The sequence below is a fragment of the Juglans regia genome, chromosome 7 (genome assembly GCF_001411555.2).
Source record: "Juglans regia cultivar Chandler chromosome 7, Walnut 2.0, whole genome shotgun sequence".
NCBI lineage: Eukaryota > Viridiplantae > Streptophyta > Magnoliopsida > Fagales > Juglandaceae > Juglans > Juglans regia.
In genome coordinates, this window is record NC_049907.1 from 343063 (window position 1) to 481285 (window position 138223).

At 35.8% G+C, this 138223-nt stretch overlaps 11 protein-coding genes and 1 non-coding gene across 17 annotated transcripts; 7 read left to right on the top strand and 5 right to left on the bottom strand.

Moving 5' to 3' along the window:
- The first annotated feature begins 28817 nt into the window (after positions 1 to 28817).
- LOC108985637 (phytosulfokines 3-like) lies at positions 28818 to 29706 on the top strand. The gene is made up of 2 exons (XM_018958006.2): positions 28818 to 29166; positions 29274 to 29706. The coding sequence occupies exons 1-2, from the start codon at positions 29044 to 29046 to the stop codon at positions 29409 to 29411; spliced, it is 261 nt and encodes an 86-aa protein (XP_018813551.1). The 5' UTR covers positions 28818 to 29043; the 3' UTR covers positions 29412 to 29706.
- A 22919-nt stretch (positions 29707 to 52625) lies between these two features.
- Positions 52626 to 58773, top strand: LOC108985636 (ACT domain-containing protein ACR1). 2 transcript variants are annotated; one of them, XM_018958005.2, is made up of 8 exons: positions 52626 to 52763; positions 53488 to 53581; positions 53756 to 53801; positions 54398 to 54512; positions 54690 to 54757; positions 54906 to 55511; positions 57873 to 57977; positions 58196 to 58773. In XM_018958005.2, the coding sequence occupies exons 2-8, from the start codon at positions 53511 to 53513 to the stop codon at positions 58583 to 58585; spliced, it is 1401 nt and encodes a 466-aa protein (XP_018813550.1). In that variant the 5' UTR covers positions 52626 to 52763; positions 53488 to 53510; the 3' UTR covers positions 58586 to 58773. The 2 variants fall into 2 exon arrangements, with proteins under 2 accessions (XP_018813550.1, XP_035547566.1); XM_035691673.1 differs by having other exon boundaries at positions 52632 to 52763; positions 53464 to 53581.
- A 6455-nt stretch (positions 58774 to 65228) lies between these two features.
- Positions 65229 to 66153, bottom strand: LOC108985643. Its single transcript, XM_018958014.2, has one exon. It carries the CDS (start codon positions 65994 to 65996, stop codon positions 65490 to 65492), a length of 507 nt encoding a protein of 168 aa, XP_018813559.1. The 5' UTR covers positions 65997 to 66153; the 3' UTR covers positions 65229 to 65489.
- A 7140-nt stretch (positions 66154 to 73293) lies between these two features.
- On the bottom strand, positions 73294 to 75613 carry LOC108985646 (U-box domain-containing protein 30-like). Its single transcript, XM_035692533.1, has one exon. It carries the CDS (start codon positions 74930 to 74932, stop codon positions 73583 to 73585), a length of 1350 nt encoding a protein of 449 aa, XP_035548426.1. The 5' UTR covers positions 74933 to 75613; the 3' UTR covers positions 73294 to 73582.
- Positions 75614 to 91976: 16363 nt separating this feature from the next.
- On the top strand, positions 91977 to 92969 carry LOC108985642. Its single transcript, XM_018958013.2, has one exon. It carries the CDS (start codon positions 92163 to 92165, stop codon positions 92637 to 92639), a length of 477 nt encoding a protein of 158 aa, XP_018813558.1. The 5' UTR covers positions 91977 to 92162; the 3' UTR covers positions 92640 to 92969.
- A 4088-nt stretch (positions 92970 to 97057) lies between these two features.
- Positions 97058 to 100263, top strand: LOC108985639 (serine carboxypeptidase-like 7). Its single transcript, XM_018958007.2, has 14 exons — positions 97058 to 97239; positions 97422 to 97567; positions 97812 to 97888; positions 97981 to 98103; positions 98312 to 98414; positions 98502 to 98539; positions 98626 to 98727; positions 98851 to 98937; positions 99052 to 99207; positions 99334 to 99405; positions 99497 to 99615; positions 99732 to 99845; positions 99928 to 99973; positions 100078 to 100263. Exons 1-14 carry the CDS (start codon positions 97064 to 97066, stop codon positions 100159 to 100161), a joined length of 1443 nt encoding a protein of 480 aa, XP_018813552.1. The 5' UTR covers positions 97058 to 97063; the 3' UTR covers positions 100162 to 100263.
- A 399-nt stretch (positions 100264 to 100662) lies between these two features.
- On the top strand, positions 100663 to 102109 carry LOC108985641. Of its 2 annotated transcripts, none has more exons than XM_018958010.2 (4): positions 100663 to 100810; positions 100904 to 100970; positions 101042 to 101323; positions 101612 to 102109. In XM_018958010.2, exons 1-4 carry the CDS (start codon positions 100724 to 100726, stop codon positions 101716 to 101718), a joined length of 543 nt encoding a protein of 180 aa, XP_018813555.1. In that variant the 5' UTR covers positions 100663 to 100723; the 3' UTR covers positions 101719 to 102109. The 2 variants fall into 2 exon arrangements, with proteins under 2 accessions (XP_018813555.1, XP_018813557.1); XM_018958012.2 differs by having other exon boundaries at positions 101054 to 101323; positions 101612 to 102055.
- A 4668-nt stretch (positions 102110 to 106777) lies between these two features.
- LOC108985640 (ruvB-like helicase 2) lies at positions 106778 to 107760 on the top strand. The gene is made up of 3 exons (XM_018958009.1): positions 106778 to 106835; positions 107068 to 107267; positions 107356 to 107760. The coding sequence occupies exons 1-3, from the start codon at positions 106778 to 106780 to the stop codon at positions 107758 to 107760; spliced, it is 663 nt and encodes a 220-aa protein (XP_018813554.1).
- A 1268-nt stretch (positions 107761 to 109028) lies between these two features.
- On the bottom strand, positions 109029 to 111007 carry LOC108985644 (putative glycosyltransferase 7). Its single transcript, XM_018958015.2, has one exon. The coding sequence runs from the start codon at positions 110556 to 110558 to the stop codon at positions 109200 to 109202; it is 1359 nt and encodes a 452-aa protein (XP_018813560.1). The 5' UTR covers positions 110559 to 111007; the 3' UTR covers positions 109029 to 109199.
- Positions 111008 to 117275: 6268 nt separating this feature from the next.
- Positions 117276 to 117349, top strand: TRNAT-AGU. The gene has a single exon. It is a non-coding gene; the product is annotated as a tRNA-Thr (tRNA).
- A 56-nt stretch (positions 117350 to 117405) lies between these two features.
- Positions 117406 to 121573, bottom strand: LOC108985649 (heptahelical transmembrane protein 4-like). 3 transcript variants are annotated; one of them, XM_018958018.2, is made up of 4 exons: positions 121253 to 121573; positions 120696 to 120943; positions 119466 to 119790; positions 117406 to 118289 (listed from the first exon to the last, which is right to left on the bottom strand). In XM_018958018.2, the coding sequence occupies exons 2-4, from the start codon at positions 120929 to 120931 to the stop codon at positions 117636 to 117638; spliced, it is 1215 nt and encodes a 404-aa protein (XP_018813563.1). In that variant the 5' UTR covers positions 120932 to 120943; positions 121253 to 121573; the 3' UTR covers positions 117406 to 117635. The 3 variants fall into 3 exon arrangements, with proteins under 3 accessions (XP_018813563.1, XP_018813562.1, XP_018813564.1); XM_018958017.2 differs by having other exon boundaries at positions 117406 to 118292; positions 121253 to 121552; XM_018958019.2 differs by lacking the exon at positions 121253 to 121573 and having other exon boundaries at positions 117406 to 118292; positions 119466 to 119735; positions 120696 to 120781.
- Positions 121574 to 135704: 14131 nt separating this feature from the next.
- LOC109002448 (cyclin-D1-1-like) lies at positions 135705 to 137765 on the bottom strand. Of its 2 annotated transcripts, none has more exons than XM_018980205.2 (5): positions 137345 to 137765; positions 137182 to 137268; positions 136736 to 137051; positions 136544 to 136659; positions 135705 to 136085 (listed from the first exon to the last, which is right to left on the bottom strand). In XM_018980205.2, exons 1-5 carry the CDS (start codon positions 137606 to 137608, stop codon positions 135918 to 135920), a joined length of 951 nt encoding a protein of 316 aa, XP_018835750.1. In that variant the 5' UTR covers positions 137609 to 137765; the 3' UTR covers positions 135705 to 135917. The 2 variants fall into 2 exon arrangements, with proteins under 2 accessions (XP_018835750.1, XP_018835749.1); XM_018980204.2 differs by having other exon boundaries at positions 136736 to 137054.
- Positions 137766 to 138223: the final 458 nt, after the last annotated feature.

A 138223-nucleotide genomic window follows, 5' to 3' on the forward strand; every position in this document is an offset into this window, starting at 1 on the left:
CTAGGAAACGAGGGAGGGAAGGAGCCACGTCGGACACTGCCCGTATCGGAGCTCGTACTGTTATGGTAGAGCGAGAGGTCCTGATTAATGAGTTCAACGAACTCTGTTGGCAGCAAACGAACCTGAGAGATGTTTTCCTCAGTAGAGGCTGGGGAAATATTTGCACATTGAGGGGGAAGATGTACCCCTCAATGGTTCAAGAATTTTATATGGGGATGTGAGACATGCCTCATGATGCATCCTCTCACACTGTGATTGTACGCGGTGTTTCCATTGAGGTATCACCAGATGTCATCGGCGAGCACCTTGGAATTCGTCGAGGAGTTGAGACATTTGCACACTCAACACCACGAGTGGCACGTGGAGATCCTATAGACTTGCCACTGCACATCTTTGAGAGGATCCGTTACGAGGCGAGCATCGTCTCCACGGATAATCTCCCATACGGTGTCCTCATCAGCCGACTATTACTTGCACGGGGAGTGCCGACCCAGGCAGAGGAGCGGGTCAAAGATCAGATGAGCCTCCTCGACATGACCACGCATCGACGTAGCATTGGACAGGCGAGGGGACGTCAGCCATCCCCTGTAGAGGATCTAGTTCCTTCGACGCAGCCTGAGCCAGGTCATGTCGGGAGTAGTAGTCAGCATACGTCGAGCACATCTGCAGGAGATGTGCGGCCTGCTTGGGTTGATGCGGTCATCTCACAGCTGACTGCGCATATCGATCATAAGATCGATCGATCGCTCGAGGCTATATCGGCATCTGTTGCCGAACTCACCCATCGTGTAACTATCCTCAACGACAAGGTTGATACCTTGACTGAGGAGGTACGGAGTTCGACTTTTGCGGATAACGTTATCATCTTACTGTTGTTTACTACATTTTATTAAATCTTGTATTTTATTTTTAATATTTGTAATGAAAAATATTATTGAATATTTCTATCGTTTGTTAATTTCAATTTTTAATCTTCTTTGACGTTAGATTTTTTAACTTTAATACTAAATCACTGCATTTCAAATATATATAAACATAAATATATATTTATATATTACAAATTGTGTATATATAAATATATACAATTCAATTTTTTAGACTTGTTCACAAATTATGCACAATAAAAACCACATTATTTTTAAATTAAAGTCATTTAATTTAAATTTACAATGAATGTTCGAACGTTATTACTTAACGTTCGAACATTGGCAGAAACTTTTTACGTTCGAACGTTAATTAATAACGTGCGAACGGTTGCGCCAAAACATTTTACATTCAAACGTAAACAGACATAACATTCGAACATATATGTGACGTTCGAACGTATATTTCCCATATGTTGGAACGTAAAAAAATCTCATTCTATCTTTAGTGACGGTTTTCAGAAACTGTCACAGAAAATGCCTTTTAGTGACGGTCTATGGACTGTCACAATTTCCCAACCGTCACTAAAAAGTAATTGTGTTGTAGTGAGCTCATGAGGCCACATACTAGAGGATAGAGTTTTTGGAGTAAATGGAATAATGATCTATATATAGGTTCATCTTAATTTGGGGCTGGGAAAGAAAGTAACGGAACAATTTAAAAGAAAGGAAGCCGAACCGATCATATATGTAATATTGGGGCCGGGGCCGGGGGGGTACGTACGTTAATGTTGCTGCTGCATGCATGCATGAACATGAGCAATATAATGTGCGGTACTTAGCATGAGGCCAACATCTAAAAGTACTACTTGTGCTCTAATCACAAAACATGGGCAAAAGGATTATCCTGATGCATGCATGCATTGCTTCTTTTATTTTCAATTTTCGTCTTTCTTTAGTAAAGATACTCATAATTTTCTCTATCGACAAGCTATATAAATCAGCTAGCTAGGGAGTAGTATAGACCATTAATCTTTAGAGGTTGTCGGCGAGCTTAATTAATGGTTAATTGTTTAGACAGACATGTACGCTCCTCGTTAGCTTTTAACTTTTACACTAATTGCTAGCTTATGCACTGATGACTGATCCACTTGTGCTAGCTACAATTAATTAGTTTTACGATCGACCTTTGTTATTATGAAAATGGTTGAATGTTCCTTATACATAGCATACCTGCAACTTCCATATATACATATTAAAAATTCTTTTCATAAGTCATTATTTACAATTTTAATATACATAAAAATTCTTCTTATCAGTCACTATTCATTATCTTATATATACATATGAAAACATTCTATATCTCACACCTTATGAAAAACACATATACATCCTATAAAAAACACTCTTACATTTTATGAAAAACACCCACACATCCTATAAAAAACTATAGGTGTAGAGTGTATGATGTAAACAATAGCTGATTTGTAGCAAAACTTTATACATATATATAACCTTTGCTCTGAGAGCTAGCTAAAGTCTTGGTTGCACAGAGAGGTTTGCACCATGCTAGCTAGATAGGACTTGTATTGACAGAATCTCAATTACACAAAATCACCACAAAATTAGCATCCTCTTGATTTTAGGACAAAGGCTTCTTCAACTTCGACCACCTTTGTCGAATGCCCCCATTTTTACCGTCCACTCTGGTGGTTCCCCGAAACCTCACTTTAGATGCACAGAATGCGGATACCAAGGCCACACGCACGACTGTTGCTGGCAAGTTGTGGGCTACCCTCTAGGCCATGACTCTCGCGTGAAGCCAAAGTCCTCTCTTCTCGGCAAACCACCCACTGGGTTACCGCCGATGGCCCATCAAGCTTCCTCCTCCAACACTTCGTTGTTGATGCCTAGTCTTTCACCCGATCTCTACCAAAAGTTCCTGGACTTGCTCAAATTGAAAGCCCCCTCTGGAAATTTCGTGGGTAACGTTTCTTCCACCCTCCCTTTTGATAGATGTCGAACATAGGTTGTGGACAGTGGAGCTAGCCACCACATGTGCCATGACCGGAATCTCTTCTCCTAGCTCACTTCTCCCTCTCATGCACAGCATGTTTGTCTACCCACATGTCATAACCTTCAAATTGAAGGGGTCGACACATGCCTTTTGACCGAAACCCTTGTTTTAGACAATGTCTTTTTCGTCACTCAGTTTAATTTTAATCTCATTTCTGTCCCTTAGCTCACCACTAATAATTCGTGCCTCGTTTTTTTTTTCTACTAATTATTTTTTTAGGACCCACAGTCGATGAGGCTAATTGGAGCAGGTGAGCTTTGTAATGAACTTTATGTGTATTGGCCCCAACGAATTAAAACTTTTTCTACTCAGACTACTGCTAAAAGATCTTATATCACCAACGCCTAGGTCATCCTTCCCGCTTAAATATTCCTAGTCTTTTCAATAATAATCCATGTGTTATTTCTGATTGTGATATTTGTGCTCGTTCTAAGCACACTAAACTTCCTTTTGCTTCAAATGCTAACAAAAGTACTTTTGCATTTAACCTCATTTTTTTGTGATATATGGGGTGGTTATCATACTTCTTCAATTTGTGGTACTCATTACTTTCTTACAATAGTTGATGATTTGATTTTTCTCGCACCACTTGGATCTATCTCATGCGATATAAATATGAAGTTTATACTCATCTCATGCATCTTTTTGCACTTATCCAAAATCAATTTAACACCATGATTAAAATAATAAAAACTGATAATAGACAAGAATTTATTTCCCACAAATTTCAAAATTATCTCAATGACCACGACATTATTCAAGAACGTACTTATGTTGAAACTTCACAACAAAATGGTGTTGCAGAGCTCAAACACCAGCACCTTCTGAATGTCGCCTGAAGTCTCCTCTTTCAAGCACACTTACCCTTATAATTTTGGGGTGATTGTGTTCTCACCGCGGCTAGTTGACAAGGGTTACACTCAGGTTGAAGGCCGTGACTGTCATGAGACATTTGTTCCAATTACCAAAATAATCATTGTCAGCAGCTTATTAGCTGTTGCTGCCACCAAAAATTGAATTAATCATCAACTCGACGTCAATAATGCTTTTCTACACAACGATCTTGATGAAGAAGTCTACATGACCCCACCACCCAGATATTTCCCTAAAGGGACTCGTGTCTGCCGACTCTGGAAATCTCTATATGGCCTAAAGCAAGCCCCCCGCAACTAATTTTTTAAACTAACCACTGTGCTTCTTGATGCAGGTTTTCATCAGTTTCAAATAGATCATTCTTTATTTACTCTTGTCACCCACACCAACATCACTCTTGTTCTTGTTTATGTTGATGACATCTTAATTGCTGGCAATGACATCTCTCAGATCGAGATTTTCAAGAACATTCTCTCTAAACACTTCAAAACAAAAGATCTTGGTTTCCTAAAATATTTTCTTGGTCTCAAAGCACTTGCTCGTTCCCAGAAATGCATCTTCCTAAACCAATGCAAGTATGCACTTGATATCCTGTCTGATAGTGGCCAACTTGGTACTCAGATCACTCACTTTCCCATGGACAAAACTTGAAGCTCACAAATCGTGACGTCACTCTCCTCATCGACCCTTGTGCCTATCGACGACTAGTTAGGCGCCTCATCTACCTAACTATTAAGAGCACTCTCATTGGAATAGCTAAATTAAAGTATATTTTTGATGAATGTAAGATGAATTTAATTTTTAGCTATTCCATTTATATAAATCTCCACATTGGAATAGCTATTTTTTCATTATATGACAATAAAATAATATAAGATGAATTTAATTTTAACTATTCACATCAAATCTTCAAATTGAATTATCCATTTATTCATTATATAGTAATGAGTTATTAATAATTTTGAAAAATTTTTAATTTTTTTAATTATGAATTTATTTTATTTTATCATATTTTACTATTCATAATATTATATATTAATTTGTAATTGTATTCTAATTATATTTTTTTAATTGTCATTTAAAAAGGAGAGAGAAATAATTAATATTAAAAAGAGAGAGAAAGAAATAATATAAAAATGATTTGATGAATGAATAGTATGTTCCAAATTTGAAAATTAGTTTGGATATTACTGTAGCTATATTATATTTGGAATATAGCTAATTCAATGTGAGCAATTTATTGACCTAATAGCTAAATTCTCATTGGATTTAGCTTTTAGCTAATCCAATGAGAATGCTCTAACTATCACATTTCCTGACCTTGGCTTTGCAGTGAATATTTTTATTCAGTTCATGCATACTCCTCATGTTCCCCACATGCAAGCTGGCACCCATGTTTTTCGCTATCGCAAAGGCAGTCCAAGTCGAGGTATTTCTTTCTCTTCATCTAGCAATTTGCATGTTACTGCTTACACGAATTCAGATTGGGCCAGCTGCCCCACCACCCGTCGGTCCATCATAGGCTACTTCATTTAGCTTTGCATGAGCCCCATTTCTTGGCGAGAAAAAAGAGAGATGATAGTGGTACATTCCTCTATTGAAGCTTGTTAAAACACTTGCGAACTCACCTGGTTAAAGCAACCATCAGTCTCTATTGTGACAATCAATCTGCTCTTCACATTGCTCACAATCTTATCTTCCATGAGCACACCAAACATATTGAGATTGATTGCTACATTGTCTATGATAAAATTTGGTCAGGATTCCTTGCAGCCATTCACACTTCCTCTTATGAGCAAGTTGCCGACATCTTTACCAAAATATTGAGACGAAACCTTTTTTATCATTTTTTATACAAATTAGACATTACGGATCTCCATGCACCAACTTGAGGGAAAGTATTGACAGAATCCATATTACACAAAATCAGAAAAATTAGCATTTTCTTGATTTTAGGACATTAGTCATCAAATTGTAATTATTTTCATACTTGATCAGTTACCATAGATAGCCTAGACCTTGTATCTATTTATTTTGCATATTATTTCATTGTAAAAAGTAAGTTTCAGAAATACAATATTACAATTTTAACAACTTGGGACTAATTGGGAGCTGTAGGCCTCATGTGAAAGATTAATAATTAAACACGTTTAATTTAGCCTCATCTTGGAGATAGAGAAAGAGATACACGATTAATAAAGAGACGTACGGTTTCTGGCTGTTTGCTTCAAAGCAGACGCACATTATATATATACACACATGATGACCAACATTTTCTGTTTCTTACACTTGTAGTGCATATATCTTCCTAATACTTAAAAGCGTGTATAAGATGAACAGTAGTGAATAGTGCCGTCCAACACTTTCTTTTCTTCTCCTTGCTTCTTCTCGTTGCCTTCTGTGAAATTCCTTCATTCTCAGTTCGATTTTTACTCTTCTCCGTTCAGTTAGCATTTCCTCGTTCAACACATAAAATATCTCACCTTTACATACAACAGATGGATTTCATCATTTCCAGATTCACATTTACAGAACAATTTACAAACTCAACTCAAGGAAGAAAAAAAATTTCCCGTGCTCTTCAGATTTGTTATTGCCATTGGTATGCAATTCTCTTCAGATTTACAAACTCATCTCTACCTTCTGCATCTTGTTTTTCCTGTTTCTCGCATGTTTTTTTTCTTTGTACACCTCAAATGGGTTTCTGGGTGGAAATCAGTGTGCGACGGAGAGGGAAACGGAACCTCGTGGTGGCTGGGTCTCCTAGAGGTTGTCGTCGGTGTCAACTGGTGGAGCTGCGGTGGCCTCGGTGGCTGCCTACGGCCGCAGATTCGGTGAAACAAATGGGTGAAACCCATTTCGGTTCACTTTCCGTGGGGGAGAGGAAGGGCTGCGCGTGGGGGACTTCCACGGCGGCTGGGTTGGTCGCCGCCTTGAGGGGGACTCCTCGGTGGCGGTCGTGAGCTTCGGTGGCCACGTACGGCGGCGTAAGATGGCACAAATGGGTCAAAACCCATTTCGGTTCCATTTCCGTAGGGGAGACGGAGGGCTGCGCGTGGGGGACTTCAGCGGTGGCTGGGTTGGTCGCCGCCTTCAGGGGGACTCCTCGGTGGTGGTCGTGAGCTTACGTGGCCGCGCACGGCGGCGCGAGATTACATAAATCGGAGAAACCTATTTCGGTTCTCTTTCCGCGGGGGAGAACCATGGCTACGCGTGGGGAACGATGGAGGTGGCAGCGATGCTCGTCGGCGTGAGGGGAACACGCCGGTGGTGGCCGTGATCATGGCCGGGGCTCGGCGGCGCCGGGCTGCGCTGGAGGAGAAATGGCCGTGCGGGAGAATCGGCTAGAAGAGAGAGAAAAATTAGCAAAAAATGTTTTTTTCCTACAAATTCACTTAAAAATATATATATATATATATATATGTTCATGTAATTTACAATTTCTGATCTGAAAAATATTAAATATTAGTAAATTCTTTTTTTTTTTTTTTACAGCTTTGCTTTTATCTTTACTAGAATATTACATTGATGAATTTTTTACATAGGTTGAGCTCCGTGAAGTGGAAAGTCGAAACAAGATATTCCAACAACTAGCTACGTATAAAAGTGTCGAAAGTATGAATCCTTTAACTTTTTAGTTCTATACTGTGAATTAATAACTCAAATAATATTTTTTGCTTCTCTGATTTTAACACATTTTAAGTCATTTATTTAATGTCATTTATTCAATAATTATTTTTCATGAACTTTGAGCTGTTTTAATTTATAATTTTGAATTAATTTAAAAATAATACTACATTTTAAGAAGACTTTTCTTGAAATCTTGCACTGTAGATTATTTAAAGTCTTTTAGAGATATAGCAACTTTTATATAAAAGAGAATCTACTACATTTATCTTTAAAAAAAAAAAATTATCTCATCTCACATTTACATCTAAACATATTCTAAGATAAATCATATAAATATAATACTATATTTTATTTAATAAAATAAAATTGCTTAAAACATTCACTAACAATATTTTATTTAATTAATTCCACCTGTCTTAATTCACTCTAAATTATAAGTTTGTTTCTTTTATAATTTCAAAATAAACAAAATACATTTACCATTTGAAAAACTACATCAATATTTACAGTTTAGTTATATAATTATACGTAATCATTTATTGAAATATTGAAAATTTTAAAAATTGAAATTTGAATTAAATAATTTGATAAAATAGAGTACATAATCAATAAAAATAATATTATATATAAACTAATACTTTAAAAGATGCTTGAAAAATAAAATAAAATAAAAATTTTGTGAATATTAATAAGAAAGTTTGTGAATAATATAAATGTAATTTTCGATTAAATAATTATTAAATTTTAAAAAATAAGACATAACAGTTGAATAAAACTAATTATACATAATTCACAAATTGATGTAAGTATTTACAACAATTTGTAATATTCACTGAGCCACAGTCAGTCCCCATCCTTCCACACCTGTTCTGACCCAAGCCCGTGATAGCCATGTAGTAATAGAAATGTTGGAGACGGTAATTTATAAGCCCAACAGATAACATATGGACTGCCCAACATTTTACTTTGTCTATATTGGAACCGACAATAACATAGCTTGGTAACACAACTGGCCGCATAGTTTGGATCTATTCAAAAAAAATTAAAAAAATCCACAATTGAGCCCACTATTATCCAATTGTATGAGTTATTGAGATTAGATATAAATAAATCTTACACCTCCATGTTATTTCACGCTTTGCATATTTTACACTATTCTTAATTTTTCTGACATAATTAAATGTTATATCTTATCAGTTATATATGCATGTTTATAAAAAAAAAAAAAAAAAATTAAAATTGCTATAAAATTGCTCATAAAATTTTACCAACAAATTTAGTTCTACATGTAAATACTTACATCAATTTCTATTATGTAATATTTAGTCGTTTTAGACTTTACTTTCAATAACGAAAAAAATAATTATGTAATATTTACTTTCCAGACTTACTTAAACGTATAGTTTGTTTAAATCTATTATTAGATACCTTAAACAATTATAGTTTGCTTAAATAATTAGTTATATTATCTTCATAAACCTTATCATTAAATTTTCTTCTTCTACACTAGATGTTTATATTTTAGAATAATGTAACACAGGGCAAACGTTCATCGCACGTAGATCCACTGCTAGTATATATATATATATATGTATATATATATCTGCTTTACTTTTGGCAAGAGTTGATCAACATGCATCCCAATCGTAAGGAAGGGGGATATGTACACAGGAAAAGGCAGGAAGACAGATTTTAAAAATCAGAAAAAAGAAGAAGTGAGATTTGAAGGCTATCTATCTAGGCCAGGGTTGCTTTAATATCCTTTTTGCAGAGTACTTGAGGACCTTGTCAATCCAAACACGTGGGGAAAATGTCGAAATGATAGCCATGTATGGGCTCTACAAGATGGCTGATGTTCACGAACCTGTCAAAAATTGGTAAAGTATATGTCGAAAGTTAAGGGGCCGTAAACCCCACGCAACCCTTGTTGATTTATCGCGCGGCTAGATGCCTAGAGTCTTCACGTATATATCCATTAATTTTGCTGCTCAAGCAATAAGCATGCAGCTAGGTGGTGAACCAAACACGTCACATGCAAAAAGAAAAAAAAAAAAAAAAAAGTTTTCTGCGGCAACTCTAAAGACTGTTCAAACCACTTTAAAAGCCTCCAAGTACTGGTCTATTTACTTTAGTTTCTTATTTCCCCATCTCATATTTTCCTTATATATAACTTTCCTAGGATCGATTAATTAATGTTGCATAACAAGGGAATGCGTTTAGAGTTTAAACCTTTTGCCTCAAGTACTTGAATTTTAATTATATTATTGCATGTACGCAACTTGTGTCTCATCGTTTCTAAAAGTTTAATTAATATATATATACTTTGTTTGACAGTCAGGCTAAGTTTAATTAATATATATCCCAGCTAGCTAGCTATAGTACCTTTATCTTCGGTTACGTGATTAGTTCTTATCCTCAGGTTGAAGCAAGAGGGTTCATGTTGTTCAGTCTTTCCGGCTCCACTAATCCACTATGCTAAAATTCCCACAGAGAGCATAGACATTTGTCATGCAGACAATAAATTAGGCTGCTCATGTCATGAACTATGATGAAAAGGAAAATATATATGGTTCATGTTGAGCCATACGCTAGATGAAATCAAGTGACTTTAAAGTCATGGTGCATTCCAGATGTCCATTTTTGCAGACAATGACCCAAATTAAAAATGAAATTAGGACGAGGGATAACGTTATATCCAGAGCAATAAAACTTTCTCTTTCGTCTAAGATGGAAAATGTTTTACGAAAAACAGTTCTTCACTGTTATATATGGATTCAGGATCATGTATATATTCCCTTTTCTTTTCAGTTCTTTTCTTTGATCGGCATGCCAACATCCATATAAAATGGATCTGATTGGGTGATGGTGGCAATCCCATCCCATCTAGATTAATGGAAAAGAAGAAAAAAAGGTGAAGGATCGAAGAAGGTACTAGCACTACAATAGAAATTAATTTTTACGACGGTTTGTAGAAATTGTCATTAAAGATAGATGAGAAATTACATTACATTCAAACGTATACATATTCACCTTAAGAACGTTCTCTGAACATTCGAACATGTAGGCTATCTACGTGCAAACGTGAAAATAGATTGAGAATTTAAATGCAGTGATTTAATATTAAAGTTGTAGAAGCTAATATTAAAAAAGATGGAGAATTGAAATTAAAATATAGTAGATATATTAAATAATATTGTTAATTACATATCATAAAAATAAAGTACAAAATACTCATAACGTATTGGTTACATATTTATTATAATCGCTAGTCAATGCGTTGACTTTTATGTTTAGGATATCTATTCGATGGAGAACATCGGCGACAAGATCTCCAACACTCTGTTCTATTGACGCGATCTTTCGATCAATGTGTGCAGTAATATTTCAGACCATCATATCAACTCAAGCAAGCTGCGCATCACCCATAGATGTACCCGTCGATGGCTGACTAGTACTCCCAACACCAAGCTCAGAATAGGTCAGAGGAATAAGATCTGGTACAGGGCCAGGCTGATGTCGAGCATGCCCTTCCCCTGTCCAATGCTTCGACGGTGTGTGGTAATGTCGATGGAGCTCATCTGGCTTGTCATCCACTCCTCTACCTTGGGTTGCAAACTCCGGGCCAGTAGTAGCTTGGTAATGAAGACTTCATATGAGAGGTTGTTTGTGGAGACGACGCTCGCCTCGTAACAGATCCTCTAAAAAATACGAAGTGGCAAGTCAATGGGCTCTCCACATGCCACTCGTATAAGGAACTGTGCGTGAGTCCGGCTAAATGTGGCCTTATGTCCCACATAATCCACATTTGTTGCAACAATAAGATGCAACATAGGGAAAAAATGGAGGAACTGTACCTGGCTAACGGAGTTCTTCCTATCGATCCAGTCTCGGTCACTCCCAGTAAGGATGTAGAAATCTTCATCTCGGTCGTCATTCTCCTCATCAGTATCCTCAGCCTCCGAATGGTGAACTGGGTCAGTAGATGATGTAGAAATGCCTACATCTGCATTTACTCAGGATCCATCCATAGGCTGAGCATCTCCTGCAGTCGATATCTTAGCTACACGACGGATCCCAAAAGTTCGCCGATGACATCCGTAGAGACCTCGAACTGAACACCGCGTATTGTCACTATGAGATGATGCATCCTTAGGCATGAAGCACATCTGCATATAAAACACCCGAACTAATATACAGATACTCATCCAACCTCTCGTAACAAACACATCTCGAATGCTCTTCTACTCCCATATGAATTCGTGAAAATGGTTGATCATGACTTCTCGTTCAGACATCACTATTTGAGCCCCAATTCAAGACGTGTCTTCGCTTGTTCCTTGCCTCCTTCTTTCCCTAGTAGTTAGAAGATAAGGCCATATCCTGAAAGAAAAAAAAAATTGAGCAATATTAATATTATGATGCATATTATGTGTTATAATATAAATTATTTTGGGAACACGTTCGAAAGTAACATATCACATTCGGACGTTAAGATTAACGTGCGAATGTTTTGATTTTTACGTTTGCACGTTAAATTCCTCTAGAATAAGTATTCCAACGTAAGAGGAGTTACATTCGAACGTGATGGCTAAAACACATGTTTGAACGTACAAAACATATAACGTTTCAATAAGACGTACGAACGTACATAACTATTAGTTCAAATGTATATTTGATTTATAGTAAATGAAAGGTTTTATAATCGCACGAATTCAAAATAACATTCACACGTAATGTTAACTTTCGCACGTATGCACCGCTCAAGAATATGAACGATCTTACATGCGAACGTTAAAAATGTTCGTTCGAATATAAAAGATACATTCGCACGCACTAACAAATACGTTCGCACGTACTGTAGAAAATTCGCACGTTATATAACAAACGTGTGAGCGTGTATGCCGTCTTCCTCATTTGAAATGTATAACGTTCAAACGTGAGAATCTAACGTTCGAATATTACGAGACAGAAATGGTTGAATCGACCCAGCCATTCCCTAACACCTCAAACATGTAAAAAGTGGTCAAAAGCTAACGTAGAAATGAAGTATAAATTTCAAGAAAGTTTTTTGCAATGGTTGTTTGGCTATTGGCAACCTGTGGTGGCCAAAAAATCAAGATGAAGGTCCGGCCACTAATGGGTTTCGGAAACCACCAAAACCTCCATTCAACATTAAAAAAAAAACTACCCAAAGGTTAAAAAGGGATGTCTATCTCTTTCTTGACGTTTATGGTGGAGTTTTACGGTGGCGGCGACGGTGCAAGCAGCGATATGCGATGGAGGGAACAAATGTTGTGTTTTGAGAAATTGACTTTGTGCCGTTTTGCATTCGGACTTGAGCTTTTAAACACATAACGTTCGAACATTTAAGTATCATGTGCGAACGTCAAGGGATGAGTGAGAAAGACATCCGAATGTTTCAATTATAACGTTTGAACGTTCAATTAATTAATTTTCATGCCTTGTGAACGTTATGTTAGTACGTTTGAACGTTTGTCACTTAATATCTGGAACATGAGAATGTTATATTGGTACGCTCAAACGTCTCTATAATAAATTTTAAATAATTTATACTAAATAATATATTATATATTATACTTATGCATTATGTACTAGTATATTTACTATATATACTAGTCTAGTATTATATTTTCCTTTAATAAAGTGTAATTAACAACTAATATTATTTACTAACATATTATAAGCTAATAATATATGTTATACTAATAACACTATGTAGTAGTATATAAGTTATACTAGTACATAGTGCACTAATATAGTATATATAGTATATATATATATATATATAAATTATTATAAGCTAATAATATATGTTGTACTAGTCTAGTGTTGTTATTTAAAATATTAATCATTTTTAAGGATGCTATCAAAAGGACAACGAAGAAATTTGCCACATTTCCCAAGTCTTGAACCTGTTCACGACTCCTCAACTGAGGACTCAATTCCTTAACAAGTTAATACACAGGAGACAGATAAGCAGTCAACACCTACCAATAAGAAAATTATGTTGATAATTATATTTCAATACTTTGAAGACTGTATTTAATTATTTTAAAAATACTTGTTGATGCCTTGTCACATTGTGGACATGGCTACACACATGGTCCTCTGGAAAGAAATAGAAGATACGGAAAAATCAAGGTCAACGTTTCTGATAACTTCACTCGAGGAGTAGACGATAATGCAACATTGCTTTCCTCCTATATCGACACATTAGTCCAAACATATGCCCCATTTTATGTGTGATCATGGAGAGATATTTCGAATGAATGAATGATCATATTCGGAGTCGTGTACTGGTGAGTTTATATACATACGTAAATTTTTTTAGAAATGTTTTGATTTCATTTTTTGACACAATTCTATTCTTAGGATGAATTCGACCTCAATTTTTGCAGTAGTGAGGATGTGCGAACTGTGAACGAGTTGATAGCTACATTATTTTAGCGTCACAGGGGACGATATCATGACCATTTCAAGAAGTTCAAGACGTTGGAAGAGACTGTTCAGTCCCCTTTTCAAAAAATGAAGTTAGACGATTGGAGGAAATGTTGTGATTTTTTTCGCAAGTCCAGATTATCAGGTATTCTAGATTTATTCCCTGTAAGTTATTTACATCTATATTAGTTTCATATATTATATTTAACATTGGTAATTTCTTCTGCAGCACTTAAGTTCTATTAATGTATATAATAAAACGGCTTTGACAATCTATCATCGCGCCGGCTCAATGTCATTCCAACGTCTTGTTGATAAGATGGTAATTGATAACTTATTAATTCCCACTCATTTTTATTATATTATTTTATTTAAGCATTAACATTAATTTTTTTAAAATACTAATGTGGCTTTGTTAGAAACATGAAGATCTTGAAAATTTCTCTCTCATTCATATCTATACTGGTACTCACGCTAATGAGCACAGTGAGTGAGTTGATTATGCCACTAAAGATAATTATATAAGTGAGGTTATTTTTTATGAATAGATTATGTAACATGTGAATTCATATTATGTTTGATTCCTCATTTCTTTTAATATGTTACTTATTGCGTGTTTTTGTTGTAATTGCAGGAAAAGGGACGCTATTTTAAGCGTGTTGGTTCGAAAGTTAACAATCTTACTAACGATTTAGATGTAGCACGCCAAGAAATTGAGCAAATAAAGTCGAGACAACAGAGTTTGAGTCTCTCTTATCGCAACAATATGATTTAGAGACGTGTTTGTAGGATTAACAAAGAGACCGCAATGAGAGAATACGCATTGAAGTCCAAGAGTAAGTGCAGAGAGAGATGATGGTCCAGATGAAACATATTATGTCAATTCAGCAGGATCGTAGTGGGCGAGGAAAGAAGAAGAAATGATAAATATATCAGTATCATTATCATTATTAGAAACTTTTATTGTCTATTCTTTACAACTCTGTAAGATATTATTAGTTGTTACATTTATGGTGTAATATGAAACAATTTGTATACTTTTTAATTTTATGAAATTACTATTTATGATCATAACGTTCGCATGTAAACAACAAATGTTCGAACATGGCTTCACGTTCGAATCAACGTTCAAACAAAATACCAGTGTATTCGAACAAAATGTTCGAACGTAAGACACTATGTTCGCACGTTTTAATGTACAAACAATCTAAACGTTTGAATTATTCAAATAGATACGTGCGAACGACAAACTAACATCCGAACGTTAAAAATTTTACGTTTGAACTCTTTTCTTTTAACATCCAAATGCTATATTCAAATGTTTTAGAGTTAACAATAATGTTCGTACATAAATATCATTCGTGCGAGATAAAAACAATAAACATCAATTTTTTAACCTGTGAATATTAATCAGTTGAGTTAACGTTCAAACGTTGATTTATTCATGTAAACATTATTTCCTGTGATGATTTTTATTTGTTATAAAAAATCATCACGTTTGAACGTTATATATATATTTATATATATATATATATATAACTGGATATTTCTACCAATTAATGGGATCAATATTCCGGGGTGAGCACTGAGCGGGGCCTGTAGCCGGCATCAATTTCTAATTTGTTCCACGTCCTCAATTTCCGCCGGGATAATTTGGAAAATGCGAGTTTAACTTTTTCATAATGGGGAATAGTGGTGTTTGTCCAGGCAATAGAAAAAATAAAATGATAGGTTACTGCCTTCTTATTATTTATTTATTATTTTTTTATATTTAATTTTTTTTAATTTATAATTTTATTTAATAATTAAAGAAGTAACTATTAATAAAATTATATATATTTTTAATTTTTTTTAATGATTAAAAATGTTAAAAAATATATAAAAAAAATGATAAGAAAATAAAAAATTTCAAATATACTATAAATAATAAATAAATAGTAAGACGATAATAATCATATTAGTGTCCATACATAAATATATACTGTTGAAGATAAAAAAAAAAAATATAGTTAGAAAAGACGTTGCCAAATACTATTTTCCTAGCAAGAGATTACCATCAAAGCACTTGTTTTGGTGTGATCATGAGCCAGCTATATATACGTAGTATATACGTACGTAGTACTGTGATTAATTCAGAAATCCGCAATCATTTCAAAGCGATGCCGCCGCATGCTACTTTTACTGATCCCCCATCTTGAAATTCAAACCCCCGATTCAGCATGCAATACAATTTTTCTTTTGAAGATTCATGATATATGTCAAGAAACCTGGCTGGCTAGCTATATATCCGGTGAAAAAACACTGGAAAAACCAAAGCAGGCTAGCTAGCTAGCTAGCTAGTCATGGATATTGGTATCTAGCTAATTCCGCACTCAAAAGTAGTTGATAATACAACAAAGTCGTCAATATGCATTCAATTTTTTTTTTCAAAACTCTTCTTACAATCTGGCTCTAATTGGAAGATGCATGCATGGTTGAGCACTAAAATCTAAAATTTAAATAAAACTCTTTTTATATATAGTTTTTATGAAGTGGCGGTAAGCTGTGATCACATGAATATCATTATTATATATATTATTAATGTCTCTACAACAAATTTATTTGCTAATAAATCAATAATTAAATAATGAAATTCATATCATGCATGTAGTAATTATATATGGTACTGCATGCAGGCGGCTGGCCAGTCTGATCTGAAAGTATTTGAGAAATTAAATGAATTGAGCGCGCGCACATACTAGCTAGTAATTTACCAGTCGTGAATAATATTGACCAGAATCATCAGAATCATCTTCAATTGTGTCAACACTAAAGCAGGAGCACCGCTCTAGGGATGTGAAAAAGGCCGTTGAAATACTTTGAAAGAGCCATGCGATCACATGACCTGCATGATCCTTAATCTTTCTGAGGCATGGAGGGCTCGTACATGTATGGACGACCCTCCTCGGCTGCTCAACCGGGATATTGGTGGTGCAGCTGATCTCACGAGTGGAAATATCAAAATCCATTTGGCTGGATTGGAGTCGACGGATCATGTGTCTAGCCACGCCTAGAGTTGGAGTACTAGTGCTGGTGGATAGGAGGCGTTTAAGTGTCGTTGCAATTAATGGGGTTAAAGAATATCTTGCAAAGTTTGCAGTCGTTTTGGATACTCGATTAACAAATCCCATGCCACTATTTAATATTGTATTAATGTTTCAATGTTTTTTTGGCTATATATATAGGATTAATGGATCAGGATCAGTATTATACATTATATATAAGAAGATAGAAAATATATATATAGATAGCACTCGGGCCTGGAAAACTATAGTGATTTATAATTCTCCAACCCTGAGATTTCTTTGGTGGGGCCGGGATTGTTATATATGCAAGCATCACCTATCTCTCTATTTATAGGATTACACAATTTTATCGTGCTTAATTTGGCACGATGTGAAAAGCAAGCTCAATTTCGGTTCAATTGGCCGATTGATCATTGGCTTCATTTTATAATTCACATTATTAATAATTTACACATTAGTAATAAATGGAATCAATTAATTAATACAAAAGTACTTAAGTAAAAATAATAATTAGTACGTCATGTATTTAAAAGTACTGCGTGTCAAGACGTGATCACTATTTAATTAAAAGTACGTACTATTTGAAATAATTGTTATGAATTTTATAAATTTATTTTTTAAAAGAACAGGACCGGATTATTCCAGCTGATCATGTCAATATATCGTACTTTGCTATATATCGTAAATTAAATATAAATATAAAAAAGAAAAAAAAGGAATCAAGAAAAGGATAGCTTATTTACGTACAGAGCGAGCTATCTTATATTTTGCTTGCTAGAATCTTATTATATAATATCATGATTTTGGCTAAGGAGAGAATAGAGATAGGCATGAAGCAATACCTTGCCGACAAAGTTGTTCAAGAACTAATGAAAGCAAATTAATTAATTAAGCAGCAGCTGTACGTACAAACGAGTATTAATTAATGATGATCTACTGCATGCAATTATTCATGATTAATTGATCAAGCCGATTTTACTTGTTTAGCAAATGATCATTGATACGTGATGATCAATTAGGGATCGATCAAGTACACGACTTGGGCTTATATATGCACTTATAAAAATATTATATTGTCATCGATCGAAACAATTAAATTGGGTGCCTGCCTTTTTAAAAGATCCGAATATTGAAGTGAGGTATATATTAATTAATTAATTAATTAATTAATTAAGGTGTCAAAGGTCATGCACTAAAGGATATTGTCGTAGTGGTTTGAAAGCAATCCATTACATATATATATATATATTATACATAGTCTATTGGATGATCAATCGATGCACAAAAGGAGGCCGATCCTATCATAATGTTAAAAGGATGATGGAGAAAAAGAGAAAAGGTCGGTTAGATGTAAGATGCATGTAGCTAGAGCCTAGAGGTTTGGCATTAATGAACAGTTAATTAGACTCTGCATGCGGAAGATCAGTCAAAAGAATGTCTGCAATATTTAGGTTTACATGATGAGCATCTTCTTCTAGCTTTTTCAGTTTCATTCTTAACTAGTTTATAACACCATCAACATGAAATCAATACAAAATCAATTTATTAGGATTTAATGAATGGTTCGACTCGAATTTAAATATCCTAATTAATTAGGTTGATTTCGTAATTGTATTTTTCAATGTTTTAGATTGAATATTTGGCTTATTTAGACAAATGCATCTACGTACGCTAGCTCCGATATAATTAGATAATAGATAATAAATTGCATGCCCAAAATGCATTTGCGCTCCGGCCCAGATAAGAAATTCTTATTTCCTCCACGAACCCAACACATACATTGATGGATTAGGTTAGCACTGTTCATCCAGGCCGGATTTTTTTCCTGCCCGGTCCGAAACCCGGAAAACAGGATTCCGGTTCCGAGTTCTGGTCCGGATAAAAACGGATCCGGAACCCGGATTGCAAAACCTTGACCAACACGGTCCAGGTACAGGGTTTAAACCCGGTACTCGGGTCTTTTTAAAAAGAATCCCGTGTGATTCCCCCCCCCCCCCACTCACTTCTCTCCCTCTCTCTCTCTAGTCTCTCATTCTTTCTCTCGTTGCGCTGCGGCAGAAGCAGAAACCCTAGGTCCCTAGCCGCCGCCATCGTGACCCCGTCACCGCATGATCTCCTTCGCCGTCGTCGCATCTCTGTCGCCATAGACCTTTGCCTTTATGTCATTGTTCCGATACTCTCTTTCTCTCTCTCTCTCTCGCTTGCTCTCTCTCTCTCTCTCTCTCACTCACTTCGAAGAAACCCTAGCTTCCCTCCCTTTGTGCCGACGAAGAAACCCTAGCCTACCTCCCTTGACAAAGAAACCCTAGCCTTCCCCCTCAGTGCCGATCGAAGAAATCTCGTCATCCTTGTGACCCCATCAACGTCGTCGCTGACTCGCCTCATCCTCGTGACCCAAGGTTTGTTCTCTGCAATTTGGATCTGTTTTATTCCGATTTGGGTCTGTTTTATTACCTTGGAATGACGACGATGAAATGTTACGGCTTGTGTAGCTTTTGTTCAAGTAAGATTTGGGTTTTTTTTATTTTTTTGTTAAACATGGGTATAAAGTATATGTTGTTAGTTTGATAGATATGGATGTTTTTTTTTTTTGTTATTTTGCTAGTAAAATGGCTTAGATAATGCACCCTTTCTACAAAAGATTACAGTTTCTCATTTGGCTTAGGTCTTTTTAATGGCCACAGCTAAGAGAGTTAACAAGTTAATTAGTTGTTTATAGCCTTAGCTATTCTTAACATAAATGTAGTTTTTCATTTTGATATTTTGCTAGATCTGCTATTTTTTCTAGTCTTGGCTTGCTTTCTGCGACTAGATTTTTGTTCTCTCTGTTGATTTTGGATTTATTTTGATGTGAATGTTTGAATGGAGTAATCTTTGTGTAATGTTTTTCATTTTTATGCTTTCTTTTATGATAATGTCATTAATGTGATGCATTGAGCCTCCTTGCTCACTAATATGCATTACTCAAGAGCCATTATTATGCTGCCACATTTAGTAACTAATTAATTTTCTTTTTTGGTTCAATTTTGCATTGTCTTATCATAGCTCGGATTGTTGGGTAGGAAGGATGTGGTCAGCATCCCACAAGTCTTGTAAAAACAGTTGGGTGGGGTTGTCGGTGTCATGAGTCTGAATTGTGACACTTTCCCTTTTGTGATTTGTCATTATTTTTCAGTTAACATTAGCTTCTTCGTTTTTGCTTACAGAATGTGCAGGATCTCTCTGACATATCACTTGAAGTCTTTTTTTTTTTTTTTTAAATATGGAACTTTCATTTCATGAATTAAACATCAATACATGGTTTATCTGCCAACACAACAGACATGCACTCAGGAGGACCCTCCTCTAACAAAACTCTTTCACTCACAGACCTTAGAGCTAATTTAGCAGCTTCATGAGCTACCTTGCTTCTCTCAACAGTACATGAGACCTTGTAGTGCACCTGTCTATAGGTACTCGGCTCAGCCTTGGCTGGTGCTAGCATTGTTGTAGGGCTTTTAAACTGATTTTCAAAAACAGCTACATTCCTTCTGGACCATAACTTAAGAAAGAAAACTAATATGAGCTCTAAATCCTCCTTATCCAGCCTCGAGTACAAGTCAGTCCATAGGGACTGGAAATCACTGTAGTTAATCTGCCATTTCTTCACTGGACTTCCCTCTCCACCCATTACATCAGCTGCTGCAGGGCATGTCCAGAGTACAAGATCACTTGAAGTTCTATTTGCCGGAATTATTTTGTAATTCATATCTTGTAGTTTTGTATTTTCCAATGTAATGTAATGTGTCAATAACAAAATAGTATAATATGTAATGGATTGCATGCATTTTAGTTTTTCATTTTTATATATTTTCATTATTCTGGAAAATGTTAGTATTATGCTTTTTAATGATGACTCAGAAATTGTTTTCATAAAATATTATGCTTTTATAAAAAATTATGATTTTCAACACTTTTTTAAAATTGTTTTAATAAGTATAGAAGAATTATGCTTTTCAACATTTTAATTATAGGCTTTTATAAAATAAAAAAAAAATTATGCTTCTAAACACATTATAGGGAATTAAAAACAAATCGGGTACAACTCGGAACCCGGATTCACCAGGGTTCTGGCTCGGGTTTGACCCGGATCAACCCGGTCTGTGTTTTAGCCCGGATTTGAAAGCCGGGTTCTGGTCTTGATATACCAGGGTTTCCGGGTCGGAACCCGAATGAACACCCCTAAATTAGATTTCATGATGAGAAGCTAGCTAATTTGATTTAATTAAGGTTATTCGTGTGTGTATATACATATATATCCTTTTAACTTAAAAGTGGCTATAAACGATATGAACAGTAATGAACAGTATACAATGCTACAGTAATGAATAGTGTTGAATAGTGCGACATTATGAAACATGTTACAGTAATCAACAGTGCCGAACAGTGTTACAGTATGTGCTACAGTGATGAGCAGTGTTCGTGAACAGTAATAAACAGTGTTAAACATTAAAATAAATAGTAGAGTTTTGTTAAATATATTGTTAAATAAATGCTATATACAGTTGTGGAATACGCAAACACCGTGCAGTCGCTTTGAAAAATAGTGGGGTCTACTATTAAAAAATTAATTTATTTTCATATGGATCCCATATTTATTCACTTTTTTCAAAACGACTGCACGGCGCTTGCACACTCACGATTGCAAATATCATTTATCATTTTTTTAAGAGAGTAAAATCATATAAATAATTAGAGTTTTTAATATAATTTAAATCTCATAATATTCTTAATTAACTAAAATTATTTAGATAAAAAGATTTTTTACAATTATAATATTTTTGGAGTTTCAAAAATAGAAAAGACTTACTTTAATAATGAAAAAATATGAGAACAATATAGAAATAAAAGATTATGTATTTTTTCAGTTCTCCTTGGGTCATTGAGTATTATGGTTGAATTCTACACAATTCATATATTTTGCTAAGAAAACTATTGTAAAAATATCTAAAATCTTTTAATTTTCATATTACTCATATTACTGTAACGTTTTGTTATCATTATAATGCTTGTTAAAATTTATTTTCCTGTTCCTGTACATTAAATTATTAGCTAATTAATTTTCTTTAAAAAAACATATTATTTTTATACATCATATTCTTTTTTTGAACATATCATTTTTAATTAGATAAATAGACAAACGTGCTTTACAAGTTATATAACCGCTAGTGTGTGTACATATATATATATATATATATATATATATATATATATGAGCCTGGTTATATATCAGTCAATACTTTCCACACACTATGATTATTATTATTATTTTTTAAATTCAATATACTGAATATGTTGAGGATTATATCAACAGATTGATATTAAGTAATTTCTTTTATATATATATATATATAGTACTATTCGATTTTGACACGAGAAAATGAATTATGAGCCGGACACCTAGGCAACAAAACTAACAGCGCGTGACAATTACTGTTGCTATCTCTCTCTCGATCGCTAGCTAGCTCAGTAGGCTCCTAGTTAGGCATGGGGGCGGGCCCAAGTGGGCTCCTATTATAATTCGGAGCCACGTTCAAATCTGTTCACTGATTGTCAAATCGAAGCCCGATCGAGGATGGGATATTGATGGTCCTTCACAAATGTTATTATTTTTGGACAAATGTTTGGGTCCCAAATTTGAAACCTAAAAAATATCTCGAGTGTAATTTTTTTTTTTTTTACCGAATATTTAAAAAAATATATTTTAATGATGTTGTGAATTTTTTATTTTTTTAAAAATGTCTATGATGATTAAAAAAATACATGAAAAAAAAAATAAGAAAAACAATTACTCTATTCGGAATATTTTTTGGATCTCGAATTCGGGATTCGTAGCAGTACTCTTATTTTTTTACAAAATATATGTAGTACAGATTTTATAAAAATAAATTTATAAATTAATATAATTTCATATGATACGTTAGATATATTTTTTAATTTTTTAATTTAATGTATCTTATCAAGACATGTCAATGTAAAATTTTATTTTTGTAAAATTTCTTGGTGGCTAAAACATTTCTATTGTATGTGCAAAACGTACCGTTAATTATTGGACAAATAGTGGGGAAGTAGCTAGCTAGGAAAAAAGAAAAAGATTCAAATGACCAATCCCACTAAAAAATTTTGTCTATGAATGGGGATTTTTCTAACTTTCCCTATGGTAGCAGTTGACATGAAATTAAGTTTATGCGCATACATGCGAGTCATCTCATCGATATCACGAGCAATCATCCTAATTGATCAGCTCATTGTTGTGCCTACAAGAAATCAGGCATTTTCCAACACTCAAAATCGTCGCTGGAATCAACACTTAATCCAAACCAAATCCGAGTCTTTCATCGTCTTATTTTCGTTACCAAACAACGCTTGAGGAATCAAAAGTAAAATCTTGTAAAAGTTCCAATTTTTTAAATTTAATTTTCTCAGAAACCAAACAAAGACAATACCTTTTTTACGACATAATCTAACTGTGGAAAAGATGGAAGCTTTGGGCATCGCAAGCCTCTGTTTTGGAAATCTCTAGATTCTGAAATACAATGGGTTGCAGTTTCTGCGGTGTTGTGCCGTGGATGAAGGTGGCACAAGATCCGTGAGAGGGAGAGCTTAAGTGGAGGGGCTGGGGATCGTTGGGGTAGCTACACCGGTAGTTGGAGGTGGTGCGGCGACTACGGACACGGCGGCACTAAGAACCCGAGAGAGAAGAGAGAGGGAGATCAGCAGGAGAGAGAGAAGAGGGAAGGGAGAGGCTTGGATGGGTTGGCCGACGATGGTGGAGGTGGAGGTGGACGGTGACGGTGAGTTGACGACAGCGTGAAGTGGCTGCTGCATGGAGGCATGAAGAGTGGGGATTGGGGGAGAAGAGGGACTGGGGAGAGACGGGAGGGGGGGAGGAGACGGCTGGAGGGAATTAAAGGAATGAAGGAAAAATGCGGGAGTTTTAAATTTTATTTGTTTTTCTGGCGCTTTTAATTCGCCGCTAATAAATATAAATTGGGCAAATATGACTTTTACAGCGATAATATTCGCTGCAAAAAGCATATATTGCGGCGATTCTAAAATATGACAGAAATAAGAAGCCGCTACAGTTACAATATTTTATTGTGAAAAATCGCTACAATAGGTATAAAAGTCACTGCAAGAAATAAAATAGTAATTCTGCTTCAGGATTTCCTACTTTTTGCGATGGAATTCTGCAACGGCATAGAAATCGCCGCAAATAATGACATTTTGCGACGATTTTTTTTGCGGTGATCTTAAAATTGCTGGAAATAACCTATTTTCTTGTAGTGTGCACCTACTCAGAATTAATAGCTCTACTATTTTCTGCCCTTCTATTGATTCCTCGTGTCAAGACTACTACTGCATGCGATCGAGAACGACCTGATCTCCTAAAGTTTTTCTCAACATTTATTGCAATCCTTTGATGTTTGATCCTCTACGTAATTTCCCAAAACTCAAACTGCATGCAGCTAGCTAGCACCAGTTGGGGCAGAATTTAACCTATATATAATATTAGTATAGTTAATTAATTATCCCCTAATTAGAAACCGACAGAGAGAGAGAAGAAAGGAAAAAGAAAAGCAAAGTTCTTCATCGATCAATGTTAGAAATTTCATTATTAATCAATATTGCAAAACAACATAATGGTCGGTGGTGCAAGTTGTACTAACTTGGTGGATATTACAAACTCTTTCTCAATTCCCTGGGAAGCCAGTCACGCAGTTGATTAATATATACGACCGGATACAAGTTACATACAAAAGGTCGCGTCACAATTACTACATGATGCACCATTTTCGCCTTTATCGTCGCCTTCTGCAATACTACCAAAGCTGGCAACTAGGGCTGTGAGGCATATTTTTCCAACCCTAATTTGCATCTCATGTTTTCTTGCATTCACACAACAAAGGACGAAGTCGTTTTGATTCTCTTTTTGACTATCTGTTGCAAAGTTTACAACAATCTTCTTCTGTCCAGACCTCAATCATTCAACACCACTAGTAGAATTATTGATGCAAGTTCATGATTGACTTACACAGTTTCCTAATAACCGTTAATTCTTTAGTAATGGGCCCACCCTTTTTTTTTTTTCTCAGGACTCCTTCTTGGGTATCTTCTAATTAAACTGTGGTTCTAGTAGTTTGATTGCACCTATCCACGTCGATTGCAAAATTGAGACAAAACTTTATCCTTTTTCCACCGACAAATATTGCAGGCAGCTTGGAGAACACGAGTTGCTTGAACTTTGAACGATTATTTACAGATCCATATTCCATGCCGTTCGGGCAAAGAATTTCTAGCTCTTAGATGTGACAATTCGGATGACAACATAAGCCGCGAAGCTGATCTTTATATATAATATAAATATACATATTATAATAATTAAGAACACTGTACCTACGTACTTACTGTAGATTGATGGAGCCATTCATATTCGATTTGCGTTTACATGTTCCAGTCAAACGATCTTCTTTTCGATTCGCTAACATTGAATTTTGAAATATATATAATGTGAAAGCTTGTACTACAAGGTATCAATAATTTGTCCTCGAATTTTCTCCTCTATGGAGCCCACGTCGCATACAGTCTGATAGAGACGACGTGGAAAACGGTACCATATAAATGTTAGAAAATGATTTACACAATATTTTTTATAATACTTTACATAACTATATTTTAAATGAAAAATATTTTTATAAAACATCTTATAAATCTTATCAGTTTTATCATTTACGACGTACATGTCATAAGATTTACCTGTATGTTGTGAAACTCTTAGCAATTCATAGAATAAATTGGTCGAATAAAGGCCAAAAAGTAGATTCTATCTGGATTCTTCTTAAGACTAAAGGTTATAATTCATTGCACGTCAATCATCTTTACCTGGCTAAATGATAAAGCTAGATCGATGGTAAATTGGTGGCCTATGGTTAATCACTTAATTGACCTGTTTATTTTCATGCAATATATGTAAATCGAGAGTCTAGTGTATTGGGTTTGTGGAGTCTGGTTTCATTGATCATGTATCAGCCTAATTTGATGACCCAACCCGATAAAAATGTGTTATAGTTTTTTGGCAGATTTTCAAAGAGCAAGTCATGGAGCGTAGACTTGGGCCTATCTTGATAGAAAGTTCGTTCGACGTTCATGCGATAGGTGGTTCGAGCGAAACTCAGATAGATAGTTCGCTTAAGTCTCGCTCGAGTGAATAAAGCAAAAAAGTAAAAATTAAGATTTTCTCTATGTGACACTACAAATATGTACTTAATAAATAATTTAGTACGTCATGAGTGTTCTGAACAGTGAAATTTAAAGTATATTTTGTGATTCCCACAGCATAATAAAATCCTCTACATTTGTGGACGTAAGCACATTGTCGAACCACATTAATTTTGTATTAATGTGTGATTAATTAATTTGCTTATGTAATTTGCTTTCACTTGTTTGTCACCACTGTCTTTTTATCAACATCTAGACTACATTCTAGCAAGCTTGGAATGTTTTTTTCTTTTTGGTGCAAATAAGAACTTCACAAATAATACGAAGGGTGCTCTTGTTGCATGGGTCTTTGACACTGAAGAAAGCCCAAAATTAAGCTTTCTGGTGATATTAATGCATATTGTTTCTACAATATCATTGGCGGAAGCCGCAACTGATAATCGAGCCAGCAGGCTGATCATCATGTTATGCGGCCGGTTCTGAGACATAAATAATATTTGAGGCTAAACAAAGTTAGAATCTAAGATTTCATCACAATTCTTAAAGAGCTAGCTAGCGTACTGGATCAAGTTGGAGGCTGATGAAAGCCGCAAGATGCGAGATTAATGTTGAAATTTAATATAATTTTGTAGCACATCATTATTAATCTAGTACTAAATAACAATTGCATTAATCATGGTATGAAAATTGTGATAATAGATAGTGGCGAATTGTGCATGATTGTTTTTTGCTAGGCGACCTCAATACTATGCAGGCTGACCACCTTTATATAGTTTGAATTGTTTTTAGTTGCCTTGGAGTTGGCAAATTAACTTTGAACTATTTGTGGAAAAAAATTATCGTGTAATTTAGTTTAAGAACAGTAATTTATTTGAAGATTTAGGAGATACGATTGTTCCAGGAAAGCTCCATCATGTGCAGTGATCAAAGTGAAATGTTGAAGTACTGCTTGTCAACTTTGAAGGAAGAAGATATATATTAGTAATGCTATACATCATACTATCATTCTATTTTGATCATATTAAGTAGTATGTGGTATATTCATCATCATTAGATGATAAAGAAGCAAATAATATAAATGATTATTTAATAGTGATAAATGTATGACATCATACTTAATAAGATGAAAGTCGAATGGTAGTATGGTGTATAGAATTTTTTATATATATATATAATATATATAGTGCTACTTTTTATTGAATTATCTTTAGTTTGAAAAAAATTATTTTCTGATTATAAAGGCTGTCTCTGCTGGATTTATCTATATATAGGCACACATTTATATACATGCACGCAAAGTAGGGAGGCCGGGGGAGAGACAGATCATGAAGGGAGGAATTATATATGCGGCTTGCCGGCCAACTCAACATTCCCTTTACCTACCGAAAGAATCACATCAGCTAAAAAAAAATCTTTTTGACTCGTTCAAGCAGTGGCTTTCGGTTTCACATATACTCTTTACGACAATATGTCTGCAGATTCCTTAATTCCCAGCTGCCTTCCCCACTTTGCATGCATTTTTCTACATTTGTGATCTTCTGCCTTCTACTTTTCCTAATTACTATTTTTTAATAGCCTCTGTCTCTCTGATCAACCTCCGTGAACAAAAGTATATATGTGTACGTATATATACACATATATTATATAGACGTAGATATAGATCATCCTGGCATGCATGCATGGCTCGAATATTATTTCTTCAAAACTTTTATCTTTGCTTCCCGTTTGCAGCTTGTTTGAACTGATCTGAATTTCTTTTTAATTAAACGTTTGCCTTAAGTACGACATACTCCCGTGATCAACAGAAATCTACGAGAGCAGGCCGATACATGCATGATCACGGGCGGCTCATTAGCATTAATTACGTTCGTTAATTTTTACAAAATTTAGCTAGCTTTTAGTTGAATATGATCTATTAATTTGTTGTTTTTGTGTCGGTGGGTTGACTATGATCTAGATCTAATCTTTGGGTAAAAGGGTTTAAGTTCAGAGTAATGGTAGAAATTCTAAAGTGATGATGTACGTAAAATTGATTTGTTTGTGTTTAATTGTTTTACATACATTAAGAAGATGAAAGATTATTATGATCAGATGTATTATATTAATATATAGTGAGTAAAGAAATAGTAAATATTAATGTCCGTTCAAATAAATTTTCATATTATATATCCTATATATCTAGCTAGCTAATTGGATGTAAACCGAGACGTACGTGTAACATGACTTTATAGTAGCTAGCTAGCTAGCAGGTAATTGCGGGCAGGCTGGCGCCTCATCCATGTCATTTTTTATCTTTTACGGAATTATAGTGCTTGCACTCTTTAAAACAATATATAAAAATGGTACTTATAATTTGGTTGTGAACGGAGGAAAAAATAGAGTCATCTCGAATAGCCTATACATATTAATCAACGGTATATATTTGTTGAATATTAGTCGTCAATTTGTGCTTCTATTTCTCCGATCGACCTGGCTAGCTAGTCAAAAAAGTAGTCCTCCTCGATATATATATTCAAATTAATGGTTCGATAGTATTAATCGTCGTGATGGTTAAGTTTTAGACGATCATGTACATTGGTGACTTTTAAAAAGCTGGCCAAATAGTAGTACCGATCATCATTTAATTTTTCTTTTCTTAATATTAATCCTGCGCGCCATATCATGTAAATTTAGCGCATGCATGCCCACATGATTTCGTCAGGTTCACACAGCACCATCAGTCTTTGAAAGACTACTTATAAATTCATTACGCTCGTAATTTCTTCTCTGTGTGGCTGTGTCTCTGAACCTTATCCCAACTTTCTATTGTAAATCAAAGATGGCAAAGGTCTCCACCGGCCTGTTAATGATAGCGCTTCTCCTCTGCTCCAGTACGCTGACCTATGCTTCCCGCCCAGAGCCAGGTTTTGCTGATGCGACTCCAGCAAATACCCATCATGGGGTTGGTTGAATTTAAATTTTCTTCTCTTATTTAGACTCGTATAAAATCGGGTTATTGATTTGAGCTTGATTTCATGGGTGCTTAATTGGTTTTTTTTTTCCTAATAGGATTTTGCGGAAGCAGATCAGCACGTTCATGCTGTGGATGAGAGCTCATGTGAAGGACTTGGAGAGGAGGAATGCTTGGAAAGGAGGACGTTGGCTGCTCACCTCGATTATATCTACACCCAGAAGCAGAAGCCATGAAATTATCTGCTAGCAGCTAGCTAGCTTGTTACTTCTTGTGGTCATTTGTGGAATATGTATAATCCTTATAATTTTACTATTATGATATTTCATTACCAAGTGTTTCTTTCCCTGCATGCATATTGTTCTTGCTTGGTTAGTGAAATGCATGCTGTATTAAAACAAAAAAAAAAACAAAAAATGCTTCTCTAGGGTTTTCTTTCTTTCTTTTATATTTTCCCCAGGTAAGTAAGCTGCCTGTATACGTCTAGGTTAATGAATAACGAATTAGCGAAGATTTTTAGATTTTGGTATACATGTATGTGTGTATGTATACACAGCAAAGTACTTTGGTCTTTCATGAATTCCTTTGCTTGCTTCTTTAGTCTCTGGGGAAAAATAACTCAAAAACCATAATTATGATCGCCTGCTTAATTAGAGTCAGTACTCATCATGTGGCTGCTCCAATTTACTTAAGTAAAAGTGTCGTAACTAGATTTTATATATTCTGATGGTTTGTAGTGCTAAAACAGGATACTTAATTAATTGTAAAAACATCATGGTTTTTACATGAGTTTATTCAGTTATGACGTCACAAGATTTGTCAACCTAACTAATTTACATTTGAAAGTTGTAAAAAGAAGTGAAATAACTCTATTTCTTAAAAATGTATATAGTTAGCAAGGTGCAATATGCAGTTCCAAAACACTTTAGTACTGCCTTTTGATAAATTGAATTTAAAAATAAAAAATAAAACAAGAAGAAGAAACATCCCATGTGGCTATCATGATATGTCAATCGATCTATATATGCATGTCTTGTGGATACATTTGTCATATATATATATATATAGACCACACACTCGATCGGGCTCACATCCAGTCAAGTCAAAAATATAGGATCGATAATCAATAATAATATATGGCAACCGATTGTCCAACCCGTTTTCTGAAAATATGAGGATGAGGATGATGATGATGATGTAAAGCCAACCTCAATTACGGCGTCCTCCCAACGCCCGTGCCGCTGCTCTATTAATTAAAATGCAGATATATATAAATTTACAAATTAAAGACTGAAAGAAGTAAAAAGTTGGTGAGTTCAGAGGAATTGCAGACAGATTTAAATGCCGACTTATGACCCCTTACTCGTCTCTTGTCCTGGCTTTTATTCAGAATTCAATGTAAACAACCACTTGATCGGCGAGTTGGTCTGGTTCCGTCGGGGAAGATGAGAAATAACTCAAGGGCAACTGTCGTTGGAACTAGTTGATGATCGATAGTTGAGCAATGCATAAATTTTGATCGCAGCCTGCAATATTAAGGCTTGAAACAAACAATTAAAGCCAACTATATAAGCTGGGATCAAGGCTGGTCAGCCTCGAAAAACCTGCTGTCATGTATATGTATATGATCAGCATTAGTTAAAAGTAGTACTTAAATAAATCAATACAAGGACAGCGATATTAATTCCAGAATCCAAATTACAGCGTACTACCATTGCTTCGATTGCGTTTGTCTGTAATATTAATTACTTCTGCTTCTTAATTGATTATTGGCATTATTGCTTTAATTTGTAGGTGGTCAATGGCCCTTGAAGTCGATGTTGTAGAGGATAATGGAGGCTCTTAATTTGTCCCATATCCATTCAATGGACCTCAGTCTATCTAGGCCGGCAAGGCCCCTAGCTAGCTTCTACGTAGCTTCTAACTATCTTCGAACTCTGGAGTTTTGGTGGTCCTTGCTTGCTTGAATACGTACATCGGTCTAATTTTATAGAGTTTTGTAACGTACAAGTAAGTTTATATCTATATATTAATATTATTATTTTTATATTCTAAATTTAAATTAATATTATTTTTAATAAAATTTATTTTTTGACTAATTATATTGAATGAATGTACATATTATTTAATAGAAACACTTATAATTAGATTTTTTTCAATTTTATATCACTAGTAATGATCGTAGAAATCACATCGGTATTATCCCATAATTAAAATAAAGCTTTTATCAGAAGCAGCAACTCAGGTTCTGCTCCTCCTTCTGTATATATAAAAAAAATTATTATATGGAGCAGTCACTGTAGGATGCACACATCTTGCATGGTTGCTATTTCTTTTTTCACCTCCCTTTTTATTCTAGGGAGTAGCCACTGTCGGATGCACACATTGCACACCTTACATGGCTGTTATTTCTTTTTTCACCGCCCTTTTTTATTTTTATTTTTGTCTCTCTTCTCATTTTCTTTTCTTTCTATTCAAAATTTTCATCCCATCTTGCGAAACCGCTCCTCCTCCCTCGCGTCGCCTCCCTCTGCCCAGCGCTAACACGTGACACCGTCCCTCTATTCAGCGCCACATCACTTAGCTCCACTGTCTGCCCAGCGCCACCACTCCCCGCGAACTCATCGAAAACCCCATTCTTCTTCATTGTGAAGCGATGTGGATCCCTCAAGTTTCCTCACAAAACCCACGAATCTTCTTCTTTTCAATGAATCGTTGAGTGGTGCTGACGAAGTCAAAACCCATCATTCCGAATATGCTTCTCTGTGAATCGCAGAACTCAGTTTTGATTTCAAGACCTTCTTCATCTTTAGAACATTCTCTGTGATTCTTTCAATCCCCTCAAATGCATTGTGATTTCCCCTTCATTGATTTGCTTATACTGCGATTTTCCACCATCTTAACTGGCAAGGTTCGTCGAAGAATAGGCAATGGGGAAGCGAGGGCAAGAGGGGGAGGAATAGAAGGCGTTGGGTTGGGTAAGCTTGGATCTGAAGTATTTTGATTTGCGAAAGAATATGTTTGATTAATTCTTCAATTTTCACTATTAGTTGCCTTTGAATCTCAATGCCAAGGAACAAGGAACCGACTTTATAAACAATTTTTTTTTTTAAATTTTTTTGGCCACATAAAATTACACTGGTTACCGAGAGAGTATAGGAAAAAGAATGAGAATGGAGGATCAAAGTTCTTTCGTTTATACTCTTCATGGTCCTTTCTTTTTTAAAGGTAAAGTTTGCGTAAGTTTGCTGAGAACCTGGAGGAAGATTGGTGTTTTTGTAAGGTTTTTTGAGAACTGAACAGAGGGCTGGTTTCAAACATTTGATCATTTTCATATTGCAAGTATTTAGTGAAAGCGGATTTAATAAACTCTAATTCTATGGCCATTTCTAACCAGGTAAAATCTCTCCTATGTATTTTTTTCTAGTATTAGAAAGGGTGGTTCTTTAAAATTGGCTTTTTTGTAGGAAAGTAGGGAGGTAGGATTATTAGATCATGTTGGAATTGGAATGCAGAGGTGGGATCCTTCTAATACAACATTATTGTTTTGATATATGTAATGTTAGGTTTTAAGGGAAGATGGAATTCTAATATAGTTATCTCATATATATATATATATATATATATATTTGAAGTATATATATATTTAACTAGCATATTCTAACCATCTTGAAGAGGAGAGTTTAGAGGGCCATAGGCATGATCATTTTTATTTTTTATTTTAGTTACGAGTTTTATATTGTCGCTAAAACATTACCATTTGCGAAGATAAATTAGGTTACAAAAAGTCAATTATTAAACTATAATTGGCAATAAATTGTAGTTTCACTAAAATTTATTATTTATGACAAAATGCAACTCGTTGGTAGTACTCTTCTACATCATGATTATTAGTGACGATTACAATCGTTGCTAATTCTCTAATCGTCATCATGATTACATTTTCTTTTGATGAAAATTTTTTCCGTTTATGTATTTACAACCAATATAAACAGCATTACAATTTTGGCCATTAGAAATGATATTAGCAACGAATTTAAAATTTTCTTCATTAAAGATAAACTTTTAATTGCAGTTTTTATATCCTGGCCATATATATATATATCCCCTAAATTAATTAGCATAACCATCAGCAAGCTGTTGATCGTTACTTTTTCTAAAAATATGCTTGATTTAAAAATGTAAACTATATAAGTATTTTTCCTCGAAACTCAAAAAAGGATCAAGGTGGCAAGGAGCTAGCTAGGTTAGTACGTAGGTTGCTGCTTTGACATTGAACCAGTTATCATAGGTTTGGATGGTGGGATGAGAATTTTTAATTTCAGATAAAAATTTAAAATATTATTTTTTAATATTATTATTATTTTAGAATTTGAAAAAATTGAATTCTTCATTATATTTTGTGTGAAAATTTAAAAAAGTTGTAATCATGAAATGAGATGAGAATATTGTGTCTCATCCTACTTGCCGAACCTGCCCTAAGGTGGTGGTACTAGTCCAAATTTCATAGTATGTAAGGGTGCAAATTAGTCGAATCCAGTCCGGATTATGTAACTAACTCAATAAAAATATTTTATATGGTCAATGATAATAAATTAGATGAAAATCACATTATTAATTTATATAATTACTATATAATTAGCTAATTATATTATATATTAGTTAATTGAGAGAATATTAAGAAGTGTTAATAACATATTTAAAATTTTATATTGTTAATGGTGATAGATTAAATGAAAATTACATAATAAATTGTATAATTATTATATAAATCATATATATATAATATTTTTATATTTATTTTTCATTCGGTCCGATTCGGTCCAAGGTGAAAAAACCCTAGACCAAGACCGGCTAAAACTTTTCGATCTTCTAAAATATGGATCGAGACCGACCAGTCTCAATCTCGGACCAGTCCGGTCCAAACGGTCGGTCCGGACCGACCGTTTGTCATCCCTAAATTAATACGTAGGAATCTCTGCAAAGGTGGTGGTACTAGTCTCGAGATCACAAGATAAACATATATTCAGAAATTTGACCACAATGATCTTCGATTATATAGCACCACACCCAACATGATGAGTACCTGAGTTGTTTTTTAAAACCCCTCTATATTTTATTGAGTTTAGAGTAGAAATGTGCTGCTTAGCCATAACCTAAATTTTTGGCTTAAGCAACAAGTAAGTTCTTGAAGCCGGTCACTTGATCAACACTTTCCAAATAATAAATGTACGAAGAAAGCCTAGGTCCCGTTTGGTTTTACTGACCATTTCATTCAATCTCATCTCATATGTGTAATCAAATGTGATCTTAGTCAGTACTCCATCATATCGAGTGACAATAATATTAATTCTTGGATCGTTTATAATATCTCTCATGGAGTTACACATTGTGATACGAACCATTAATCCAACACGAACACAACATGATAAAAGCAGATTTGAGTTTGGCCTTAACGGGTTCGGGTCAAAACAAGTTGACTCGTTAAAATACGATTGCTTAATAAGCCACTAACGGGTCAACCCATTATGACCCATTAAGAAAGTTGAATTTACATTTATATCATATTTGGAATTGTAATATTAATACTTTATAATGTGTGTTTATCATATTTGGGATTGTAACTTTAATATTATTACAATGTAAGTTTATCATATTTGTGCAATTGTGTGTTTATTATATTTGTTACTATTGAAATTTTAATGTCGGTATTTTTATTATTTGGATTGTAATTTTAGACTTGTAGTTAGTTTTTTTTTTATTTTTTTTGTAGATATTGTTTATATTTTAATATTTATATAAAATCAATCAAATCAAACGTGTTGAAATGGGTTGAGTCATATCGTGTCAATCTATTTCATATTTAGTAACGAGTTGTGTCATGTCAACCCGTTATCTTAATGGGTCGTGTTAAAGTTTAAAATTTTGACACAAAATTCTTAAGCGAGTTGTGTTCGGGTTGACCCATTAATTATAATGTACATGTCTTGACACGACAGGAACACGACTCTTAATACAATTTGACAGCCTTAGTATTAACATTTATTGAGATGATTTTAACCCAGTCATACTTTATAACCTAGTGCAGGCCAGCAAGTAAGTATTCTATATTTTATTTAAGTTGTTGTATTAAATATAAATTCAAAAAAAAATTATTTAAAAATTTTAAATAAAATCTCATTTGATTTAAAATTATGAAAATATTCGATATAATAATTTATATTTTATTTTATTATAATTACAAATGACTCACTTAAATTTCATTTTAATTTTCAATTTATATTGAGCCGCCCTTGACCTAGTGGTACTCGTCTTTCCATTGGCATTGAGATTGAAAAAATCTTACGAGAACCAATTCTTTGGTACTATTAGGCCAGGTTTAGATAGTAAAATTATCTCAATTTATCTCATCTAATCATTATAATTTTCTTAAATTTTTAAATAAAATATAATAAATAATTCAATATTTTTAAATCTCAAAATTAAAATAATATTTTATTTAACTGTTATCTAATCTCATTTTTTTCAAACTAGGTCTCAATAGCCCTCCTGTTTTAGGGTACGTTTGGGTGTTAAAAAGTGTTGAGAAGTGTTGAGAATGTTTGTGAATAGTTATGAGTAGAGATTGGAGTGAGTTTGTGGGTCCCATTCAGAGTATTTTGAGTTGTTTAGATGTGTAAAGTATGTTGAGTTGTTAACTTTTGAGTAGGTAATTGAAAAATGTGTGGATCCCATAAATATTATAGTGATTTTATTTTTAGTAATAAATATTATAATAATTTTATTATAGTGATTTTTTAATATTAATAAATATTGTAGTGATTTTATTTTATTTTTATATATAATAATGATAAATAGTATAACGATTTTATTTTTAATTTATATATAATTGTGATAAATATTATAATGATTTTATTTATATATATATAATAGTTATAAATATTATAGTAATGTTATTTTTTATTTATATATTATAGTGATTTTATTTTTAATTTATATATAATAGTGATAAATATTATAGTAGTTTATTTTTTATTTATATATAATAGTGATTTTATTTTTTATTTATATATTTTAGTGATTTTATTTTTTATTTATATATTATAATGATTTTATTTTTTATTTATATTTAATAGTGATAAATATTATAGTAATTTTATTTTTTATTTATATATTATAGTGATTTTATTTTTTATTTATATATTATAGCGATTTTAGTTTTTATTTATATATTATAGTGATTTTTATTTTTTTTTATATATTATAATGTTTTTTTATATTTAATAGTGATAAATATTATAGTGATTTTATTTTTTTATTTATATATTATAGTGATTTTATTTTTTATTTATATATTATAGTGATTTTATTTTTTATTTATATATTATTGTGATTTTATTTTTTATTTATATATTATAATGATTTTATTTTTTTATTTATATTTAATAGTGATAAATATTATAGTGATTTTATTTTTTATTTATATATTATAGAGATTTTATTTTTAATTTATATATTATAGCGATTTTATTTTTTATTTATATATTATAATGATTTTATTTTTAATTTATATATTATAGTGATTTTATTTTTAATTTATATATTATAGCTATTTTATTTTTTATTTATATATTATAATGATTTTATTTTTTATTTTTAATTTATATATTATAGCGATTTTATTTTTTATTTATATATTATAGTGATTTTATTTTTTATTTATATATTATAATGATTTTATTTTTTATTTATATATAATAGTGATAAATATTTTTTATTTATATATTATAATGATTTTATTTTTTATTTATATATTATAGTGATTTTATTTTTTATTTATATATTATAGCGGTTTTAGTGATTTTAGTGATTTTATTTGTTATTTATATATTATAATGATATTATTTGTTATTTATATATTATAATGATTTTATTTGTTATTTTTATATTATAGCGATTTTATTTTTTGTTTATATGTTATAGTGATTTATTTATTTATATATTATAATGATTTTTTTTTTATATATTTAATAGTGATAAATATTATATTGATTTTATTTTTTATTTATATATAATGGTGATAAGTATTATAGAATGTTTGTAAATAGTTATGAGTAGAGATTGAAGTGAGTTTGTAGGTCTCACCCAAACACAGCCTTAATGTTCTTCAAACGCGGCTCAAATCTACTAATGGGCTTCTAGAGTCTAGACCAATATTTCACTCTGAGCCCGAGTGAGGTGAGCTTTTCTCTCTCTTTTCCTCCGTCTAAATTTAATCTTATATCGGTTCTAAAACCCGGAACCTGGAAGTGGGAGTGAAAAATAAAAGCGCAGTCTGCATCCATTTCCGAGAGCTCCTCAATTGAAGGGGCTAAAAAGGTTGAAAAACAGTACAAATGTTCGGTCGAAGCAGGTTCCTCTCTCTTCCCATGGTAATTGGAGCTGTCATGTAAGTCCGCCTTCACGTTGCTGTTTATCATTTTCTCTAATTTCAGTTCAAAGTTTAAACCCTCTATATTCGTTGTTTTGGTGAGAGGGTGGCTCAACTTGATTTCTGCAAAAGCATGTTCACTAATGCATGGAAGACACTTTCCAGCTCGTGGGTTTTTGTTTTCGAGAGCCTATCTTTGCGTTTGATTCTCTAAATTGATTCGCTTGACTCTCATGGTACCAGTTCTGCAATTTACGTTCTCACCCACCGAATCTTGAACGCATGATTTCACCCCTTCCGTAACATCACTCCAGATAGGTATCATTGAAGCTATCAATATTCATTTCTAGACCTTTTACAAATCGTTCCAAATAGGCTGCATCCTTGTGGTTTGACTTCCTATAATTGTGGTAATGAATATAGCGTAATATTAACAACTGGGACTCTCTTTCTGCCACTTATTTTAGATGTCATAATGCCGCCCTTTGAATATAAATCTTGGGGTCATCTTACCATTTCTTGTGATATCAATACTTTTTTTTTGATAGGTAATCAAAGATGTTGTATTCATAGAAATAGGCAAAGCCCAGGTATACAGGAAGTATACATGAAAATCACCTAGCTAGAGGTTACAGAAGAAAGAAGAAAATCATGAACACTAAGACCATTACAATCTATAGCTCCCCCCCAAAAGAACAATAACTTTAAAAAGCAAACTTTAAGCTCCTCCAATGTTCTCTCTTGATCATCGAAACAACGAGCATTTCTCTCCCTCCAAATACACCAACACAAGCATAATGGGACCAATCTCCAAATTGCCGCTACCTGAGGATTGCCATATAGACCTTTCTAGCTTGCTAAGAAATCCACCAATCTGCAAGGCATAACCCAAGACAAACCAACTCTAGAGAAAAAATCATCCCATATAGCCTTGGCCACCTCGCAATGTAAAAGCAGATGGTCAACGGACTCCCCATACTTCTTACACATACAACACCAATCTAGGACAATAACCCGTCGTTTCCTCAAATTATCAGTAGTGAGAATCTTGTCCAAAGATACTGTCCAGACAAAGAAAGCTGCTTTTGAGGGAGCTTTCGTCTTCCATATACTCTTCCACGGAAGCATAGGCAGTCCGGAATTCGTTAACTTTTGATAAAAAGAACTGACAGAGAAAATACATTTCTTTGAATGATTCCAAAGCAACCTGTCTTTGGTGCCCCCTGGAATACTTGCGGAGTATAAAGTCGCAAAGAACTCCGTAATCGACTCCACCTCCCAATCATGAACTGTTCTAATGAAGTCAATATTCCATTGAGAGGTGCCGTTTGAAACGACCAGAAGATCAGCAATCGATGCCTCCTTTACTTTAGCAAGCACAAAGATGGCAGGGAAGGTATCTCGCAAACAAAGGTTACCACACCATATGTCAAACCAAAAACGAACACGCGAACCATCGCCTACAATAAAATGTTCATGTCCACGAAAGGACCCCCAAAGGCTCCTAATATTTTTCCACACACCCACTCCATGAGTGCCTCGTATCTCATTCGAGCATCAACCTCCCCAAGCTTCCCCAAACTGAGAGTCTATAACAAACTTCCATAAGGCCTCCCTTTCATTTTGGTACCTCCACAACCACTTACCCAACAGAGCTTGATTGAATTTCATCAAGTGGCGAATCCCCAACCCTCCCCCAGAAATTGGGGTACAAACAGTTGACCAATTAACCAGGTGGAATTTGACCTCATCCCCCAATCCACTCCATAAGAACTCCCTTTGTAACTTCTCAATGCAGTTAGCCACCTTAGTGGGCAGTGGGAACAAAGATAGAAAATAAGTGGGTAAGTTTGAAAGAGTGCTTTTGATCAAAGTCAACCTACCGCCCTTTGACAAGTAAAGCCTCTTCCAAGCTGCCAATCTGCGCTCCACCCTTTCCACTACATCATTCCATATCCTCACAGATTTAAAAGAAGCACCCAACGGCAAGCCAAGGTACTTCATAGGAAGTGAAGAAATCTTGCATCCCAAGGTAGTAGCTAAAATCTCCACTTCGGGGACAGTCCCCACTGGCACTATTTCCGACTTTGCAAAGTTGATACTCAAACCCGACACAACAGCAAAACAAAGGAGTACCGCCCTCAAGGCTTGGACTTGTCCAAGGTGTGCACCACAAAAGATAAGCGTGTCATCAGCAAATAACAAGTGAGAAATGTTGAAATCGCCATTCCCCACCGAGAAACCATGCAGTAACCCACCGCCCACTAGGCCCTCAATCATCTTGCTGAGAGCTTCCATGACAAATAAGAAGAGTAGAGGAGAAAGCGGATCTCCCTGTCTCAGGCCACGAGAGGAGTTGAAGAAACCTACCGGTTATCCATTTATCAAGATAGAGAAACGAGTTAAAGAGATACAAAATTCTACCCATTTCTGCCATTTCCCTCCAAAGCCACATCTTCCAAGTAAGTAAAGAAGGAAACTCCAGTTGACATGGTCATAAGCTTTCTCCATGTCTAACTTGCAAAGTAGCCCGGGTTCTCTAGACTTCAATCTACCATCCAATACTTCATTTGCAATAAGAACTGAGTCAAGAATTTGTCTACCTTTGACAAAAGCATTTTGCGGCTTCGAGATTAGTTTTTCCACCACTGAGCTTAATATAGTTGCTAACACTTTGGAAAGAAGCTTATACATCCCATTCACTAGACTAATGGGGTGGTAGTCTCTCACATCCTGAGACCCCACCTTTTTAGGAATGAGGGCTAGAAAGGTGGCATTAAGACTCTTTTCAAATCTAGCATTAGAATGAAATTCATGAAAGACTTGCATAATATCTTCCTTGACCACCTCCCAACAAGCTTGAAAGAAACCCAAAGTAAACCCATCTGGACCAGGAGCCTTATCACTGGCCATACCTCTTATAACATTGCCCACTTCCTCTTCTGTGAAAGGCCTTTCTAACCACCCTGCGCTTTGTTGGTCTAATGTAGAAAAAGACAAACCATCCACTCTCGGTCTCCAATTATGTTCTTCAGTTAACAGATGTCGATAGTACTGTTCGATATGATTTTTGATAACCATCTGATCCGAAGAAGCAGTCCCATCTATCATCAGTACATCAATAGCATTGTTTCTCCTATGCGAGTTCGCCATTCTATGGAAGAATTTCGTGCATTTGTCCCCCTCCTTAAGCCAAAGTACCCTTGATTTCTGTCTCCAGGAAATCTCCTCCATCAAAGTAACTCTTTCAAGATCAGCAATTACTTGATTCTTACGAATTTTATTAAGTTCTGAAAGGGTTCTGGCCTCTTCCTCACCTTCCAATCCCTGTAGTTCCTCCATAAGAGAGCACTTTTGCTCACGCACATTACCAAAAACATGATCATTCCATTGCTTCATGTCCTGTTTCAACGCTTTCAACTTTTTTGCCATAATAAAGCTTGGGGAGCCTTGGAAGCTATAGGAAGTCCACCATTGTCTAACCCTGTCTACAAAACCATCAGTTTTAAGCCACATATGCTCAAAGTTAAAATACCTTTTACCCCCTGGGATACCTCCACAATCTAACATGATGGAGAAATGATCGGAGCATAAACGAGGTAATCTTCTTTGAACTACATCCGGGAAATGTGACTCCCAATCAGGAGTAAGCAAAAATCTATCGATCCTCGACCAAGATGGACAATCACGGTTGTTGGACCAGGTAAACGAGCCTCCTGATAGTGGAATGTCCATGAGCTCCTGTTCTGAAATGAAATCAGAAAAATCTCTCATAGCTGGAAAGATGTGAGAAATACCTGACCTTTCGCTTGAAAAGCGAGATGTGTTAAAATCCCCCCCAATACAACTTGGTAGCTCCCACCAACTCATGAGTCCCGCTAGCTCTTCCCACAAAAACCTTCTCTCCGAATCAATATTTGGGCCGTAAACACCAGCAAATGCCCATTTGAAGCCATCTTCTAGATTAGCAAAGGAGCAAGCCACCGTAAAATCACCCACAGACTCCTCTACCCTTTCCACCACCCTTGTGTCAAACATAATTAGGACTCCCCCAGAGGCTCCTTTAGACGGTAGATAAGACCAACCAACATGTTGTCCTCTCCAAAGGCTACGAACTATTTGTCTTGAAATAGTTTCCAACTTAGTCTCTTGTAAGCATATGATGTCCCATTTCCATTGCCGAAGTAAATTTCTGACTTGGAGCCGCTTGTTATGATCATGCAGCCCCCTCACATTCCAAGATAATATTTTTGGCTTCATGGGACAATCATTTTACCCCTCCCCTTACCACGCTCCCGAGTAGAGCTCTTTTCCGCCCCCATCCTCTTTCATTGCCCATGTTAACCTTTTGAGTTCTCTTTCCCCTTTTTTGGCCGAAGTCAAGGATTGATCGGATGAGGATTGAGCATTTACAGCCTCTACAACTGTAAGTAGGGCCATAAACTCAGCTTCAAAATCGCCGTAAGAAATTCCTACCATATGCTTAATGTCTATCGATCTCTGGATAACCAAATCTGACACATTGGGATGAAAGGAGTTGAGTGGAGTAGGTTCAACCTCTCCATCCCTATTAGCTGAGAACAGAACCAAAGAGCCAGAATTTTTGAAAACACTGGGTTCTTCTACTGTCTCCAACCCAATCTGATCTGACACCTGGACCCTTTCCTTCGCCGCCAAAGGGATAGGAAATAACCCAGCAGGTGCCATCGGCACTAACTGTGTCGCCACCAATCCCGAGAACTCAGCTAAAGCACTGTTTGACTGAGCCGACACCAACTCAACACACTGTGACAACACCGGAAGAGGTTCCGCCACCAGAGCATCGGGAGCAGGGCCAGAGCTTGCCGGTGACATGATCTGAGCCACCTCGAAGGTTGACGTCCCACCCAGTAGCTCCCCATGCTCCACTGAAGCTTGCGCATGACAGATGGCTTGATCGAAGGATTCTGTCACAAGGGATGCTGTCACCTGGATCTCCGACACCATGGATGTTGTCACAGGGATAGTCGACTCATGGGGAACAGCCTGTTGCAGTACCAACTCCGGCGCCGAATTGAAACTATACAGGCTCGGAAGAGCCTCTGCCACGACCCTCCCAAGAACCCCAGAACTCGCCGATAGACACTCCCCCATCGACCCCTCTGAGATGCACGCCAAATTCTGTGCATTTTCAGACGCTAAAAGAGAGTTCCCGACACTACTTAGAGCTACCGGCGCCAACTCCGGCACCCCAGACGATGCCGGCGAAACCCCCGCCGCTTCCGACGAACCTGCAACCACCTCCGACGACCCCTGACCCACCGCCAACGGTGGAGGTTGCGGCCCACACAGCGGTAGACTAACGCTGTTTGCAGCTCTTCGTTTCCAAGTAGGCTGGGCCTGCGAGTTGGGCCGCTGGGCCCCATGGAAACTGTCCTACCTGAAGACAGAGCCCATCGACTGGGCCACTTGTTGACCCGCTGGGCCCTCAAAGGCCACCCTCTTGTCCTTTAAAAAGCCTTCTCCCTGGGGTCCGATAATGGGCCCATTAAAAAAATCTTCTCCATAGCCCATTACAGTAGCCTTCTCCTTCTTCATACCCTCCTCAACACTGCGTTTAATAAACCCCATATTAAGTTGTAAAAAACCCACTTGCATCTCCATCTCAGCCAAAGCATGCAACAGATTTTCCATAGTTGGCCCCGACAGATTCTTGCCCAAACTTGCTTCTTCACAGTGCCGCGTCTTCACCAGCAAAGGAGAAAATCTTGTCCCCTCTGCAGGATTTGGAGCTCGAGCCAATGCCTCTCTGTACGAAGAGGAGGCCTGGTGCCCCTGTGGTGGAGGATGAGGCGTCCATGGGAGGCTTCCTCTGTTATTCCTTCCCAAACCAGAGGAAGTTGCAGAAATATCCTTCAACAAATCACAAAAATTCCTCCAACCTATCCTTTTCCTCCCTTCTGGTATCATCAGTAGGCCTCTGCGTTTCTCTTGACCAAACTCTGATAAAGAGAAAAAACTCCCATAAGAGTTACTCTGCCTCTGCACCACCAACACTTGGGAACCATTCCTATGTGACCTGAGGAAAGCTCCCTCAACAGACAGACCTTCCTCCACCATGGTTGCCAGCCAACCCAGCGAGCCTTGATCAATGAAGATGTGATTCACAGCACGACAGCTACTCTCTGTAATTCTCCACCATCTTGCATTCATCTTCTTAAAATCAAAGCATTTTTTATCGATAATAACATTCCTACTATTCCCCATCATAATATCACTAGAAAAGAAACAAAAAAAACAAAAAAAACTGAGCAGAATCTGAACTAAGAAGCAAGCGCTGTTCTACCACCACCATTAGTAGTACCATTATCAAGATAAGTATCACCAATATGAGTAATAGCATGAGAACTACGATCTCCAATAATAACAACATCATTACCAAAATAGCGACGTAAATTTTCGAGTATACCTGGGTCGCCGGTCATATGAGCAGATGCACCAGTGTCAGCCGTCCATTTAGCATCATGAGAAAAATTCTCAAGAGTCATCGTAGCAAGGGCCTGAGGAATATCCTTAGGTTGATAAGAGTGATTGAACCGGTTCCAACATTTAAGAGTAACATGGCCTATTTTTCCACAAATTTGACAGTTTTCATTGCGGATAGGATCGTGACCTTTGTTAATGGGCTGGTCATCAGTATCATGTGGGTTCGACCCACTGTTGTTTTGTGCAAAACGCATGTTTTGAGGGCCATCTCCAGAATTGGTCCTCACGGACTGGTTAGAGGGTTGAAACCCTCGAATTTCTGAGGAGAAGGACCTGTTATGAGGTCGGCTGTTGCTCCGATGATCAGATTGAGGTGAGCAACGATGATCCTTGGTGGAGTTTGAGTTTCTCTGTCCATAGAAAGCAAAATTATTAGTGGAATCATGAAGGGTTGATTGGATTTCATACCCTTGGAGTAGAGGAATCAGTTTGGCGTAGCAGGGCATGGGTGGTTTCAACATCGCCGTTGTGAAGGGCTCGTACTTGGCTCCGAGGCTGTTCAGCAATGAGAAAACCTTCATTTTGTCTTGTACAGGGCGTCCGATTGAAGCGAGGCTGTCACACAAGCCTTTGAATGTGTGAAGATGATCAACCAGAGGTGTCGATGGTTCCTTGCGCAAGTACGTTAACTGTTGTATAAGGTGGAACTCCCGTTCTCGGGAATCATGGGCATACGCCTCTTTGAGAGCCACCCAAACGTGATGGGCTTAATCAAGCCCTACAACGAGGCCAAGGGTTTCTTTAGGTAGTGTCCTAATAATCCATCCTCGGAGCAATTGATCCAATTTGCTCCATTGAAGGAAGGCTGGAGTAGGTTCAGGTTTGCTCGAACCAGGGGCTAACTCACTGTTAGTGATGATTTCTGAGGGTGGGGTTGCATCGGTGAGATGCTCTACAAGGTCTTGGCTCTCAGCCAAGGCTAGAGGGGTAGTTGGTGGTGTTTAATCGCAAGGCAACAAAGTTACCGATGGTAAGGGCGATGGTGGCCATGGGGGGAAGATTCTCTTCTCTCACAAGGGCTCTGGTACCATGAAAACAAGTTGTTTGATGAAATGCCTCTTCAAACGTGAGACCCTTTGAGAGTCTGTTTTATTTATATACAAAGCATATTACATCAATACATGAGTGTTTGTACCGATTGGAGACCTAGGATACATAAGGTAACGTTGTAGAAATGGAAAGCAATTACAAGACAATAATGATGTTAGCTGTTGCATGATTCATGGAGATGGGCTGGCTGTTGCACGATTCATGGAGAAATGTAATCTGGTTGTAGCCGTTGCTTCTTTATATGGGAGGTAGCCGTTTGGTTTTTCACAAGGTAAGTTTCCTTCTAAATTGTCTTCTGTGTTATTAAGTGCTATGTTGTGCACCAATGTCCGGGAGTATACAGGAATGAGTGTCAGGAAGTTGAAGTCCTATATTTTATGGTTTTCACACATGTAAGTGATTGCATTTGTGAAAGCTTTGACTGACCCCTAAAGCTTGAAGTCTCACCTTTTTGGCTTTCTCAACTCCATGGAATGATCGCTCTTAAATATCCCAACTCCTGCTTTGTGTGCTTGTCCCAATTATCTTACCACAAATGCCTTCTCAAATATCATTTGGTTGACCCCTTGCTTGATATGGTTGTCATCCAATTGAAATATACAATAATAATGAATTATCTAGAATAACATCCACATCTTTGGAAGAATAGGGATTAAGTGGGTTCTAACATGTTACATTGATGAATCATACTTGTGTTCAACTTTTTCATCTTCAAATGTGCATACTCTAATGCAATATACCTGTAGATCTCCCTATTTTAAGTTGTAAGATATATGAAATCCTTCACACACCATTGACTTAGTTTCATATCATTGGAGTGTACAGCGGAATTGATGGACCGTAGACGCTGCTTGCATATATTTATAGTGCTTTTAACCAAACAACTCAACTATACAATAAGAAAATCGCTCCACAGAACATTTTCGTAGGTAGGCACATGGAGTAGAGGAAAGCATAGCCTCTGAAAGGGGTACATCCTTTTTGTTTTTGATTTTTATCTATTTTTGGCTTCAATATGGTTTTTCTGTTACACTTGTGTCGCCAGTAGACTATATCTCTTCTGCACTGACTGCAAAAGAATTATTGCCTTCTCCTCTGTTCTTTTGTTTTTAACGTTTCCATGGGAGGAGCAGTCTGCTGTCTGCATTTTTTTAAGAGATTTTCGGCAAGCCTGCTAAAGTATGAACACGTTATTGTGTTTCTTGACAGCTTCTACACATCTTAAGCTAAGTTTGTTAGTTAAAATGTTGTGGCGGACAAAAAAGTTATAATATTTCAGTTTTCTGGCAAAGATGTTTTAGATCACAGTTGGATAGTAGAAGCATTGATTCATGTTCTTGTCTTCCACAATGCAATACTAGAAATCTCTGGAAGCTTGGTTGCTGTTAGTGTGCCTTAGGTAGGCTACCTCTTAAGAATTGCTCTGACTTTACCCCTGTAGCCTGATGGAATCTGAAAGTTTTGTACTGTATAAACTATAAACTGTTTTGATTATCTACCAATATGTTCTCATCAAAGCTGTGTGAATGCTGATATGAGATCTGCAGAATTGGAGTTGTTTCTGGAAAGGCAATATTTGGACCTCCACTTGATGAATACTGGAAAAAGAAGCTTCAGGAGGAGGCAGCAGGTGCAAAGGAGACTGATGAAAGATCAAGTTAGCATTATGGTGAAGCTTCTCATTTTTGGTCATCTCATAAAGGTTCAAAGTCAGAGCTCACTTTTCCAGCTTTCTTTTTAAGGAAGCTTAAGCGGAAACGTATGTTTTCTACCCTTGATTTTTTATTTTTTATTTTTTATTTTTAGAAATTGGAACGCGGCAAAGCCATATTCATAGGGTCCCAGAATACTGGTGGAATTGTGGAAAGGTAAAATTAGTAATTCCCGACTTTCTGCTTAAGGAGAGAAGATTAACAAGTTTTGTATTTTGCTCAATTTTTTTATTTTTTATTTTTTTTTATCTGCAATGAACACTAGTAGAAATTCGAATGTCTCATCCAAATTATGCCATTAACCTTCTGAAATTTGATTTATACTCTGCAATTCTCCTTACACCATTGATTTCTCGCGGTGATGCTCCCTGATAATGTTCAATCGGGTGGACTATGCCATCGAAAACGCTGGTCCCTCCTTTCCAGCAAGACCCAACATCATGAATCATTCATGATTCAGCAAAATACGGTTTGTAAAGTTGAGAATAAAACCGACGTAAAAGACATGCAATGTATGTATGTCCATACCAATGTTGGCCTTGATTAATTAGGAACTAATTAAAACAATCCTTTTATTACCTATAGAAAAAACAATGCTTTTGTCATTCGTTACTAGGTTAAGGATCGTAAAGAAGTGGGAAGGTAGCAGCAGTACCAGTACTCTTACAAGTTGCAGATCATGAGAATGCAAGGAAGATCAATCCAAAATCGTGTAAAGGTTAGACCACCTTTGTTACATGAACGTACAGAACAATCATGTATATATATAGCTTGGCGTAACTCTCTAACTGCAAAGGTGGCCAGTCACGTATGAACCTTTTGTTTCATACTAGCAGAGAAGCAGGATTATCGATCTTACAAAGTTTTGATCTTTATATCTAGATGACACGTAGCCTAACATAATTACCATAGAATCAATAACATTACAAAAATACAATTGGAAATTCTCTCCCCCACCCAATCGCTCTCTCTCTCCTCCCCCTCTCTCTCCCTTGGTTGATTTGGAGTACAAGACAAAACACAAAATTCTCATCTCATCATTATACATTTTTCAAATCCATATACAAAATATAATAAACAATTCAACATTTTCAAATCTCAAAATAATTATAATATTAAAACATAATATTTTAAACTTTCAAACAAAACACAAAATTTTCATCTCACCCCCCATACCTGCTAGTCGTGCTCTCTCTCTCCCGCCTCTCTCTCTCCTCAAGTCAAAACTCAGATTTTGTCCCTCTCTCTCTCTCTCTCCCCCCTCTCCTTGCAACAATAACTTTAGTGTCCTGTGCCTCCAAACTAGATATATGCATGAAATGATTACAACCTAGTATAATCTCTCAAACACATGAAATGTCCCACAAATCACTTGCACTACTTATCATAAATCATCAACCATGTGAAGTAAATTCCCATCATGCTTACTATAGTCTTCTCGTATTTTAAATATGCTAAACATATGAGTTTCAGACTGGAAAGTGAATGGTACCAATTGAGGTGAAACTCTCATGGCTCCATAGAGCTTCATAGAGATCTGTCGACGTGCTGAGGGGAGAGATAGCAACTATGGGGAAGAAAGGGAGAGCCGGGGATGGGGAGGGAGGGGGGGGGGGGGACAACTCCATATGAGAGATTATTTCCTCAAGTCAATTCTACTATGATAACATATATCGCTTACGTGTTGACTTCTTATTGGAGGGTGTAAAATCAAACTTCACACTGCATCCAATTAGAAGGTTTTCTCACCGTAATTATTAGCTATTCATGGGGTGTAACCAAAATTAGACCGGACTTATCCGTCGTGTGTGTTGGTGGCAAGCCAGCTTTGGGCGGGCTTGCCCGTCGTGTGCATGGTCGAGCACTCGATGTTGGTGGCGATGAACACCTGGTGGTGTGGAGCACCACTTGGTCTTGATGGCAATGAAAATCACATGGACTCGTCTTGGGGTTGAGGGTACCACATCGGCATCAAAAACCACCAACGACATGAGTGGTGGCCACTGGTTGCCTTTTCGGCTCGCGGTCAGCTGGTGAAGTGGTCACCATCCAAGCGACAATGTCTTGCACACGATGCGCTCGGTGTTCGCCACCTCCATGGTCGGGGACCATTATGAGGTCGACAAAAAATGCTGACGGTCCATGTGGTGGCTACTCGCACCTTCCCTAGGCGAGCAGCTGGCTGCCGTGAGCCTTTTAGGTGCACGGTGAGGTGCATCCACCTATCGCATTGCGCATGGCCTCTGTGGTCGGAGACCTGCACGACGGGGATAGAGAACGCCAACAGTCCATGCGGTGGCCGTCGGCACGTCTGTTGGGCCCACATCGGGTGGGCAAGGAAGGTCTCAGGTGCACGCAACCATGCCCCCGTTACGCACGGCATCGTGCATGGCACTATGCACTTATGTGCAAAGTGTTCTTGCGGGATTTGTCTACTATGTACCTACGTGTACAGTGTTCCCATGGGATATGTGTTGGATGCATTGTGCACTTACGTGCACAGTGTCCCTACCCTACTCCCATTGTGCCACTGTCTATGCTATGCACAGTGGGTGCAAGTGCTACGTGCACATGCAAGTAAAAATCTATTGCCCAATTCTTCTCTCTCTCTCTTTCTCTCTCTCTCTTTTTGTCACCACCCAAAGTAATAAAATAATGACAGATGAAAAGGTGAGGGAATCATATATGTTTTTTCAAAGATGACTTCTTAGGTAAGGAAATCCTTCTTCCCCCACTTCCAGTGCAAAAAATAATTGGATGCCACAGACGGTGCCAACTGTTAAGGTCGAAAATTTCACAACAGATCAGAATGGAGGAAAGAAATATCCCCAGTCCACGATGATGATTCGGACATTGATACGACACTCTTCGCGTTCATCCATGAAATAATAAATAAATAAAAATAAATAGAGAGACATAAAGATTCACGTGGTTCGACATAAAAGCCTATGTTCACGGGATGTTTAGGGGCAAAATCCACTATGATGAGTGATTTAAAAATCTCTCATAGCCTCATATATCTCACAATACAGTAGAATAATTTTAGATTTCGGGAGGTTGAAGATGATGCCTCCATTAAGAGAATATCTTTTAGAGCCATTGTGCGTGATGGAGTCTATATGTAGGAAGCTCTTGTAGATATGTGGAGATCTCATCCTTATATAGATGTCTATTTCCTTAGAGTAATTAAGTTCAACTTGCCTTATGAACTTCTTCCCTTTTAAGAATCTTTGGGCAAGTTTGGGAGGTGGGATGAGACACAAAATTCACATCTCATCTCATCTCATCATTACACATTTTTTAAATCTCCATACAAAATATAATAAACAATTCAACTTTTTCAAATCTCAATTTACATTTTTCAAATCCCAAAACAATAATAATATTAAAACACAATATTTTAAACTCTCAAATACAAAATTATCATCTCACCCCCAAACCTGCCCTGTCAACTTGCCTTATCCCTTATCAGTTTTATCTCCGGACTAGATTCTTGACTTTATCTCTTCCCTTATTTTTAACGATGGGTTGGACTCGGTCAATTTTATCCCAATGTCAAAAGCTTGTGGCCTGATTGATATAAACTCATAGCTTCCAAAATAGAGGTCTTGGATTCGAAACACCCCTCCCCAAATGTATATATGAAAAAAAAGATCAATTTTATCCCAACATATTGAATCGGTCCGGTTCACCAGTTTTCCAATTTTGTTTTAACTCCTACAGAGAAGAGTGTTTTGTTATTTAGTACAAATCAAGACATGACCGACTCAAAGGTTAGGGCACTTAGGCCAATTGCCTAAGGCCCCACCCTATATAAGGCCCCAAAAAATAAAAGTGCAGTATTTTAATTTTAATTTTTTTAGAAAAATATATAAATCATTTCATTAAATAAAAATTTAGATAGTTTTTATATTTTTCAATGTGTGTAAGTCTCATTATACTAAATTTAATATTTAATACAATGAATAATTTATATTTACTATGGTTTTGGACTAAGTTAGAGTTTGACTTAATTGAGTGAGGATTGAGAGACTCCATGGAGGAGTAGAGTTCACTGGGGAGTGAGGAGAAACTCTAGAAAGAGAGTGGAAAATTTACTTCTTAGCCTTCATGAGGATTTAAAATCTTCTCTCCAAATGTCCATCTACTCTCGAAGGTGATGTGCAAATTGTTATTGATGCCATTAATAACGAACCTCCTCATCCACATTGGCAATTAACTCTAATCATAGATGATATCTGCCAAAACTTTCACCCATGTGAAGATTGTAGAGTAATTAAACTACATCGTTCTCAAAATTGATATGCGCACTCAGTGACGCAATAGGTAGCGACAAATTTAAGTTTTGGTTGTATACCCCTTTCTAGTATTCTAGATTGTATCTTATATATAGATAGTGGAAATAATCCTCCTTAAAACTACTTGTAATATGCTCTATTTTTTAAAGTATGTTTCATTAGAAAAAAAGAAAAAAAATCTTTTAAAAATCTTGCTACATTGAGACATAAATTTTACAATTAGGCTTCATTTTAAATCGTTGTATTAAATATAAATTCAAAAACTTTTATTTAAAGATTTTATATAATTTTGTTTATATTAACCCATTTGGATACTCATCTCATCTTATTTAATTTCAACTAATAATCTCACTACTATTTATAAGTCATCTCAACTCTCTTATCTCATCTCATTTTATTATCTAAATGGGCCCTAAGTTGCTCCTGAATCAATATATATATTTCTAGAATAGTGATATATATACTTACAGTTTTATTTATATTTTTACTTAAAAAATTAATTTTGTTTATCTTATTTTAAAATTTAAATTTTAAATTTTAAATTTTATAATTTTCACTTGTGGAGAAGTAAGTTTTTTATAAATTCTTTTTAAGTACGTTTGTCATTTATCATATCTAAGGAGGAATCATGATCAACTAGCTAGTATAGGCCGAAGCAAGTAATTAATAATAATAATAATAATAATAATGAACAAATGGTACGAGGGTTGAGTTCGAAAAATCAATGAGCGCGCATTAATTAGTTAGACAATTAATCTTGTGTGCGTAAGATATACATATTTTCCTATATATGTGTATATATATATACATAATTGACGTACGTTCTTCCCACCACCAGATCAGGAAATGAGCTGGGATTGAGTACACGTTTCTCCTTATTGCAGCCGTCAGATTGATTGAATCTGAATCCGAAATCCGAGAGGGGAGTAGATGACTGGGTTAAAGAACGAGTCCAAAACCCAAAAAAGTTGACCAACCAAGTCCTATAACCCCTGTTTTTACTGTAGAAAGACACCCTGTAATCCCCGAAACAGATTCCCAACCACTGTTTTTTTTTTTTTTTAGTTATTCTTTGACAGATGACACTTGTCGCGAGCGAGTCGCCGCACTTTCTGAGTTTTGACAGCAAGATGAATTTCCACGGGGCATGAATCTGTTACGTGGCTGATGTGCAGTAAAAGTCCGAGTTCCTCCACTCAACAATTAATGTGCCAACACGTTCTTGGTTCGATTAATTCATTTTACCAATAAAATGAATTAATTTTGGGTCTTTGGTTCGATTAATTAAAATCCCAAGGGGGCCGGCCGGGGTCCGTCCGTTCGAGTTTCTGTCATATACAACTAACTACTTGTTGATTATACACATCTATTTCGTCTAATGTATACATCTACATATATATATATATATATATATAAAGTGTTCTAAAAGCGGGCAAAGTTCAGCGCTAGCTGTTCCTATATACCTCCGCGTATGGCCATCTACTTATCAGAGATATATAGAAGCCTTGTTCTTACCTCTGCTCTTTCACTTTCTCTCCGAATTTCGCAGGTTTCCGGTTACATATGTAACAGGTAATCATTATTTTATATCTCTCTTTTCTTTTCCATTCAACGAATCATTAATTACCCAAAACAAAACAAAAAAAAAATTATCCGTACGTCTTGTTTGTGTTTGTTTTGGATGACCACTAATTCTGTTGATCTTTATCCTATAGTTAATCGATATTTGATTTGTTTATCCCGATATCACTCTTCTTGATCCTCTCGAAGTCAAATTCTTAATTTTAAGCAATCCGTTTTTCCTCTAATATTCTCTTGTCTTCGATCTGTCGTATTCTAATACGTATGTTAAATGCTTATAAATTCTTAAAACTCATGGTGATCTCTTGCAAACTACGAAATATTATTCACCAGTAACCATGAATTTGGCTGATGATTTCAATCCTAGACAAACACAAAAGGGTCTGCTTCTCTTCTTATCGAAGAAATTAGGATCGAACTATGTCGTCGCACGTACTGAAATATGAAAGAGTCATATTTGTACGTACCGTGTAACTCTCCCATATATTCAGTCTTGATCCTTCTATCTTCAGCAACAAGCAATCAAGCCTCCGCTGGCTGGCTGGCTGGCTGGCTCTGATCTTATCCCTGGCCTCCACGATATCCTGATCTTCCATTTACGCGTTTTCTTTATCTATATATATGTATGTGTGTCTGTGCATGTGTCATGTAATTTTGAAGGTTATATAACAAGTACTGTAAATCTAAACAGGAGGTGATGTTGTCTTTTAATTAGATAGCTGCTTTGCTAATTAGAAGATGGAGATTATTTACCAGCCCTACATCGATCCGGAATTCGAATCGCTTATAGAAAGAATCTATCCTCCCAGGTACTATATGTTATTATTAACTGACATGCATCATGTGGAACAGTAAAATATTCATCCTAAATTGACTTCAAGTTCGAGGAAGAAGGGTACTTTTGTCTAGTTCTTTAATCAAATTTTCGTATTTTACATAAATCAGTACTGATTCACTTTGTTGCTTTGATACTACTGGCGCAGAATTTGTATAGACAATGACGCATGCGAAGACAGCACGCTTGTTAAGGTTCGATTTTCGTGTTTTCTTGGCTGGCGATAGACATGTATTCATTATGAGAAATCCACTTCCACTTTCTCTCATTTTGTTTAATTTTCGATGGGAGTGGATGCCCGGAAGGCAATACGTTGGAAATTCCAGCCATATATAGTTTGTGTAAACAGCTGAATGCGAGAAATACCATTAATCAGAGTACTGTTGCATGTGTTTTCGATATATGTCCCATAAAATGAAAAGCCATAAGAATTTAATTAATTAATTAAGCACATGATATCAGGTGTGTGTGAGAGAGAGAGCAGAAGCTTTTACTGTCATCATTGATTATACATATCATGATTCATATGTTAGAAGTCCATATTCCCTTTTGGAAACCGACTTTGTTGTCTGGCACCAATGGTGAAAAACTCGTATATAGCTACAAGTCCATATATTAAGCCCGAAACTACCGGAACTGTAAGAACGTAAGGTCAATTACCTAGAAATAATGCAGTTGATTTCAGGGCTCTACTCATGTTTCTCAGGGTCGCAGATCAGCCTTATAATTAAAACCAAGAAAGCGACCTATATATGATAGAAACCCTTTATTTATTTTGTACATGTTACAGGTTGACAGTGCAAATAAGCACGGGATTCTACTAGAGATGGTCCAAGTCTTGACAGATCTTGACCTTGTTATATCCAAATCGTATATTTCCTCAGACGGTGGATGGTTCATGGACGGTCAGTGCCCACGCATATTTAGTGCCTCTGTTATCCCATTTATTGCTTTTATCATTTATCTATATTAGAGAAGACAATATCAAATGCTCAACTTCTTGGCTACATATATTGATGAGTCACCCACGTACTAGAACAGCGCCTGATTCATGTGGATCTTTGGGTTTAATGGTGGTGCAGTGTTCCACGTGACAGACCAGCTCGGAAACAAAATCACCGACGAAAGCCTGATTCTTTACATTCAGAAAGTCTCTCTCTCTCTCTCTCTCTCTCTCTCTCTCTATATATATATATATAGACAAACACACCCCCCTTTCTACCTCGTTTTCATCTAGCTTCTAATTTTCAGAACATTTATTAATTTCTCTTGTTCTAACAGTAGAGACTAACCTGCAGGCACTGTGTCCGAGCAGGAGAGAGCTGAGATCGGACCACGCTTCGACTGAGCAGACGGTTTTAGAGATGACAGCGACTGATCGACCGGGTCTAATGTCTGAGATGTCAGCGGTGCTGCTCGAGCTTGGGTGCAACGTCACCTCCGCCGTGGCGTGGACCCACAACACCCGTGTGGCCTGCATACTCAACGTGGAAGATGGGTTCAAAGGGGGCCCCATTAGAGACCCTATTCGGCTGACCCATGTGGAGGAACAGCTAGGGAACGTGGTGGAGGCCCATCACGGGAAGGCCGGGGAGAGGAGTAGCCTGAGGTTGACGGCTCCTGTGACGGGCCAGACCCATAAGGAGCGGCGGCTCCACCAGTTGATGTATGCGGACAAAGATTATGAGTGGCATCATGGTTGTGATGGGGAGCATAAGGAAAAGAGTTGTGATGTGTCGACCCACGTTTCAATAGAGACTTGCAAGGAGAAAGGGTACTCGGTGGTAAATGTGAGGAGTAGAGACCGTCCCAAGCTATTATTTGACACCGTGTGTGCTCTGACTGACATGCAGTACGTAGTGTTTCATGCAGCGGTTGCCTCCAAGGCCACCATGGCTGATCAGGTACGTACGTTACACGTACCAATTTCTTCTTCTAACAGTTTTTTTTTAATAAGTAATAAGAAATTTATTAATGCAAGTGGATAGTCATAACTCAAGTACACTAGAAGTATACAAGCTATAAAACTAGTAACTAACAAAGTGATCTAAAAATGAAACATTTAAAGAATTCCCATTCATAACAAAAGTTTACGCCCAAAAACAACGAGTTCAATGATAAAAAACTTTTCTAAATTCTCCTAACGAGCGAGCTCTGTCATCAAAATAGTGTAGATTCCTTTTTAGCTACAAACACCACATTAGACATAGAGATAACATCTTCCAAATATCAGCAATGTGATGACTGCCCATAGATCCTTTCTAATAAGCCAAAATATCCACCACTCTCTTGGATATCACCCAAACAATGCCCGACTTGCTGAGACTCTCATCCCAAAAAGTCTTTGCGACCTCACAATGCAGAAACAAATGATCAATCGACTCCCAATTTTTCTTGAACAAATAACACCATTCCAGGCATATAATACCTCGCTTCTTCAAATTATTTGTTATTAGAATCTTCCTAAGTGACACCAACCAACAGAAAAAAGAAATTTTGGTTAGAACCTTGGATTTCCAAATACACATCCAAAGAAATTGATTGACACAATGACACATCAACACTTTATAATAAGAGCTGACAGAGAAATTGAATTTCAAGCGTGTTTCCACAACATTATGTCCTCTCCTCGCTACACCATTTTAATGTCATAAAGTCTATTTAAAAAATCAGTAATAATCAGCACTTCCCAATTATGAACATCTCTAAAAAATCTCACATTCCATTGGGGAATATTATTGGAAAAAGATACAGAATTAGCAACAATGGCATCCTTTTCTCTTTCCATTCTAAATAGGGAAGGAAAAGCATTTTTAAGAGTTAATTCCCCACACCAAAGATCATGCCAAAAATGAATCTTATCTCCTCCTCCAACCTCAAAGGAAACATGTTTAGCAAAATCCCTCCAACCAATCCGTATGTACTTCCACAAGCCCACACCATACACACTTCTAACTTCATTAGAACACCAACATCCTCGTGCCCTCCCATATTTAATATCAGTAATATTTTTCCATTACACATCCCTTTCTAATTGATATCTCCAAAGCCACTTTCTCGGAAGAGCTCTATTAAAATGGTTCAAATTATGGATCCCCAAACCCTCACAAGTAACTGACGAGCAGACTTTATCCCAACTTGCTAAATGGAGCTTCTTGTCATCACCAAGATCACCCCACAAAAAACTACGAAAGATTCTTTCAATTCTACAAGCCACCCCAACGGGCAAAGGGAAGAGGGAGAGAAAATACGTTGGAAGAATGAACAATGTACTTTTAATTACAGTAATTCTTACCCCTTTGGATAAATAAATCATTTTCCACCCAGCTAACCTTCTTTCAATTTTCTCAATCTATCACTCCATCCCAAATCGACAAAGATATATAAAGGGCACCCAAGGGAAGGCCTAGATATTCAATGGGAAGCGACAAGATCTTACAATCCAAAATGTTTGCCAAGTCCCTAGAATTCGAGATAGAGTCCACATGAACAATTTCTGACTTAGATAAGTTGACTCTAAGCCTAGAATTCGAAGCAAAATAAAAGAGCTCTCAACAATCGAAGATGGTCATGATTAGGGTCGCTGAAAATAAGGGTATCATCAGCGAACAGAAGATGCGAGACCATGATACTACCAGGAGAGACTCCACCCACCAAAAAACCTAACATGAGATTTCTGTTTACAGCTGCATCAATCATTCTACTCAAAGCATCCATGACAATTATAAAGAGGAAATGAGACAAGGAATTCCCTTGTTTCAAACCTCGAGAACTAATGAAAAATCCAGTCGGAGAAACGATTCACAAAGATCGAAAATCTGACTGTTGAGACATAATGTTTGATCCATGCACATCATTTCTCTCCAAAGCCATGTCTCCCAAGTAAATAAAAAAGAAATTCCCAATTGACATGATCAAAATCTTTTTCCATGTCTAACTTAACAAGGATGCCAGGACCTCCCTCTCTAAGCCTACTTTCCAAACATTCATTTGCAACTAAAACTGAATCAATTAGAATTTGTCTCCCCATAATGAATGCATTCTGCTATGGATAAATAACTTCTTCCGCAGTATTCGACCGAGTTACCGAGGTGCACCCACATCAACGATTGAAGAACAAAAAATGAGCAAGCAATATCTTCGAATGTTTTTTTCCCTATAATATTAATTAATGAAAACTTCGTTTTTCCTTCATAGGGTTGACCCGAATATTTGAATGTGGTATCTATGAATGTTTTCCTTACCTTAAAATGTGGACGTGACAGGAGTACTTTATACGGCACAAGGACGGGTGCACTTTGGATACGGAGGGCGAAAGGCATAAGCTATCACAATGCTTGATAGCAGCTATAGAGAGAAGAGTGTCGCATGTATGACGTCCGGCCGTGAGGCTCTGCTTTTCACTTTATAGTCTTTACTGCTATTTCAAAGAGTTATTTCTTCTCGCGTCTCATTTTAGGCATCTCAGACGGTGTAATTTTCTTTTTTTTTTTTTCAATATATAGCTTTGAGGGCTATATAACATTAAGTAAGACGAAATCGATCTGATGAAGTACTGCGTTGTAACATGTTATGTACGCATATGCAGGGACTTAGATTAGAGATCTGCACTCCGAACCGAATGGGACTGCTATCGGACATCACACGAGTACTTCGAGAGAACGCGCTGTCAATATCAACGGTTGAGGTCGGGACAAGAGGTGAGAGAGCAGTTGGGTCGTTCTATATAAAGGACGCCTCAGGGCATGATCATGTGAATCCAAACATAGTAGAAGCAGTAAAAAAAGAGAGTGGTGGATCAGTCCTTGCAGTTCAGAAATCCAAAGAAGGGGCTCCTTCTCAGGCGGCTTCCTCATCGAGAACAAGCCGAAGCATTACCAACAGCGGCACAGAGGATAGGCCCAGATTCTCACTCGGAAGCTTGCTGTGGTCTCAGCTCGAGCGCTTCTCCGGCAATTTCGGTCCTATAAGATCATAACTCATTAGTGTTCCTAAACTCAGCAACTTTACTTCTTCCGTACGTACGTGTTGTTACTCGATCATGGATGTGTCTGTAAATAAAGGTTGGGTTGTACATCGCAAGTCCAGTAGTTTCTCTCTTCCCAGCAATTTAGATGATATTACGGCTGTAATTGATTCAAAAAGGTATGCATAGCTCTTCATATATATATATAGTACCTACTCTGCGCAGAGCCACGCGAATGGCATTCTCCCAACACCAACGAGATTTTTAATGAAAAGAGGACATCCCCTGAAAATCATCTGGCATGCATGCTTTTGTTCTTTCGTTCCACAATCATCTGCAATGAGAAACCCAAGAAATATCTTCACTTGCAACATGCATTGCCCGAGTTGCCCTTACGATCCAAATTTTGTTTAACTCGACCTACCGAGGAGATAGCCGTCTAAATAAAATTGGCTTCCTAGTCTAATGAGGTAAATCCTCTGACAGAGAAATATCTTATAGATGATAAAGGAGGGGTTATAAATGGAAATCCTGAAACCAGTCTTCTATAAAATTATAAATAACCTTTCAAATCATGAAAAATACATTCAGTTTGAAGAAAGGAAATTAATTAGAAAGAGCAAAGACTAATGCTGAAAGCAAGGGATCATACATGCACGATTTATGGGAAAAAGAATTCAAAGAGTTAGGAGAAACTAGTCGTGCTACCCATTGATGTAAAGGAAGTAAGACTGTTGGCCAAGGCGTTACCTTTTCCGTTAACATGGTTGATACTAAAAGGGAAGAAATGTTTAAACCGAAGAATATCATCTCAAATGTCTGAATAAAACAAGGAGACGGAGAATCATTATTAAATCAATTATCATCAAGAAGAGAATTAATCTCCACAACTCAGTCACACACAGCTGAGAGAATTACCTTTTTTTTAGCCACAAATGAAGCTCAAAATGGGAAAATCTAGTTGTTGTGGAATGCATCGGTTTCTATACAATGGTTGGCGGGGTCTAATCAATTTGATTCAGTGAGAGTTGAGGAGAATGGGTTTATCTTTATTCTTACCATTGTGTATCTAGGAGGACCTGATTGCTACTGGTAACAATAACTATCCATGGCTTCATTGTGGTGACTTCAACATTATCAAAGAGGACTCTAAGGGTGGGTTTGGATGTTGAAGTGAGTTAAGTTGAGTTGAGTTGAAATGATAAAATATTGTTAGAATATTATTATTTACTATTATTATTATCTTGGGATTTGAAGAAGTTGAATTGTTTATTATATTTTATATTGAGATTTGAAAAAATTGTAATGATGAGTTGAGATGAGCTCAACTTCCAAACGAAGCCTAAAGAGGACTCTAAAAGAAGAGGGGGTCGTTCACGACCATTTGCAGTGATGGAAGACTTTAATTTGTACAATCAAAATTGTGGTCTGCTAGACATGTTTTCCAAGGGCTTGAGGATGACTTGGTGCAATGGTCAAGGCAGCCTGGCTCGCAGCTGGGCAAGGTTAGATAGATATTTTATTGATGCTAATTTTCTTAATTTTTATCCTAATATGTTTTCTCAGGTTTTGTCCCGTACTACTTCAGATCATTCTCCTTTAGTGATCCAAATAGATGAAGATCCCTTTAGGTATGAGCCTAGTCCTTTTCGCTTTCAATTTATGTGAACTGATCATGTTGATTTTCTTAGTTTTGTCGAGGGGATGTGGAATCAAGAGGGAACTGGTTTTGGGTTATGTAAATTATCTCTTAAGTTGAAAAGGATGAAGGTAGCATTAAGAGATTGGAATCAACGTGTTTTTGGGAGAACTAATGTTATTATTAGTGATCTTGAGACTCGTATCGATAGACTGGAAACTCGCCTTCAAAACTTCTTTTCAGTTGAGGATGATAATAATCTCTTGGCTACTAATAATCTCTTCGTCTTTCTCATATGGCCAAGAAAAGTTGGCTTAAAGATGGGGATCAAAATTCTAAGTTTTTTCATGCTTACTTGAATGCTAAACATCATAAAAGGGTTACTAATATGTGTTTTGTAGATGGTACTCTTTTAAAAACTCTGTTTGAAATTCATCAAGCGGCCGTTGAATATTTCCATATTTTTTTGGGGGAGAGCGGTAGTTGTGAGTTATCCAACTTAGGGGATTTGATGCTTCCTGTGATTACTGAAGATGAGAATTTGATGCTCTGTAGTATCCCTTCCATTGGGGATATTAAGGATGTGTTTTTTAGCATTTATATTGATAGTAGCCTGGGTCCAGATGATTTTGGTTCTGGGTTCTTCAAAGTTTGTTGGGATATTGTTAAAGATCATTTATTAGAAGCCATCTCTGATTTTTTTCAAAATAATTTACTTCCCAGATTTTATACTACGTCTTTTGTTGTGTTGATTCCCAAGGTTGATAAACCTAATGGTTTTGATAAATTTAGGCCTATTAGTCTTTACTTGGTGATTTATAAGATTTGTGCTAAGATCATTATAGGTCGTCTGATGAATCTTCTTTCTAAGATGATTTCTCATGAGCAAGAGGCTTTTACTCCTAGGCATAGCATTTTTTAAAACATTAGTCTTACTAAGAAAATGGTTCATTCTATTAATAAAAAGTCTCATGGGGGTAATGTTCTGGTTAAACTTGATATGTCAAAGGCTTATGATAGAGTGAATTTGAGTTTTCTATTACATGTTTTGGAATCTTTTGGTTTCTTTTCTCAGTTTTGCGATCTGATTAAATTGTGTATCTCCACCCCTTGGTACTCTATTATGAAGAATGAAACCTCTTTGGATTTCTTTAAAGGTGAACGGGGCTTGAGGCAATGAGACCCTCTTTCGCCTTCTTTATTTATTATTATGCAAGAGGTTTTGTCTCGCTTTTTGAAGGAAGCGTTTCAGCATGGTAAAATTGGTCAATTTATTTAGGCTAGAGGTAGTCCTCTTATTTCCCACCTTATGTATGCTGATGATATTGTTATATTTGATAATGGTGTAAAACAGTCTATGAAAGGTTTGATGGAGGTCTTAAATGTTTATGAGATTTGGACAGGCCAAGCTCTTAATAAAGATAAAAGTGCTATTTTATGCTCTAAGAAGATTCTTGCTTCTAGAAAATCCTCTATTCTCCGTATTACAGGTTTCTCGGATGGTTCATTTCCTTTTAAGTATTTGGGTGTTTCTATTGTGGTTGGTAGACTTAAGGTTTATGATTTTGGTGAGTTGCTTGGGAAAGTAAATAAGAAAATTGCAGGGTGGAAAATGAAATTGCTCTTTGCTGGTGGTCCGGTAATTCTTTTGCGTCATGTTTTGTCAAGCATGACCACTCATCTTCTTGTTGTTTTACAGGTTGGCTTTGAATAGGCTTTTAGTTCCTTCTTTTGGGGTAATTTTGATGGCAAAGGTAAGCGGAAATGGGTGGCCTGGAAACATATTTATACTTCTACGGAGGAAGCTGGCTTGGGTATTCATGATTTTGGGGATATTTAGAAGGCTTTACACATGAAATTTGCCCTACATCTCATTCATGGACTGATTTTTTAGAGGAAAGTATGTTCAGGGTAGTCATTTATCCCTGCTGAGCCCTAATAAGGTTACTCGATTTTGGAAATCAATTGTTCGTAGTATTTCGGAGGTTCTGAATAATTCAAAATGGATGGTTAGAGAGGGTAATATTTCTTTCTAATATGATAACTGGGAGGATGGTGGTCCTATTAGTGCTCATTACCAAGTTCTTGAGAAACCTTTGTTGAAAATTAAAGAGTGTTGGGTGGATGACGAATGAGATATTCCCTTTTTGGAGAGCCTAGTGGGTCAAAGTAAAACTCTTGAGTTATATCTCAATTTTTGGCTAAAAGGAAGGATGGAGACGATATTCTTGTTTGGCTGAAGGATAATAATAGTAAATTTGCTACTAAAAGTGCCTAGGATTATATCCCCATTTGAGCGCCTCCCTTACCTTGGGCTCATTGGATTTGGCATAACAATCTTCCTAAAAAAATCTCTATCATGATGTGGAAGGCATCTCATAATTGTTTGAGTGTTGATGACAAGATCAGGATTATTGGCATAGCTATGGTTTCTAAATGCAATTGTTGTGTCAGGGGTCATATGGAGGATTTAAACCACATGCTGTGTACTGGTGATTTTGTTAGACAAATTTGACGTTTGGCTGCGACCCATTGATGGAGATCCAAGAAGGGTCATTCGTAATGCCATTAGGAGGGCTAGGCGTGCCGAGGATAGGAGGGTGGCATTGGGGTGCATGCATGGCTCAGGTGATGGGTCCTTGAGCGCCCAAGACAAGGTCAACTAGAGGATGATCAAGTTGTTAGCCAATTCCTTAATTTTAGGGGTTAGTTGGCAAATCCTTTGAACTTAGGGGAGGAGGCAAACCCCTTGATTTTAGGGGATTGGGCGGTTGCTATAGGATTGACCGAATATCTCCTTCAAATTAGGGAGATTATCTATTTGTTAATTTGTTTGAGTTTGTTTCCTTAATTTTAGAAGTTTGACTTGTTTTTGGATTGTGATTTCAAATTTCAAAAGAAGTTGTTAGAGGAAATAAGTGGGGGAAGGCTAGCCAAATCTTAGTACTATTTATTTCGAGTTTGCATTGTAATTGAGGCATTATGTTATTTTCAATAAAAGTGAATCTTATGCGTTATCACCCTACTTTTCGAGAATTAAGTGCTAACCTGAGTTAGTAATGTTTTGTTGTTGGATTGAATATGGCTGAACACACGTTAATAAGTTGATCAAAACCTTGTATTACTAGTTATTTAATTTAGATCACTGGTTTTGGAGGAGGATGGACACAAATTGGCTAGCTAGTTGTAGAGAGTATTTTATATGAAGCCTAGAGGTTCAAAAAATGCAAAGTATAGTGTTCTAAAAGGGTGATGGATCGATTTTCTTTTGCAAAAGGATGGCATTCTTAAATCTCATAAAATGTATTAATCCTTTATTTAGGTTCTAAGTGATATGTTGCCGTTATCAACTAGTAATTCATGTATCGAGGTAAGTCATGATGGCCGGCTTGCTTTAGTTAATCTTTGTATTTTATTAAAAGTTTCTGAGCTTTATAATTTTTTTATTAAACTGTTATTACTCAAAATATTTATTTTCGCATTGCATAATAAATATTAGAACATCACAAGGCAAAATAGTATAAATAAACGAAAATAATGATTTCATAGTATGTATTTTTTATGTAAGTTGTGATGACATATTCATAGATAATTATTTTTTTAAAACTTCATGTGAATTATTATGGTATGGTCACGTAATATGATATATGAGTTTTAGTATATATTATGTTTGAGTAACTACTTCACCGGTTTTTATTTTACGGCCCTTTATTTATAGCATCTGACGTATATATTTCCACCAAATAATCTCGTCTTTCTTCAAGATTCAAAGTCATGTAGTCACACCTAATATTAAAAAATAAAAAATAAATAAAAGAAGAAGAAATACCTCTCTCGTATCAAATACTCAATCATGATGTCAATAATTATTAAAGGTTATAATGTTATTAAACTGCGCAGAGAAGAAAATAAAATAATTTCTATATCACTTAATTTCTAAAATTTATATTCTTAAAATATGTTTATTTCGACACATGTAAATGTTTAGCTAAAATTCAGTTAACGGGATTATCTTTATAAATTTGTCTATCCACTTTTTTAAAAGCGTCCACCGACTCTTTTATTTTTGCTATTTCCTTTTACTATATATCCAATCTAAATATTATTTCTCTATTTTTGTTTCTTTACTCATTTCCTAACAATCATATTTTAACAAACTCGTCTTCTCTCTACAATTACATTTTCAAACAAACTTATTTGGGCTAAGTGGCACTAAAAGAATGCAAGGAGCCATTGCGTGGACAATTCGATCATCAAAGATGATTCACTTGATTTAATCATGACCATTCCAAATGGCCGCGTAACAGCGAACTAATTAAAAAGCATTTTTGCTAGGGTGGCAAATCGTGATTTCTGGTGGTGTTCGTGTCTTATTAAGTCATGAATATCTGATTATATAGGTTAATTTAAATCCTAAGTTAAACGTATCGAACTTTTAAACTCTAAATCAACTCATTTAGATAACGGGTCATGTTGTATCGTTCGTTTAATAATTAATTATAAATAGGTCAACATGACACCACTCATCACTTAAACCCGTTTAATGTAAATTGGTTGAACTAACACACATAACTCATTTGACCTTATTAATATAATTTCACATAAAAGTTAAAATCTATATTTATTAATAGTCACGATATCTTTAAAAAATAAGGCTACCTACTAACAAAAGTTACAATCTCAATAATAAAAATATAAGCATATTGAGAAATATTAATATTAAAACTCAACAATAATAGAATTGTAATTTTGAAACAAAATCTAAACGGATAAAAAAATGAGTTGATTTCGGATTAAGCGGGTTAATTCGTTATTAACCCATTGATAAATTGTGTCTCAACGCGTTAACTTGTTTCGACCCGAACACATTAACATCAAATCTAAACCTGCTAATTTCATGTCGTGTTCATGTTGGGTTCACGTATATGTCCTATATTGCTACTTCTAAGTTTTGCTTGTTAAGGGTATCATCGGGCATCTCAAAGAATTGCCAATTTTATTGCACGCATCCTAGCTAGCTAAATAGGCCACATCCAACAATATTACCACATCATGCATTCCCACTGTGACTTTTTGAATTGATATTAATAGCATTACCAAGAGGTAAATCTTAACTAGTCGATCTAACACATTGACAACAATAAGATGTAACGTTCTTAATATATATAGTTCAAGCAGAAAGAAGAGCTAGCTGGGAATGAAACCAGACCCTGCTTTGTTTTTAAGCAGTGCTGGAGGACGGATACTGGGACATTATATATAGTTATCATCAGCGAGCTAAAGAACCGTGCTGTGTTCCAGAGTGGAAAGACTTCCTGGACTGAATAGAGGAAAAGAAAACCAATTCTGAGAAGACGGCGACATATTCATGCCAAGGGAAAACGTTGCCTCTTTATTCTCAGTCGACACCTTCTGTCCTTGTTTCGTTTCCAGTGCCCCTGGTGTGAAGTCCCGCTGGTACTCTACTGCACAGAAAGTTGGTTTTTCTGTCGAACCCACTTCGAGTGGAGGTGGAGCCACGCTTTGAAGAAGCCGAGACCGATCTAACTCGGCTGCACCTGTGAGCTTTTGGACAAGGCCACGAAAGTTAATAGGATCCACCTTGTATATACGAGGGGGTGTTGGTGGCAGTGGCGCCACTGGCTTCTTCCACGGCTTTGCCATAGACTTTCGAACCGTATGGAGAGATGAGGAATGAAATGGCTGTGTTGGGATCTTTGGTTTCTTTGAGAAGTATGTCGTGGAGGAGGAGGAAGGAGGTGAGTAAGAAGAATAAGGTTCCATAGTAATGGAAATTGGGTTTGTGAGATCAAAGACTCCAAGTTTAGTAATGATAAATCAATTAATGGATCAAGGGCCAAGTCATATGGCTTGTATATATATAAAAACAGAGCATTCCTGGGTAGTAAAGAAGACGCAACGACTTAGAGATGAAGCGAAGCCGTTTAGGAGGCCAACCACAAAAATTCAAATGACGTTGTGTCATGATCAGCCGTCGACGTTCTCTGTGGATGAGAGATACAGGGGAATGTAGTCAAAAGCACGAAGTTTGACAAATTCTTATTCATATATATATATATATATATATATATATATATATATATATAATACATGATGAATGGATATGATATCCAACAACGGCACCGTCCATACAACCAAGCTAGAAGAAGACGTTGTAAGTTGGGAGAGAGAGGGGGCGCTGTTATCCGGAGAAGGTACCATATGGGGAAGGTGATGAACGACTGAATGACTGATTAGGCTTAGGCAGCCGCCTCGCCTCTGTTTTGCGAGTGAGTCTACCCTCCTACAGTCCCATTCAGATGGTTTGAAATATCATACGTGCCCACTACATAATTGTTGTTTTTGTATTTCTATCTTTGACCAAAACTCAAAAATCGTTAGCTTTTTTTCAATGCTATAAATTATGATAGTGATAATGCTGTTTTCATTTTTCTTTCTCAGAAGTACTCTTTCCTTTGTACGAACAAATCATTGTCTTGTAAATATATTAAAGTAAGCTGGAATGTACAATACGTGCCCCCCTTAATTGTCTCTTTCTCACGTAACGTTTAATTTTTTTTTTCCCCGGTAAAGTATCTATTACGCATTAGTTTATAAGTACCTAATCAGTAGGATGACTTTGAACTTGTAGTTTTCTTCTGGTTTTAGTAAAATTTCCAATAAAGCATATGGTACGTGCACGTAGATTTTTCTTTCAAAATCATCTGTTCTGAACACTTTTTTTTTAAAAAACTTGCCCCTTAATTCCATCCTCCTAATGGTTAAAGTAATGGCACCTGATCCTTTGACCGCAACTAATTTATAAGGACCCTCTTAAGTTTGTGGAATCAAGCTTTGATTATTGAGTCCAGAAATCTCCGAAACTGCTTAAATATTAGTGCCTATACCAATACCATATATACATGATTTCCTGCGAAACACTCAACACCGAGAGTTTAGTTTGTTTATATGTAATATTCATAGGTAAAGTGGGTTGATTATATTATATATGTTGTAAGGTGTACGTGACGTCAACCAAGTTGGGGAAATTCCTATGTATATGATGGAAACCAGTCTTATACTCAAGTATATATGTTTTTAAAGAAATTAACTATGAGTACGGGTCAAATTTTTGCATGTTTTTTAGAGTACTGTTTGTTTATGGTTGATATACTTATAATAATATTAGTGTCTGCAAGTTGCATGCACGCATGACGAGCCAATCATGGGAGCTAGCTAGCACGTTATTCACGTGGGCGGGCTGGCTGGCTTTTATATATATATATATATATATATAGTAATGTTAGAGAGAAGTCACTATAGTAGTGCATACTTTGTATTTACTGCATGACTGCTTCTAGTTGATTGTTCTCAACACTCATTTAGAGAGATGTATAGTCTACATGATGCTATATCATGTATGCAAAATAGATACTCTTAATAGTGACTTCTATCTATATTTATTCCTATATATATATATATATATTTGCAGCCTCGGCCATCCAATCTTTTTTTTTTATTATTTTATTAAAAAAGAAGCAAAGCAATATCACATTTCTTAGCCATTCCAAATCCGAACTGTTCATCATATTTCTTTTTTATACTTTCACCTTTATTCTTAACAATATTAGACATTGTCTGAAAATTAAAGAATGCAACAGCTTGACATGGATAAAACAGAGAGTAACAGCAAAACGAGACATAATGAATATGATGCTTTTATTTGGCAGTATGTAATGTAAGCCTTAAACGCGTTGATTTGGATGATGGGAGTAAGGGATTGCCAAAATAGGTAACCTAACTTATAAAAACTAGAGGAAGCAAATCTTTATTAATGGAGCGCAGTCTGCAATATTGGCGATGAATATACTTTGAAGCCACATCAGTAGTGCGAGTGCCTGATCATTAATTATAAGATGCATGAGGCAACTGATCAGGTAGCTCAACAAGGGCCAAATACCATATTATCAACAAGAGAAATGGTATTGTAATGGTACGCATGACTCCTTTCAGAAAATAACAAGAACTATAAATGATTAAACATATGCACGCCACACACCACACCATTCTCCAAATATAAATTTACCAATGAGCAATGTTAGGTACAGTCCCCACTTGGGGACTGCATGTGCAGGCTTAAGCTATTTTAATTTTAAAATTTTTTAAAATTACAAAATTATCTCTCCTAAAATAATATTTTCTCTCATTTAATAATGTACCTGCACATGCAGTCCCTACTTCAGGACTGCAAATAGAATTTCTCTTTACCAATTACAAGGCAAAATTGCCATGACGCAGGTGAGGCTCATATACAGCCTAGCGGCCTGCACGTGGTCTTCACGCACTGCGCATTTTAGAGCCTCCAACAAGACAAGAGAATCAACATCCCCCGCAGCCGCCGCCGGCGCACGCGGGTGATCCCCATTCATATCACTACAAGAAAAATGAGTTTTTGTGGCCATTTAATTGTGACGAAAATACTATTTGTGATCAAAACAGACTCATTTTAACTGTAAATAGTCATTTCGTTATAATTAAATGGTCACAAATAAACAGTTTTCTTATAGTAGCATTGCCATAGTTGCATGTAGATTTTCGGCCATTGACCGTCTTTTGATGCTTCCTATCTAGCTATATTACAACTTTCCTTAACTAAGGATTCAAGAAGAGCAAGCGGTTCTATCCATCATACAATTCACAATAATAAGCTGCGGTACAAAACAACCAATTATCAATTCTATTGGTGATATTATAGGCGGATAATGATGGACTTATTATCTCATACCATTCATTTACTATTTTTTTTTATTTTTTTTATTATTTTTTATACTTAATAGTTCAGGAACTAATTATTAATGAAGGTGTATATTTTTTTAATTTTTTATTAATAATTAATGATGTTAAAAATGTACCTAAAAGAAAATAATAAAAAAATAAAAATTTTAAATATACTATAAAAGAGTACTGCTAGAGCCAGCAGTGGCTCTAGCATGTGTTTTTTGATATGTTTTTTTTATAATTATTTTTTATAGAAATTTTTTTAATACTTTTAAATATTTTAAAAAAATAAAAAAATTTATAATATTATCAAAAACACTTCTTTAATTATGAAGTTAAAAAAATTATTAAAAAATACTTCTTTAATTATGAAGTAAAATAAAAAAATAATTTTTTTTATTTCATAATTAAGGAAGTATTTTTTAATAATATTATAATTTTTTTTTATTTTTTTTAAATATTTAAAATTGTTAAAAAAGTCTTTGTAAAAATAATTGTAAAAAAATATATTAAAAAATATATAATAGAGTTAACGGTAGCTCTATTATTTTTTACTATAAAATAATAAATGAGTGATAAGAAATAGTAATGAAGCTTATCATTATCTATTATAGTCTGCCCAGCGAATTGTACAAAGCTGTCATTTAAGACAGCTCCTCATTTTCAACCAAAAAAAAAAAAAACTTCAATTCGGTACTTTTTTAAAAAGTGGAGATTCTATTATTTTGAGCTTTATAGACTCTTAAAAATATTAAAGATAGGTTTGGAGGTGAGATGAAAATTTTGTGTTTTATTTTAAAATTTAAAATATTATATTTTAATATTATTATTATTTTGAGATTTGTAAAAAGTGTATTGAGATTTGAAAAAGTTGAATTGTTTATTATATTTTATATGGAGATTTGAAAAATGTGTAATGATAAGATGAGATGAGAATTTTATGTTTTTTTTTTTTTTACCAAACCTGCCCTAAGACTACTTTTTAACAAAGATTACTTTTGGATGTTAAAGGTGATCTTAAAGTATTTACATCTCATTTTTTATAAAATTTCTTATAATTTAATTAAAAAATATATTTTTTTAAATTTTTTTTTAAATTTTACTCATATGTTAAACACCTCTTATATCTCATTTCCTATTTTTTTTATTCTATTAAAATAATATTTTTTTATTATTTCTTTATTACTTTTTTCTCTCACTTCTATTTACAAACTTAACTACTCAATATAATTTCTTCTTATATTTTGAACTATTACTCTAGTGAATATTAATTTTTTTTTTTTTTATGAATATGATAATATTTTTAACATTAATTTTTTTTATATTTTCTTAATTAATTAAATTATTTTTAAAAATTTTATTTAAAATTATAACAAATATGAGTATGAGAAAAAATATATATGATTAGAAGAATAATTTATTTTATGTATTAGGATAAAATATTAATAAAAAATAGTTTAGGGGATGAATAGTGATTCCCTATATTTGGAGAACTACTCTTCATTCCCTAAACTTTTTTCCTAAAATAGAGATTGGGATGTATGGAGTATTTTGATCAAAACTCTAAAATAAACCTCAAATTATAGGAAAAGTGGTGGTTTGGGGCATGAGATGTGAATGCCTTTGGATGATCTGTGAATAGTAATAAAATAATAATAAATAATTTATAAATAATAGTAAAATTGTCAGAGGATCTCACTAACCAAAAATAGCCGAAACTCTAATGGACACTATATAATGTTATAAAGCGTATTTTATGTATATTTCTTTCCTAGTTTTTTTTTTCTTTTATTAAGTATTTCTTTCTTAGTTTAAACCTTCAAATTTTTCTTTTATTAAGTATTTCTTTCTTAGTTTAAACCTTCAATTCAAATAAAAACTTAAGGAAAATCTAAGCCTCTAGCAGATGGGAGTTGCAGGAGTTTAAGAGAATTAGCATATCTGGTGAGAGAAGCAAAGAAAATAGAAGGAACGCGTTCTACAAAATCATTCAACTGTCGTAGAGCATACGCAATGATCTCGGTCCAAAATTTGGTTAAAAGTTTAAATTTTGGTTAAAGTTAAAGTTACTGAAGAAATTAGTCACCATTGGACTATCCATTTTAAATTAAAATAATAATATAATATTATATATTTTAATAATTTTTTTATATATTTTGTAAATATACTCCATATATTAATTAAAATTTATCTATTATCAATAATTTCGTTGTCAATAATTCTAACTTGTAAATAAAATTTGTAACTGAGAGAAAAGACGGTCATTGATTATTTGTGAATAAAATATGAGTTTAATGAGTACTGAATAAAGACTATCCAACTTTAAAAATTCTTTAGAGTTACTGTTATTCAAAGTTTAAATTAAAGGTTTTTAGCTAGTTCATGTAAATTATTTATATAAAATTTAACTATATTTTAGATTTCACTCATATTTGATTAATCCAATATTAATACTCTTGCAAAGACATTCTCCAAATTGAAAATTATGTGGATCGTTTAATATGCAAATATACGACGGATAATGAATTGATTATCCCTATTTAGCACCTGCGTACTAATCATATGGTTATTGCAGAGTGATCAAAGTAGCTCTAGGTACACTAATTTTGTGGGTTTTTCACCTTCTTTTTTTTTTTTTTTTTCTTTACAAGATTTAAGAAATAATATACTCTATGAAAATCAGGTAGAGTTAATTTCTTTCTCTTTTTTTTTTTTTTTTAATTAGAAAATTATTTTTTTATCTTTTAATATTTGGGATTTAGAATTTCCATCTCCTAACAAATGAACCACTCGGGTGAAATCTGAAATATCTCGAAGTAATGGAAAGATAGGAAATTCTGGGTGGCTCCTAGACTAAACATAGAGCTTTCCTATTAATATGGCCAGCCTCGACAGTCTTTCAAAGATTCCAACGCCAAGGATTCCTTTATATATACTTTTCAAACAAAAACAACATTTTTGAAGAATTTCTTTATTTATGAGCATATTAGTACTGTTTCTCAATTGAATTAATTTGACAATCAAAAGAAAGAGACGGAAACAACTAGCTAGCATTTTTGTCTCCAACTTGGGGAGATTATGAGCCCTACCGGGTAGATTTGATATGACTCCACTTTTATATATATGGTAATAAATTTTCTGTGTACAATGATATCAACACATATGAAGGTCCAAGAAAACTTCCTAGCCTTACTTAGAAAGAAGGAAATAAATCATAATCAAAATATCTCAATCATATAATTTTAATAACCAGAACATACATGCATGTCATTTTAAACCCGGACAAAAACGCGGCACCCGACCCCAGCCCCTAGATTTTGTAAAAACCTCTACCCGAAAGCCCTCCCTTTAGCCTTCCCTTGACTTGAACTAGCTCCCTTAACATCGTAGTTGATTGCCCATGAAAGATTTTTTAACTCCCTACTTTTCTTAAACTTAGATTTGGTTTCAAGCACGTGGCTCCCTTTAGCCTTCCCTTAAATGAATCGATCGATATCGTTGTACACAGAAAATCTATTACTATATATAAAAGTGGAATTATAGAATTCCGATGTGACATTTTACCCATTAAATTTGAAGTGTTATATTTATGAAACAGTAAACCTTTTAAAAGTAATATTTCATTATGAACCATTGCAACTTTTAAATTTCATTTCATTTCTTACATATAAATATATGAACCGATTTAAGACTCCACCCAAAAGTACTAATTCAATATTTATATTATTTTATATTTTAAGTGGAATCATATAACTTCGATATGGCATTCTACCTATAAAATTAGACATTCTATCCATTGAACTTGAAGTAGGCAGTAATCATTTTAAAAACAATTTTGAAAGAAATATTTTATTATGAACTGTTGTAACTTTTAAATTTCATTTCTTTTTTTACATTTAAAGTTATAAACCGATTCAAACCTCCATCCAAAGATACTATTTCAACCTTTATATTATTTTGTCAAATAAACCGTTTCGAATTTCTCTACTATAAAATCCAGTCTCTCTCAAAATCTCTCTCCTTCGTATACAACAATCCCTAAATTGGGTGTGTTATTGGCTCGTAAAATTAAAAAAAGTGAAGCCAAGCGCCCCGCAATCTGTACACGTGTGAGGCCGAAAGCAAAGCTCACTTCTAATTGCAATGAAAATTGGATGCCATTGAGTCATGAAAGGAGATAAAAAAAAGAAGCCATATATGGAGCAAAGCAACAACTTAAGAAGTAGAGTTGCAAAAGCTCCAAATTCTCCTCCCCGAACAAGAATCTTTAACCCAACAACAATATTTTTCTTCTCATATGAATGCACCCCCAAAGCAAATATTGCAATGTTATATAAAAATCTTCTTGACGGGGTTTATTTGACTCTTTACACCAAGGTGGGTTGTTACCTACATTTTGTTCCTCCTTCATTTCTATGATGAATCAATTGTCGGAAATGAAGCACCTCAATATATACAGGAGAGCAATCGAGTGCACCTGAAACCCCCACCACATCTGCTGGGGTTAATACGAGATTCCTGGACTTGGATGTGGCAACCCCTTTATACCTCCCTTGCCTCAAAGATTAAAATGCTGGTGTAAAAATTTCTACTCATTGGATAGTTCTTGTAAGCTTGCACTTGGAGATAAAGATTGTATCCGAATAATTTAAACTGCACAGCTTCAAAAGCTCTGCAGACCGCTGCTTTAAGACAGGATTGCAACCACTCTGAATCACAAGGAGGAGTTTTGCCGCCAACCCCGCATCCACAGCAATTGAGGAGCATTCATCAGGGGCTAGACTGCAGACAAACCATAAGATTGACAGTGCATATTGAGTACAGGTTTCTGAAATCCTCATTATAAGCCTCACCATATTTGGAATGGTGTTTGAACACTCCTTCAAGGCTACTCTTCCCTCCTGTAGAGTAGACAATGAGTCCAAGACGAAAAGGGCTAATTCCAAGGAATCAAAATCCAGAGTAGGCAACAATTCAACCAATTGAGGAACAACCCCTATGCTGACAATCAACCCCCTTACTTCCTTATGCAAGCATATTGTTCTAAGGAGGCTAAGTCCGGGCAAGACTCCATTTGGATGTCTCTTGTCCTTCACCAGCCTCATCAAACCAACCAGGAGGCTATGACTTGAAACAATCTCTGACCTGAAATCCTTCTCTTCCATCAACATTTCAATCAATCGCGCACAATTGATTTTCGTATTAATGCAACCCTCGTTCAAGATATCCACTATTAATGAAATCTTTGCAGGTTGCATCAAGTTTGTTTTCGACTCTGAATCCAGGCTCAAATTCACAAGAATCCCAATGGCTTCAGAACCAACAACATGGGATGTAAATGGACCCAGCAATGATGAAAGAATAGCAACACCGCCTTCATCAATCACTCTCTTCCTGGCAGTGGCATGAGTTGCCACAACTTGTTGGAGCTCCTTGAGGGCTTGAACTCTAGCTTGACCCTTCACCTTCTTTAGTGTCTCGAAAAGCTCTGACGCCCTTCCTTGTACATCTTCTGATCTCTTCCTCATGAGCAAATACTTCTGGGTAAACCAAGTATGAATTAGATGGTAAAGGGTCTTATTCGGCGTGACCGAATCATCCCAGAGCTCTTGCATCGTAGTGGGGCAGGTGAAGTGCCCCAGACCGAGCCATTTGAGAATGTTGGACCTCTCATAGGTTTGGCCGGTGCAAAGGGTCACAGGGTCTTGCATTGGTTCGAGCGATATTGGGCAAATAAACACCGAGGGAACCTCAGATAAGTTGAGCTCTTCAATCATCTTCTTCAGATCCAATTTCTCTCCTACAGCAGCTCCCACAAACCCAGCGTCAACACCACCCAAAATCCCATCTTTGACAGCAGTGTCCAAATCTAGAACATGCCCATCTCCACCGCCTTCATACCCAACAACTGCATCCCTCTTTGAGGGCAGAAACATAGGCATCTCCGAGGATCCTTTTTGAAAGAAAAAGAAACTAAAAATACAAAACGGCCTCCAAACCCCTAAGTCACCGAACCGCAAAGCACCCTTCAAGCAGCATTACATCTTAGTTTGCACATAAGATGTGTGAATAAGGGATAAAAAAGAGAGAATATGAAACCCCTCAAAAGTTTCCTCTCATTGACCGTCACAAGAAAAAACACTCTTTATGGTAGAGACACGGTTCCATTGTGCTTTATATGATCTCTTTTTCTAAGGTCAAAAGAATCATTAACATCATAACACAGACACACACAACTCACTCAAACACACAATCAAATTTGTTTCACTTCACGTTCAAGCTTCGAAAGGGTTAAATCGAAAACCCATCAGCAAATCTAACAAATAGTGAAAACTAGAACTAACAACTCAAACAAAGCATCGTAAACCTAACAAATCAGTACAAAAAAAAAAATGGGAATAGCAAGTGAGAGGCAGAGCATAAAGAGGAAGAAAAATGAGGAAATCGAAGAGCCTTAGAGAGGGGAAATCAGAGAGGCCGTACCGCTATAGTAAAAGAAAGAGAAAGGGAAATGAGAAGAGAAGCCATCCATCCATCCCCCTGGCAAAAAGCCTCCCCACCTATACAGCTCTTCTTCTCTTTTTTGGGAGAGGGTGGGGGGTGTGTTTACTGAGAGGATTTGGCAGGACATGAAGCACTGCAAACAACAGTAATAATTAAAAAATTATATATAAAAAAATTTAAAAAATGGGAAACTGAAATACAAAAAAAAAAAAAAAAAATTGAGAAGTTTGAATATAATTGAGAACGGACGACCGGGCAGCTACGTGTTGGAGAAGGTTGATAAAGCCCTTCGGCCAGCGCGCAGCACACGTGCAGTCATTAGTCTCGTGTATCATCTGTCCCCATAATCTACCGCTTCTCGGTTTCTTCACTTCTACTTTTAAGAAATAAATTACACAAACCCCAAATCACACTCGCATCCTTTATTTTATCCTTGCTTTTATATATTAACAAAAATACCCCAAAACGATGTACATATTTTTTATGATGAGATCCCTCTACTTCGTCTCTGAAGTTGAAAAAAAAAAAAAAATTATCATTATTTTTGTGATATCCAATAAAACCACTGACATTATATGTTTCATTGGTCTGTCACAGAAAAAAAAAAAAAAAAAACATGTTTTTGTAAAAATTTATATAATGAAAAGAGGCAAAAGTTGTATGAATGGGAACATAGAAGGGAGTGGTCGTGCCGTTCGCACGAAGGCAAAAGCAGGTACTGATTATTTAATTAATTGTTTTGACTAAAATACAGCCAGCGAAACCCCACGGAAGGACGAGGAAAGCAGACGGGCTACCCTACCCTAAAGCCTACCATCTCGTTTTTGCCAAATCGAATATTTCAGACACTTTTTTTTTTTTTCTTTTAATACAATATATTTATATCTATTCAATTTGTTTTATGAAAGGGAAAGCGAATCCATGCCTTTGACCGTCAAAATTTCTTTTGCTTCGACTGTATGTCCTCTCCCTCTCTCTCTCCCTCTCTCGGGTGTGCTGCAAGCGCGCTCATTAAATTAGTCAAAATTAAAAAATATTTTTTTAATATAAAAAAATTTAATTTTTAATTATTTTATTCAAATAAATCTCTACATTAAAATAATTATTTTTATTATATAATAATAAAATAATATAAAATGAAATTAGTTTTAATTATTCACAACAAATCTCTACATTAGATTATACATTTATTCATTATATAGTAATGAATAATTAATAATTTTAAAAATATTTAATTTTTTAATTATTAATTTATTTTATTTTATCATATTTTACTATTCTACCTATTATATATTAATTAATAATCATATTCTTATTAAATTAATATATCACTAGCTCAAATTAATATACTAATTGTGATAAAATATGTGATAGAAAGAAAGTGAGAGAGAAATAATTAATAAAATATGTATTTGATGTATCTACAGTAACCTTTAAATTTAGAAAAACTTTTAAAAATCACTGTAGATATTTGAATTTAGCCAATCCATTGTGAGTACATTTTGCTCTCTAATAGCTAAATACTCAATAGATTTAACTTTTAGTTAATCCAATGAGAGTACTCTAACACGTCCAAATTTACGAAATATTAATTTATTGAAATTAATATTTATAAAGAGCATATTTAAAATTTATCGAGTAATTTTAAATTTTAAATATGTTACAGATTCAATGTTTTTATTTTGATAGAATATAGATTTTTTTTTATTAAGCCTAACAATTAAGTTAAAACCATTTATTATTTACTGGATGAGTTGGATTATTTTAAAATTTGAGTCGAGATTCATTAGTATTTATTAAATACTCAATCCATGAAAGCACGGACAAACAAAAAATTTTTTGGACTGTTCTAATCGGCCCAACCCATTTGTTAAGACCGTTAACTACCCAAGACTTAGGCCCAAATTTTTTGAAGTGAACCTACCCGATTACCCCAAAGCACAAACTTGCTGGTTCTAAATCGTGAGACCCAAGGTTCTGTTTAGATACAAACTCCCCATCATGCATATCTCATTCCATTAGGGTTTTCGACAGCTATTTATATATACAACTTATACACATTCATACACACTTTTCCTTCCTCGCAAACACATATATCACACATCTAGCTTTCATGGTCCTTCCTCAAATCCCTAGGGTTATCGCACTGCATAAACCACCACCCTCAGTCCACACGTCTCACGTATCTACGTCCTGAAAGCAACATGTAGTCACCACCACCACTTTTCGTTGGAAGCAAAAACCATAGAAACAACAACCCCATAGCCCTTAGCACCCTTTCGCACAGTTAAACCACCTTAGTCAAGCCACGACATCTCCTCACGCCACCTCATTCCACGAAAAACCACCTAGTCGTAAGCCACCACAAAATAGATCCTCTCTTCCCACGGTTACGTGAACCAATCGGCCTATACGCACCCCCATCAGGACATCATATATCCTCCCCAGACGAGCAACCAATGGTAAGCTGCAGTACCACGGAATCGCCCTAAGCCCTGCGGTGTGCCACTACCTTCCACCGAAGTGCACCACGTTGAACGGTTGAAGTAACACCACCTTGACTCCCTTCTATAACCCACACCCAGCCAAACACACGGCAACAAGCCACAATTGCACTGTTGCCCTCCACGTCCAGGAAGCAATCAGGCAAGCCATCTCAACGTGCACTTAAGCCGAGAGGCATCTTCTACACCAATAGCCTCTCATCCACCACAAACTACCCAACCAACAGCCAACCCAATCAGACCTCCTTCTTGACTCCACACCACGACAAGCCCAGACTTAACCACCACCTCCAAACCGTCTGAAACCCAGCCCCACGCCTCCACACACAACCCTCACAACCTCTATTCTACGCAAGGAAAAATAGAGCAAAGTTCTCTTCCTTAAAGCACGACAAACCAACGATAGCAACACCCTTCAGCCTTCCAACATAAAAGAAGACGGCACCACCTTACATCAGAACCCTTGTGGTAAGCCTCCACTGCTAGAGTTACCGCCGTGATCACCTTCGTAAGCCCCTCACTCACTCAACCTTGATCAACACCATCGTGAAGGGCTCGTCATCCCCAAACCACTCAACCCAACCACCAAGAACCGTCAGGTTCCACCCAAGCATCGCACAACACCAACCCCTAAGCCTCCATCACCTTCTGCCTCTCGGTATGATCACTCTCCCGCACGTTATCTCTCTCTGTCTCTCACTTGAATCATTGTAAGAGATACTCTCTCTCTCTCTCTCTTTCTCTCATCTTCATGTTCTGCTGCCCAGGACAGCCACCGTCACTCACCCACGTCGCATGGTAACTTTACCGTAAGCCTCTCTCCTTCACTTCACTGTTAAAACGCATCAATTGTTAAATCCCTTAGATAGTAAATTACATATATGCCCCTGGTAGGTGACCCAATGTTTATTAATTATGATAATATTATTGTGATAAAACTAAGAGAAATTAGATGTTTGGCCATTTGGAGAAATTATGTGGAAATCAAATTATTTTGGGGAGTGATGATATTTTGGAGTTTCGAGGATTTTAGACATTAGGGAAATACATATTATTACTTTTATATATCTCGAGTTTTAGTTACGAAGTACGTGTTCAATTGAAAACTTAAGCAAGTACGTGACTATTTTATAGATGGTGATTGATATTCGCTTTGCACTATTGTGAGGAAATTCAAAAAAGTTAAAAAGTCCAGGTAAGTGGGGTTCTTATAGTAGACTTTGAATAAAGAAAAGAAATGGATTGAGGTTAATTTGTGAAAATATGCATATTTGATATGAAAAGAAATGTGAAAACAATCTCAATTATGTTTTCTGTATTACTCATGAAATATATATAAAAAAAGAAAGTATTTTCTGTTATTACTGGTGTAGACATGAGTAAACTTTTGGTATTTTATTTTCTGAACTGTGAAAAAAGAGCGAATATGAAATATGGGAATTTGTGCTTGTTATGTGAAGATGCTCTGAATCTGTTTTGAATATATTTATTACTCTGTTTTGATATGATGTGGCATTTAAAAAACCTTTGGCATGACATTTTGATTATATATCTTGTTCTGTTTTTGGTTATGATCCGATCATTCTAATTTATGTTTCTATTTTTGTTTTTTTACCTTACCACAGATGTAAAACTATGACATCTATTATATAAATATAATTGGTACCAATATTTATGTTTCACTCTAATTAGGACCCTGCCATCGGATATAATAGTAGCCTCTGGTCCTATCACGGGACATAATAGTGACCTATGGCCCGGCCACAATACATAATAGTGACCTCTAGCTCTGTCACGACACATAATAGTGGCCCCTAGCCCTGCCACGTGAGATAATAATGGCCTCCGACCCTACCACGAGATACAATAGTGGCCTCTGGCCCCGCCACTAGATAATAATAGTGGTATCTATTCTGAGTGCATCACCTTGGTGGCGAACAGTGCTAGGTTCTGTTTGGTTAATCACAGACATGCATACAACCCTACCACATGGATTAAACAGTATCTTTATTCTGATATGATATGATATGATAAGATGATGATGTTCAATTATGCTATGCCAAAGGACTTTTGAATATGAACATTTTGAAGTGTCGCTCTGATATTCTGATAACATGCTTTGGATCTGCATTTTGAAACTAAAATGTTTTGTTCTGCATTCTGAATTTTTTGAAAAGACTCATGTTTACATATTAGTATATATCCTTTGCTTACTGAGTTGTTGATAACTCACCCATTTTTTTCACAATATTTTCATATGTTTTGAGTGTTTTAGCTGAGGATTCAGAATAACAAGCATTGGGTAAGACTATGTGAGCTTAGTGAATTAAGTACAAAGATAATACTTTGATTTTTGGAAAATTTTATTCAATACATTTGTTTTGTTCTGTTGAATTAGCATTTTGGAAGGTTAACGTTTATTTTGAGATTTGATGGTATCTTAGTTTAATTATATTGAGGTACTTGATTTGAAACAATGAGTTTTATGTTCTATAGAAATCGTGGAGTATATATGTCATGCACTGTTGGAAGATGATTTTCGGTAACAGGATCTAATTCCTTGGACCTCCGCGACCAGGGCGTTACATGTGTCCAATCACACACCCACACCCGACTCTCCATTGGAACCCTACCTAGCTTGTCCTCGGCTCCCTATCTAATTTTTATCTTTTTTACACAGGCTATTTGTCTAATTTAAGCAATAGTGTAATTATCTGACACTCTTAAAAGATAATTGCCATAAATACAAAGAAATTACACAAAAATAAATTTATAAACTGACGTGATTTAAAGAGATCTCTTTTACAATAAAAATAACTTCACAATCTGACGTATTACATCAAGCCACATAAGTTTGTTGTTTACCATTGTATAATTTTTTTTTGTAGCTCAAGTATTTATCCTCTCAAGAATAAGCTCAAAATAGAGAATAATAATTAATACTCCTGTAGTATAAATATTTACACTTGTTATAGAATATAATATCAATTCAAATTTTGTTTGTATAAACAGTTTTATTTATTTATTAGAATATCAAGGCATCCGTAACATCAAATAAATTTTTAAAAATATCTCCCGTGTTTTGTTATGAGTCTAAATTTTATTTATTTATTTATTTATATGATTTTTGTTTTTTTTTTTTTGGTGATAGGTTATTTATGGTATATGGCCTTATGGGTCTGCTAGCTTGTTTGTTGACATCACATGAGAAGAACATGTTTAACTCCAACAAATTCTATTTCAAATTCATTCAAGTCTTTGGGGGCATTCAAATTGCAGTCTGGACAGAATAAATTCTTGTCTAACTTTTGTGCAGCTATTCTTATATATAATTAGAGTTGGCCCCCCCTTTATATATAGTTGCTGCTCTGTTCAATATATATATACATACATGTAATTAATTATTAGTATTATTATTATTAGTAGGATAATGGAACCCTTGCTCTCAATTTGGCTCGTTTGTTTTTACAGATGAGATGAAATGAGTTGAGATGAAAGTTAAAAATTGAATAAAATATTATTAGAATATTTTTTTAATATTATTTTTTTAATATTATTTTTATTTTGAGATTTAAAAATATTGAATTATTTATTTTATTTTACATGAAAATTTAAGAAAATTATAATGATTAAATAAAATAAAATGAGATAAATTAAGAAGATTTGTGAAAACAAACGAGACCTTTTAAGTTAAGTTGATAACAATTTATTTGATTATATGGCAACTATTCGGGGTTGAGATAGAATCTTCAAATATAATAGTAATCCATTTTATTATTCTAACACTTTATTTAACTACTTTATCACGTCACTACAATAAAGTTACGCAGTGGATTGGTCGTTTTGGCAACGGGCATGAGCTAGTCCTCCAACATGATATTTATAAGTTTTGGGATTTAAATCAACTTTCTAGCTTAAAATTAGCCCTACATTTAAAAAAGAAACTAAGCGTCCATCGTCACGAGTCCCAAACGAATCTTTATAAAGGAGTCAGGCTGTGTTGGATCCAACTCATCATATTTCAAATTAATTATTGATAAAATTTATTATTTTTTTAATATTCTATAAAAAAAAAATTAAACACATCTAAACCTACTTCATACATTTTAACTTAAAAAATTTAAACTAGATTTATAAAATATTATTATTCACAACTCATCTCAACGTCCAAATACAGTCTAAAAGTTTTGCAGTACAACATGATGTCATGATTATGTGATAAATTTTGATTCTTTACGTACTAGCTATAGTTTTCTCACCTAAGGTTGTGTAAGAGGAAATCTTCTTCAACCGAAATAACTAATTCAAAACTGATGCAATCTTATCTACGGTAGCCTTTCACAAGATTAACAATTTACCAACCCAAATTACCTCTGTGATGGCCCAAAAAACATGAATTTGAACTACTACTTCATTACTTCCAACGTCTCTTCTCGATTCCTATATTTTCGTTTTATATTCTTTTTAACTATTCAGTAAGTACCCAGATTTGAAATTTTTAAAACGATTACAGTCCCCCACCCCCACTTTATGCAGAGCATAACCCGATCGATGTGCTAAGATACCTGAATCCAACTTTTAAGATCAAGCACCAAAGGAATATCATGTTTTTTGTGATAAATTTGGATATGTTTGAGAACACAACTGTCTCAAGATATTTTTACTTTATTTTAGTGCAATTTATATATTATTTATTATTATTTACAGATCATTTAAGATATTCTAAATTAGAACACCCCTCCTTTTTCTGTTGGGCTGCAGATGGGCCTGAATATGAGGCTGACCTAAAAATATGATTACCTATCTATCTCATTCTGTCATCCTTCGAATCTTTTGCCGCAAACTTTTCTATGCTTTGGCAGTTGGGGCCCGGAGTGCGTGGGCTCTCAAACTTCGACGTACAAGTTAAGGTGTCCGAGACTCCGATGACAATTTTTTTTCCCTATTTGTACTATAGAGGAAAGTAAGGTTGGAATACATGTTCATAATATAATTTCTCCCCCAATCCCTACATTCACGGAACCACGTTAAAGTTTATCTTGTTTCTGTACTTTAATTTATCAAGTTATGGATGCATATCACCACCATCAACACTGCTGAAGCGGGTAAAAATGGTGGGCTCAGATATATCAAGTCTAGCTCATTAAAGGACCACAATCGAGAAGAAAGTGAGAAGTGACAAAAAGGGAACAAGGAAAAACAAATGTCAAATGGAAAGAGAAAAATGAGAGGAAAGTGAGGAATGAGAGAAAAATAAGTCAAACACACAAGAGAGGAGTGAGTCAGTGACATAAAGCTAATTAGGGCTGTACAGAAATCGACAGGATTGACCATTGCCAACGCGAACCGGCCGTCGAAATTCGAAACTGGTCAAAACCGGCTTAGAACCGATTTGTTGGTGGTATAAATTTAATGAAACCGACGTCAACTGGTTCGGTCCTGGTTTGAACCAAATCTAAACTGCTGAACTGGCCGATTATATATATATATATATATTATATGTCTTATGTAAAACGACTTCATTTCACTAAAGTGAAATTACGTCATTTTACAACTACCGTTTACAAAAAAAAAAAATTGAAATGACGTTTGACTTTAGGGTTTAATATCCTTGCTCCCTCTCCCTCCCCTCTCATTCTTCTTCTCCTTCGCGCCTTTTTTCTTTAGGGTTCTTAGACTCTCTCTCACCTCTCACGCACAGTTGTCACCACTGCAAGTCTCTCATCTCTCATGCCTTGCAGCCTCTACCTCCAACAACCGACAGCATCCATCTCGCCCTCTCTCTCACATAGCATAGCTCTCCTCTATTAGGCGTTAACCTCTCCTCCTCCCTTTCCCTTTCCTTCCTCTGTCACTCATCTTGCAGAGCTCTCTTATTTTGCTACCCATGGAAAAACGATTCTTTCTGTGCCGGTGGGAAGACAGGCACGGCGCTTATCGGCGCCATCGGAGACTGGCTCGGCAGCTGGACCGATATTTTGATCTCCAGCTGCTTAGTGCTTAGCCTGCCATGTTGCTTTTTTTGGGCCTACGGCTTGGCCAAGAGTCAAGCCCATATCAGCCGATGAGCCTTTACCAAAACCAGGCCCAGGTTTCTCGAAGCCCACAAACGAGCCCAACTCTAACCCCGAATCACAGCCCAAACCATTATCTTTACTAACACTCGAAACATAGCCCATACCCACTCTCAATACCTCATTGCCTTTAACGTAGAGTTTTAACCAATCTATTTCTTCTAATAAATTTCCAACTTTTTTCTCCATCTCCCCCAGCACCTTTAAAATGTTTTCCTGATTTGGCCCCAATAGTATACTGCCATGCACGATCTCTGCACTTCCCACGCCTGGCAACCCAGCCAATGTTTTGAATACCGTACCAGATGGCGTACCGGTCAAGGTACTGAAACGAAATATTTCGATACCGATACCGTTTCGGGATAGTCGATATATGAATAAATTATATATAAAAATATATATAACAATTATATTCTAAAATAATAGTTTATATATGAATAAATTATATATAAATACATACATATATATAAATTATAAATAGTCTAGTCTAAATTGGGGGTCAAAAAATGAACTTGTAGTTTGAAAAAAGGGAAAAAAAAAATGAAGGCCGAAATTTCAGCCGGTACAGGCAGAAATTTAGGCCGAAACGGCCGGTATTTAAGCCGGTACGAAATACAGGTAGTATCTGTACCGGCCGGTACGAAACGGTTTTTAAAACTTTGAACCCAGCACTCACTGCTCGAGCCTAGCCCTTCTGTGTTTGGAGTGCATGACTGTATGATTGCGCCCCAACTATCGTCCACGAAGGAGCACCACCACCACCCCTAACCATCTTCGGGTTCCCATCCTGAACCATACCACCTCTGTTTCTCACACTCGAAATAGAGGAAGGAGGACTGAGCTCCTTAAGAGTAACACTAAAGTTCCTCCACCCCTCTCCCTTCATTCCTTTCGGCACCAATAGCATATCTCTCCTCTTTTCATGCCCAAATTCTGAAATGCAGATAAAACAACCGTTGTTGTTACAACCTCTCCTCACCATTAAAACATTATTTCCCTTTCTACGAGTTCTCAGGAACTTTACCGGGCCCAAAGTAGCTGAACACTCCCTAACCATTGAACCCAACCATCCCAGGGCTTCATGGTCCAAAGAAATGTATTTTACCCCACGACGGCTGCTCTTAGTGATTCTCCACCACTTATCATTCTCCTTTTTTAACTCAAAAACTTTCTGATCAATAACCACCTCTCTGCACAATCCCATCCTAGCCAACCAACACAATAACTCAACCTGGACTAATACCTTAATCACCACAATGCGTTGTTGCCATTAACACAGCACTACCAACAGCAAGCAGAAAACAAACAAAGGAAGAAGAAATGTACGGAGAGAAAACTTTTTAGATGCACCACTGCAAGAACTAACCATTTTCACCCATGCATTTTACATTAGATACCCTTTTTATTTTTATTGGCGCCGGGTATCCTGGAAAAAGTCTTGAATTCTATTTTAGATATCCAGCTCTAGTATAGTCATCTCCATATGTTTTCTTATTTTTATCAGTGAATTTATTTCTCATAAGCAGAACCATGCGGTGCAAATGTTTTTATTAATTTCACCAATCATAACAAGACATTTACTTTTATCTTAACTTTTGATGTTTTCCCAAAGGAAAACAAATTAGTTATATGATTAAAGTTGAATTGTTATTCTTCAACTTGGGGCAATGTGTGTAAAATGCAGCCTGCTGCATGTGATACAAAGAAAGGGTTGTCGTTATATGTGTAAATATATTAATTAAATTTTATATGAGATTAAGATGATCACATCATATTCTGTTTTCAGTTGTGTAATTTTTGCTTTAGTTCTTTTTTCTCTTGTGTATCCAGGGTGGACATTTTTCTGGTATTTATAGGAAGGTTCAATTAAAGCCATTGAAGTGGGTTAAAGTTGCAAGAAGCAATGGTGAAGGGGAAGAAGAACGACCGGTGGAGGCTCTCATGGTTCTTAAATATGGGGGTGTTCTTACACATGCTGGCAGAAAGCAGGTGATGATAATCAATGCATCATACAGTTTTTTTTTGTCTTAGCATATATGAGAACTAATGCAAAATTGTTGTTTGTAACAAATTGTAAAACCTTTTTGTTTAGTCTCTTAGTTTTAATTTGGTTCTTTCATTTCTTTTCAAGCTAAAGAATTGGGAAGATCTTTCCGATATAACATGTATCCAGGTTATGTTCATGGATCTTTTTCATTTTCTAAAATGATTTTTTTTATAAGTAAACGATATTATTAATAAGGATAGGCATATCTCAAGTACACAAGATGATATACAAGAGATAAGACCTACCTAGGTCGCAATAGTGGAAACAAGTAAATCATGTAAATTTAGGCCATTAAAATCTATAGCTATGGCCCATAGAAATAAAATACAAAAAAATAAAGATCGAAACTCCCCTAGTGTTCGCTCCTTATATTCAAATGTCCATTCGTTACGCTCTCTCCATCACCACATAATGCAGATAGAGATCATTTTCGACATAACTTTGATTTGTGGAGCACCTCCCGAAAGTGTCCAGCTGGCCAATAACTCAACAACTGTGGCAGACATTACCTAATTTAACTCTACTCGGCTGAACACTTAAATCCATAAGGCTCTAGCTGTCTTGCAATCTAGTAAGAGATGATCAACTGTCTCGCTAGCTTTCCTACACATACAACATCAATCTAAAATAATGACCCGGCACTTCTTCAGATTATCGGTTGTCAGAATCTTGTCCAGGACATCTGTCCAAGTGAAGAAGAGTGCTTTGGGGGGCGCCTTATCCCTCCAAAGTCTTCTCCATGGGAATTGAGTATTCAGTAAATGTGTAAGAGACTTATAAAAGGATCAAACTGACTTACCTGCAAGTGTCCACCACAGCTTATCAGCTCATAGTCCATTCAGCTTCACAGAATATACTAGGCTGAAAAAAGTCTCAAAGTTGTCTACTTCCCAATCTTGGACTGCTCTACTGAAGGTGACGTTCCATTGGACTTGGTCCTCCGATCGAACCATGAAGTCACCACTGAAGCTTCTTGATCAATGCCACCCAGAAAACAGATTGGAAAAAGTCCTTTAGAGTCTCCTCTCCACACCATATGTCTCTCTAAAATTTTATCCGAGTACCCTCACCTAGCACAAATTTAGTATGTCGAGTAAACACCCCCACCTCGTCTAATGTGCTTCCAAAGCCCCACTCCTTAGGCCCCGGACTTCGTGTGGTTTATTGTGTTGAGTTAATGGTTTTGTAACTTTTTTTTGTGTGGATTTGTTGGTGTCTGGTGAATCGGTGGTGATGGAAAAACCGAGCTTGTCCATTTTTGGTGTCTGGTGATGGAAAATTGATTCCCAAATCGCCGAACCGATCGATACTGACCGTCAGATTTTGACCAGTTCTGTTTCTCCCTATTGGCCGATTTCGATTGAGAATAGAACATTTTCTCCTTATTGGTGCGGTTTCGGTTTTGTACCAAAACCGCATCAATACCTTCAGTTTTCAACCCTAAAGGTAATTTACTCACCTACCATTGACAAATCTACAATAAAAGAGATATGAGATATGAGCAAAGATGGACAGTGATGAGAACACAGAGGTCATCTTCAACCTTAAAACAAGAGCTCCAGGATATTGTCTTCTTCAAAAAAGATGTCTCCAACCACAATTGTACAAAGAGAAATGAAATATTGTAAAATACTCATATTATATTAAATTTTCCCTCCAAATGACCCATGGACATAGGTCATGTGTTGAACCAAGTAAATTTATATGTCTCCATCTCTATTTATATTTTTAGTATTTATTTTCTATTCACTACTATAGATGTATGTATGAACATTGTATGACCGCTCCAGACTACCATCGTGGGCTTTAGACGACATCGATCAAAGCCCAGGTCACCACAGTGGCCAAGTCAATTTACAAGCCCAGGTCACTACCTTGTTCTGATATGCAAATTGAAATCATGTGTGTGTTTTCTTTTTTAAACAATTCAAAGGCTTTCGACCACGTTGGTTTGTGTTCGAAAGCAAATACACATCTTAGAGATTTTAGTCTAAAATAAGTCCGAGATTCAACATGCCCAAATACACATCTCATTCTCGTGACCATTAATAATGACAAACCGGGCTAGACAACATGACATGCAAATCGATCTTTAGGAAAATTAAAAACAAATGAACTCTTTAATATTTTTCTAGTACAAGATTGAGATCATTTCCCACACAAATGCCGTGTTACTACTTGCTAGTACTAGTAGTAGGATCCAAATAAGAATTGAAATTGAGCTTAATAGTGTACTTGGTACGATTAACTTCATGTATTATATATATATATATATATATATATATATATCTAACCTTGATGGGTACGTACATACGTGATGTAGTGTAAAGTTTATTTTAATACGTACTAGTTGTAATATCTTAATGAATTGACGTACGTACTTGGTTAATTTGATTCGTCTTTATATTCTTTGTTGGTGCATGCTATTAATTACCTCTTGAAAAAAGAAGAATTGATATGGAATTAGAGATCCCGTGTGCAATGGTTGGGAGATGGGGATCCAAATATTAAATTCTAAGGAATGATGAGGGTGTTATGCATGAAGGGTCTGCACTGCTTCCAATGATACATGATTATTTTTCAAAAGTGTTTTGTACCACCAATCCTTCTGATTTTGATGCAATATTGCATCCTGTTCAGACTTGTGTTTCTGATTCTATGAATGATGATTTGTTGCGTGATTTTACAGTAGCTGAGATAAGGATAGCTTTGTTTCAAATTCAACCATTGAAAGCCCCAAGCCTGGATGGTATGCCTCCATTATTTTTTCAAAAGTATTGGCATCTGGTGGGTGATACTATTATTAATTCTATTTTACGAGTGTTGGTTTCGGGTGTTATGCCTCCTGACTTCAATCTTACAAATATTGTATTGATCCCAAAGACTAAACAGCCTGAGTATATAAGGGATTATAGACCCATTAGTTTATGTAATGTAGTCTATAAGGTCATTGCTAAGGTATTAACAAATAGGCTGAAATTAGTTTTACCTGGAGTTATTTCTGAAAATCAATTGGCCTTTGTTCCTGGAAGGTTGTTACATATAATGTTTTAGTGGCTTTTGAAACTGTGGATGCAATTAGGAGAAGGAATAGTGGAAAGAGGGGTTGTATGTCCATTAAATTGAACATGAGTAAAGCCTACGAAAGGGTTGAATGAGTTTTTTTGGAAGAAATATTGTTCCGTATGGGTTTTACTCCTCAATTCATCTGTCTAATAATGATGTGTATCACTTCAGTTTCGTACAAAGTTCTTGTGAATGGATTTGCCACTCAACCTATTAAGCCTCCCCGTGGTTTGTCGTTCTCTAGTTAGTATGCTAGAGGCACTATCTATTATATGTGCTGAGGCACTATCTCTATTGTTGAAGCAAGCTAAAGAACAACGCCACTTGAGGGGTATTAGTGTGTGTCATAATGCTCTCCGGGTTTGTCACTTATTCTTTGCAGACGATAACATTATTTTCTATCAAGCATGTGTTTCAGAAAATTAGCATATAAAAAATTTGCTATCTAGTTATGGTGTGGCATCAGGCCAACAACAGAATATGGGAAAAACATAACTTCTTTTTAGTCGCAACACGGAGCCAGCCTTTATGAATGCTATTAAAGGAGTGTGCGGTGTTCAGGATATTCAACATCATGCTAAATATCTTGTTCTACCCTCTTTTGTGGGAAGATCACGATTTCAGACTTTTAAAGCAATAAATGATGGAGTTTGAGCAACGTTACAGGGTTTGAAAGAAAAGTTATTGTCACAAGCTGGCCAAAAGGTGTTGATTAAAGCTATAATACAATCTATACCCACTTATACAATGAGCTGTTTCAAGATTTCAAAGGGCTTTTGTCAAGAACTCGAGGGGATGATTGCACGATTTTGGTGGAGACAAAGGGGTCAAGAGAGAATGATTCATTGGTTGAAATGACGCAACATGTGTAAGTCAAAATTTAATGGTGGATTGAGATTTCAGGATTTGGAAGTTTTTAATTCAGCATTATTGGCGAAACAAGGATTATGTTTACTTCAATCACAAGGATCTCTATTTGTATAAGTATTTAAAGCAAATTATTTTCCCAATTCCCTTTTTTTTTTATCTTCGAATCTTGGCTCAAAGCCATCCTATGTATGGCACAACATTTATGGAGCAAAATCTATAATAAAAGCTGGAAGTTAATGGCAAATTGGTAGAGGAGATAAAATTCGAATATGGAAAGACAATTGGCTTCTTGATTCTAACTCCAGAAAGGTTATTACTTGCTGCAATACCCTTGCTGAGGATGCTTGTGTAGCTGACTTATTGGATACCTCTTCTCCTAGTGGGTGGAATACAGATTTAGTAAAATTGGTATTTAGTCCATTTGAGGCTAATACTATTTTAAAGACTTCTTTATTCCTACATTGGGGTGATGATAAATTAGTATGGAGTGGTACTGGAAATGGTATTTTCACTGTAAGGTCAGCATATTACTTTGCTCTAAAATCAAAATATGCTTTGGAGAATGGTTCTAGTAATCATGATTTGCATATACCTTCCTTTTGGAAGTCTCAGTGGAATTTACAGCTTCCTAATAAGATTAAAAACTTTATATGGAGGGCTTTTAAAAACAGTTTACCTACAAAAAAGCTTTTATTTCAGCGGCATATCCAGGATTCTAGTAAATGTGATTTTTACCAAGATGCTTGTGAAGATGTTTTCCACATTTTATGCAAGTGCCCTTACTTTCTTAAGATGTTTTCCACAGGATTTTACTCATGCCTAACAAAAGTAAGAAGATGCATCAGCATTTGACTAGTTCAATGGTAATGTTCTAATACTAGACAAACCAAAATAATCCAAACTAAAAAAACCTCTAACACGGTGGGGTAAATCATCAGAAACATTTTTGTCAAGCCTATAATATTGTTATTTTTTTTATAAAAAAAAATTAATATAATTATAATAACTATTAAATCAGAAGTCAACTATTTCATAAAAATGATTCATTCCGAACATGATTAGATAAACATATTATATAATCGATATTTAACTAGTTGCGTGCGTGAGCACTTGTATATAATATATATATATATATATATATATATATATACATATATTCCTCTTGGCATTGAATACCAAATCTAATGGCATCACATTTAAATCTCAGGTCTTGGATTCGACCCCTTCGAATAAAAAAAAAAATACCAATCCTTGCCAATAATAATTGACCAAATTTATGTGCAAGAAAAGAAGAAAAACTAAGATTCAATGAATCCGGCATTATTAATTATGTACGTGTGAGTACATATAAATATATATATTTATTATTTCTCGATTTTATTTATTTCTTATTCCAATTAATTCTTTCATTTTGTTGTTTCTATAGATTATAAAAAAATTTCTAGGTCTAATTCTTCTCATAAAATCGATTTTATAAAAGATGATTGATCATTAAGATCTTATCCATACGTAATGTAAGATTATTTCTCAACATCATTTCTTATATACAGACCAATATTTTTTTCTATTCATTGTCACAAACTAAATAGTATGGCTCTCATTTGTCTTATAGCATACTCTGATACGGGCCGGTAATGTATTACGTATTGGATTTCCACCGTGTCTTGTTCTTATCCCCGCTCTTCTATATTATTCTAATCAATCTCTTCTATATTATATATCGATCCTTTCCTTCAATATATATTAAGAATATAATATATATTGAAAGTCACCATATCCAAACATATATTATATCTTCCTCTCTGTCTGATCTCTCCATCACTTTCGTACTACCATATTTAACACTCACTACAAATACCCAACCATATGCATATATATATATATATATATATATATATATATAAAAGCCATTATAAAAAACTTATATATATCATAACGAAGCCACCCCGCCATCTTATGAATTTTCTTCACAGATCATTACTTCTAATTACCTCCATCGATCCTATTATATAAACGCGGCCATTTTCCCTTGTTAACTACTAATTTTGTTTCCTCCTCCAACGATCCCACAAAGAGACAAAAAGTGTTTAAATTACAACCCAGCAACATGGGTAACAACACGGCTGACAAAGAGACAAAACTCAGCAAGTACATCAAGGCATCCATTAGAATCCTGGCCAAGATCAGAGACTTCTATATGAAAGGCATGACAGAATGCTCCGGTCGCTTTGACTACGGAACGGGCACGGCTTTGGGCTGCCCCACTCCCCATATAGCCACTCTGCCTAAGAGCTTCAGCACCAACTCCGCCAGATCGAGCAACAACAAGGAAGATTTCCAGGAGCTTATGAGGGTTGCTTCAACTAGAAGCCTTGGCAATAAGATTCAGGCGGATCTTCTTCGAAAACAGCAGGCCGTCGTTGCCAAGTCTCCAACTACCACTGCACCCAATAATATGCCTCGGAGCCGCAGCGTTAATGGTTTTGGGAGGATCGATGAAGACAAGCCCTGTGAATTTGAAGAAGTTATAAAGCTCAACGCAGAGGTTTATCCAAGAAGCCGAAGCTATGCTGTCTCTAGGTGAAGTAGGCAACTTAATTTTTAAGCATATATACGGTATGGGGAAAGATGATTGAAGAAAGGCGTTTTAAGCATATATTTCTATAGGAGTGTTTTAAGGTCACCATGTACAGAGTTGTATATCCAAGAAGCAGAAGCTAAGCTCTCTTTGGATCATTTAAATTTTAGTATACTGTTCCTTTTGTTTTTGTTAATCATTCAGTATTTACAGTAACTATATATATATATATATATATGGTGTTTGGGGATTTGCTATTTGATACTTTCGAAGTTGTTTGTTCCAAAATACAGTTTAGAGATGTGCATATATGTTTGAGATGTTTTCATGCCTTCAAATGGAGAAAAGGTTTGACCTTAAAAGGATGTTGAATCACAAGCTGGAGGGACAAGTAGCAGATTGAAGTGTCTGATCATGAAGAGATCATATATATATAGCTAGCTAGCCACGTTGAAGTAACAAAATTTCCTGGTAAATACTTGCCAAATAATTGAGAAGATAGAATAATGGCCGGCGGCTGCACTTAAATTAGTTAGACTTAGGACATTACCATGATCGAGGAAGTATTAATGTGTACATGATGTTTTTCAAAATATAAACAAGGCCGATCATCAATTTTCAAATTCGGCAGCTTGCAGCTGGAATTGTGTTGTGGCTAAACAATTCAACTTATGCGATTATTATACGAGTATTAATTTTAAGTATAATCGTAAAATGTGTAAACGTCGCGTAATCGTTTTAAAAAATAGTATTAAAATTTATTATTAAAAAATTAATTTTTTTTTTGTGAGTTCTATGAAAAATAATTTTTAATGTATTGATATATATTTTTTTATATTTAAATATATTAAAAAAGTAAAATAAAAAAATAAATTTGTGGTAGCGGGCTGCCCAGCTGTCATAATATAAAGCCGAGTTAGTGGCTACTGCAGATATTTTTGCAAATATAACTCTTTGGCAATTTAAAGCATTCAATATTCTTGTTTTATTTTTATTTTATTTTTCTTCTTTTTTTTTTGTTTTCAATTGAAACTCTTTAATTACCTTGTGATCCGGTACGTCTCTTGAAATGTGCCAACTTTCAGCTACCAAGCATGGCTCTAAAATTACTGCATTATAAGAACATTAGTATTGGCTATAGTAAATTAAATTCTCTAGTCATTTTTGACTAGATACTATTCACTCACCAAAGTAATATTTTAATTATTTTCAACAGCCATTATATTATTTAATTATTTTAAAATCTATATTATCCATTTCAATTTTGATAAATATTCCGTTATTTACTATTTTATTCTATTTCATTAATAATAATTAAATTATGAAATTAAAATTAAATTATTAATTAATATATAATTTTATTTTCTATCTTATTTGAAGTAGAAATTAAATTATTAATTAATATATAAAGTGTATTTTACAAAATATTACAATTTTTTTTATAAAATATTGTTAAAATATAATATTATATTATTATTTTAACTTTAAGATGACTAGTCTAATATAGATTGACCTAGCCAAATGTTAATACTATAGCCAAAATTTAGACTTAACAATAGCTAAGCCATTGCCAATGCTCTAAGTCGCTACTATATATTGGCCAAGGAATTGCATAGAAAAATTGGAAGCTTAAATGGTGAGATTCATGTCATGGTTGGTGTACGTACGTTGGATATAGTTGGTTTAATGCCAACAAATAAGATGGAATAGGATTTATAAGATTGGTCCCGGCCCCTACCTACCTTTAAATTCGTCCCTGATCATCAATTGCTTTGTTTTATATAATAAGATTAATTTGAGATTATCCACACATGACACACACACACACACACATATATATATATATATATATATCATATATGATCAGGTTTATCGTTAATTAAGAACCATATCATGCATGATCATGACATCCTGGAAGTGAGAGTGAGACGTCTATATATCTCATTGACTATTGATGTATATATGGTGGCGCCGCCCACTTGCGCCCATTTAAGTTGACACTGTACAGTTAATTCCCTTGGAACAAAGAATGGCATTGACCCACAAAATGAGCTCAGTTACTAATTGACTCGATCGATTATTATGTTCTCGGCCAGTTGATATATAGAAGCATATTAACATTATTCTTTCAAATTTTACTATATATATCTATATAGTGTTTCCTACACAACATATATATATATATATAATATAAATTTAAATTTAACAACGAGCATGTTTAGTTCTTCTGCATTAATATTGCTGCATGGGATTGATTCAGTCATAGTTCAGTGAGAAACAAATGAAATTGAAACTAGGATTAATATAGAGGGCTGAGCCACAACACTACTTTAATTTATTCTGTTGGATTAACTACTTTTTATCCTTGATCATTAATTAATTAAACGAATAATTAATTAGTTAAGTGCTTACACCTATAGGAATAATTAATTAAACGAATATAAAGAAACGCAGAGGCTGTGAGTCTGGGACCTGACTTGACCTCCACTAGTTACAGACTTTAAAAGATGCTCGCTCTTGCTTATCTTTGGAATCTCCTACCTATTTCCATATATATATGGCCATCATGAATAATATCCCTCCGGGTCCACTGCTCATCTTGTTTATTCTGTGGAGCAAGCATTTTCCACGTATAAGCAGTGGCGTGTGGGGTCTATATATATATATATATATATACAAAAGCTCTACTTTCACCCAGGACAGGTACCCCGCGTACTCGAATTCTACGTCCGCATTAGTTAAACGGTGCGTTTGCACCCTTTTAGTTAAATGGTGTGTTTGCACCTTTTGATTTACTTTTGAAATTTGACTCCACCCCTATGAAGACAAGTCAGTCTTCACCTTGGCACTTCACTTCACCTCGAAGAGAACACACCCATGGAGTGTCTCTCATTATTTCATTTAATGTTTCACAGCTGGAAGTGGTTGGACTTGGGTGTAGAAACTAATGAATCAAAGTGGTGGCAATCGCAAGATCAAGAACATTAAATCATATTCTGGACCTTTAAAGACTAGGAGTAAAAACAAAAAAGCTTAAATTCCTTCCTATGGGTGGCCAAAGATATAGAAAAATAGAAGAAAAAAAAAACTACATAAAATAAAGTAAAGAATGCTTATACCCACGATAGCACTCTGGGGTTTGACGGCACAACGGTTACATGTGCCTTAGGTAATAGGAATAGTTCTAGATTCTTATAAACATTGTTTTGTTGCAGCAACCGAACTAAAATGCATGAACTATATGAGCATTTGGCCAAGGAATGAAGACAATGAAGACAAGTTGTGAGACGCAAAATATTAGGGATGAGTTTGGCGCCTATGGGTTTCTGAAAAAATCGAGTCTTTCTTCTTTTCTTCTTCTTCTTCATTTTTTATAATAATAATATAAAGGTGACGTGTCATTAGCCATGTCAGACGATTCTGCAACCGGTACCCAACGGCGGGTACCTGTAGCAAAATTGAGATAGGAAAGTGTCGCTTTGTTCTCCTCTCACAAGTCACAATTGCTTAGTTCTTGTAATACAACTTTTCCCCTTGCACTTATGCTTGTGGTGCTTGAATGAGAGCACCTCAGTCTTTTTATTATTTGAGTCTTTGATGTAATTTAATTATTTGAACTTCCGGGTAACTTGATTGTAATTTGGGTATTTGATGTTATTTAAGGTAAAGTTTGGTTAGTTGTTTTTTCTATTTATTAAAGTATGCTTTGCGCTTCAAATTATTAGAGATTTTAATGTTTAGCATCCTCCAACTTTCAAGTACAAAAAACTTACATTTTATACACTTGTGGAGAATAAAATACCCGGACTTTTGAAGGTTAGACCCAGCCCATCAAGCCATACTAAATGACAAAATAGAGAGGAATGGAGTATGAAACAAGAAGTGACCATAGGTGCAGGAGGTGTAAGAGGAGGGTGCCAGAAGGAAGTTAGAAAAGGAAGGGATGCTCAGGCACGTCAAGGGTCAGACCTCACCTCCGCTGAAAAACATGCAAAGGGACCGGTCACATCATGACAGAGAAGCGTGCACAATGGGATTTTTCCCGCATCAACAACACTTCTTTAAATTTTGACAGTTAAAGTTGGATAAAAATAGATAACATGACACAATTTTAATGCTCGAATCTTACGAAAAGAGATAAAGTGTTGGCTTTTTCATTTTGTAGTTTGACAATGCAAAGTATCAATTATGATAATTTGGGTATAAAATTTAAAATCCTAATAATTGGAGGGCAACAAAATATATCTATATATTTATTTATAAAGTAGCCCATGTGGTCGTTTATACATGTGCCACAACTCCAACATGCAACAAAAATCAGCAAAAAATGGACACGGTGAGCACTTGAACAGGCACAGCCACGTGCAAATCTTGCAAGGGACTTAGTATATACTTTCATATTCCCCACAACAAAAGAAAGTTTGAGAGAAATGGCAGCATCAGATGGTGAGCACAATGTACCAAAATTCTTTGCCAAATATGGTTTCAAGTGTGTGTATTTCCCCTTGATCCTTCTACTTCTTTTCTCAAAGCCTGCGGTTTCTTTCTCAATTATCAAGTCTCTGCCTGGATTTTCTGGTTCTCTGCCCTTCAAACTTGAAACCGGGTAAGCCTGCCACCCACATCTACTACTACTACTACTACTACTACTACTACTACTAGTGCTTTCATTTTGTCATTTTATGATACTTTTGAAAGATTCATTAAAAGAAAAGAAAAAGAACACAATATTTAGAGGAACATATACTCGTCCATCTATAATCCACCGTACTAAATGTATGCAAGCAGATACATTGGCGTGGATAAGAAGGACGAAGTGCAATTCTTCTACTACTTTATCGAATCTGAAGGAAATCCTAGACACGATCCCCTTGTGCTCTGGCTCACTGGTGGCCCAGGATGCTCTGCTCTCTCTGGACTTGCCTTTCAGATAGGTTGCTCTTCCATTGTTTATGTTTTGTGATCATTTATGAATTGAAAGTTGAACTTTCTGTCCCCCACCACCTGAAAGAATCGATGTGGTAATTATATCGCATCACCAGTTATTCCTCGAAATTGCCATTTCTTATAAAATGCCGCTCCAGTACTAGTTCCTTGACACTGCCATGTCTCTATCCTAAATGAATATAGGTAACAATGGTTTTTCTTTTTTACTTCGTTTTGGATTTTTCTCTAAAGGTCCTTTACAGTTTAGCATGGTCGAGTACAATGGAAGCCTACCTTCTCTAACATTGAATCCATATTCATGGACTAAGGTAAATGCAATTTGTTGGCTTTGATTGTGCTTTCAGGTTGCTCTTCATCTGTTTTTTCTGACATGTATTGGATAATTGTGAAATGTATCTAGGTTGCTAGCATAATATTTTTAGACTCACCGGCTGGCACTGGATTCTCATATTCAAGGACCTCGCGAGGGTCCAGGACAGCAGATACGAAATTTGCTTATCAGGGTTATGATTTTGTTAGAAAGGTGCAACATCATCTTCATACACATTCCAGTTTATGCATTACTGAAAGTTCATCAATTTGCTTTTTCTATACGATTATGGCTGGCCCTCGAATGAGGATGCAGTTAGAATTCAATGAATTTGACAACTTCTGAAATACAACATCTGTTTTGAAACAACTTTGTTGTTCATAAATTCTGATTTATGCCTATAATTTCGGCCTTGTTATAGTGGTTGCTCAGTCATCCTAATTTCATTGCTAATCCCCTATATATCGCCGGTGATTCATATTCCGGCAAGATCGTTCCAATCATTGTTCAACAAATGTCAGCTGGTAATGACAAACTTCTCCTTTCCTTTTTGAAAGTTTCCCACAGCTTCTCTTTTTCTACCAAAAAACAGTTTAATCATGCTGCTGCAGGCATTGAAGCTGGGGACTCGCCACTTCTCAATCTCAAAGTATGTGAGAAAATACGATTCCTGAATTAGTTTGCTAGATTCTTGCTATAATCCACGACCACGTAACGATATAAAAACAACTACAGGGTTATTTGATTGGTAATCCGGGAACAGATCCAAAATTTGATGACAATTCAAAAGTTCCATTTGCTCATCGCATGGCAATCATTCCAGATGAGCTTTACAAGGTGTTATTTCTCGTAGATTTCCTAATCAACGCAAATATTCATTGCCGACAACGGTTTTTGTTTTCGTTATCCATCAGTAGCCTTTCAGTTTAAAAAGTAGAAGCCACTTTTCATTATTCTCAGAAGGCTAAAAGGAGCTGCAAAGGTGAGTACAGAGTAGTAGACTCAAGAAACATACAGTGCGCAAATGATCTTCGAGCTATCGCAAAGGTTGGTAGGCCAACGTACCCCTTGTCATTTCCATTTTGACAAATTCCATTCTCTTTATTTCCACTATTTTGTCTGCATGATTGATTTGGTTTACATACCATCTTGCTTATGTAGTGCACTAAAAGGATAAACAGACCTCACATCTTGGAGCCCAAGTGTTATACTGACTTTCGCCCTTTAAATAAGATGGATGAAAATCGAAGATATCTTATGGAAAGATTTGGAGAATCCTATATGTCACTTCCTAAATATCCCAGATTTGGGTGTAGAGTAAACCCTCACCTCTCTCTGTCTCTGTCTCTGTCTCTGTCTCTCTCTCTCTCTCTCAAACACACACACGATAAGTTTTGTTCAGTGGTTGTGAAAGTATTAATCACTGATTGCCGAATATTACAGAACTACAATAAATTTCTCTGCCACATATGGGCAAATGACATCAGGGTGCAGAAAGCACTTCATATCAGAAAGGTTAGAATATATTGATGCAAGGTGTTGCTATAAATTGCATATTGATTAGGATATAAGCTGGCTTAATGCTGCTTTTGATGGTGAAAATCAGGGAACAGTAAAGGTATGGATAAGATGTAAAATAGACTTACCTTACAAGAAAGATGTTGAGAGTGCTGTAAGCTTTCATTATTATCTCAACATCAAGGGGTATCGAGCTCTAATATATAGGTTTGATCACATATTTTCTCTGCCCTCTACTCATTCCATTTGCAAGCAACAAGTAATTTAGATGTTAATAGAGAACAAGTTGGGTTACCATACAAATGTATGATGATATCCTGCAGTGGGGATCATGACTTTGAAATTCCATACTTGGGGACGCAACTGTGGATCAAATCGCTAAATTTGTCCGTTGTAGACGAGTGGCGGCCATGGCTGGTAGATCTTCAAGTTGCAGGGTAGGCGTAGATAATTTATATAGATGTGCTTTAACAATGCAGGGTTCTATAACAAGTTGTGATTGATGTTGATTATTTGCAGATTCACAAGGGGATATTCAAACGACCTCACATTTGCAACTGTAAAGGCAAGAACTAAGTTGTACTTGTAGAGGGAATGCTTTTGTATTTATTTATTTTCTGAGCGAGTGGAAGGAAGTAAATGGAATTATAATGAGTAAGGATTATGCAGGGAGGGGGTCACACAGCTCCGGAGTACATGCCTAAGGAATGCTATGCCATGTTCAGAAGGTGGATATTTCAAGAACCACTGTAATCAATCGCTCTGTTTTGTTAACATTTTCAGATAGCATAAAATGCTGTACTAGTTTCTAATAAATGACGCACTCGGCCTTGATGTGCTTGTTTAACTTTTTAACTATGTGTTTTATTGTTTTTTCTCTTATAATATATAGAGACAATTTAATATATATATAGAGAGAGAGAGAGAGAATTAATATAGACACAAAAAAATTATATAAAATAAATTTACAAACTAACATAGTTTCACATAATGTGTTAGATTTATTTTACATTAAAAATAATTTTACAATCTGACGTACTGTATTAAGTTACATTAATTTATAAATTTATTTTTTGAATAATCTCTTTATAATTAAAGTATTACTCTTAAATGAATATTTCATTACTCAACTAAACGCATAGGAAAAATAAATGAGAAAGAAATCAAAAGACTTTTACACATTTGCAGCAATGCAACGCATACGAATAATAATAAAAGACCGATAAAATGATATGATATTAACATATAAGAGCATACAAATGATTGAATGAAATTCATCAGTCTCGTTTGAGCTTTTTCCTTAAATCCTAAAGGAATGCGCCGGGAAGTAAAACGACGCCGCTTTAATGAAGCCGTCGTCAACATGCTCTTCCCGCAACCACTGTCGCCTCCACAACTACAAGTATCACTACTCTCTCTCTCTCTCTCTCTCTCATTGTTATTTTGCCATGTCTTTGTCCACAATAAGCATTCTAATTATACGAAACTTGAACAGCCAAACGAGGAGGAAAAAGAACCGGTGAACGTACTCCGGGAAGACTTTGATGCGGATCTTATTCCAGGTTTCTGTATCTGATTTATTTTTATTCAATATTATTCATAATTGGTGATTTCACTGTTGAATAAAACTCAGACGATTTGGAAGAAACCGGATACTCTACAAGCGATGATAATGGTGATGGTGAACCAGTGCGACCTCAGCAGCTGACGAGGGCTCAGAGGAAGAGGCTTCGCAAGAAGAAGCTTAAGGAGGATGCCTGCCGCCGCGGAAAAATTATTGGGCCGTTGTTACCTTCGACGAGCGATGATGTCGGCGACCCTGGCGGTGGAGACGGCGATGTCGTAGAAAAAGAACCTCCAGCCGTTCGACATAGTGCCGCTGAGAACAAACTCGACGCTACAACCAATAAGTCAGGTGAAGAAGATCCCCACACGTATGCACACACAACTCACCCACACATGGGACACCCGACAGTACGGTAAGCACTCAAAAGAGTGGTGAACCGGGTTCCATGTTGGTATTATTTCCTAACAACGGCAGTCGATTCCAGTCCTCATTCGCTTCATTAGTAACAAACAGACCCATTAGTCTATTCCAAATTTCCAATGTATGTTTTAAATAAGCATGGTATGGCCAGATCATAGTGGATCGATTGATAGCACTGAGTAGAGAAACCTTGTTTTGTTATATGTATTTGTGCAGGAGAGAAGGCTGCTGGTGTTAACCAGAAGAAACTGAAGCAAAGAAGGATGGCCAAAAGACTGGCTAAGGAAGGACTGAAGTCATCGTCTAGTGTGGAGAATTGCTGATAAAAAATGATAATCCTTGTGCTAAAAGGATGGGATTTCCGATTTCCACCTGAAATCGCTTTGCTGTGATGAAATTTGCATCGAGTCAAGTCATAGAGCAGAAGAAAAGGAGTTGCGTGAGACACTGCCAAATTAAGAATATTTCTTTAAAACGTAATTCGTGTAACATTTCTCTAAAAAACAAAAAAGTTGATGCAAGACTATAATTCACCGTAACATTCTATAAAATAGAATTTCATTCCATGTAATTGAGCGGAGCCGAGCCAATCTTTCTGCTCAAAATAATCGAACTCAAGTTTGAGTTCAAGACTTTTATTTATTCTTTGTTTGAGTTCGACTCGGTAAGCTAAATTGTTTATTTAGCTCAATCTCGGCTCAAATTGTTTACTTATTTTTATTTTTTAAATAAGATTTAGTAATTAATAAATTAAATAGATAAAAAAAAATAAAAAATCTAGTATTGATTTATACAACTAATAAGTAGAACTTCTATTAAATTATAAGATTTTAAAAATTTATAAATATTTAATATTAAATAGTTGATATTTATCTATAATAACAATATATTATATATTTATATAAATTATTAATACATACATATAATATGATAGCATATATATATATATATATATATATATTACATATATGGTTTCTACAAACTATTATATGAAATTATTAAATCTTATTAACTAATTATTGTAAATATAACTATGAAATATATTCAATATATAGACATAAGTAATTAGATTACATATTATATATTTAATTATAAAAGTGTTATACTTATATTATTAGTTAATACATATATGAATGAGTATATATTTATCAATATATATACTTGTATATATTTATCAATATATGAACGAGTCTTAATCGAGTTGAGCTAACGAGTCGACTTGAGCATAAACGAGTGGGCCTTAACGAACTTTAGTCTAGTCGAGTCGAGTTGAGTTTTGTCAAATATGTGTTATTTACTAATCGAGCGGGTATCTGTTTTCACAGGCGAGCTTTTTTTTTACGAGTTGAGTTTAATTCGAGTTTAATTGGGTGAGTATCGAGCGAGCTATCGAACAAACTGGTTCATTTACAGCCCTAATCAATACAATGTTTTTCCTTCAATACATTATTGACAAAAGAATAAGGACCTTTATTCAATCCAAATTTTTTTCATCCTCCAATGTTAGCCCCCCATCTTCCCTAACTGCTGAGTTATTGTGTTTCCATCCCTATGAATAAATTGAATTTTCCATGAAGACCAGCTATGAATGAACCTCTTGATATCCACTATCATTTAGCCATAGTTAGTCTAGTTTTCTTCCCCTTTGTTTATGTCCCGTATTAAGGATTGTGCATCACCTTAACAAATAGCATTGGAGAATCCCATATCCCTGGAAGTTTCACAAAGCAATAGATTCAGCAATATTTGGATGGTTAACATATTTCTGGAAGCACAAAGAGACAATAGAATATCACATTTTTAATCTCTAATAATAACTCCAATGCCCATCCTTCTTTTTTCCTTATCAAGAGCTGTATCACAGTTCACTTTCACAAAATTTTACTCAGGCTTCTACCATCTTACCATACTTTTATATCCCTTGTCTTTTGTTCAGATTTATTTAGGTTATGTGCTTCTTGATATTCTTCCAATCCATTCCTTGTTGTCTGCACCACCTCTTGAGGACTATCAAATTTATTTTAAAAAAATAAATGAATTTCTTCTAATCCATAGTCTGCTCATTGTCACTACTACCCATTCAATCTCTATTTGATGCAATCTATCAATCATCCTCTCCCACAGCTTTAGAAAATCAACTTCCCATGTAGACCATTTTTTAATAAGACTATTATTTACATTTTACATCTCAAACATCATTTGCAGTAGGGCAGCCCATAACACATGCATCATAATTTCATCTTCTCTTTGAAAGATTTGCCATGTAGGATTATCTATCACCCTCCTCTGAAACAGATATTTTCTATTGGGTGATAAATTGTTTCCTGCTTTTCATAGAAAGTTCTTAACCACTGCAGTAGACTTGCCAGCAGTAGTTAGAATGATAATCGTGGATGAGCTACTGTTTAAATTTGTAGAAAAACAAGGTTTTAAAGACTTTATGGCCGTAGGTGAGCCTAGATTTTCAATCCCCTCTCGCATTATTATTATGCAAGATTGTATGAAGATGTGCATGTTAGAAAAAGAAAAGTTAAAGAACATGTTCATGGCATCCGATTATAAGATTTGCATCACTATTGACACGTGGACATCAATTCAAGATCTTAACTATATGTGCATAACATCCAATTTTATTGATGATGATTGAATCTTACATAAGAGAATTATAGATTTTAACAAAGTTCCTAATCACAAAGAGATAACAATAGGAAGAGATTAAGTAATCCATACTTGGATAGGGCATAAAGAAGATATTTACAATCACAATCAATAATGCATCCTCTAATACTACGGTCATTCGATTATTTGAGGAAAATTTTCAAGCTTAGGGACTATATGGTATTAGACAATGACCTTATGCATATAAGATGTAGTGCATATATTTTGAATCTTATTGTCCAGGATGGATTGAAAGAAATTGATAAATCAATTGTGAATATTCAAAATGAAGTAAAATATGTGAAGTCTTCCCTGCAATACTTAATAAGTTCAAGTCATGCGCAGAGAAAAAAAATATTTTGGGTGGTGGGTTTCTTTCTCTTGATGATCCCACTAGGTGGAACTAAACATATCTAATGTTGAGTGCAGCTTTCAAATATTATGCAACATTTGAGGTGCTGCAAGATGAAGACAATGAGTTTGGCCCATATTTACGTGAGATTGGACAAGGAATACTAACTTTACATGATTGGGAAACCGTCAAGATTTTTGTACGATTTTTTAAGCTTTTTTATGGCATGACCTTGCAGATTTCAGGCTCAGTTTATGCAACTTCAAATTTGTTCATTAAAGAAATATTTACAATCTATAACCATTTGAACAAAATTTCTATGAATGACAATGATATGTTGAAAGTCATGTCGGATAGAATGTTGTTGAAATATGACAAGTATTGGGGGGATTTTGAGAAATTGAACAAAATGTTGTTTATTGCATCTATGCTTGATCTGCACTCCAAGTTGGAAGTTTTGGAGTTTTGGTTTACAAATATTATTAGCTATGAGCGAGTGTCTGAACTTGTTACAAGGTTAAGGCGGATGATTGAGCGGATGTATAAACAACATTCAAAATTTAATGTAAGTTCAAATAGGGACCAATCAAATGTTGGTGAGACATAAAACAACACTTCTTATGATAATGAGGATGATCTATTCAATATGTATCATCAATATCAAGTATCAAAAGTTGTGGTAGAACCTAAATCAGAATTGGATAAGTATTTCATGATAAGTGTTGAAGGATTGACACCCGACTTTAATATTCTAATATGGTGGAAGGTGAACTCAAGTAGATATCCGATTCTTGCCAATATAGCTCAAGATGTGTTGGCTTTTTCCATATCTACCGTTGCTTCTGAGTCAACATTAGCGTTGGAGGACGTGTTTTAGATTCAGTTCGTAGCTCATTGGCCCCGACAACAGTTGAATCTCTTATCTGCACATAAAAATGGTTGATGGATCCCTCCATTAATTATGACTCCCAAGATGTAATGGAAAATGCTGAAAGTTACAAGTTAGAAACCGATAAGATTCATGTTTAAAAATTATTTTCATATAGTCTTTTCAATTAATTATATGTTTAACATAATTTTTTTTTTCATGTAGAGATAACTTTGAAAAATATTTTGAATGAGGTCGATTAAAGATTACTTGAAATACTTTTGGACCAAAACTAGCTAATCCAACTTGATAAAACTATAGTTTCCATTACTTGTATTCACTATTTGGTTGCAAGTTGGCACTGGATATTGTTTTAAGAATCATAATCGCAGTGGTATTATTGGAGGTTCATCCAATTTCTTTTTTCCCAATAGTAATGTTGCCAAAATGGGGCTATGCTCGTATACCCATTCTAAATGGGTCATTCATATTGCAAAGGGAGAAAGTTATGTTCACTATTCATATATTCTAAGGAATATTTGCAACTAACATTCTCCTTACGAATGATGGGAAAATAAAGCTTCCATATTCTTGTAACTGTGTGAGTAATGGAAACATAACGTGTTGAAGAACTATATTGTGTCTATGCTAATCTCACCATTTCATTTTCCAGATATAACCAGGATATTGCTCTTTATGATGTAAACAGGCTATTGTTGGATTGTTCTTTTTTATGTAAACAGTTGTTAATTGCAAAGTAGTGTCAAATGCAATGGTCTTTGTTTTTCTTACCAAGTTTTTTTATTAGTATTTGGCTATGTTTTACTGTGAAGGATTAAATATGTAGGGACACACCATGTACTCTTGGAAAGTCGGATGGGCATAGTTCACAAAAGGATACGAATAAGCATGGAGTCTTGAAGTGGAGCTACTCATCACTTCCACCACTCACTAACTATTCTAAAAAATCGTGTAATTGACAAAAAATTTAGAGTCTAACAATAAGAAGAAATATAAAACCATCCGTTGAAAATATAATGAACCATAGGACATTCGTTACAATGTAAACTCCAATTACATTGAAATTTAGAAACAAACAAATTCTACAAATTAGTGCATGATCACAACCTCCTACACAAAATCACAAAAGAGCATTAGAACAGACCATTTCAATTTTTTTTATAGAATGATAATCAAAATTTTCTAGATTATTATTACCACAAAAACAAATCAAAACAAAACCAAAAAAAAGGTTGGGTCAGAATACCAGTTTCTTCTGACAAACTTTTCAAGACGGCTAATTGGTTAATCAGCCGAACGGCCAAATGGAATTTCACTGACTCAAGTTAGGTCGGGTCGGGTCGAAAGTGTGGTTTTCAGGTCGGCCGGAGGAACAGTCCTAGTTCTAATGGGGTTCTAATTGTATCATTAAATAATCCTTCTAGAGTATAGGTCATGTGCCTTGAGTCTTTTATTGGAGCGTTACAGACTTTCTACTGTTGCAATGTCAATTTTGGTTGTTGTTCTTCCAGATTTCCAGTACCACCACCCTCAAGCCTATTGTAATCCTCTTGTTTTTCAGTGTATAGAATTTCCAAATTTTGTTCTTTTATGGTTTCACATTCATTGTTCATATGTCTCTTTATTATATAGTTTGGAAATGAATTGTCTATATTTTGTTTATAACATCTATTCACATATTGTGCTTTTTGTTTGGCTACATTGTTTAGTAATTATAGGTTTGTTGAAGGGGGGTTTTTCCCCCAATTGATCAAGCTAAGTTTTTGCTTGTAGGCTACAGGTCAATTTACAATTACCTGTTTCTATCCTTAATTGTCTCCATCAATTTTAGAACACAGGAATTTCTGGCTCTCTTCACTGGCGATACTGGAGAAATCCAAGCAGAAGTGAGGGAACAAATTGACACAAAGGTGGCAGAGTGGAGGGACGAAGGGAAGGTAGAGATCATACTCGGTGTTCTCTTGATTGATGAGGTGCACATGCTCGATATTGAATGTTTTCTTTCCTAAATCGTGCTTTGGAGAATGAAATGGCTCTGATATTGGTTGTTGCTACCAACAGAGGGATTACAACAATCAGACATACAAACTACAAGTCCGCCTACTTATCATCGCAAGTCAACCTTACATAGAGGATGAAATCCATAAGATTTTAGACATCAGGTGCCAAGAGGAAGACGTGGAAATGTCTGAAGATGCAGAGTGTTTGTTGACAAAGATTGGGATAGAAACAACATTAATTAGATATGCCATTCATCTCATCATAGCTACGGCATTGGCTTCCCAGAAGCGGAAGGGAAAGATTGTGGAGATGGAAGACATTAACCGAATTTATCATCTATTTTTTGATGTAAAGAGATCAACCCAGTACTTGATAGAATTTCAGAACCAATACATCAATGAAACTGGGGATGGTGATGAAGCTGATGCAAATACAATGGTCACTAAAGTTATCTTGATCACTTGAAATTTGAGGGGTTTCTCATCCACCCAGTTTGGATTAACAGCAGTTTGGTAGTTTTCAACTTGCAGGGTGAATAGGTTAATCTTTTGCATGCTGTATCTACAACATCTTTATAAAACCGACTATGGTTGGATGCAAGATTGGCCACTGGGTGGCCGATATTAGTATGTCTGAGCATATGAAAAAAAATATTCATATATCTGAGCATAATATATCAGTATGTCGACCCAAATGTAAAATACTAGGATTTGGATATTTGCCTTTGGATTTATACTCGAATATTTCCTAATATCTTGACTCAGATGAGCAGTAACATGTTTGTACTTTGGAGGGCCTGTTGAGCTTTTAGGTAGATACTCTGGGGCGCATGAGGGATAAATAGATTTACAGGAAGGAAAATGATAAAGTTACCAGTAAATAACGATTTGTATACAATTGTGTAATAAAATAATATTATTTTAAATTTGATTTTGATTTTTAATTTTGATTTGATGTGTTTAAATATAATAAAAAAATATTATTATATTTAAAATTATCTATAAGTTGTGAATTAATTATTAACCTATGACTACCCAAAAATTTTGAACACAAAATATTATTCGTGTCCCGAAGCACCCGTCATGAACTTCAAGCTAAAGCCTTCAATACTACATGACTGCAAACTTTTCAACAAAGACTCATGATCATCGTAAATGTTAGCTAGGTAGGTAGCTGCATCAATCAATCTCGCAGCCACTGCCGCCCACTTGTAATTTCTACGTACAAACACAAAATTCACGCCTTATTTAGACCAATGACCATTAATATGATCATATAGCACGCTATTTATGTTGAATTTTCCTCCTCCTTGCGTATTGCATGCGAAAAAATCACGCACAATATAAATCAGATAAGAAATATTAGTAGTCAAAGAGCTGCCTGCTTTCATACCCGAAAACAACAGAGCTTAATTCCGTGCTTGCTAGCAAGAGCTCATAATTCTCCTTCAATCATGCACTGATTTGAGGTTAAACTTACACTATTTACCATAGAAATTTAAAATATTAAATAATAATTACATGTTACGTCTATTCCTTAATTTTAAAATAAATATTTATCTTCTTTGAAATTACATCACAATTCTAATAAATATAATTCAGTTTATTTAATTTCTTATAATTGGTAACATGATATATTTAAAAGTAGTACTACTACTGAATCATATCATTTACTACTCTCATACATTATGTGCGGCAAATCGGAAAAATGCATAAATTAAGAAAATACCCCTTTATGAAAGAGCTAGCTAGCAGCCAAGCAACATATATATTTATATATATAATCTTTCTTACTATTTTGTAGCACAAATTAAATATCTCCATTGGATAATTAATGTAGGCTCAACATAATGTCTCCTAATCCCATCCCCAACACATTCTAATAAAAACTTGGTCGGTTTGATTTCAATCAGCCGCTGGGTAATCAAAGGGCAACGGCGAGAGGGAGGAATCCAGTCTATCCCAGTGCATGAAACCAAATTTACGAAGCACCTGATTGTCGGCGAAATTCAAAGCCCTTCGCATCCCATCCCAGCATGACCCGCCAGCATACATCTGATTGTGGTCCCCGCTGCATGGCTGACATCCCGTGAAGTGCGTTATGAACGGCCTTCTCCAGCTCCCTCTCCCGTTCCCCGCTTCTTTCAGATAACACCGCGCCCTATACGCACCGTATTGCTCGCTCTCTATCTCTGCGTGTCTCCTCCTCAATGTACCCTCCTCTCTCTCCATCTCCCTGTACCTCCCCGTTATGTTATCCATCGTCCCTATTATCTCGTGCCAGTATCCCTCGAAATAGTATTCTCCCTCCAAATATACCTTCTCCCCCCATTTCTCTTTCTCTTTGTACAGCAAGTAAATCAGGCCCGTCTGATCGTCCGACTCTGGAAACAGCTTGTCCTTGAACGTCGATCTCAGTATTTGGCCCCACTTCTTGTATTCCGGTGTCTGCGGACCCATGCTCGCCCACACCTCCATGAGGTCCATCGACCACTGACAGTTCCTGATCAGGAACACACCGGCGTTCAGCCCCGTCCAGCTCTTGTCGTCGTAAATCAAGTGGGCCCAGCCGTGCACGACGAGGTTGTGATCCTTGTACCGCTCCAGTGGCAGCTTGAACTCCATGTCCGTGAACAATGCGTCCGAGTCCACCCACCAGATCCACTCCGCCTCCGGATGGGCCACCATTGCGGCCCGAACCACCGGCAGCTTGGCCCAATACGAGCCCATCTTCGGGTGCAGCAACGCATTGTTGTAGAAGACATCGCACCCGTGGATCCGGCAGTAGTCCACCTTGTTCTTGAAGAACCTCAGCAGCAGATGATCTCCGATAGGGTTCTTGCACGGCGACGGCTGCGATCCACTCACCAAGAGAACGCGGTCCCGTGCTCCGGCGGCAAACGACGGGTGCTGCTTCAGCCATTCTTTTCGCTTCTCGTCCCAGTTCTCCAACGGTTTCCCAATCGAATAACTCAGCTCCGGTTCGTCGTAGAAGGTCGTCTCGGCCGAGTCCTCCCCGCAATTCAGCCAGTCTGCGCCACTCGCGGACTTGGATTGAGAGTCGCCTAAGGGCCCAAGGCTAGGAGAAGGGTCGGTGGTAGGAGTGAGGAAGGACCAGAGGCTCCATACCACCAAAAGAGCGAAGAATGCTCCGCCGATAAAGAGTAGACTGTCGCTGAGACAGAAAGAGGATTTGTTGCGTGGGACGGAGGGTTTAGCCATGGGAGAGGTGGTGTGAAGGCGTGGGTGGTCAGGCGACACCATCAAAAGGATTGAGCTTTGAAAGGAGGTTTTAAATTTTGGTTTGTGCTGTCACTCTCTGCATCTGACACGATCGTCGTGACTGTGATTTTTTTCTTCTTTTTTTTTGCGTCAATCTGTTGTCGTTTGGCTTGAATTTAGGAGAGAGAGAGGGTTCAACACTTGGTTTTATTTTTACTACGGGCAAGGTGAGTGAAGGAACGAGTAATAAGCTTCCAAAAATGGCGTCCCGAGATTGAGGTGTGAGAGAGAGTGACAGCAGAATGTGTGGTGCAAGGTTAAGGTTTAAGGAGTGTGTCGGTTTGGTAGCGCCGGATTTGCTAGAATGCGCGACCGTTTGGACGGGATAAGGCGTGAAGTACGGTAACGGAGGGCCCCCAAGCCTTCAACAATTAAAAAAACACGTAAATATGTTTGTAGCGTTGACAGGTGGAAACTTACCGACACCCTGTCTTGTCAGTGCTGCAAGTAACGGGCTTCACGTGAATGCTGTGCATTCTAAACAGAAAAGAAGATTATTGTTGGATTATTAATGGAGAGTAGTCTTCGAATAGATAAAAAAAAAAAAAAGGGGGGTTACAATATCTAACTGGGCTACAATTTTTTTGTCTTGAAAATGGATCTTGTATCAATGTATGGACACGGTGGTGGGTGTGGGTCAACTGGGATGTTTGTCACAGTTTATTTATTTAAATAATAATGCAATGAAAATGACAGACTTACTGTACATTTACTGTATCCTTATTTTATAATGGAACAAAGAAGGATGAAATAGATATATAATTTCTTTATAATTAGTCAATTTCTTTTTTACCGAAATCGAGTTTTGAATTTTATATAATTATTATTTGTTTAAAATAAAATAATTGTAAAAGGGATTATAAAAAAAAATTATGTTTGTAATATTACTCGTGCAAAAAAAAAAAAGTCTTTGTCCATCACCATGGATGAAGCACAATCCTCGTCACATTTATATGCATATAAACATGCGTGTGAGCAAGCACTTTAATACATAGATGCAACTATTTTCTATATATATATATATATAGATGGCATATCGAAAAGTAAAAGTGAGAGCTTTACCAAAATATAGGTTGCGTTTGGATGTTGAAGTGAGTTGAGTTGAGTTGAGTTGAGATAATAAAATATTGTTAGAATATTATTTATTATTATTATTATTATTATTTTGAGATTGGAAAAAGTTGAATTGTTTATTATATTTTGTGTTGAAATTTGAAAAAGTTGTAATGATAAGTTGAGATAAGTTGAGAGAAGTTGTGATTCCAAACGAAGATAGTCACTCAATTCACTAACAATTATCGAGTTGAGTGCCTTGTTTGTGTGAAAGTGAAAGTCCTTGATGCCTTCACCCGAAGCAGTCTCATTCGAAGTCAGAAAGCCATTATTTCCTACTATTTAACAAGTTGATCTATGTTATATACTTTTTTATTTAGTGTTTTTGCCTAAAGATGATGTAACAAAAGGCGCGCATGGTGGGCAGCCAGCACTCAGCATAACATATAAATTAACTTTTTAAGCCACTTTATTTATGCATTATGGTTGGGCATTTAAGCCAGTCGGGGGTTACAAATCGGAGGGGCTGCCTCCTTAAGTGTAATGTGTGGATTCTTTGCACTACAAGAAATGAAAATCCTTCTCTCTGTAAATGTGTCTCTCTAATCCTTACATCTTTACGTTGTGAAAAATGTGAGCATTATTTTGATTTTATCAAGGATCACACTCTACCATCTATAAGATAATCTTAAATGAATAATAATGATGAGAAGTTCTATGAAACAACCGCACTTGATTTGACTTTGTTGCTCGAGATAAACACTTCCACTTATATTCTGATCTAAGATTTTTTTATCAGATGACGATTTTTGAAATTAAAAGAGATAAATAGTATTAGGTTAATAAAAAATGTTACATAATCTATTTCAATATGTTTATTTTTTCTAAGAAATCATTTTTAAACAAAAGCTTTTAAACATCTTCGTCAATATTAGAGCACATCAGAATCTCCATGATTCTAGCACATCCCACTAGTTTTGCCCTCAATATTTGATTTCCTTGTATAGCAATTATTTGATCTTCTTTCCATGTAAAGCATCACTCATACATAGATATATATTTTGTAAACATTTTCAATGAATAATACAGTGATTTATTCAGCAAAACTATTGCTTAACATGGTATCAGGCCAAAACAGGTCCTGACTTACCCCTTCCCCTGCCCTTGCCGATGGCTTCTCCAATAGACCCTTCTCCAGATCCTCCTCCACCTTCTTCCCCATATCTCCTCCACCCCTCTGATTCTCTTAGCCTTGTTCTTGTTTCCAATCTCCTCACCGGTGACAATTTTCCCAAATGGCAACGTGCTATTCGCCGTGCACTCAATGCTAAACACAAGCTCTCTTTTGTCGATGGCACTCTCAACGCCCCAGCTAAAACATCCCCTGATTATGTCCAATGGAGCCGAACCAAAGATATGGTCCTAACTTGACTTCTCGACACAATCACCCCTTCCTTAGCCAATTCCTTGGACTATCACGATGATCCTTGAGATGTTTGGCTTGATCTCGAATCTCATTTTAGCCATGGAAATAATGCTCATCTCTTCCATCTTAAAAGAGAAATCTCCACCTTCATCAAAACCAACTTTCCATACCCGACTACTACAACAATATTAAATAACTCTGGGATGAGTTGGGAAATCTCCAACCCCTCGTCGATGACAGTACCTTGGAAAAAAGGTCCGAAAATGAACGTGTCTTTTAATTTCTTCTTGGCCTCAATGATTCATACGCTGCTCTTCGGTCCCAAATCCTTGCCACCTACTCTCTTCCATCTCTGAACAAAATTTTATCTATCCTATTTCAAGAGGAACAACAAAGGCTCCTTCAAGTGTCCCGCCTCCACCCAGAAAATCTTGCCCTTGCTGCTCGGAGTTTTTCCCATGCACGACCACCTCTCAAATGCACCGAATGCGGTAAGGATGGTCACCTGCAAAACCGTTGTTGGCGTGTTATCGGCTATCCCCATGGCCGTGAACCTCACAACAACCAGAGGCCATCTATGCTCGGGAAACCCCCTTCTGCCACCGTCCATCTCGCTGCTTCTTCCTCTAGCTCGGTTCCAGCTGTTTCTTCCTCCAGCCCAGTTCTAGGACTCTCTTCCAAGACCTATCAACAACTCATGAATCTCTTACAAAATCCCTCACCCATGGCAAATTTTGTTGGTAACTCTTTCTCAAACCCTTCATTTTTCGATCCCCATACTAATTAGATAATCGACAATGGCGCTAGTGATCATATGAGCCACTGCCGATCATCATTTTTGAGTCTTCAACAGCTTCCTTTGAGCCGTGAGATTCGGCTACCCACGAGTGACATGATTCCCGTTGAAGGCGTTGGTACCAGTCAGCTCTCCGAAAATATCATCCTCTCCAATGTTCTTTATGTCCCTCTCTTTCATTATAATCTCATCTCTATCCCTCAACTCACTAGTAATTTACCATGTGTTGCCCTTTCCTCATCTTCTACATTTTTTTTTCAGGACCTTCATTTGAAGAGGCTAATTGGAGCGGGTGAAGCTTGCAATGGACTTTACGTATTTCGGCCACAAAAAGCCGCTGCCTTCTCTGTTCACACCCTTGACAATAAGACCCCATGGCATCAACGTCTAGGTCACCCTTCCAGTTTTGTTATTCCTAATATTTTTGATAGTCCATGTACTCTTTCTTATTGCGATGTTTATGTTTGTTCTAAACATACTCGCTTACATTTTCCAACTCATGCGACTAAAAGTACGATTCCTTTTAATCAACTTTATTGTTATATTTGGGGTGGATATTCTAATGCTTCTATTTGTGGCGCACATTATTTCTTGACTATTGTTGATGATTTTTGGTGCACCATCTGGATTTATTTAATGCATTTTAAATCAGAAACATTTAGTCATTTAATGCATTTTTTTGCCCATGTAAAAAATTAATTTAATTCAACTGTTAAACATATTCGCACCGACAATGGCCAATAATTTCTCTCTCAAAATCTACAAACATATTTCCATGATCACGACATCATTCATGAGCATACTTGTGTTAAAACTCCTCAACAAAATGGTATTGCGGAACGTAAACATCGACATCTCTCTACTGTCTCAAGCAGGCCTCCCGTAACTGGTTTTTTAAACTAATATTCTTACTACAGGTTTTGTTCAGTCTCAGGCAGACCATTCTCTTTTTACTTTGATCACTCCTACCAACCTCACCATTGTACTTGTTTATGTTGATGACATCTTAGTTGTCGGCAATGATCTTTCCTAGGTTACCTACTTCAAAACTATTATTTCCACTCACTTCAAAATCCAAGATCTTGGCCCTCTCAAATATTTCCTTGAACTTGAAGTTGCTCGATCTCCTTTCGGCATCTTCTCAATCAACGGAAATATGCCCTGAACATCCTTGCTAATGGCGGCCTTCTTGGTTCTCGTCCTGCTTCCTTTCCTATGGAACAAAACCTGAAGTTAAGCGACACTGATGTTGACCTTCTTCCTGATCCAGGCCCTTACCGACGATTAGTTGGAGGACTCGTTTATCTCACAATCACTAGACCCGATATTGTTTCTGCAGTGAACATTCTCAGCCAATTTATGCGTGCCCCCTACGTTCTGCACATGACCGTTGCCACACGTGTTCTTTGCTACATTAAAGGCACTCCAGGCCAATGCATATTTTTCTCTTCCTCCAATGATTTGCATGTTCGTGCTTATACTGATTCTGATTGGGCCAGTTGCCTCACCAACCGTCGCTCCACTACCGGTTTTTTTATCACACTTGGTTCTAGTCTCATTTATTGGCGTACTAAGAAACAGACTACAGTTGCTCGCTCCTCCCATGGTCGTCACTACATGTGAACTCATCTGGATTCAGCAAATACTTCATGATCTCAACATCTCTCACAAAGATCCCATGACTCTCTATTGTGACAATCAGTCTACCCTTTACATTGCTCAAAATCCAGTTTTTCACGAGTACACCAAATATATTGAAATTGATTGTCACATTGTTCGTGACAAACATCGTTCTGGTCTCTTCACCACCGCTCATCTTCCCTCATTTGAGCAGATTGTTGACATCTTCACCAAAGCCTTGGGTTCTGATCTCTTTCATCACTTATCTAGCAAGTTGGACATTACAGATCTTCATAGACCAACTTGAGGGAGAGTATTACAACACATCAGAATCTCCATGATTCTAGCACATCCCACCAGTTTTGCCACCCAATATTTGATTTCCTTGTATAGCAATTATTTGATCTTCTTTCTATGTAAAGCATCACTCGTACATAGATATATATTTTGTAAACATTTTCAAACAATAATACAGTGATTTATTGAGCAAAACTATTGCTTAACAGTCAATTTATACAAGATGCCAAGATCCATTGGTTGTAGCTGAAAGTAGCCGTATAGAAACAGTGTGGTCAAAAAATATATATGACAACCAATGCCAATTAATTATATGACTAGAAATGTAAGGTTGACAATAATAATAATAATAATAAAGAATTAGACAGTTCATTATCTTCTGGATATTGAGAATATTTTATTATTATTTATTAGTTTTTATTATTTTTTATAAAATATTTAAAAATATTTCACTGTCTAAATACAACCTAAGTTTAGACAACCTAAGAATGATATAAAAGATTTGGCATTCTCTGCTGCTTAAATTATGCAGAGCAATAAAACTGATTGGCACTGCCACTACTCTTTATATATCCGTATTTATGGATACCTTCTGTAATTATTAATTTCCAAAAGTTTTTGTGTGCAAATAAAAATTTAAAAGATAGTTTAGGCTTGGAGGGCCCAGCAGAAAGATGGGAAAAGATTACCCAGTGATTCGAAGACTGACAAGGGAGGTGGAATTATCAATGGAATTTTTCTTTTCCTTTTCTGGGTGGGGCCGTAAGGTGCTTGAAAAAAGCAACGAAGTTGAGTTGGGTCAAAAAGTAGGCAAATTTGTGTTAGACTGACAAGGGAGTGAGGAGGCAAGCAGCAGCAGCACCACACCACTGACCACACCAGCCAGCGGCAGCAACAAAATGATGCCTCCATCACACAAAAAGTATGATTTAAAAGTGGAAATCATCCTCAAATCATGCATTCTTTTAAGCATCCGATTTCATAGATACTAAAATACGTACTCATACCCAATAACCCTAAAAGAAAGAAAGTGGACAACCCACCCCCCAATACCCATCTAAATTTTATTGAATGCACATTAAACCACTTGGCCTAAAAAAGTACACAAACACCTAACTCGCATCAAATTCTTTCACCGCCATTTTTAATATTTTATAAATAGTAGGACGGATGATCAAACGGTTTAAATTTAAAGGATTCTTCTGCACTTGGTTCCAACACGTGTCCGCTGCATATATGGGAGGGAGGAGGGGGATTGCCATAGATAGGATAGCGTATAAACTCAAGTTAATGGCCTCATGATACACTAATTCCGCTCTAATTAGAATAAAGTTTATCAACCAGGGCCGGGGGGCCCCGATAGAAGTGATTACAGGATTTGGAAGAGTTCATTATAGGGAGCCTGAACCCATGTATATTGTGTTTTGTGAAAGAGACAAGAAAGGCTGGCCTTTTCATTTTCTTTTTGTTTTGTGATATTGTTAATACCGAACCGTTCTATCAGAAAGCTTTCATAGCTCAGTTGGTTAGAGCACCCGTTTAGTAAGCGGGAGGTCTTGAGTTCGACTCTCAATGAAAGCACAACTGTTAATAGTTTTGATGAATTCGGAAACATTGCCAACCCAACAAAATCGCACTGACAACAACAAGAGCACGGAATCATCGTTCATGAGCCATTGGCAAAAACCATAGTTTCGGATGCCAAATTTTATAATAGGTTTACATGATGATGATGAACATCCCTCAATTCCATTTTTATTTTGCTAAAAGTCACCCTATCAAATCCCACATTTGAGTCGATGCGCACATTTACAAAGTAATAATCTGCTTCGCCTATCCAACACGCCAATCTTCAAGTGCTTTCCTATTAACAACCTTGAAGATCGCGCCACCTGAGATAAACCAACCCTGCACGGTAATGAGTGTATGCTCCGGCAACCACTAGTACATGAAATAGTTGGTGGCTGTGGCCTGCAATGTCAAATTTCCCAGGCATCCATCGTTCAGGAATCCTTGTGGCATAAACAAGCGCTCCAAGCCCATAGAAAGCCCCCATCAGCAACTCGTATCCAAATGTGTGGAGAGCTTCGGGTTGGCCCCAGAACCAGATGAGCTTGTGCATGATTGGTGCTATCCCACTGAAGCCCATGGCAAAGAATAGACATGCACGGACGGTGCGGAACTGTGGGGTTTGAAAAACTGGAAGGAGAGAAAACAAAACTGTAGTAATTCCCAAGACAGTTATAAACCCAATGTAGAGGTTACAGAAGAAAGGGTTGCACATGAAGGAGTAGTAGACAGGAGGGTAGAAGGAGGTAGATATTAGGGCAGTAATTCCAGCATAATCAAGCCTGAGCATGATGTATGATAGGCGTTCAGAGGTGCAAGAGATAAGGTGGCAGGTGCTGCTCGCTAGCAAGCAAAACATTGCTCCACCCAAAAATGCAAAAAATGGCCACCGCGTAATTGGTCTCACCATCAGAGGTGCTAGAATGTTTGCCAATTCTTCCTTCACGCTACTCTGCTTTAATAAAAAAGAAGGATAGATTTTTTATGAGTAAAAACAAAGGATACATTAGTTAGTTACGTGTAGCTTTCGAAAGCAAGTCCATCAATGATATAAAATAACATAATGAAAGAAAAAAGCCAATCAATGATAATGAAAACAAATAACAGTATATGATTCAGAATGACTCATTTTACATGTGACATTAACTGCACAAAAAATCCATGTTTACAGGTATAATCTTCGTCTATGTAATATACTCTTAACCAAGAACCTGTTGTCCAACACATTTGTGTGAACTAGTGACAGTGATAATTAGTGTATCAGGCCATTTATAAAAAAGGGGGAAAAAAGTTTCAATAGCCGAATAAAACAAACAAAAAAAAAAAGCTGATTTAATGAAGACTTATAAACAGTTAGTGACAGCACTGTGAAAGAATCAACCACTTAAAGATATGAACTACCAGCATCAAATAGGTTCTATTGTAAATGTGAAGGCACGGAGCATAATTCTTTGTTCCATGATAGAATTACCCATAATAGAATCATGAGCATTTTTTTTGGTCAAGTAGAAATCATGAAAACCTATTATATGCATGATGGGCTCTCAAACTTCAGAGAATAAGGTGTGAGTAGGTAACTGTGTTTATCATAGACAAAATATACCATAACTGTTTTTTTCCTTACAAAAGGCTTAGATGTAATTTAAACTGAAGCACATTATGCCTTTGCTGGCATTGACAAACCTGCCTTCAAGTTCAAGCTACGGTTTGGTGAATATAGCTCCAGATAAAGAAATCAGGCCAAATGTTTTACACGACCTTTTTTTAGTAGTCTTTGGTGGATAAGCTTCAAACTATAAAAAAGTTAATACATTAATCCTCTTACTTTTTTATTTTTTTCTCCTATCAAAATCATGAGCATCACGAAACCTTTGAAAGGAAAGTCTCTGAAATACGGCCAAACCACATCCATCCACACAACAATAACTACAAGGTCAAGGAATTCTGCAGTGGCAATACTGCTGTAAAGCCATGAAGGCAGATTCTACTAAAAATAACTCTTGAGAAAGAAGCTGCCACAAAGCCAGACTTTAGTAAAAGAACTTAATGAAAAACATATGTAATTATCTAAATTAATTAAACCAATCATGCAAGTGACTGTGTTTGAGTGTTTAGGGAAAAACATTACCAAAACACAAACATCAGTATAGTTGCCACTGGAAAATCGCTCAGGCAAACAATTATATAGGAGGTCCCTAATATGCCAACTCGAGAGTGATGGAAGATAATCCATTGAAGGTAATGTAGTCTTTAACTCCTCCCTAAGCCTGTGCAGATCAGGCATGTTGGGCAAGGAGGGGAGGCATGTCATGAGTTCTGCATGCACTTTGTGAAGGTCGGCCTTTTTCAGCACATCATGAAAATGCTGTAGAGTGTGAAGATCCACAACCTTTGGAACCTTCATTGCAGTGTAAATGGTCAGGGAAAGGAAGAGGAAGAACCCGATCAAATGCCTGTACAAAATGCATGAGTTTAATGAAAAGAAACTTGGAGGGGGAGGGGATCCTTGTATCTTTCTGAACCGCAAATCAAGCAACAATCATATATCAACGTACACTAGTGAACATTTGTAAATTAGTAAATGTGTTATAGAAAGATTAGAAAGTAAAGCATTATACAGCCTAAACAAATTTAGTACCACAGTCAACCCACTGCATCTGCCCAATTGTTAAGCATTTTTAAATTTAACACCATGTTTTTTCTTGGTAAATGCGGTATGTACTCATGCACCAAAGGGATACCCTAACAAAATCATACAGTCAATCACAATTAGCACTTCTGTTATTTTATAGATAAATACAACTCACCAACCCACAAGATTGAACCCAAGACCTCCTCTAAGCTTGTTTATGAGGTGAGGAAATGCAACTTAGTCCCATTGATAGCCTTTCAGCTTTTCATATTCTCTCTTCTATCGTCTTATATGTCATTTTGATAACTTCTATAACCATCAACTTACCAACTAACCAAAAATATCAATAAACCCATATTAGGCAAGAATGTTTTGGGTTCTACAAATAACCTTGGATCTGGTTGACTGTCTTGACTAAATCACATTCAACTACAACTGAAGTAAAACATCTTATCTGTTCTAAGATTGTCATTGATACCTTAAGTCTTTATAACTTTGGGAACAATGTCTGTCAGTAAGCATATTTATTCCATTTGTTTTCCTTTCAACGTTTTCCTTTAAAGAAATTGATGGTCTTCTTCCCAGCAACTCTCATTTCCAAACAAAAGATCATGCACACAACTAAAATACTTCTTTCCCCACATGTCAAACTAAAATGCTTCTATTAAAATTAAAATATGATGAATCCATGAAACTCTTTTCAAGATGAGGAAACGGTGAACTTACGTCCAAACATTCAGTGTCTCGTTGTGAATGGAAAAGATGCTAAGCAGGGCCTGCTTCAATGGCCACTCGGACCGGTAATGGCCAACAACGAATTCATTGTCCCTCAAATAACCAGGCAAAGAGTGGTACTCAACTAGCTGGTTCTCTTTCCCTTCCTTTGAAGAACGTGTCTGATGATTCTCCAATGCTTCAGAAGATAACTTTATATCCTCACCGCTTTGATGAGCGTCGTCCATCCTTTGATCAACCTAGCAGAAAAAACTAAATAAAACAACCAAAGAACGGAACAATGCTCTGTTTGGTCGCCGAGAAAATGGTGGGAAATAAAGGAGAGAAAGAAAACCCAATATTCTAAAGGTTTTAATTTTCATCACGTAAAGCTCCAGCTCAGCATGTTACAGCAGACCCGGTTGGCATTAATTACAAGTTTTCGTTCTTTTCAAATAAAAGCAACGGAAAATTAAACCGGTAAAAAGATTTCGTTTTGGTCTATTTTTTACTAGACAAACAATGGATAAGCAAAGAAAGAAAATCGAAGAAAAACAACCAGAGGGCACCTGAAATTGGAGAACCAGCAGCTGAGAAAGAAAGAAGCCCCAGAAGACGATTCTTCGGGTGCTCCTTTATATAACAAATACAATAAGAATTCCAGGCGGAGATTCAGGTACAGATGATCATTGAAATCAGAATTGGAAAGCAAATGGTGACAAAGTGCGCGGCTTGGTCGATAATACTTGGCGGTTGGAAATTCCCACGGGAGTTATGAACAGAAGAGATTCTTCAATCAGATGCGGAGATGCCAAGGCATGATCCTTCGAGCGTCGACAAGTATTTATACGAGTAATGGCCGCACAACACATTTCCCACTGGTAAAATAAGGATATTTTTATAAAATGATCTTAATTTTATAAGATTTTTTATAAAAATATTATTATATAAAATATTATGAAAAATGACGTGTTTATCATTTTTCAATTTATATACACGTGCAGGTGACGTTTTCCTAAAAGAATTCGGAGTTTTTGGACCATTACATTTGTGGACCCCATCTACTGTGTTAATTTGGTACTGTTCTTGTCCATCAATTTTGGAAGCTAATTGTGGAGTCGGTTACTGATTAGGAGCGTTGGATCAAATATCCAACGGTTGGAGTTTATGTAATGGGCGTTAAGATCGGTCGTTAAGAGATTAAAGAAGATTTGCTCGGACCCATATTCAAAGTTATAGATGTCAATTCATCTTAATTTATTATTATAATTTTTTTAAATTTTAACATAAAATATAATAAATAATTTAATTTTTTTAAATTTTAAAATAATAATAATATTAAAAAATAATATTTTAATAATATTTTATCATTTCAATTCAATTTAACTCACTTCAACATCTAAGTACACTCCTTTTAAGTTTTGAAAGCCTTTCTGATGCAAATAAATGTGATGTTCTTATTTTTGGAGCTTTTGGATTTTTTTTGGTTGGTGGTGTCCCTAGGCATATATCATAAATGGGGGTAGTTGAATCAATGATATGAATAAATTATATATATAAATTATATTCTAAAATAATAGTTTATATATAACTATATATGTATATAAATTATAAATAGTCTGCTCTGAACTGAGGGATTTCAAAAATAAATCTACAGTTTGAAGAAATGAAAAAAAAATGTAAAGGCCGAAATATGTATATCGGTTGAAATTCGATATATCAGCCAGTACATATCGATATATCGGTCGATACAAACTGATACAGGTCGATACGATCGAAATTTTGGTCGGTACGAAACAATATACCTGCTTGTATTGGCTACCTCGCCGGTACGGTATATTTTGACCGTACCAACCGATACGAAATGGATTTTAAAACACAAAGTTGGATGGGAAGAAAACATCATGGACGATGAGTGAGTCGGTTGAGGTTATTAGCTCACAACTAGCTTTGGAAATTAAAGTCTAGTTTGAGTAATAGTATATGAGAATATCTCACTATTGTTTTTTATTTTATTATTATTTATTTATTTATTTATTATTATTATTTTTTTTTTATTACTATTTATAAAATTTTTAAAAATATCTCACTATCCAAACACAAGAAGTGTATAGTATAAAATCATTTTTCAATTATGTCTTACCGATAAGCTCAAAGACTGATTTTTTTCTTTGTCTTTTTCCTTCTTATTGATAGTTTAAAACTATCCCAAGTGGAGTACAAAACTGATCTCTTGGGCTCTTCAAAACTAACAAAATTTTGTTATTTTGCATTTCAATTGAAGGTAGCATTTTTAGATGGGGAAAGTAAGAGGGTAGTAATTCATTCGAGGCTTTTCTACTACTTGCTTTCGGGCCTTTGTCCATATGTGGCCTGGACTGATCGCACAACTGGGTTACTGGACAAAGCCCATATCGTTATTATTCATTCATTGCTACATAAAAAATAATTAAAAAAATAAAAAAAACTCTATTGGAACTTGTATCGAATCCAACTCACTCATTGCTACAAATTGAACATAAATTTCCAAGAATTTTAACTATTCTCTTTAGCCATTCAAATCCACTATAAAAATCAATTTCGATCAGGAATTATACATTTTTTTATTTGCAAAGACTATTAAAAAACGATGTCTTTTTTAAAAGTTTGTATTTTTTGTGAAAGATATAACAATATGGTTCAAATATTGACTTCAAAACAAAAACACAAACCAAATACAAAGTATTACAAATCTGAACAGTTATGATAGATTTATTATACGACAATTTCAACTCCCCATTGTAGAAGTTAAGAGACAGATCACACAAACCTCAATTTGGACTAAACCATGGAAATCTCTAGGGGTAATAAAACTAGATAAAATAGGCTTATCATATATATCTTCGTTGCAAATAATAAGTTTGTGGGTATTAATGTTTTTATACTTTTAGTCAAGCTGTAACCTTTAAGTGATATTTGTTATTATAGTTAGGAAAAATATTTGCATCAGCCCCACACCAGCACACACTCAACCTATTGAGTGTAAAAAAAAAAAAAAAAAAAGTGATGTGAAGTGTGTGCTGGTGTGGGGCTGATGCATAGCATTTACCTTATAGTTATCATCCGCCACAAGTGAAGTATTTATTTATATATTTATAAAAGAAAAATCAATAGATGGTGGACACGGGCATTCTTTGCTAATAATGATTCTATCATTTATGGAATCAAGATCCATCCTATCATTTAAAAGATAAATATACGACGTGACTCATAAAAACATTAATTAAAACAGATAAACGCATGAAGTGCATTTTACAACCTTTATTAAATAATTAATGTCGGTTGAAAGATTTAGGACATGTTTGGGGGGTGGAATGAGACACAAAATTCTCATCTCATCATTACGCATTTTTCAAATCCCCATACAAAATATAATAAACAATTCAACTTTTTCAAATCTCAAAACAATAATAATACTAAAACATAATATTTTAAACACTAAAACAAAACACAAAATTCTCATCTCACCCCCCAAACCTACCCTTAGACTATGTTTAGATTTTGAGGTGATCTCAAATAATCTGTAAATAATAATTAAAAAGTAATGAATAGTTGTAAAAAAAAAAAGAAAAATTTTATTCATCAACCTCACACACCACACTTTTTATTTATTTATTTAAATTTTTGTTGGTTTAATTCTTCTTAAACTAATTGAATTATTTTACTCATCATCCATATACTACATATTTTATAAGATGAAAAAAAAATGTAGTGTGTGGTGGTGTATTAGGATGATGAGTAGTAAAACTCATAAAAAAAATAGTTTATGAATAGTAGTAAAATAGTATGAGATGATCTCACTAATCAAACGTAGCCTTATGCTTTGTTTTCAATACCGGTGGATAGTAGCCCAGGTCCATATGATTTTGGATCCAGTTTTTTCGTCATTATTGGACCTTGGTGAAGAATGATTTGCTGGAGGCTGTGTGATAATTTTTCTTGGGTTTTTCTCTTCCCAGGTATTATATATCTTCATTTATTGTGTTAATTCCAAAGGTTCCGAACCATTCTTCCTTTGAAAATTTAGACCAATATGCCTATGCTCAGTGGTTTATAAGATTTGTTCTAAGCTGCTGGTTGGAAGATTGATGCCAAATTTGAGTAGATTTATTTCTATGGAGCAAGGTGTGTTCTTGTCTAGAAGAAGTATTTTTGAAAACATAAGCATTACTCAAGAGTTGGTGAATGATATTAACAAGTCGGTTAGAGGTGAAAATATTATGATAAAGATAGACATGGCCAAGGCATATGATACTGTTGATTGGGACTTTCTTTTCCAAGTCTTGAGTGCATTTGGTTTTCGACTGAGGTTTGCAATCTTATTAAACAATGTGTCACTACACTTTGGTATTTGGTTGTTATGAATGGTACAGCTAAAGGTTTTTTTAAGGGTGGATGGGGTCTTCGTCAAGGGGATCCTATATCACCTTATTTATTTATTATTGTGGATGAGGTCTTCTCTCATCTTTTGCATAGCAAATTCTAGGTTGGTCAGATTGGTTTATTTTCTCAGTCGCGAAATGGTCCATTAATTTCACATTTACTTTATGTGGATGATATGATGATTTTTGCTAATGGTGGTAAAAGATCCATTAAGATGATAAAAGAAACTCTCAATCTGTATGCTAGCCGATCGGGGCAGGCAATCAATGAAGCGAAGTCTTCTATTTTTTTCTCGTCCAAAATTTCTTCTAATAGACGTTGTGAAATATTGAGCTTAACAGGTTTTAGTTTTTACAACAGGGATTTTTCCTGCGGAGTACCTTGGCGTCACTATCATTTATAGTCGAATGAAGGCTATCTATTTGGAGGATTTGTTGCTGAGAATTCGTAAGAAAATAGAAGGATGAAAGATGAGATTTCTATAATTATGGGCACGATTAATTCTTTTAAAGCATGTTTTATGAAGCTTGTCGGTTCATTTGTTGGCTGTTCTACAAGCTCCGAAGTAGGTTTTCAAGTCGATTAATAGGTTGTTTAGCACTTTCTTTTGGGGTTCAGTTGAGGGAAAGCCAAAAAAACAAAATGGGATAAATGGGACTTGATGTGTAAACCATTTGATGAGGGAGAAGTTGGTTTGAGAAATATAATCGACTTTTAAAAGTCCTTGCATTTTAAATTTTCTTGGAAATTGCTGACTGAAAATTCTTTGTGGGCAAATCTTTTTAAGGCCAAATATGTGAAGGATCAGCATATTTCGTTAGTCAATTCTTTAAAGGGGTCCCGATTTTGGAAGATGGTTATGGATTCAATTTTGGTTGTGCTTAATCATTTGAAATGTCATGTAAAGGATTGAAATATTTCCTTTTGGAGAGATAAGTGGTTGGAGCTAGGACCTATATGTGAAAAGCTTAGAATTGTTGATTTCTCGAAGTTCAAAATTAAGCAATGTATGGTGGAGAATAGTTGGAATGTGGACCTCTTAGTGCAACTTGTGGGTCGAGAATTACTGGACAAGATTTTGTCTAATATAGGGTTCAAAAAATAGTTTGGATATTTTGATTTGGTTGGGAAATTCGGATGGCAGGTTTACCACTTCAAATGCCTGACACTTGGTTCGTATAGTTGCCCCAAAATGGCAGTGGTCAGAATGGATATGGCATACTGCTTTGCCAAGGAAATTTTTTATTGATGTGGAAAGCTTTTTCACAAAGTTTGAGTGTGGATGAATGTATAAGGCACATAGGTATACCTATGGTGTCCAAGTGTGAATGTTGTGAAGATGGAGCATCTAAAGACTTAAACCATGTTGTGTATGGGGGTAGAATTGCTTCTAAATTATGGAAGACTTGCTCTAATCTATTGGGTATTCCTTATGTGGTAAACCAATCTTGGTTTGAGTCGGTAGAAGCATAGTTTAGAAGAACAAAGAAGGCTTCACAGGTAGGGAATCTAGTTGGTTTGATTCCGATTATTTTGACTTGGAGTTTGTGGTCTTAGCACTGCTCTGCTCGAATGGAAGGTCGAAGGGAACCCTTTGGTTCCTTATAGAGGTTTGTTAAATATTGGATCGGCTGGGCAGGTAGTAGGTTGTGTGTTGCAGATTGATTGAATCAAAGGGACATTACAATTCTTCCGGAGTTGAAGCTGCCGATTGCTCTTACTCATTCAAAATAGGTTTATGCAGTCTTTTGGCATAAGCCAAGTCCAGGATGGTTTAAGTTAAATATGGATGAAAGCAGTCTAAATAATCTAGGGGAATCGGGTGTCGGAGGAGTGTTAAGAAATCATGATGAAAGTTTGCAGTTTGCGTTGGCAACTTCTACTGGTTTCAGCTCTAATAATCAGGCAGAGCTGATGGCTCTTCTACTTTGTTTGTGCCGTTGCAAGATTTTTAGATTCAATAATGTTATTCTGGAACTTGACTCGCTTTTGATCGTTAACTGGTTGAAGGAAGGCAGATCTAATGTTTGGTAATTAGGGGACTTTTGGGAGGAAATAAGAAACCTTATCTTGGTGTTGAATATTCGATATCAACATGTTTTTAGGGAGGAAAATTCTACAGCAAATTGGCTTGCGAGATTGGGAAGTAGGGGCTGCAACAATGAGTTTCAGAAGTAAATATTCCTGATCTGCTTAGGGGCATATTGCGCACTGATCGTAGTGAGTTGCCGTATTTGAAAATTGTCCTAGTGTTGGTTATGACTTCGGTTTCCTGCTATTTTTACATGACTAAGCATTGGTCTTGTTTTGTTTATTTTGGTCTTTATTTCATTTTTTTGGAATAAGTTTGCAACGAGCGCGAGTTATGTATAAAGTATTATTCTGAGAGTTTTTTCTAATAAAGACTGTAGGATATTCTTTTATTTTTTTCAAGGAAAAAAAAAAAAAAAGAAGCCTTATGCGAATAGTAATAGATACTGTAATGTCCATATTATGTATACACGTATATCTATCCTATTAGACATCCTCGAATTCAGTGGAATATTTTCCTTCTTTTGCAGATCTTCTCTGAACCAATTCATGTTCTAATGCAATGAGTGTTAGACTTAAATAAAATTTTCTAATGCGGAATAACACTTTAGAAACGAGAATTAAAGGGTTTAATGCCAAGAAATCTTACCTCCAGCCATTGATGCAATTCACTGAAAAAGTTTCGGTTTTCACTGTGTTTGGCTCTTCCAAACTCTTCTCTACTCTATTTAGATGGTGTATTACCGAAGGGAATTGAGTGAGTGAGTTTGGGGACCAAACACATGTATTTATAGCCGAAATTCCCATCAAATTTCGGGTTTACGTGTCCCACGTGATCCTATTTTCATGGGATCAATTTAAACTGATGGAGGAGTGTTGGACCACTTAAAAGACTCTTAAGATGATAGACTCCCACTCATGAACGTCTTCATGAGCAAGAATCGGTCAAAAATAATTTAAATGTGTGAGAATCGGTCAACATTCTCCCACTTGGTCCACACTCCTGATCTTAAACCCATCAATAATCTTCATTTAAGTAATAAATACATGAATCATGGCGATAGGTCCTCTAATGACGAGTATTATCTTCTATGTATTACTATGTATTCATTCTTTATAATTTATGTGGGAACAATTTCTTAATGAATAAACCCTATGTTTATTCTTGGTCCAATACAGATAAATTTTCTCAAAAATAAATTAAGGTGCACATTAATATGAGAAAAGATCATCAAAATGATTAAGAATTTCATAAAAATAACATTGTTCATACAATGAAAAACTACATAATGGAACCAAGTCCCATATTCACTATATGATCCTTGAATTTCAACGGTGGCATGCCCTTAGTCAAAGGATCAGCGATCATTAGTTCAGTGCTTACGTGCTCAATGACCACTTTATTTTCTTTAACACGTTCCCTTATGGCTAAATATTTAATGTCGATGTGTTTACTCCGACTCCCACTTTTGTTATTCTTAGCCATAAAAACAGCAGCTGAATTGTCGCAATACATTCTCAATGGCCTAGAGATTGAATCCATAATTCTAAGCCCAGAAATGAAACTCTTAAGCCATACACCATGTGAAGTGGCCTCAAAACAAGAGACGAACTCGGCTTCCATAGTAGAAGTGGCAGTCAAAGTCTGCTTGGCACTCCTCCATGATATAGCTCCACCGGCCATCAAAAATATGTATCCTGATGTTGATTTGCGTGAATCAACACAGCCAGCAAAGTCAGAATCTGAGTAGCCAATTACTTCCAGATTGTCCGTTCGTCTATACATAAGCATGTATTCTTTGGTCCCTTGAAGGTACCTCATTACTTTCTTTGCAGCTCTCCAGTGGTCTAAACCTGGATTACTCTGATATCGTCCTAACATTCCCACAGCAAATGCAATGTCAGGTCTTGTACAGACCTGAGCATACATTAGGCTTCCGACAGCAGAAGCATATGGAATGTTCTTCATTTGTTCTCTTTCAAGGTCGTTCTTTGGGCATTGATTCAAATTGAACCTATCACCCTTCACAATGGGAGCTACACTTGGTGAACAATCCTTCATCCGATATCTCTCCAAAAATTTATTAATATAGGTTTCCTGAGACAGACCCAAGATGCCTCGAAATCTGTCTCTATGGATCTTAATGCCAATGACATAAGATGCCTCACCCATATCCTTCATATCAAAATTTTTAGAGAGGAATTGTTTCACTTCATGCAGCAAACCCTTATCATTGGTTGCTAGCAAAATGTCATCCACATATAAAACAAGAAAACATATTTTACTCCCACTGACCTTCTGGTATATACATTGATCCATAACGTTTTCTACAAAACCGAATGAAGAAATTACATTATGGAATTTCAAATACCATTGGCGAGATGCTTGTTTTAAACCGTATATGGATTTCTTAAGCTTGCAAACCAATTGCTCACCATCACTAGAGGGGAATCCTTCAGGCTGTTTCATGTAAACCTCCTCCTCTAGATCTCCATTGAGAAATGCTGTTTTCACATCCATTTGTTGCAATTCAAAATCAAAATGGGCTACTAATGCCAAAATAACACGCAAGGAATCTTTCTTAGATACGGGAGAGAAAGTTTCCGTGTAATCGATTCCTTCTTTCTGAGTGAATCCCTTAGTTACGAGTCTTGCCTTGTATCTCTCAATGTTGCCTAATGAGTCTCTTTTGGTTTTAAAGACCCATTTACATCCAATGGCTTTTACACCATTAGGCAACTCAACAAGATCCCAGACTTCGTTACTCTTCATGGAATTCATCTCTTCCTTCATGGCATTGTACCATAATTCTGATTCTTTGCAACTCATGGCTTGTGAAAATAACTCGGGATCATTTTCGGCTCCAATGTTATAGTCAGATTCTTGCAGATACACAACATAATCACTAGGAATTGCTGATCTTCTTGCTCTAACAGATCTTCTTAATGTTGCACCATCATCTTCCTGAGAAGTAGTATGTGGTTCAACTGGTTGTTCAAAAGTTGTTGGCAACTCTTGAACTGCCTGATCTACTAGAGTGTCGTTAGCAACTTGTGGAACTTCAATGATTGGTAGTTCAACACCAGTTGGTACATGAGGGGTGTTATAAACAATAACCAATCTATCACTTGAAGTGGAAGGTTGAGATTCTGAATGATCATTCTCAGGAACTATGTTCCTGGTTTGATCGCTCCCACTGATCAAGTCATTCTCAAGAAACTTTGCATTTCTTGATTCCACAATCCTAGTACTGTGAGATGGACAATAAAATCTATAACCTTTAGACCTTTCAGCATATCCAATGAAATACCCACTAATGGTCCTTGGGTCTAGTTTCTTCTCTTGTGGATTATAAATTCTCACCTCAGACGGGCATCCCCAAACGCGCATATGTCGCAAACTCGGTTTCCAACCTTTCCATAATTCAAATGGCGTTTTAGAAACAGCCTTGGTTGGAACTCGGTTTAATATATACACTGCCGTCTTAAGTGTTTCAACCCACAATGATTTAGGAAGATTGGAGCTGCTAAGCATACTCCGCACCATGTCCAATAATGTTCGGTTTCTTCTTTCTGCTACACCATTCTGGTCCGGTGAACCAGGCATGGTGTATTGGGCAACAATCCCATGCTCTTGAAGAAACTTTGCAAATGGCCCAGGTGCTTGTCCATTCTCAGTGTATCTACCATAATATTCTCCACCTCTATCTGATCTCACGATCTTAATTTGTTTACCGCATTGTTTCTCTACTTCAGCCTTAAAGATTTTAAAGGCATCTAATGCTTCGTTCTTGTTATGAAGCATGTAGAGATACATATATCGTGAGTAATCATCTATAAAAGAGATGAAGTATTTCTGACCATATGAGTCCATGTCTGGACTACATATATCAGTATGTATGATCTCTAATATGTCTGAACTCCTATTGGCACCTTTCTTTGACTTGTTGGTCTGCTTTCCCTTTATGCAGTCCACACAAGTCTCAAAATCAGAAAAATCTAGAGTATTAAGTACCCCTTCATTTACTAATCTTTTAATCCTATCTATGGAGATATGGCCTAATCTCCGGTGCCATAATTTAGAGGAATCCTCATTAATAACACATCTTTTAGTGCCAGTGTGAACATGCATTGAATCATAAGTGGTATTGTTTTGTAAATTAATGCAGTAAAGACCATCAGACAAAGTACCATTCCCAACACAATCAGATTTATAAAATAAACTGAATGATGAATTTGAAAAATTAAAGGAATATTCAAAAGGTACTAGTCTTGAAACTGAAATCAAGTTTCTAGAAAAACTTGGAACATAAAAGGTCTTCTCCAACTTTAAAACAAAACCACTAGATAAAATTAAATAGCAAGTTCCAACAGCTTCCACATGCGAGCCCATCTTGTTTCCTGATAAGATGCTTCGCTCACTTCCCACTGGCTTCCTTAGGTTTTGCAAACCCTGCAAGGAATTCGAAATGTGGATTGTTGATCCAGAATCAATCCACCATGTGTTAATATTGACATTAACCATATTAGATTCATAACAAACAAGTGAGGTCGAATTACCTTTGTCTGCAAGCCATTTCTGGAATTTGGCGCATTCCTTCTTCATGTGTCCCTTCTTTTTACAGAAGAAACACTTGGAATCTTTCTTAATACCACCTTGCGGAGGTATTTTGCCTTTTCCCTTCAGTTTGGCTTGATTTTTGCCCTTTCCATGCGTTGCCAGCATTGCACTTTCACCCTGTTCCATCATCAGTCTCCCTTCCTCTTGAACACACATGGTCATGAGTTCATTAATTGACCATTTATCCTTATGTGTGTTGTAAGAGATTTTGAAGGGTCCATATTGATGCGGGAGTGTGTTCAGGATGTAGTGCACTAGGAAGGACTCCGACATTTCAACCTCGAGTTTCTTCAATTGAGCCACATTGTCCCTCATTTGCATGATGTGCTCACGCACACCTTTCACACTGGTGAGTCTTAGGGATGAGAACTTCATAATTAGGGTGCTTGCTAGAGCCTTGTCTGAAGTGACAAATTGTTCATCAATGGCTTTTAGCAAGTCTCGGACCTTTTCATGCTGATCGACAGAACCACGAATACCAGCTGATATTCTAGTCTTAATGAACATCATGCTTAGGCGATTAGATCGCTCCCATCGCTCATAAAGTGCGATGTCTGCTGCATTACTGGTATCAGTTACAGCTGGTGGTTCGTCTTTCCTAATAGCATAATCTATGTCCATCCACCCTAAATGAAGAAGAATTCTCTCCTTCCAGACCTTATAGTTATCTCCCTTAAGTTCAGGGATATCATAACGAATATCAGAGAAATTTGTAGGTTGTGAAACTGCATATAGATTACATGTTTATGTTAAAATTGAGGCCTAAATAAATATTCATGTTTTACCAATGTAAATCATGCCTAAAAATTGAATCTAATGACATAAAATTGCCTGTGGGCTAAATTTTAATACCAGTAGATCCAATTATTCTATATGATAGAATTTTATCAATATAATTACTTAATTCATAATTCTAAAGGGTATATTATGAATTTGATGTGTATTCTATCTTAGACTTTTATGATAAAACTATCAAATTATTTACTTCATTCATAATTCCTGTGGGTAATTAATGAATAACTTGATATTTTATCCTAATTAATAATATAAATATAATAAAAATTCCTGTGGGATAAAATTTATTATATTTATGTATAATTAATTACAATTAATGTCTAATATTTCTTATGTGATCCTAATCAATCATTATAATTTTACTTAATTAAAGATGCTGTGGCTATTCTCTAATTAACATAAAACTATATGGATCACTAGACATTTAAATTGCATAAGACTAACTTAATATTATGAATTACATAATTTTAACTAATACTCACATGTTATAACTATGCACAAAAGATTCATAATATAAGCATAAATATTGCACAATCTAGATTATAATATTATGCATAACATTTAATCTCATGCTCTAAACTATATACTCATCAAAAATTGCATGTAAAAAGTAAAAAATTAATCAATTTATGCAAACTAAATATGAGCATAATAAACAAATATCCTCATTGCATATAATTAAAAATAAAAATAAAAAATTATAAGCACAATGGGCATAGACCCAAAAACCCACTATTCAAGCCATTTAAAAATGGGAAAATTTTTTTTTTTTTTTTTGCACCAAGTAAACGACAGTCGTTTTTTCAAGAAGGAAAAAACGACGTGTCGTTTTGCCCATTTCTTAAAACACAGACAGCCTCTAAACGACATGTCGTTTTACTGAAACTCAAAACGACATGTCGTTTACCTTCAGGCTTGATAAACGACTACCGAATAAAACGACATGTCGTTTTCATCAATTGAAAAACGACGTGTCGTTTTTGTCATTACACTTGAACGGGCCTCCGAAGCAAAACGACCTGTCGTTTTCATTAAATTGAAAACGACGTGTCGTTTAGTGGTATACGGGAATAAGAATCCTTATGCTAAACGACATGTCGTTTTCATCAAAGTTGAAAACGACCTGTCGTTTAGCAGTACCGAATGAAACCAAAGCAGCTGTAAACGACATGTCGTTTTCAACAAGCCTGAAAACGACATGTCGTTCTCGTCGTCTTCTACCTCCAGACGCAGCGCGATTTTCGCGTTTTACAGTGTTTTTTCACGTCAAAAATGATGTTTTTAATCACAGAAAGCTTAGAAAAAATATTTCTATATGATTTCTAAACTTCTTTCAAATAAAAAAACGTCCAAAATCAAAACCCAAAAAAAATTTCAATTCTCGGCCAAAAAACAGAGGAACACGGTTTTTTGAATTTAAAGATCAAGACAGAGGATTTTAATGCTCTGATACCAACTGTTAGACTTAAATAAAATTCTCTAATGCGGAATAACACTTTAGAAACGAGAATTAAAGGGTTTAATGCCAAGAAATCTTACTTCCAGCCATTGATGCAATTCACTGAAAAAGTTTCGGTTTTCACTGTGTTTGGCTCTTCCAAACTCTTCTCTACTCTATTTAGATGGTGTATTACCGAAGGGAATTGAGTGAGTGAGTTTGGGGACCAAACACATGTATTTATAGTCGAAATTCCCATCAAATTTCGGGTTTACGTGTCCCACGTGATCCTATTTTCATGGGATCAATTTAAACTGATGGAGGAGTGTTGGACCACTTAAAGGACTCTTAAGATGATAGACTCCCACTCATGAACGTTTTCATGAGCAAGAATCGGTCAAAAATAATTTAAATGTGTGAGAATCGGTCAACAATGAGATGCCTCCCAGTTCAACTATTTGGCAGAGACAAAAATGTATTGTTTTGGGAAAAAAATTTCTTTATCACTATTTATTATTTCATATTATACATTCCTATAAAAAAAAAATTATAGATACAGAGTGTGTAATGTGAATAGTGACTAATTTATAGTAAAAACTCTTATAGTTCGGGTTCCGAGGTATTTCGTTGATTCTTCTGATCAATTGTGACGAAATTCGAAAAGAAGTGACGCGACACGAGTCTCACGTCCACCGCTGGCAAACCCAATATGCTTCTATGGATACTACTGGTGAAGAGAAACTTCCCTTCTCAACATCATTCACCCTTTCGTGCAGTCACGTACGATGTCCACGTGAATTAACGCAAGGAACTCCAGCCATAGAAAAAAGGACACTGATCATCCTTTTTAGCTTGATAGCAATGTTTGTCCTGCCCTACAGCAAGCTCCTAGGATCCTTCCTTGTCTCTTGTTTTTTATTGCGCTCCTGTTTTAATGTATTCAACTTCAGCTGCTAATTGGGATTTGGGTGAAAATAATCATGTCATGTACTGATCATGTAAGCAATAGGTCCTCTTGCCTGATGGGTCTTGTCTGTTTGAATGAATGTGATGGGGGGTGGTCATGCCAAAATGTTGTTGCACGACGTTATAGGCAGGCATGTCACGTTTGAGGACTATTATTTCCTTATTTGTAGCATGAAATATCCATATGTTGTAACATTAAAACACTAGAACACAGAAAGAACAGCATAAAAACCCCTATTAAACGGCATCTCATCTGGTGGGTAATTTTTGTCTGTTCCAAAGAAAGCATTTTTAAGCGCATGTTTCAAGTGCATGATCTGTGTGAAAAAGCTTATTAAATTATTCTATAATTTCCATCGATGTGAGAGTGGATCATATAATAGTTAGCCAACCGAGACAAACTAATAATGTCCTATTTTTTTTTTTTTTTTTTCTTGGGGTTGGGGTTGGGGGAGTGGGGGCTGTTTCTAAAACAACGCAAAGTCGTAAAACCAATAGGAAAATGATAAGCCTAGGATTAATCTTTACAGAAGAATCAACCCCTAGATATATTCCTCAACGACCATGGGAAAAGGTTAAATGAGTCCTTCAAGCGGTTCTGGACACGTTTTTCAGACACACAGGTATTCATTGAAAAAAAAAGGAAGGAATTTCAACAAGGGGTTTGCTTGTACAGGTAATAAGTAAATCAGGAGTTTGATTTACATTTTTAGGGAAGAAAAATGGAATCTGTCCAACACAAGATAAATTAATAATGTCAATCATCATTATTGTTTGCATATGTTAAAAAACTTCCTTCACAATCATCTTACAATGCAGTAGTAACACACGAGAAAAAACCTTCAAAGAATCGAAGAAATAGTAGGAAGAAGGAAAAGACCCAAAAAAAAAAAAAAAAAAGAAAAAAGAAAAACAGTTTTGCTTTCAGCATTAGTTCAAATCGTTGAACATTGGCTTGACTTCAAGTCCTTGTTACCCCAGTTTTTTGAGCATTACAGCTTCTGCCAAGACCTGCTTCAAACTCTGCAACAGGAATAATTGGTGGCACTGGCTGCAACTTCTGCTGTTTAACGTGTCCCATTAGACATTTGTTCTGCTTCATAAGTTCGAAACATGTTTTCACGGATTCCTGTACCCAGCAATGCCAGTTATTGTTACAATATGCATGCTTCTGTTACCCGGCTCACACTTTAGGACTTCGAAACACAAAAGTACATTTGTTGGAAACAAAATACAATGTCATCCACTTTTCATATGTGAGAGTATCCTAAACTGCCGGCTCTTTCTTTCTTTTATCTTTATCATCAGGACCACTTTTAAGAGGCAAACAACTGCTTTGTGTCTGGTGTTAATACAAAAGAAAAACAGGATAAAATGACAGTGGTGCTTATCAGGTAGTATAAATTAACATTCTTTGGGGATTCTAATGCCAATAAAAGGCCTATTTTCATTTGTTGTCTTTGTCAATTCGTAAAAGTTAGCTGGGAATTAATAAGTAGCCTGTAAATGCAGTTTGGAAAGACTATACACTTGAGCCATATCGGCAACCAGTATATTGATAATTGCAAATTGCAGGGCGAGGCTTACTTTGCTTACTCTCTTGTGAAAGTAGCCCAACTCCCGGTGATCCACATTCTGATCTGTTGCGCATAGCACAGCAGCCGCTGCTATTGCAGATGGTGGACAATCCAAGTAATCCATCACTGTTGAGAACATCTCTGTGAGCTATGATTGGAAAGAGAGAGAGAGAGAGAGAGAGAGTTTTGATTTGAGAATTACCCCGACACGCGCTAATAATAAGATCTGAGGCACGCGAGAATGCTTGACTGTAATCATTTAGTGGACGTGGAGAGCCAAGACATGAAAACTTAGAAATGAAATAGGGGACGAAATCAAAAGGCGTAGTTATGCGCAATCGCCACTTAAGATTGGCCAGGACGAGGAGCTCCATCCGTTGAACTGTTTTGGGCTTGAACAAGAATTTGGGTTCCTTCACCTGCAGGTCTAATAAAAGTGGCACGCTTGTTTCCTCCATTTTTGCTGCCAGAGCCAGGCAAGCAACGGACAATAGCTGCAGAGGCCATCCTCTACCTTGCTGCTGATAAAGTGTAACAAGTTGATATATGGCCCAAACAAGCTGGTTCTAGCTATAAATGTTAAATGATATAATTTGATCAAGTGCCATTACTCTAATTTTGAAGTTTCCTTGGAATAAGAGAAATTACCGGCAAAGAATGAGAGGAGAGAAAACGATCCAGATAGTTTACAGAAAGATATGCCGTTTCGGGCCTAAACCGGTAGCAAGTATGCACCTGTAAAGATGCAAAAATAATTATAAAGGAAATCATGCAAAACCGAATATTAAATGCTTTTTGAAGAATAGATTACCTTCAGCATCCAATTGACAGCGTCTTTTCTAGCACTGATAAGGCCAGAATCACCACGAACATGACGTAGCGATTCAAGTTCCCGCATTTGATCAATTTCAGAATCAAAGAGACTAATGATAGAGCTGTCGTCGTAAGACAGTAAATCCAGAGTTTCATGCTCAACGTCATGGTCACAGATCAAGTCCGCATTTGAGGACACCACTTCAGCGGCTACCTCATTGCAGTATAAGTTGGGAGTTGAGTAGGGTGAGGACATGAACATTGTATCTGTGTCCGACAGTGAATTAGTAGAGACTGAGCATCATCGTTTTCCGATCACTCTCTGTTTCACGGCTCGGTTCAGGAATTTTATGGAGTTGATTCTATTAGAGTGGCTAAGCCAAGCCCTGTCCGAAGATTTATTTATTATAAAGTGGGAGAGTGAGATGATACGGCAGCTTGGTTGATGAAAGTGAGCCCTGTGCATGAAGCTTCGTTGAAAGATTGCCAAAATTTGAGTAGGGCCAATGCTTATCCTGTCCCGGAGTAAAGACTTGATGAAGCCTTGTTTTATATCATTAATTAATTAAATCCATATCTTAGCAACCCTCTGAGATTCCTGACGTCCTTATTTCATAATGGTTCATTGTACTAATCTACGGGAAAACTTGGAAGCACCAGATGCAGCACAAAAATGACTGTACTTTGTATGACAGGAGAAAATAGAAATGTCCTTGGAGTTGGTACTCACGTAGCAAGCAACCATTAATCTTCATTTAGAGGTCAACAACTGTAGTCTGTACATTCCCCTGAAATATCTCTCTTGCTATGAGGGAGGTACATACATAATCAGCATAACAACAAATAAGAAGAGGTTTGCTCACTTGACTGAATCAAT

Excerpts from the sequence above, each read along its gene's own strand:
- LOC108985637 (XM_018958006.2), top strand. The coding sequence starts at position 29,044 with ATGGCAAAGGTCTCCACCGGCCTGTTAATGATAGCGCTTCTCCTCTGC. Across the intron at positions 29,167-29,273 it reads CAGCAAATACCCATCATGGG|GATTTTGCGGAAGCAGATCA; the intron begins GTTGGTTGAATT and ends TTTTCCTAATAG.
- LOC108985636 (XM_018958005.2), top strand. The coding sequence starts at position 53,511 with ATGGAGATTATTTACCAGCCCTACATCGATCCGGAATTCGAATCGCTT. Across the intron at positions 53,582-53,755 it reads GAAAGAATCTATCCTCCCAG|AATTTGTATAGACAATGACG; the intron begins GTACTATATGTT and ends CTACTGGCGCAG. Across the intron at positions 54,513-54,689 it reads CGGTGGATGGTTCATGGACG|TGTTCCACGTGACAGACCAG; the intron begins GTCAGTGCCCAC and ends ATGGTGGTGCAG.
- LOC108985643 (XM_018958014.2), bottom strand. The coding sequence starts at position 65,996 with ATGGAACCTTATTCTTCTTACTCACCTCCTTCCTCCTCCTCCACGACA.
- LOC108985646 (XM_035692533.1), bottom strand. The coding sequence starts at position 74,932 with ATGCCTATGTTTCTGCCCTCAAAGAGGGATGCAGTTGTTGGGTATGAA.
- LOC108985642 (XM_018958013.2), top strand. The coding sequence starts at position 92,163 with ATGGGTAACAACACGGCTGACAAAGAGACAAAACTCAGCAAGTACATC.
- LOC108985639 (XM_018958007.2), top strand. The coding sequence starts at position 97,064 with ATGGCAGCATCAGATGGTGAGCACAATGTACCAAAATTCTTTGCCAAA. Across the intron at positions 98,938-99,051 it reads ATCTTCGAGCTATCGCAAAG|TGCACTAAAAGGATAAACAG; the intron begins GTTGGTAGGCCA and ends TTGCTTATGTAG. Across the intron at positions 99,616-99,731 it reads TATCGAGCTCTAATATATAG|TGGGGATCATGACTTTGAAA; the intron begins GTTTGATCACAT and ends GATATCCTGCAG.
- LOC108985641 (XM_018958010.2), top strand. The coding sequence starts at position 100,724 with ATGCGCCGGGAAGTAAAACGACGCCGCTTTAATGAAGCCGTCGTCAAC. Across the intron at positions 100,971-101,041 it reads TGATGCGGATCTTATTCCAG|ACGATTTGGAAGAAACCGGA; the intron begins GTTTCTGTATCT and ends AATAAAACTCAG. Across the intron at positions 101,324-101,611 it reads CGCTACAACCAATAAGTCAG|GAGAGAAGGCTGCTGGTGTT; the intron begins GTGAAGAAGATC and ends GTATTTGTGCAG.
- LOC108985640 (XM_018958009.1), top strand. The coding sequence starts at position 106,778 with ATGTCAATTTTGGTTGTTGTTCTTCCAGATTTCCAGTACCACCACCCT. Across the intron at positions 106,836-107,067 it reads CCACCACCCTCAAGCCTATT|GCTACAGGTCAATTTACAAT; the intron begins GTAATCCTCTTG and ends TTTTGCTTGTAG. Across the intron at positions 107,268-107,355 it reads GTGTTCTCTTGATTGATGAG|AGGGATTACAACAATCAGAC; the intron begins GTGCACATGCTC and ends TGCTACCAACAG.
- LOC108985644 (XM_018958015.2), bottom strand. The coding sequence starts at position 110,558 with ATGGTGTCGCCTGACCACCCACGCCTTCACACCACCTCTCCCATGGCT.
- LOC108985649 (XM_018958017.2), bottom strand. The coding sequence starts at position 120,931 with ATGGACGACGCTCATCAAAGCGGTGAGGATATAAAGTTATCTTCTGAA. Across the intron at positions 119,791-120,695 it reads GAGACACTGAATGTTTGGAC|GCATTTGATCGGGTTCTTCC; the intron begins GTAAGTTCACCG and ends CATTTTGTACAG. Across the intron at positions 118,293-119,465 it reads ATACTGATGTTTGTGTTTTG|CAGAGTAGCGTGAAGGAAGA; the intron begins GTAATGTTTTTC and ends TTTTTATTAAAG.
- LOC109002448 (XM_018980204.2), bottom strand. The coding sequence starts at position 137,608 with ATGTTCATGTCCTCACCCTACTCAACTCCCAACTTATACTGCAATGAG. Across the intron at positions 137,055-137,181 it reads TCTCCTCTCATTCTTTGCCG|CAGCAAGGTAGAGGATGGCC; the intron begins GTAATTTCTCTT and ends ACACTTTATCAG. Across the intron at positions 136,660-136,735 it reads TATTATTAGCGCGTGTCGGG|TGATGGATTACTTGGATTGT; the intron begins GTAATTCTCAAA and ends TGTTCTCAACAG.